Source organism: Zootoca vivipara, chromosome 13 (genome assembly GCF_963506605.1).
Source record: "Zootoca vivipara chromosome 13, rZooViv1.1, whole genome shotgun sequence".
Taxonomy (NCBI): domain Eukaryota; kingdom Metazoa; phylum Chordata; class Lepidosauria; order Squamata; family Lacertidae; genus Zootoca; species Zootoca vivipara.
The window spans coordinates 52,822,841-52,942,581 of NC_083288.1; the positions used below are offsets into that span (position 1 = coordinate 52,822,841).

At 51.6% G+C, this 119,741-nt stretch overlaps 4 protein-coding genes across 4 annotated transcripts; 1 reads left to right on the plus strand and 3 right to left on the minus strand.

Annotated features, from left to right (window-relative positions):
- Window positions 1-4,590: 4,590 nt before the first annotated feature.
- Window positions 4,591-30,955, plus strand: LOC118095226 (insulin receptor substrate 1). The gene is made up of 4 exons (XM_035136293.2): window positions 4,591-5,213; window positions 6,734-7,598; window positions 13,301-14,998; window positions 26,940-30,955. The coding sequence occupies exons 2-4, from the start codon at window positions 7,238-7,240 to the stop codon at window positions 26,945-26,947; spliced, it is 2,067 nt and encodes a 688-aa protein (XP_034992184.1). The 5' UTR covers window positions 4,591-5,213; window positions 6,734-7,237; the 3' UTR covers window positions 26,948-30,955.
- A 6,857-nt stretch (window positions 30,956-37,812) lies between these two features.
- SAP25 (Sin3A associated protein 25) lies at window positions 37,813-42,263 on the minus strand. The gene is made up of 6 exons (XM_060281398.1): window positions 42,198-42,263; window positions 40,733-40,804; window positions 40,097-40,138; window positions 39,092-39,230; window positions 38,304-38,404; window positions 37,813-38,055 (listed from the first exon to the last, which is right to left on the minus strand). The coding sequence occupies exons 1-6, from the start codon at window positions 42,261-42,263 to the stop codon at window positions 37,813-37,815; spliced, it is 663 nt and encodes a 220-aa protein (XP_060137381.1).
- A 6,419-nt stretch (window positions 42,264-48,682) lies between these two features.
- Window positions 48,683-95,649, minus strand: CAMTA2 (calmodulin binding transcription activator 2). The gene is made up of 22 exons (XM_060281952.1): window positions 95,505-95,649; window positions 94,281-94,390; window positions 93,118-93,221; window positions 90,372-90,439; window positions 87,787-87,922; window positions 86,610-86,681; window positions 84,509-84,662; window positions 83,987-84,127; window positions 80,575-81,758; window positions 78,989-79,115; window positions 77,980-78,108; window positions 69,473-69,639; window positions 65,432-65,610; window positions 64,536-64,614; window positions 61,516-61,819; window positions 59,747-60,108; window positions 58,765-58,952; window positions 57,056-57,296; window positions 55,519-55,590; window positions 53,686-53,912; window positions 50,634-50,708; window positions 48,683-50,141 (listed from the first exon to the last, which is right to left on the minus strand). Exons 2-22 carry the CDS (start codon window positions 94,306-94,308, stop codon window positions 50,075-50,077), a joined length of 4,104 nt encoding a protein of 1,367 aa, XP_060137935.1. The 5' UTR covers window positions 94,309-94,390; window positions 95,505-95,649; the 3' UTR covers window positions 48,683-50,074.
- Window positions 95,650-101,013: 5,364 nt separating this feature from the next.
- On the minus strand, window positions 101,014-108,927 carry INCA1 (inhibitor of CDK, cyclin A1 interacting protein 1). The gene is made up of 5 exons (XM_035136379.2): window positions 108,821-108,927; window positions 107,836-107,878; window positions 104,287-104,498; window positions 103,109-103,304; window positions 101,014-101,326 (listed from the first exon to the last, which is right to left on the minus strand). The coding sequence occupies exons 1-5, from the start codon at window positions 108,913-108,915 to the stop codon at window positions 101,174-101,176; spliced, it is 699 nt and encodes a 232-aa protein (XP_034992270.2). The 5' UTR covers window positions 108,916-108,927; the 3' UTR covers window positions 101,014-101,173.
- Window positions 108,928-119,741: the final 10,814 nt, after the last annotated feature.

Consider the following 119,741-nt stretch of genomic DNA (forward strand, 5'->3'; position numbering starts at 1 on the left):
GACTCTCAAGAGTCTCCTCCAGCACCATAATTCAAAAGCATCAATTCTTTGGCGATCAGCCTTCTTGATGGTCCAGCTCTAAGCTATCCTGGGTCACCCCTAACGCTAGAATTCGAGGGCATCCAAGGAAGCTGGATGTTGGAAGATTCATAGGAGAATTTAGGGACAGAAGGGACCCCTAAGGGTCATCCAGCCCAACCCGCCTGCAGTGCAGGAACTCAGGGCAGATAAAAAAAAAGCCCTTCCTCACAAAGCACACAGCTGAACTGTGGAACTCCCTCCCTCCCGCAGGATGAAGGCCACTAATCTTGCCTGATGTTCTAACCTCTAAGGACTTGTCCAAGGATCTTTCTCAGGGTGGGGGGGGGAGAGACAGGGGCGGGGGGGGGGGCAACGCCTGTCACAGAGATAACTTATCAGGGGCTCACGTGTTTGGTGTAAATAGTTTCCTGTCCTCTGTCTGCCCTTGTTTAATCTTGAATCCTCTTTCTTGATGTCTCTCATTGCCAACTGCTGCCCCCAACTCCGTGCCAAGCATCCGAGACCCCCCTCTCCCCAAATGGGTAGGTGCCCGATTCCTTGCACCAAATCCCTATTTAATATTCTGGTTCGGAAAGGGATCATAGCATCGCATGAACCAGGAATTGCCCGATCAATGTGTTAATCGGGGATGCAAACACTTAGCTGGAATTTAACAGAGCCAACCTGTCTTCCTCTGCCTGCACATGAACACAGCCTACGATTCCTGCATTGTGTGGGGGTTAGGCTATATGAGCCTTGGGGGGTCCCTTGCAAATCTGCAGTTCTACGATCCTGTGACGCAGAACTTCCTCCTCCCGAAACCTCTTCCTCCACGCCACCCATTCTCCCAATCGCCCAAGCCTGCAAACAAATAAATAAAAATTAACAGGCGGCAATTTGTAAACGGACAAAATGAATGCAGCTCGTATTTGAAGCCACAGACGCTGTTATTATGAATGGTGCTTTTTAAAATTGTTTTCCTTCCGCTGGAAAGAAAAGGCGGGAGAGAAAGGGGAACCATTTCTTGGTAAAGGGATTTAACAGCTGCTCTTTACGGGAACTGGCTGCTTTTATGGGCATCTGGCCATAATGTCCTTTGCCACATGCCGAGCCTGGCATGATCCTGGCGGCAGAAGCTCCTTTGCTGGCTGTGGGTGGGTCCCCTTCCTTCTCCACCTTTTAGAACAGCCTTCATCAACCTGTCCTCTTCTGGTGCTGTGGGAGTAGTGGTCTGAAACGGCTGGAGAGGAATCCTACAATTGTAGAGTTGGAAGGGGGCCCCAGGGTCATCCATCCCAACCCCCTGCAATGCAGGAATCTCAGCTAAAGCATCCCAGACAGGTGGCCATCCAAACTCTGCTTAAAAACCACCAAGAAAGAAGAATCCACCACCTTCCGAGGGAACCCGTTGCACTGCTGAACGGCTTTTACTGTCAGAAAGTTATTCCTTATGTTGAGCTGCAATCTCCTTTCTTGTCACTTGAAGCCATGGGTTCGAGTCCTGCCCTCCAGAGCAGGAGAAAACAAGCTTGCTCCCTCTTCCATGTGACAGCTCTTGAGATAAGTGAAGATGGCTACCCTATCTACTCCCAGGACCCAGTCTCTTTTCCTGGCTAAACACCCCAAATTCCCTCGACCGTTCCTCATCAGGCTTGGTTCCCAGGCCCTTGACCATCTCGGATTCCCTCCTCTGCACACCTTCCAACTCGTCAACATCCTTCTTAAATCGTGGTGCCCAGAACTGGACACAGAATCCAACTGTGGAAGGAGAGAATAGCCACTGTGGCTGGTAGCCTGTTGATTGCCTTCTCCTCCTCTAGGAATTGACCTACCACTGGTGCTATGGTTAAACCACTGAGCCTAGGGCTTGCTGATCAGAAGGTCGGCGGTTCGAATCCCTGTGATGGGGTGAGCTCCCGTTGCTTGGTCCCAGCTCCTGCCAACCTAGCAGTTCGAAAGCACGTCAAAATGCAAGTAGATAAATAGGAACCACTACAGCGGGAAGGTAAACGGCGTTTCCTTGTGCTGCTCTGGTTTGCCAGAAGCGGCTTTGTCATGCTGGCCCCATGACCTGGAAGCTGTATGCCGGCTCCCTCGGCCAATAATGTGAGATGAGCGTGCAACCCCAGAGTCGGTCACGACTGGACCTAATGGTCAGGGGTCCCTTTACCTTTACCTTAATCCTCTTTCATCTTGAGAACCGCCCTCACACCCAAGGGTTATAGAGCGGTATATAAATTTAATAAATACTAATAATGCCATCTAGGTTGCCTCCTGCAGCCGGGAGTTCTGCAGTTCTTCCATTGCGCTGCATACATTTCTTTATGTGGCTGTGTTCTTTAGGCACTGCATAAAGAAGAGATTCTTTCATCCGTCCTGAATTTTTACAGCCAGTCAGTTTCACTGGACCGTGGCAAATTCTAGTGTTTCGTGTTCCCACTGTTTCAACGTAAGAACATGGGAAGAGGCAATGATCCACCATTCAGAAGCATTGCTGCCTCCTTTAGCTGCAAAATGTGAAGTGCTCTAATTTTCCTGGATTGCAGGCCAAACCCTAACCTCCGGCCTCCGGAGTTTCACTGGTCAACCCTCCTCTGGCGCGGGAGAACCCCCTGGATCAGCTCCCAACGGCTCCTACCAGGGGGTGGGGGGGCACCTTATCGCCCTTCCCCAGCCCTTGTTGTTCAAACGCAACTCAACGCCCAGTTTGGAATTATCTGAGCGTTTGCACCAAGCGAGCTGGGCATCTGTTTGTTTGTTTGCATGCATGACTTGGGAGACAAGCAGCCTTTGCAGGGGGACGCGGGAGGAGGCTCCGGGATCTCGCGCACACGTCTTGGGAGACCCCGCGACTCTCTCAAAACACACACACACACACACACACACACACACACACACAAAAATACCTTTGGGAAAGGCTACGTCCGTCCGCATCCACAGGAAATCGTTTTAAAAATAAGGGAAAAAATCTGCATTAATTGACCATACCCAATTTATTGCACACGCCTCCAGCGAACCTCCCCTGCAATTATGGATTTCGTTATTCGCGGGCATCGGCAGATCCCGTATGCTACATCCACACGTGTTTTGTATAGCCCAAAGGGGAGCTACTGCCCACCTACAAAATGAAGGTTTAATTGGAAAGGGTGTGCGCTAAAGACGTCATGACTCTGTCATCAGTAGGTCTTGCGCGCTCCCACACACGCACCCCCAGGGGTGTTGGCTTTCGGCCTCCGGCCCAGTTCAGACGACGCGCCCCAAACACGCAACCAGCCAGCCACACACGTGTTCTAGGGGGGAGCTCACGCGACAGGAAAGGGGAGCGCGGAGGCCGCCTCTGATTGGCCGCTGGGTGGCAACATTGCGCAAGGAGAGCCGGAGCCGCCTGCGGATTGGCCAGCGGAGGCTACACCAGAGCCGCCGGCGCTGACGTCGCGCTTGGCCCGCGCCTGATGCAGCCGCCTCTGGGGAGGAGCGCCGCCCCCCTCCCCGGTGCTGCCCAGAGCCGGGTGGGGGCCGGACTGCTGCTCGCTTGTGCAAGCCGCCGCATGATGCGCCTTCCTGCCCTTGCAATCGGGGCCCCGTCTGCCTCGAAATCCGGATCTTTCGATTCGGAGCCACTCCCGTTTACACGAGCCCATTGAGGGAAAGTGGATTTGGCAGCGGGTGAATCGGGAGGTGCCCGGGGTGGGAGTCAGATGAAGCAGGGAAGGAGGTAGGGAAGGAGACGATGAATTTAGGATTTTAGAGTTACAAGGGACCCCAAGGGTCATCTAGTCCAACCCCCTTGTGGGATGGAGCAGGCCTTCTGGACAACTCCGGGTTGCCGTCCCTCCAGCAGCGCTTTAAGAGACAAAACCAGCGCCTGGATGGGCCCAGATGCAAACTGGGCGCAGTGGGTACCCACCGAACCCTCACGGGTGGTTGAAACAGTTTTTGAGAGGGCAGCAGATTCTGGAACAGTCTTCAAGGGCAGCCCAAGGCGGGCAGAACACTGCAGTAGTCTAGGCAGGAGGATTCCGGGACTAGATTTTACCCTGGATTTTAGCTGGATGTGCTAGGCTCTGTGGTGTGATTCGGCGGGGGCCCCTGCGCAGATTTCTAATGTTGGAAAGAGAGTTGGAAAAAGATATAAATAACTAGAATATAGAGGGGGTGTTGGGAAGAGAGGAAAAAGTTGAGGGGGGCATGGAGAATTAGAAAGCAGGGCTGAGTTTAGCGGTCCTACTCCCCAAAAATTGTCTTGTTGCGAGGGATCCCCAAGGGTCATCTAGCCCAACCCCCTGCAATGTAGGAAAAACTAAAGAATCTCCGGTAATTTTAAGCCTCCGCTTAAAAGCCTCCAGTGAAGGAGACGTTATCTACAAGGCTGAAGATCTGGCCCGATCCAGCAAAGCTCCCTCGCGCAAATCCCGTTTTATTTCAGAGCAGGAGAACTCCCTGCTGGATCAGACCCCAGATTAATACGTGTGCAAAAAACAACACACACACACCCCCGCGATATATATTCCCCGCCCCTGCCCGGGCCTTGGGAGTCGACGTCTTTTGCAAACTGCGCGCATCTCTGCTGTCGCGCCTTCGCAAGCCGCGCGCATCTCCGAGACCCCGGCGGGCGCTAGGACCGCGCAGCTGCCTCCACCGACTGCAGCCCGCGCTGTGTATAAATGCAGGGCAGGCGGGCATGGGTCTGTTTGCAGTTTGCATGAGGATAAACCAGCCTGGGAGGGAGCCCAAAGTGGGGGGGCCCGGAGGAGCCTTCCTCGGCCAGCGCCGCGCTGCGTAACGGGCGCCGCGGACTCCCGGGCGCGCCCAGCCTCTCCAAATCCCTCGCAGCCTCCCCGGACCCGGGAGCGGAGTTAAAGACCCAAGACGTCGAGGAGGAGGAGGAGGAGGAGGAGGTCCTGGTTTCTTTGCTGCAAGAAGGAAGAGAAAGGAGAGGCACGTGGTCGATGTGCGGAGAAGGGAGAAGAGGCGCAGGATCATCCTTGCCGGGCGACAGCAGCTTGCAAGAGGGGAGCGCCCCCCCCCCAAACCCCTTGCAACTGACCAGAGCCCCGGTCAGCTGCAGCCCTTCGGTGCGCGGAGGAAAGAGGCGGAAGGGAACAAGATTGCCAGCCGCGGCCAGGTTTATGGCAGCTGCGCCTTGCAGGAAAAGGGAAGGAGGTTTAATTGCGATTTAAAAGGAGAGGAAGGTGCGTTTGCGCGCGCGCCTGTGTGTTTGCGGGTGCAGGGGGGGGTGGAGAGAGGGGGGGGAATCCCTGGTTTGGCTAACCCCGCACTTCTTCCCCATCCCTTTTTAAACATTTGTTTTTCCTGCTTGGCTAGAGGCGGCTGCAGAAGCGGCTCGCAAGTTTTTTTTTTGCCGCCCTACATTTCTCCTCTGCTGGTTCCTCTTGCAGATCTTTGGTGACCATTGGAGCGCGCGCCCCTCCTCTCTCTCTCTCTCTCTCCTGGAAAAAGGTTTGGGAGCGAATCGGAGACTTGACTTGTTTATTTATTTAAAAGCCAGCTGCATTTTCTGCACTTGAAAAACCAGCTTTCCCCTTTCCCCCCCTCTGCTCTTGCAAAACACTTGGCAAAAATAAAAATAAAAAGTCGCCCCCCTCCCCTCCGCGCATGTGTGTCAAACTGGCCAATTCTCTCCCCCCCCCCCGCGCGCCCGCCTTTCACCCACTTTTGTTGTTTCGGAATGCATTACTCGGGGAGCCTCATCTTGCAGGTTTAAAGGCAACTTTATTTTCTGCTCACGTGTCTATGTGTCACTTGGGTACATCGGGAGTCGTCGTATGTGTTTGATTCTCTGGAATTGCCTCAGCCCTGTTATAAATCATTCCTGTTTTCCTTGCTTAGGGCTCAGAGCCGCCTCTAGACGGTTGTTCGTTCCAACACCTATTTTTATTCAGTGGAATAATTTTTTCTGCATTGGAGAAAGGGGCATCCAGAAATTTGCAAACTTGACTAAGCTCTGTCTGATGTTTGTCACCCAACCCCACATTTTGCCAACGATTGTGGTTGACATTTTTCCCTCTTTGGAGCAGATGTTGCCTGTTAAAGTTCCCTTTCGATCTGCAGTTTGGAGATGATGCAAAAACCCCTCTAGAAGTTCTCTGCTGGGTTTGGGGGGGTTGCCTAGAAAGCACATTGAAGTGTTCCCCCACCCCACAGCAAACCCAGGTTAATGAGAGACCCATAAAAATTCCTCCTGGCCAGTCAGGGAACACATGACCCGATTCCTCTCCTTCCTTATTACCATTCCATTAATAATCATCATAATGGCACCTGAAATACTTTTTGTGTGTGCAATGAATCAATTTTCTCCCTTTTCTTTTAAGGGTGGGAGGTTGAACGCAAACATTTTTTTATTTTATTTAGCTGCTGCTAAGACCAGAGAGCGTCAGCCACCCACACTTGCCATGGAAAAAACGGGGATGATTTATTTTCCCCTTCCTGCTCTCTTCACATGTGATTTTTATTAGAATCAAACTGCAAGCGGTAGCTTTTGCAAAAGAAAAAAGGAGACTTTGTCTGTTGGAAAAGGACTCTCCTTCCAAGGCAAACAAGTTTTTTTGGGGGGGGGGAGGAGGATATTGTTGCAAAATCTCCAGTTTACAAACACGCTTTAGGCGTCTGGTCGCTGTTTTTCTCCTCTTTTTTTATAACTTTGCAACTTTGTGGCTGACACACTCCTTTACGTGTGTGTGTTTTCCTCTAGAAAGAAGAAATGGACTAAATCTCTGGCACCTGGAGAGAGAGAGTGTGTGTGTTGGTGATACCTGAGTCTGAGAGGTAGAAGGGAAACTCTTCCTTGCCAACCTGATGGGCGGATGGGTCCTTGAAGCAATTCGCTGAGGCTCTTTCCAATTTGCAAGGAATGACCGCCGCTCCTGGGCTGTGAGCCGCCTCTTCTCTCTCAACCTCTTCAGAAGGACCTTTTGCTCTTCCCGTAGCGCGACACCCCTGAAAGGTGGTCTCTCTTGTTGGCTACACGGGCATGTAGCTGGGGCCCCCCTCCTCATTCATTCCTGAATCAGCGAGCCACTCTTTGTTTGGTGCCCCATTTGTGCCCTGGGGTCCTCTGGAAGTGGATGTGGCTTGCCTCGTCCAGGGCACCAAAACTCTGGTCTCCTTCTCTCTGTGTTTTGTTCATTCCCCCGGAGAAGGACCTCCTGAGCCTTGGGCATGAGCTGGGCAGAGGGCTTCTAGAGTCCCTGTGGCCATGGACCCCTCCGCGACGGACGCCGCCGAAGCCGCCTTCTCGGACGTCCACCTTTGCGGCTACCTGCGCAAGCAGAAGTCCCACCGGCGGCGCTTCTTCGTCCTGCGCCGCGGCAGCGAGCGAGGCCCCCCTCGGCTGGAGTACTATGAGAACGAAAAGAAGTTCCGGGCGGGGGGCCTGTGCTCGCGCCCCAAGAGGACTTACCTGCTGGCCAGCGCCCTCAACGTCAACAAGCGGGCGGACGCCCGGCACAGGCACCTCATTGTGCTCTACGGGCGCGACGGCACCTTCGGGGTGGCAGCCGAGGACGCCGAGCAGCAGCAGGCGTGGTACTCGGCACTGGTGGAGCTGCACAGCAAGGGTGAGTGGGAGGGGGGCCATGTTTGCAGGGGGGCGCCATGCGATCATCGGGTGGCGCATCGAGAGGAGCTGCTATGCCCCCTGACCTGTGCCACTCAGCCTGGCCTGCGCTTGGGGGGGGGGAATTGCTTCCATGTGACCCGTGGAGTTGAGCTCTGGAACTCCCTGCTGCAGGAGGCACGGGTGGCCAGTCATTTGAACGGCCTTGGAAGAGGAAGGTGCAAATCCTTGCAGGAGGAGAGGGCGGTCGATGGCTCTGCCTCTACAATCAGAGGCAGCTTCCACCCCCCCGGCCTGATCCAGCAGGGCTGTTCTGCTGCTGCTGTGGAACCTCCAGGCCCAGAGGCAGTCTATCTGGATTCCTTAATTGTAAGGGGCATTTGACCGCTCTGCAAACAGGACCCTCGACTAGGTGGGCTCTCCTTATGTTCTTGGAGTATTTTCAGCCTTTTAAGCCAAACTTTCTTAATTTTTTACCATTTATTCCTAAGGTGCTGCTGCGGCTGCTGTCGCAACCTGCTCAGATCAGGCCATGGCCCACACAGGCTGGCAGCAGTGGCTCTCCAGGGATTGGCCCTGGGACCTCAATTCCCCACCAGAAGCGTGGCTTACTTCCACGAGCGATGGAATAGGAAGCTTTATATGGCGCCAGCCATCGGCTCACCTAGCTCAATACTGCCACCGGTACTGATTGGCAGGATTGGCTCTCCGGAGTCTTTCCCTGGAGATTGAACCTTCTGCATGCCAGGCAGGTGTCCTGCCACCGAGCCGCAAACCTTTAGATCTGTTGGTGCATTTACTGCACTACTGCCTACACAGGTGGGCAACAGCGCTCTCTGGTTTTGGGCAGACCCATACCTGATGATTCTGACAGGGATTGAACTTGGACCCTTCTGGACGAGAGGCAGAGGCTCTACCCCAGGGGTCCCCAAACTAAGGCCCGGGGGCCGGATGCAGCCCAATTGCCTTCTAAATCCGGCCTGTGGATGGTCTGGGAATCAGCATGTTTTTGCATGAGCAGAATGTGTCCTTTTATTTAAAATGCATCTCTGGGTTATTTGTGGGGCCTGCCTGGTGTTTTTAAATGAGTAGAATGTGTCCTTCAGTGGTACCTTGGTTTATTAACACAATTGGTTCCGGAAGTCTGTTCATAAACTGAACCGTTCATAAACTGAAGCGAACTTTCCCATTGAAAGTAATGGAAAGTGGATTAATCTGTTCCAGACGGGTCTGCAGAGTACTCAACCTGAAGCGTACTTAACCCGAAGCATGAGTGTAATTGGTTCCGGAAGTCTGTTCATAAACTGAAGCGTTCATAAACTGAAGCGAACTTTCCCATTGAAAGTAATGGAAAGTGGATTAATCCGTTCCAGATGGGTCCGCGGCGTTTGCAAACCGAAAATTCGTAAACCGAGGTGTTCATAAACCGAGGTTCCACTGTATTTAAAATGCATCTCTGGGTTATTTGTGGGGCATAGGAATTCGTTCATTTTCCCCCCCTTCAAAATGTAGTCCGGCCCCCCACAAGGTCTGAGGGACAGTGGACCGGCCCCCTGCTAAAAAAGTTTGCTGACCCCTGCTCTACCCTGCTGAGCTATGGAGGCTCTATTCCGTGAAGCTACCTTCAGTCTGTTTCCTCCTGCAAGGCCACATTTGCGACCCATGGGGGGCTCTTACCAGGGCCACCAGCAGGGACGTATCTTCCCTTCCCTCCAGGGGTTCCTGGAGAGGCAGTCTGCTCCAGAAAAGCGGTGGTGACGGATATATGATAAAGTCAGGACCTTCTGCATCTTAATTCAGATGCCCAGGACAGCTTTCCTCAACCTGGGTGCCCTCCAGCCGTTTCAGAGAGGCAGTGTGGCATAGTGGTTAGAGCAGTGTTTCTCAACCTTTTTTGGGCCACGGCACACTTGTTCCGTGAAAAAAATCACGAGGCACACCACCATTAAAAAGGTTAAAAAATTTAACTCTGTGCCGCCCTATATTATAATTATGACTGTAAGAAACACTTGCCAAATATTGCTTTCCGGCGGGTTAGTGTTGTGTATTGGCGGCCGCCAGGCTCGTTCGCACTGAGCTTTGGGAAAGAGGAGGAGAAATATTGCTTTCCGGCGGGTCAGAGTTGAAAATTTGGCGGCCGCCAGGCACGTGACAATGCAAATCGCCCTTCTCGTCGCCGCACATCGCGGCACACCAGCCAGCGTCTCGCGGCACACTAGCCTACCTCACAGCTAGCCTACCTCACAGGGTGGTTGTTGTGAGGATGGAATGGGGAGGGCAGGTATGTACGCCACTGCCTTGACTAGGGCTAGAGACATGGGGTGCATTGCAGTGGGGTGGGCTAGATGACCCTTGGGGGTCCCTCTCACCTGCACAGTACTGTGATTCAACAAGTCTCCTAGCCAGCCCAAGATCAGGGGAGACCCTGATGGTCCCCAGAAGTCCTTTGAGCCCATTTCACAGATGGGCAAGCACACAAACACACACATCCTCTGCAGGCCACAGGGTTCGACTAGATGGCCCCTAGGGGACTCTTAACCCATCCTGTAATGCTGCCACCCCTTATTTTGTTGTGCTCTGATCCAGCCTGGTGCCCTCTAGCTTTTTAGGACGACAACTCCCACCAGCCCCAGCCTGCAGGAGGGTGTCAGGTTGGGGGAAAGGATGCTCTAACCATTGCGCTTTGCTCCCCTTGTGTGATTCCCGAGCCGCTGCATAACCTTTTTTGTTTAGCCCCTCTGCCCCCCGCTAATTAATCGAGCTATTGATTTCCTCCTTGCTCCCAGGGTCTTGTTGCTCTGCAGGCGTAGTAGGTTGTTCTGGGCCAGGGAGGCTGCCGGCCAGTGTAGACAATATCGGAGCTAGACAGACCTAGAGTCTGTCTCGGCGCCAGCTTCCTATGTCCTTAGTTAATCCATGACAATGAGGGATAGAGCCTTGATTTGTTCCTAGCAGGTTTGGCTGCACACCTGCTTGGCATGCAGAAGGCCCCATGCTCCATTTCCCGACAGCAGCATTTCCAGGTCCTGCGGGGGGGAGAGACCCCCTGCCTGAAACTCTGGAGAGCTGCTGCTGCCGGCCAGTGTCTGGAACACTGAGCTAGGGGGACTTAAGTGTCTGGCTGGGCAAGGGCTCCTAGTTCAGTAGCAGAGTGATTGCTAGACCCGCAGAAGGTTGCAGGATTCAGTCCTGCACTGCACCCGGCTGCTGCCAGCCAGTGCAGGCAATATTGAGCTAGCTGTGGCTCTGTTGGCCTGACTTGGGATAATGACGTCCCTCTCTTCCTCCCGGCTTGAGGCTGCTTTGGGAGCAAAGGTTTTCCCCGGGACCTTTGGGCTAGATCAGAGCTCGGCAGCCCAGCCAGCCAGCCAGCCATATCCTGGCCAAGAAGCGCTTGCAGGCGTGGCATGGGGGGGGCCGGCCTGCCAGGGAGGAGGGAGCTGGCGCACGGCTGTGGGCAAACCTTGGAACTGGGTCAGGAGGGTCCCGTGCCAAGCGCTGGCCTCTGCGGGTGTGAGCCTGCCCTGAACTTTGCTCCTGTCACCAAGACCAGAGCCTTCTCCCCCTTTCTCTGGGTCCAAGCTCTGCCTCCTTCTCCCCACATCCAAAGGCTCGCCGTTGACCCTCTTTCCCCGCTTCCAATTTTGCAGCTTGCGGTGTTGGAGATGTATGTTTGTGTGCCCAGCTGCTATGCGCTGCCTGGTACATAATGTTCTCTCTCTCCTCAGCCCCCCCCCCCATACTATTCCTTGGGGGGTGTTGGCTGAGTTTCCTGGGAGCGAGAGAGAGAGGCGGGCCCCAGGACTCCTGGGTTCTCCTGGCAAATGGGGAGTTCTGGGTACAGACCAGCAGCTCCCTTTTTTGGTGGGGGGGGCTACCCCCTCACACACACACACCTTGGTCCCACAACCCCACCCTCAGTGCCCCTTGCAGAAAACCCATTACCCTGAGTGGTGCTTTGCACCTGGCCCGCGAAGGAAGCGAACGGCAAACTCAAAGCAGCGATGGGGAACTGCGCATTTATTTAAAATCCAGCGTGATTTAATCGGTGGGGGCGAAATGCGTGAGAGCGATCCAGCTGCAGCCAGCTTTCCGAAGCCTGGTGGTCATTTGCAAGGTCGGCTGTGATTCCTGCCTTGCAAGGGGGGCGGGGTTGGACTAGATGAGTCTTGGGTGCCCCTTACGACTCTGAAGTCATTGGATTTTACACCTCCAATGCCCCTCTTGGCACAACCCACCTATGAAATCCCGCTGTCCCGTCCGTCTGTCCCCACCTACTTTGGGAACTGTGATTCACAGCGGGACCTACAGCATCTTCTGTCCTCTCTCCCCACCCCACCTGCCGCCCCACCTCCACTTGTTCCCAAACTGTTTAGCTTAAACATTTGCTCTCTGCCGAACCCCGGAGTTAACCTCAGGTTGGCGAGGGGGGGCTTTGAATTATCCTGCCGGAGTCTCCCCGGCAACCGGTGCCTCTCCTTCCCTTCCAGGTGACGCGCATGCCGGTTGTTGCCAGGGCGCCCGGCTGTTTTTGGGTCTGTTTATCCGTTTCTCTTCCCATCCGCCCACTGGCTTCACCTTCCGTGCCCCCCACCCATTGTCCTTCCTCCTCCCCCTCCTCCCTCCCCCCCAGCCCACTGAATAACCAAGGCACTCCTTGCCACATGGCCAGCTCCTTTTGGAGGAGAGGCAAGGGGCCAGTCCAGGTGGGATGTGTGGAGTTTCCGGGGGGGGGTGTGTGTGCAAGAGCATCTCTCTCCCCTCCTGCGGCTTCCAGCAGCCGGTCCTCAGAAGCGTCGCTGCCCCCAGTTGTGGAGGACAGAGCAATAGCCATTGCAGCTACGTAGCAGCCATCCGCAGCTCTCTCGTCCTCCATGAATTTGTCCCGTCCTCTTGGGGGGTCCAGCTTGGTGGTCACCCCTGCCTCCTGTGGCAGCGAGTTCCACAGTCCAACTGTGCGCTTCCTTTTCTCTGTCCAGGGTCAGTGCATCTTGCTTTTAACCAGAAGGTCTGTAGTTTGTGGCCACACCCAGGGACAGCTGGCGGACAGGATTCCGGCCTTGCTTGAGGGGGTTGAGCTAGATGACCCTTGGGTCTCCTTCCAACTTGCAGTTCTATGATTCATTGGAGGTTTCTAATCAGAGGTGGGATGGCTGTCTGTCTGGGATTTGACTGCAGTGAGCTAAAGGAGACCGTCAGAAAGGGACCCAGAGGGTCGTTGAGCTCCAATCCCTCTGCGGTGCCTTTGCTCATTTCCACCTGGCCTGGACTGTCTCCCGCTACTGTGAGCTGGGATACGAGACCCTTCATCTCAGGGTTGTGGGTTTGAGCCCCACGTTGGGTGAACAATCTCTGCATTGTGGCGGGTTGGACTAGATGACCCTTGGAACCCGTTCCAACTCTACAATTCCGTGGTTGTCCTGAACCCTCCTCCAACACTCAGCTTGGTTGGTGTGCTTTCTGAGTTGTGAGAGAGGAACTTCTCTATGCACCATCATGTATGCTTTAGTTGAGATCACTTGGCCTAGAAGACCTTCAGGGGTACTTTCCGCCTGTACTTATTTCTGTGCAGAATCATAGAAGAGCTGGGAGGGGCACCCCCAGAGGTCATCTAGCCCAACCCCCTGCGTTGCAGGAATTGCAGCTGACTCGACGGCCTCCTTCTCACTTGCCATTTCCCCTCTCTCATTCCCCCCCTCACAGGAAATGCGCCCCTCGGCCACGATTCTGCCTCCTCCTCCTCCCCCCACCCGCCCTTCAAGGAGGTCTGGCAGGTCAGCCTGCGCCCCCGGGGGCTGGGCCACACGCGCAACTTGGCCGGCGTCTACCTCCTCTGCCTGACGGAGAAGACCATCGACTTTGTCCGGCTGAACTCGGACGTGGCCGCCGTGGTCCTGCAGCTGCTCAGCGTCCGCCGCTGCGGCCACTCGGAGAACTACTTTTTCATGGAAGTCGGGCGCTCTGCCGCCACGGGGCCCGGCGAGTTGTGGATGCAGGTGGAGGACCTGGTGGTGGCGCAGAACATGCACGAGACCATCCTGGAGGCCATGAAGGCGCTGAGCGACGACTTCCGGGTCCGTGCAAAGAGCCAGCCGCTGGCCTCCACGCCCATCTCGGTGCCGCCCCGGCGGCAGCACCCGGGGAACCCTCCGGCCAGCCAGGGCACCTTCCTCTGGCGGCCGCGGCCGGAGAGCACCCCTTGCCTTCCCCGTGCGCCTGGGGTGCAGAAGGCGTCTGGGCCGCGGAAGCCGAGCTCCCTGAGCGACTACAGCGCCCTCTCGTCGGACGAAGGCGGCTCCAGCCCAGGCGAGTGCCGCCCTGTCAGGACCCCCGACCCCCTGGCCTACCTGCTGGCGGGAGGTGAGCTAGACTACGTCACCATGAGCAAGAGGACATCCCCGGACAGTGCCTCGCTGGCACGGTGGGCGTCTGCGGCCGAGGCCAACAAGCGGGCCTCTCTTCCCCCGGTGGCGCTGGAGAAGGAGGTCCCCGGCCTGCCGCGGAGGAAGCCGCCTGCCGTCTCTGCCAGCTACCCGGAAGGCCTCAACCTCCGCGTGTCCGATCCTGGCTACATGGCCATGCTGCCTGGCGTGCCCACGGAGGACCGCGGCTATGTGCCCATGGCACCTGGCAGCGCCTCCCCGTCTCGGGAGCGTGGAGGCTACATGCTGATGTCGCCCAGCGGAAGCAGCTCCCCGGACGGGGCAGCGGCCCGGTGGGCCAAATCCCCCGCCGGCGGAGACTACATGGATATGTCTCCCGCCAGCCACTCTGCCTCTAGCACCCCGCCAGAGCGCAGCCCCCTGCCCGGAGGCGCCCCTTTCTTCTCCCTGCCCCGCTCCTTCAAGCACGTCCCGGAGGCCGCGCTGCGCCCTTTCGACCCCCGGCACCGCTCCGGGTCCTCCTCCACCAGCTCCGACAGCCTGGAGGAGGCGGGCAGACCCCGGCGGACCCTCTTTGCCTGCCGGGAAGCAGCCCCGCCGTCCCGCAGCCCCGGCGAGTACGTCAGCATCGAGTTCGGGTTGTGGGCGGCTGCAGACTACATCAACATGGAGGCCGGGGCGCCGCCGGAGGGACTCGCCCCCCCGGGGGCAGCGGCCGAGAACTACGCCGAGATGGCGCCCGGGGCCCGGCTGGTACGTGCCCGCACGCAGGGGAGGAGGCGGCACTGCTCAGAGACGTTCCCCGAGGCGGAGAGGAATGGGGCGGGGGCCCCGCCCGGAGAGGCGCCGGTCGAGCCGGGCCTGAACTACATCGACTTGGACCTAGCGAATGAGTCGGCGCCTGCCCTGCGGCTGCCGGCGGTGCCCGCCCCGGTTGGGGTGATTCACAGCTACGCCAGCATCGACTTCCTCCGCTCTGGGGAGCTTCGGGGGCAGAAGGCGAGCTCAGAGGGGGCAGGTGAGTGGTGTCAGCGGTAAGGTTGGGCAGATAACCTGGCTTTCAACAACGTGTCTGTATCGCCATCTAAACATCGGGATATACTGGTATACAGTGGTACCCTGGTTCTCAAACTTAATCCGTTCCAAAACCAAAGCGTTCCAAAACCAAGGTGCGCTTTCCCATAGAAAGGAATGCAAAACGAATTAATCCATTCCAGACTTTTAAAAACAACACCTAAGACAGCCGAATAAAAAAAATCCTTCAGTAGCACCTTAAAGACCAACTAAGTTTTTATTTTGGTATGAGCTTTCGTGTGCATGCACACTTCTTCAGATAGACTGGAAACCATCTGAAGAAGTGTGCATGCACACGAAAGCTCATACCAAAATAAAAACTTAGCTGGTCTTTAAGGTGCTACTGAAGGAATTTTTTTATTTTGCTTCGACTCAGACCAACACCGCTACCTACCCTAAGACAGCCATTTAACATTAATTTTACTATCTAAGAAGACCATGGATTCATAAAATGAAAGCAATAAACAATGTACTGCACTATAAAATAAGTACGGCAGTATTGTAGATGATAAAAAAAACTAAAATTGATTTCCCCCCCTAACCTGCACTGTTGTTCCGCAGCCACGCAATCAATCAATCAGTAGCTGAACTGGGTTCCACGCAGTCACAAAAACAAATTAACCGAAAAAGCCTCCAAAACAAAAACGCAAAATAAATAGCAAAAACTCCGCCAAACTTAATTCGTTCTGCAAGCCCATTTGACTTCTGAAATGTTCGGAAACCAAGGCGCAGCTTCCGATTGGTGCAGGCGCCCCGGAAACAATGTCCGACAGCCACACTGGACATTCGGCTTCCGAAGATTTTTTGAAAACCTGAACACTTCCAGGTTTTTTGACGTTTGGGAGCCACCAAGGCATTTGAGAACCAACGTCCCACTGTATCGCAATGTCTGAAATAAGGAGGAAGCTACAGATAGAGGCATTTGCTGGCTTCACTGTTTTCCCCCACTTTGTGGTTTTTGCAAAGCACACACACACACCTCATGATTTGCCCTATATTTCCAGATGAAATATTAGGAAACTGATATCACGATATGGACTTCAGATCGCTTTTGGAGGTTATGTATCACCCAGCCCTGACACACATCATGACTTGTGATATATTGCCAGGTCAGAAACTGAAACCGATATCACGATGTGGACTTCAAACCGGGTTTGGGTGATCTGTTGATAATGTCATGCAGCCGTTCTCTGCAGCGTGGCAAAGAGGGTGCTTGAGTTGGGGGGCGAGGGTGGCTGCATCTGTTTAAAGTTTAGCCATTCTGTTTCATTATTTGTTAAATTTGCCTACATTTCGGCACAGTTCACCGCGTAAAAAAACACGTAGGTAAAAACACAAAACGTAATGAAAATGAGAATGAAGACAACAAGCCAATAAGCGCCCCTGCCCGCAAAGGATTCTGGGAGTCGTGCTTTGTGAAAGGCGATGGGAGTTTTGAGGGGGTCTCCTCTCGGCACCCGTAACCAACTACAATTCCCAGGGTTCTCTGGGGGAAGCTGTGTCTGCTCAAAGCTGGTGTGGATGAAGCCTCTTTCGTTGGGGGCTTTTAAACAGAGGTTGGGTGGCCACCTGTCACGAGATTCTTCAGCCACGATTTCTGCATTGCAAGGGGGGGTTGCACTCGATGACCCCTGGGTGCCCCTTCCAACTTTACAATTCAGCCATTCTACGAAACCTGCTGACGGGGAGAGACTCTCCTCTCTGTGGCTGTTCCTCTCCCGGGTAAATAGGCAGGCTCCTCGCAGAAGCATTTACTAGGGGCTGTTAAAAGTCTATTCCTAGCCTGACGGCACTGAGAAACATGCAGTGGTTTTTTGGGGTGGGGAGAAAGGTCACTGCCGCTCCTAGCCTGGGTGCTCTCCGTGTCCCTAGAGCAGGGGGTGGGCGCTTCTCCTTCGACGCGGTGGCTTGGAGGTCCCTTGGCTAGATCGGGGGGCCGTAGAGTGTAGGATTCGCAGCCACTAAACCGCTGGTTCTTCAAACCTCCAGCGAAGGAGATTCTGCCCCCTTCCAAGGCCATAGAATTGTAGGCTGAAAGGGTCCCAGGCACAGATCCTGTGCTCCCGGCGCAGCTAGGTGTTTTTAAAAAAGCACAGGCTTCCTAATTTGTCTCAAAGCATTCTATACATTCAGAGAAGCAGTGCTCCTTCTGGCTGTGGAGGCAGAGTGGAGCCACTCCGGCTAATAATAATAATAATAATAATAATAATAATAATAATAATTTATTATTTATACCCCACCCATCTGGCTGGGTTTCCCCAGCCACTCTGGGCGGCTTACAACAGAAAAATGAAATAAAACAATTAAACATTAAAAGCCTCCCTGAACAGGGCTGCCTTCAGATGTCTTCTAAAAGTCTGGTAGCTGTTTTCCTCTTTGACATCTGATGGGAGGGCCTTCCACAGGGCAGGCGCCACCACCGAGAAGGCCCTCTGCCTGGTTCCCTGCAACTTGGCTTCTCGCAACGAGGGAACCGCCAGAAGGCCCTCGGAGCTGGACCTCAGTGTCCGGGCAGAACGATGGGGGTGGAGACGCTCCTTCAGGTATATTGGACCGAGGCCATTTAGGGCTTTAAAGGTCAGCACCAACACTTTGAACTGTGCTTGGAATCGTACTGGGAGCCAATGTAGATCTTTCAAGGCGGCCGGTGTTATGTGGTCTCGGCGGCCGCTCCCAGTCACCAGTCTAGCTGCCGCATTCTGGATTAGTTGTAGTTTCCGGGTCACCTTCAAAGGTAGCCCCACGTAGAGCGCATTGCAGTAGTCCAAGCGAGAGATAACCAGAGCATGCACCACTCTGGCGAGACAGTCAGCGGGCAGGTAGGGTCTCAGCCTGCGTACCAGATGGAGCTGATAGACAGCTGCCCTGGACACAGAATTGATCTGCACCTCCATGGACAGCTGTGAGTCCAGAATGACTCCTAGGCTGCACACCTGGTCCTTCAGGGGCACAGTTACCCCATTCAGGACCAGGGAGTCCTCCACACCTGCCCGCCTCCTGTCCCCCACAAACAGTAGCCATCGAGAGCCCTCTCCCCCTCCATGGATTTGTCCCATCCTCTTCGGAAACCCCCCCAGTTTCAACCACATGCTTTCACCTTCCAACATTTCCCCCCCTTTTTGCAGACATATATTTTAATAAGTAATAAAGAGCAGGTGTAGTTAACAATCGCCTCTGAAATCACAGCAAAATAATAATAATAATAAATAAAAATAAACAGGCTCAGGGCGGCCAACATCATAAAACTAACACAGTATACAAAGAACATAAAAACAGGCAGTCGATGAATTAAAATTTTAAAATGTCATGGCTCTGTCGAGAAAACTTCTAAAATACATTTACTGAGTTAAATTCCATCTTGATCACCCATTTGGGTTTTTACTGTATCACCCCCTCCTGAAAATAAATGCCAGACAAATCTACCAATTAAACAATGAGGGACTTAGCCATTATCTGTCATACTCCCCAAATGAAATATCATTCCCCCCCCCATATCTTCCAACATTCAGCTGTGTGGGATGCTCACGAGTTCGAGTGTTACGAGAGAGGGCAGAAAACGTCCCCCCATCCCTTTTCTCCCTGCCAGGCATAATTTTGCAAACTTCTACAATGCCACCATTTGTTCGCTTTTTCTCTAAACTCCTTCAAGCATTTTCCTGCAATTTCAGGAAATTTTGGGAACAGGCTTTTTATCTGGGGAAAAGCCAGCATCTTCCCTCCTCTGCCCAGCGGGGAAAATGTCTGGGTTTGGCCTGAGTCAAGACTCCTTCCTTAGCCACGGTGATTTCCAAACTTCCCTGCGAGGTCTGGTTTATATTTGCTTTCCCTTATCAGCCGCCTACGTTGCAGCGCACCTGCCGCGAAGCTCACCTGGTGGTACAACGCGGTCCGAAAGCACTCCTGGCGACGCACCCAGGTGTTCCTTTGCAGCCCTTGCCAGTTCGCGGCCCCTGCGCTCTCCTTGTGGCGCGCCTGGCAGGGTGGCATTCTCTGGCTCTGCATTTGACCTCAGCATATTCATTTATTCATAGAATCGTAGAGTTGGAAGAGACCACAAGGGCCATCCAGTCCAACCCCCTGCCAAGCAGGAAACACCATCAAAGCATTCTTGACATATGGCTGTCAAGCCTCTGCTTAAAGACCCCCAAAGAAGGAGACTCCACCACACTCCTTGGCAGCAAATTCCACTGCCGAACAGCTCTTACTGTCAGGAAGTTCTTCCTAATGTTTAGGTGGAATCTTCTTTCTTGAAGTTTGAATCCATTGCTCCGTGTCCGCTTCTCTGGAGCAGCAGAAAACGACCTTTCTCCCTCCTCTATATGACATCCTTTTATATATTTGAACATGGCTATCATATCACCCCTTAACCTTCTCTTCTCCAGGCTAAGCATACCCAGCTCCCTAAGCCGTTCCTCATAAGGCATTGTTTCCAGGCCTTTGACCATTTTGGTTGCCCTCCTCTGGACACGTTCCAGCTTGTCAGTATCCTTCTTGAAGTGTGGTGCCCAGAACTGGACACAGTACTCCAGGTGAGGTCTGACCAGAGCAGAATACAGTGGTACTATTACTTCCCTTGATCTAGATGCTATACTCCTCTTGATGCAGCCCAGAATTGCATTGGCTTTTTTAGCTGCTGGACTCATGTCAAGTTTGTAGTCTACCAGGACTCCTAGATCCTTTTCACATGTACTGCTCTCAAGCCAGGTGTCACCCATCCTGTATTTGTGCCTTTCATTTTTTTTGCCCAAGTGTAGTACACTCATACCTCGGTTTAAGTACGCCTCGGTTTGAGTATTTTCAGTTTAAGTACTCCGTGGACCCGTCTGGAAAGGATTAATCCACTTTCCATTACTTTCAATGGGAAAGTTCGCTTCAGGTTAAGTATAGACTTCTGGAACCAGTTGTGTTTGTAAACCGAGGTACCACTGTACTTTACATTTCTCCCTGTTAAAATTCATCTTGTTTGCTTTGGCCCAGTTGTCTAATCTGTTAAGGTCATTTTGAAGTGTGATCCTGTCCTCTGGGGTATTAGCCACACCTCCCAATTTGGTGTCGTCTGCAAACTTGCTCAGGATGCCCTCAAGCCTTTCATCCAAGTCAGTGATAAAGATGTTGAATAAGACTGGGCCCAAGACAGAACCCTGTGGCACCCCACTAGTCACTTCTCTCCAAGATGAAGAGGAGCCATTGATGAGCACCCTTTGGGTTCGGTCAGCCAGCCAGTTACAAATCCACTGAATGGTAGCATTGTCCAGCCTGCATTTTACCAGCTTCTTTACAAGAATATCATGGGGCACCTTGTAAAAGGCCTTGCTGAAATCAAGATAGGCAACATCCACAGCGTTCCCTTCATCTACTAGGCTTGTAATTCTGTCAAAAAATGAGGTCAGATTAGTCTGACATGACTTATTTTTCAGAAACCCATGCTGACTTTTAGTGATCACAGCGTTTCTTTCTAGGTGCTCACAGACTGTTTGCTTAATGATTTGCTCTAGAATCTTTCCTGGTATTGATGTCAGGCTGACTGGGCGGTAATTGTTTGGGTCCTCTCTTTCCCCCTTTTTGAAAATAGGGACAACATTTGCCCTCCTCCAGTCTGCTGGGACTTCGCCTGTTCTCCTTGAATTCTCAAAGATTACTGCCAGTGGTTCGGAAATCACCTCTGCCAGTTCTTTTAATACTCTTGGATGTAGTTCAACTGGCCCTGGAGACTTGAATACCTCTAAACTAGCCAAGTATTCTTGTACTACCTCCTTACTTATTCTGGGCTGTGTTTCCCCTGCTGAATCATCTGCTCCATATTCTTCAGGTTGGGCGTTTTTTTCTTTTTTGGAGAAGACTGAGGCAAAGAAGGTATCGAGGAGTTCTGCCCTTTCTCTGTCCCCTGTTTGCATTTCACCATCTTCTCCTCTAAGTGACCCCGCTGTTTCCTTGTTCTTCCTTTTGCTACAGACATACCCATAAAAGCCCTTTTTGTTGCTTTTAACCTCTCTAGCAAGCCTGAGTTCATTCTGTGCTTTAGCTTTTCTGACTTTGTCTCTACACGTGCTGGCTATTTGTTTGAATTCCTCTCTGGTGGTTTCCCCCTTTTTCCATTTTTTGTACATATCCCTTTTAAATCTTAACTCAGTTAAAAGTTCTTTAGATAGCCACCCTGGCTTCTTTAGGCACCTTCCGTGTTTCCGTCTCATTGGTATTGCCTGAAGTTGTGCTTTTAATATCTCCCTTTTAACAAACTCCCAACCATCATGAACTCCCTTCCCTTTTAGTATTACTGTCCATGGGATTTCACCCAGCGTTTCCCTAAGTTTTCTGAAGTCGGCTTTCTTAAAGTCTAGAATTTGAGTCTTAGTATGCTTGGTTGCTTCTTTCCACTGTATAATAATAAACTCCAGAAGAGCATGGTCACTCCCACCTAATGATCCTGCAACTTCTACCCCACTAACCAGGTCATCACTATTGGTTAGGACCAGATCTAAAATGGCTAATTCTCTTGTTGCTTCTCCCACATCAATTGCATTTGGATCCCCTCTCCCACCCCACCCACCCCACCCCGGAGCTCAAGTAGGTGCAGAAATTTGTAAACGTAAAGCTCGGCATGGACGGAAGAAAGTATTCCTCCCTCTCGTGCAACACTCGAACTCGTGGGCATCTTGCGAAACCTGAATGTCGGGAGCTTCAGGGCAGATAAAAAAGAAGCTCGCAGTTAAACTGCGGAACTCCCTCCCACAGGAAGCAGCCACAGCCACCAACCCAGATGGCTTTAGAAGACAAATGGGTGAGATGCTGGAAGCTGCAGGGAGGAGAGAGGGGCTCTCGTGTTCGAATCCTGCTTGCAGGGTTCCCATGGACATCTGGTTGGCCACTGCTGGACCAGAGCGGCCATTGGCCTGATCAAGCAGGCTCTTTGTACACGGTCCTCTCCCCCCCTCATTTAATCCCCACAACAACCCTGTGAGGTAGGCTAGGTGGGCAGGAGCCACCCACAAGGCCTCCCAGCGAGCTTCCTGGCAGAGGGGGAGGGATTTGAACCCTGGTCTCTCCCAGGTTCTGGCCCGGCACTCTAACCACTGCACCACCACTGCCTCTCGCATTGCACCTTCCCCCTCTTAGAGCCGCGTCCGTCTTAATTTCAGGTCTCTGATTTGGAGAGAGGTGTTTTCACAGCTGTGAATGCTTAAGGTTTAAGTTAAGGCCACCCTGGCAGGGCCAAGATCCCTGGACACAGTTAGAGTGGGGGGGTCTCCCCTCTGGTGACCGGCAGAGGTTGGAGTGGGGAAAACCAGGCAGGGAGGCCTGATGGAGTAGCTACAGTGATGGGCAACCTTTTGAGCCTGGTGTGTCAAAATTCGCCAAAAAAAAACAAGCATAACTCGGGTGGTGTGTCACTTCGAGAAAAAAACCATAATTTTGCGATATTTATAGTTTAAATAACAAAATTGTATAATTGTTTCCCCTTGTAAAAAAGGAAAAGGGGGAGGGAAAAAAATTAAAGTTTTTTTAAAAAAAACAAAAATTAAAAAGGGAAATATTTAAAAAGGCCTTCCTCCAATGGGTCTGCCGCTGGGGAGGTGGGCTCAGGTTGGGCCTGTGCCGGGGCTTCTTTTTTCCTCCTCCGGCCTCCGGGGTGCCTTGAGGCTATCTGTCAGGTTCACGGGGTGGGGGGCCAGCAGCTCCCTGGTTGCTGCATTGGTGGCCTCCAGTGTCCAGGCGGCGGCGGTGGTTTTGGTGGCTGAGGAGCCTGTCCAGCAGCTCCTACAGCCCTGGTCACTTTCAGGAGCTCCATGGCTCCGTGCCGACCGCCATCTTGCCTCGCTGGACGTCCACAAGGCCCCCAGAGGTGCGTCGCCTGCGGCATTCCACCGCCAGCCGGAAGCGAGGTCTTGGCACGCGGCCGCGTGTCACTGAAAATGGCTATGCGTGTCAGTGCTGACACGCATGTCATAGGTTCACTATCACCGATTGTAGCACAAAAAAGAGAAGCGTTCTCCTCCCTCTCTGAGGCCTTTGTGCTCTGCTTAGCACGTGGAACTCCCTGACACAAGATTGGTGGGGGGTTTGGTCACTGGCTTGCTTTGGGGGCTTTTAAAGGTGACTTAGAGCAATCCCAAGGCTGCTGCTTGCCAAACAGATTGATTAATTGATTCATAAGTATAAATTAGTTGCTTTTGTGTCACTTCCTGCTTCAGAGGCGGCCCGCCACAGAACGCCAGTTGCCTGGGAGAAATATGGAGTGGGAAGAATGGGGGACAGGGCTGTTGCCCTGGCCGCCTAATAATAATAATAGTAATAATAATAATAATAATAATAATAATAATAATTAATATATTCAATTTATATACTGCCCTTGATCAAAAGATCCCAGAACACATTTTATAGAGTGCCATAATAAAAAACATAACGATAATAATGAAACATATTGCACATAATGCTGCTTAATAATAAAATAATTATAATAACAGTCCCCCGGCCCCCCCAGCTCTAACAGGCCATAGATTATTTCATGGCCAAAGGCCATTGCAGAGAAATGTTTTTGCCTGGCGTTTAAATATATGTAATGAAGGTGCCAGGCGAGCCTCTCTGTGGGGAGCATGGGAGTCACCACCGTAAAGGCCCTGTTCTCTTGTTGCTGACCTTTTGGGGGCGGAGGGGACATAGAAGAGTGCAGGGTCCATGGCGCTTCATATAGGGAGGGGGGGTCCTTAAGGTATGACGCCCTGAGCCATGTCAGGCTTCAATCACCCAACCCCCACCTCTCCAAAAACATATTACAAACCCTTTTCTGCTTTTAAGAGAGAGGTGTAAGTTCTTAGATTTATTCAAGAGCCTGCAGGATCAGGCCAAAGTGGGCTCCTCTAGTCCAGCATCCTGTTCTCAATGCGGCCAACCAGATGCCCATCAGGGGTAACCCGAAAGCAGGATTCGAACACAAGAGCGGCACTCTCCCCTCCTGCGGTTTCCAGAAGCATCTCTGCCTCCCGGGGGGGGGGGCAGAGCGTAGCCATTGCGGCCAGTGGCTATCGATAGCCCTCCCCTCTATGAATTTGTCCAGTCCTCTTTTACAGCCATGGCTGCCTCCTGTGGAGGGGAGTTCCATAGTTCATGTGAAAAAGTACTTTTATCTGTCCTAAATCTCCAATTGCTCCGGCCCCCACCAAGCACGACCTGATTATTTCCAGAGCGCTTTACACCCCGTGATCTCTCTGCTTGCCCACAAAGGAGCAAGCCCCGCTTTTAGCCTCAGTTTTCCCCAGCTGTGAAATGGGTGCGTGTTGAGAGCCCATTGCAGCAAGTGTGAACCTCGTAGGTGGCTGCCCCCTTCCCCAATCAAAGCATCTGGTTGGGGAAAGGGTGGGGGCCGTACAGATCTCTCTATCTGCACTCTAGGTAAGAGAGAAACCTGTTTGCATGCTGGGCCCTCCCCCCAAAGTTTGGGGGCTTGAAGAGAAGACATCCTCCGCCAGCTCCCCAAATCCTCACCTGCCCTGTAAAAATTCCTCTCTATATTTATCTGCTTCCTCCGACAGCTGAGGCTGCCTTGCCGTCCCTGGAGAGCGGGGGGGGGCAGGTTCCCCCTCCATTGCTTCTCTCCCCCACCCCAATTCCTTCCTTCCCTTCTTTTCTTCTCGCCTTCAGACGCACGGCGGGGGGACAGTTTCTGCACACCCCTCTCCATCCCCTGCTACGCTGCCAGAGCGTAAGGCCCAGGGGAAATCACTGGAGGAAGGGGCGGAGGAAGGCCTGTGAGGGGCGTGGCCTTGGAGAGGGTCCCAAGGGCCACATAGAGAGGCCTGGGGGCCACATCCAGTCTGCAGGCCACCACTGATCCAGGGCTTCCCTTCTTCCCTTTTCTCTCCTCTAACCTATTTTCCACTCACTCCTTTTTTTGGATGTGCCACAAAAGCTTCCTTCCTTCCTTTTTCTTTCTGCCTTCCTTCCTTCCCCTCGCTCCCTTCCTTCATCTTCCTCCCTTCCTCTTTCTTTCCTTCCTTCCTTCCTTCCTTCCTTCCTTCCTTCCTTCCTTCCTTCTCCTCCCTCCCTTATTTCATATTCCTTCCCTTTTTTTTCTTTTCTTCCTTCTTTCCCTCCTTCCTTCCTCTTTCTTTCTCTCTCTCTCTCTCTCTTTTCTTTCTTTTTTTCTTTATCTCCCCCTTCCTTCCTTCCTCCCTCCCTCCCTCCCTCCCTCCTTCTTTCTTTCTTTCTTTTTTGTTCTTTCTTCCTTCTACTTCCCCTCCCTCTTATTTCATATTCCTTCCCTTCTTTTCCTTCCTTCCCATCAGCTCTTCTTGCAGCCCCCCCTCTCACTGTCTCTCTGCTCCCCCCCCCCCGGCAGTTTGCATCCTTAAACTTCAGCCCCTGTGATGGTGACAGCGACACCCCTGCGAGGGAGGGAGGGAGGGGAGCAGGACCTGGGGCTTTTCCGTTTAGAGAAAAGGCGAGTGAGTGCGACAAGATAGAAGCTGATGCCCTTATGCAACGGACCGAGAAATGTCTCTCCCTCTTCGAGAATTCGTGGGCACCCAGTGAAGCTGGGTGTTGGGAGATTCAGGGTAGATAAAAAGAAAACTCCCTCTTCACCCAGCACAGAGTTAAACTGTGGAACTCCCTACCACAGGAGAGGGGGGAATGGCTCTTGAGTTTGAATCCTGCTTGTGAGTTTTCCAGTTGAGGCGGGGGGGGGGGCGATCCTGAAGACTCCTAGGTCCTGAGGCTCTTTCTCTTGAGCGGATCTGGCCCTCACAGCGCAGGGCATTCTGCTTTTATTTATTTTTATTACACTGGGACCTTGTTCCCAATCCGTCGGGCCCAGGCTATAATTTTCATACCAGGGAGAGCTTTGCTGCCGTCTCCTGGCACACACACAACTCCCCCCCCCCTACACACACAAACACACACACACACTTTTTGGTATTTTCCTTTTTTATACGTTGCTCCAGAAACTTGGCCGCTTGCTGGATCCGACGAGTGATGTGGTTATGGGGACAAAGCTCTCCCTTACGGAGATGGGGGTGTCTTGTGGGGCTGGGTTTGGAATAGCAGAAGGACAGTGTGATGTCTTTGGGGGGGGGGGTAACTGGGCTATTCTAAGTGCCCTGTGCCTGCTGGGTTGTACCTTGCCACCATCTCTTGAGTCGGGGGTCTGGGATGGGGCCCCTCTGAGCATGCGCAAAGTGTCTGGAAAAAAGCTGACCAGGAGGAATAATTCCCCTTAAACCTCTTTTTCGCCCCATCCCATCCCATCTCTGGGTTCCTTTCGTTGGTTGTCCTCCTGGTCCTCAATAGGAGTATAGCATCTAGATCAAGGGAAGTAATATTACCACTGTATTCTGCTCTGGTCAGACCTCACCTGGAGTACTGTGTCCAGTTCTGGGCACCACAGTTCAAGAAGGATACTGACAAGCTGGAACGTGTCCAGAAGAGGGCAACCAAAATGGTCAAAGGCCTGGAAACGATGCCTTATGAGGAACGGCTTAGGGAGCTGGGTATGTTTAGCCTGGAGAAGAGAAAGTTAAGGGGTGATACGGTAGCCATGTTCAAATATATAAAAGGATGAGATATAGAGGAGGGAGAAAGGTTGTTTTCTGCTGCTCCAGAGAAGCGGACACGGAGCAATGGATTCAAACTTCAAAAAAGAAGCTTCCACCTCAACATTAGGAAGAACTTCCTGACAGTAAGAGCTGTTCGGCAGTGGAATTTGCTACCAAGGAGTGTGGTGGAGTCTCCTTCTTTGGAGGTCTTTAAGCAGAGGCTTGACAGCCATATGTCAGGAATGCTTTGATGGTGTTTCCTGCTTGGCAGGGGGTTGGACTGGATGGCCCTTGTGGTCTCTTCCAACTCTATGATTCTACCTGAAACAGAGTTGTTTTTTTTCTCTTGCATTTCAGATTCCTGATCCTGCCAGCAAGGAAGATGACACAAACCGGCCTCCCTTGTCGCCAACATCATTTTTCGTGTTGTTGTTGTTTTGCACTATAGCAATATCTGCTTCTTTATTTTTTCCACCCCTCTGCCGCAGTTCTTTGGACGTAAAGTGCCTTTTTTTGGAGGGGGGAGGGTGTTTCTCTCCCCCCCCTTCCTTCCCCATGGGAGAACTCTGGAATTGTGCCCTAACCTGCTCGCCACCAAAGACGTGTTATGTGTTTGTTGGTTCGTGTGGGGTGTGTCTCTGTGTGTGGGTCTTTGGCCAGCTCTGTAAGTCTGGGAAACTCTCTCTGAATTGCCCATTTCGATTCTGCAAGGTGGAGCTTCCCAGCCTCGCACCCTCCTGGGAGTTGTAGCGCAAAGCCACAGGAGGGTGCCAGGTTGGCGATGGGAAGAATGTGCACCCCAGAACTTATTTGCTTAACTTTGGAAATACACGCAGAGGCGGCGTCCCCGTCTCCCCCCCCCCTTGCAAAAAGAAATGCTAAAGGGTTTTGCTTTTTTGCTTCAGAGGGCGCCGCCTTGAACCCGTGTCTCATCTCCGTGTTGTTTGTGGCCAAACGCCCCCCCCCCCCCGGACTCAAGTGCCTGCACCCTTCTGTGAAAGCCCCCCCCCCCCGAGAGCTCCTCCCATGCCCCCAGATCGCTGCAGCAGTTTGCAGAGAGAGGGAGAGAGCCCTCGGTGGCCGCTCTGGGAGAAGAGGGAATATTTTGGGGTTCCCCGAAACTCCCCTGGGCCCGACTCGTAACGCCTCGCACTTCTTTGCTGTTGGGAACTGACGGCATTATTTGCTTCTCTCTTATTTGGAAATAAAAGAGATTTTCAGAACTGGAAAACAGAGGTGTGGCGTGAAGTTTTGAGGAGGCAATGGGGGTGTCCTCCTGGAGGCTGGGAGCCCCTCTTGGAGCCAGGGTGGATTGGAGCGGGGCCACAGGAGGGCGGCCGTCCCCCGTCCACCCCCCCCAGTGCATGCTTTTGTTGAGATTCCTGCACTGCAGCAGGTTGGACTAGATGACCTTTGGGAGTCCCGTCCAACTCTACAATCCTAGGATCTCAAGGTTTTTAAACAGAGGTTAGATGGATTGAGGATTCCAAAGGGAGGCAGGTGGGGCTGTATTTCTCTTTTCACGACCTCCCAACGGAAGTAGGGCGGGGGGCCCTGGGCCTGAGGCTCCCCAAACCCTGCCCCAAGCAGTTTTAAGGGTGGGGAGATGCCTGGCTTCCCAGTAGGACATGTGAAAAGGATCTAGGGGTCCTGGTGAACCACAAGCGCAACATGAGCCAGCAGCGTGATGCAGCGGCAAATAAGGCGAATGCTATTCTAGGCTAGTGTCCGGATCAAGGGAAGGAATAACCCCACTCTATTCTGCCTTGGTCAAACCATGCCTGGAGTCCAATTCTGGGCACCCCAGTTTAAGAAGGATGTTGACAAGCTGGAAGGTGTGCCGAGGAGGGAGATAAAAATCACCATGGGGCTGGAAAGCAAGCCTGATGAGGAGTGGTTGAAGGAACTGGGTATGTTTAGCCTGGGAAAGAGGAGACAGAGGAGAGATGAGAGCCATCCTCAAATATCTCAAGGGAAGAGGGAGCAAACTTGTTTTCTCTTGCTCTGGAAGGGAGGACTTGAACCCATGGCGTCAAGTTACAAGAAAGGAGATTCCCACGGCAAGAGCTGTTCCCCAGAGGTTCCTGGGGGCAGTCCTGGTATGGGGTGGCGGCTCCTCTCTTGCAGGAAGTGAGGGTCCCAATTTGAATCCTCCTGGAGGGGGGCATCCCACCTTCTCCAGTCCTGCTCTACTTTTTCGGGGGTCCTCCAAGCTCCAGAGAGCTCAGCTCAAAATACACAATTTTTTCCTTTTTAATTTTACTTTTACCCCAACCCTAAAACACTCGAGGAAGAATCCTGGCACACCTTGGATGTACGCAGGGCTCTCCGTTTGCAGACAACAGCATTCAGGGAACCAGAAGCCCTGTTATTTTAGATCTCGGGTCAGCAAGCTTTTTCAGCAAGGGGCCGGTCCACTGTCCCTCAGACCTTGGGGGTTGGACTATTTTGGGGGGGAAATAACGAATTCCTATGTCCCACAGATAACCCAGAGATGCATTTTAAATAAAAGCACACATTCTACTCATGTAAAAATACGTAAAAATCCACGGGCCGGATTGAGAAGGCGATTGGGCCGGATCCGGCCCCCGGGCCTTAGGTTGCTTACCCCATGCTCTAGAATGATCCTTAGCCCAAGGCAACCAGGGGGGCTGCTTTTTCTCCTTCATCTGTTCTCATGTTGGTCACGATCCTGGGCACGAAGGGACAGAAGCTCTAAGTAGAGGAGGGAGAAAGGTTTTTTTTCTGCTGCTCCAGAGAAGCGGACACGGAGCAATGGATTCAAACTACAAGAAAAAAGATTCCACCTAAACATTAGGAAGAACTTCCTGACAGTCAGAGCTGTTCGGCAGTGGAATTTGCTACCAAGGAGTGTGGTGGAGTCTCTTTCTTTGGAGGTCTTTAAGCGGAGGCTTGACAGCCATATGTCAAGAATGCTTTGATGGTGTTTCCTGCTTGGCAGGGGGTTGGACTGGATGGCCCTTGTGGTCTCTTCCAACTCTATGATTTTACAAGGCAAGCGAGGGAATCCACAACGCAGAGGGTGGAATGGCACCTCCCCCAGGAGGATTCAAATTGGGAACCTAACTATCTGTGAGAGAGAAGGATCCAGCCCGTACCGGGATTGCCCTCCAGGAACCCTCGGGAGTAGAAATTCACAGTAAGAATTTATGTTTTTCTACTCCCTCTGGAGGTTGTGGCATCTCCTTCCTTGGAGGTTTTTTAAGCAGGTGTTAAATGACCATCAGTCAGGGGTGCTTTAGCTGAGATTCCTGCATTGCAGGGGGTTGGGCTGGATGATCCCTGGGGGTCCCTTCCAACATTAAAATGCAGTGATTCAATGGTTACTTTGCCAAGAGGATTTGATTTGCCTAGTCTGGGGCTTTGGAGATTGAAGCATTGTGTTCGGGTCCTGTCTTGTTGGGGGTACAGTTCCTTGCGGTGAAAACCCCTAGGAAGTACCTTAGCTGCTGGGTGGACCTTAAAAAAGTGCCGCACAATTTAAGGCAGCTCCTTATGAAAAGGTGATATTATTGAATTGCGATATATATACACATATTTATTTACCATACACACACTTTCCAAAAAGGCAGAAGTGCTGTATATTTTTGGCTTGAAAAGCGCCGTAGATGTGATGCAAAGTGAAAAACTGGTTTTGTAGAAGAGGAAGGCAGGATTCAGTCACTACATTGCTAAGATAACTTTCTCCTCTCCCCCCTCCATTGAACTGTGGAGTTGGAAAGGGCTCCCCAGCGGCCATCTAGCCCAACCCCATGCTGTGATGCAGGAATCGCAGCCGAAGGATCAAACTTGAGGAGAGCCGGCCGCCTTCTACCGCTTCTGAACGCCCCTCACCCTCATGAAATCCATCCTGACGTTTAGTCTTAATCTTCCTTATTGCCGTTCAAGTTGGTGGGCGTAAGGATTCGAACCCAGCTCTAGCCACGTCCTGTTTTAAGAAGCCGGGTGGAAAACGTCAGCCCCTCGTATCTCATTTATCCGTGCAAAATGTGTGTGTGTGTGTGTGGATTTCTGGGATGTGGAAGGGAAAGGAGCAGCTGGAGGCGGCTGGATCCGGGTGCTGACGGAAGGCAGCAGCTGGGTGGGTTACCTGATCCCCCAGGAAGGGGGGAAGCCAGAGATCTGGGAAATGGGAGATGAGGGGAGGAGAAGGGAGCCGGGTCCAGGGATCTGTGGAAACGGCCCCCTCCAGCTGCCATCACGCAGGGGGCAGGAAATAGGGTTAAGGTCCCAGAAGAAGCGTGCAGACTTTCAAGTCACACAGGAGTCTTCTCCAAGCGCGGCCTTCTGCCTTATCCACCACAGGCTATTTATTTGCTTCCTAATTTTTTACACTCACTTGATTGTAGGGGGGGGGGAAAACCCACGAACAGACCTCAAAGCAGTTCACGGAAAAGATAAAAGCAGTAAAATTATAACGGCCATTTAAGACTTTTTGAAAGTTAACAATAGACTAAGAAACAGGCTGGATGGAACTTGTGCCAGTTGTCTAAGCATCTGGGTTGGCACGTCTAAACCCAAAACGGACTCTGGCGGGTGCAGAGAAGTGTAGAGTGAAGGCGCCTGCCTGGTGTCATGAGGCAGGGAGTTCCAAAGTTCAGGTGCTGCCACAGTAAGCGGTCAATTCTTACAAGTGCAGAACGGGCATTGTGTGGCACCTATATAGCGCCAATTCTGCCAATTAGGCAATCGTGGGGTCAGACGATCTCACGGGTAAGCTTGTCCCAAGTTGCTAACGGCTTTATATACTAACAGCAAAGCCTTGAACTTGGAACTTGTTTCCAGCCCTACACCCAAGCCAGTTTTGCCAACCTGGTGCCCTCCAGATGTTTTGGGTGATGGGAGCCATCGGCAAAGCTGTGCTTGCTGGGAGATGGGAGTCCCAAACATCTGGAAAGCACCCGGCTTTCTGCAGAGCAATTTTCCAACCTGGGCTTCTTTAAAAAATAAAAAAATAAAAATTTGACGGACTCCCTGGAACATGGTGGGCTCTCCATCAGAGGTTTCTAAATACAGCTGGCATGGGGATTCTGTAGTTTGGCACCCATTTTAGATGAGCCTGGGGGGTCCCTTCTGCTTCTGTGGTTCAATTTTTTTGAAATATTGTGACTGAAAATTTTCAGGGGGGAAATGAAGTGGAAAGGAAAGGAAAAGATTATCCAATTCCAAAATACAAAAAATGAAGGGGGAAAGTCACCATAAGCTCCGTTTCGGATGCTCGGGGGTGCCTCTGAGCACGTGCAAAGTGCAATTCTCTGGGCTGTCACCTACCGGTAGTACGTGCTCCTAGGCATGTTTCCTGCCCCCTTGCTTAAAAAACAAAAACACCCAAGCGTTTTATTTCTGGCTCCTCCGAGGCGGCTGCTAATAAGCAGGCCTTTGTACATGGCTGGCTGCAAACATGGGGTTGCCATCTTTCCGCTGTGAAGCAGCCAAGTCTGCGCCGTAACGTTTGACGGGGCATTTTCTGTGCCCGAAATGCAAACAGTTGACTCTGCTGGTGATGCCCAGCATAGAGGCAGCCTTAAACCCAAAAGCAGCAAGGGATGGGGAAACGGGACATTTTTGGTTGTATCATGCCAAAATGGGTTCTGTCTGGTTGGAGGTGGTTTCGGAAAGAGCAAGTCAAAAGGATGGAGGGGGGAGTTTTGGAGAGTCTGTGGCAACATGATAAAAGTTTAGGAAATCATGCCTGGCACAGAGAAAGAGGGTAAGGTTTTTCCTCACTCTCTTCATATCACAGGTATCTGAAGAAGTGTGCATGCACACGAAAGCTCATACCAAAATAAAAACTTAGTTGGTCTTTAAGGTGCTACTGAATGAATTTTTTTATTTTACTTCGACCCAGACCAACACGGCTACCTACCTGTAACCATTCATATCACTAGTACAACATTCAGTGACGCTGAATGTTGGGAGATTCAGGTTGGAAGTCGTTCTCCACGCAATGCATAGTTGAACTGTGGAACTCCCTGCCACAGGAGGCAGCGATGGCCACCAACCAGCCATGGTGGCTATTCTGTGACTCCAGGGGTAGAGGCCGCAATAATTATGAATCCCGGTTGTCTGAAACCGCGCAGGGGGGTAGGGGAGTGTCGCTCTTGCGAGCAGATCCTGCTTGCTGGTTTTCCGCAGGCAACCCACAGTGGCTGAACAGAACAGGAAGCTGGACTTGATGTGCCCTTGGCCTGATCCTGCGGGACCTTCTTAGGAGCACCAAAATGTCACAAGCTTTTGAGTGCAAGAGGGCTCTTTCTCAGACAGGGTGTTCTGTGTAGGACAGGCAAGCATCACAAAAACTCCACAACCACTTAAAAAAAAGAGAAAGAAACAGGACACAGATTTGTGTGAAAGGTGCTCATTTGCAGGTGAACCTCAGAGGTGTCCTTCCAAGTCTACATTTCTCTGATTCCATTAGTATCCTTTTTTTGTCATCAAAATGCCCGGTTTAACTAGAATGGCTTTAAACCCTTCCTGAGAAGTAACGTGGGAGACAGATGCTCCTCACAAGCAGGGAGCAGCCACCAAGAAGGCCCCGTTGTGGATCAACAACACCAGGACTGGAGTCCCTTTACAGTTTCAGAGTATGGAGGAACAGCTGTTTAGGTCCCAGCAATGGGTTAATTGGGGGTCCAACCCCACAGATGTCGGCAGTTTGAATCCCCTCTACGGGGTGAGATCCCGTTGCTTGGTCCCTGTTCCTGCCCACCTAGCAGTTCAAAAGCACGTCAAAGTGCAAGTAGATAAATAGGTACCGCTCTGGCGGGAAGGTAAACTGTGTTTCCGTGCGCTGCTCTGGTTCGCTAGAAGCGGCTTTGTCATGCTGGGCACATGACGCGGACAAACTCTCTGCGGACAAACGCCGGGTCCCTCGGCCTGTAAAGCGAGGTGGGCACCGCAACCCCAGAGTCATCCGCGACTGGACTTAACTGCCAGGGGTCCTTTACCTTTACCCTAAGAAATCCCGCAAAGAAAAAACAATCTTGGGAGCTGTAGTTCAAGGGGTGCTGAGAACTGCAGCTCTGCAAGGGGGGGGAAGAAATTCAGTCCCCAGGTCTGAGCTGCAGAAATCCTCCAACAACCAATTCAATGCTGCCCCCTGCTGGCCACCACCCCATATCGCCTCCTGTGGGATTTATGCCTCCCCATTAGAAATTTTGTAGGGTTTGTGTGACCATTCAGGGCAGGGGGGCTCATTTTGATAAAGCCTGGGGTTTTTTGTTTTTGTTGCCGGGGTTGATGGCTTGCCCTGTACCATCACAGTGATGTGTGCTGCCATTATTTTTTAATCACCTAAGGACAAAGGAGGAACGCCCTACCCTCACAAGATGCCCCTCAGAACCTAGGAATCAAGGATAGACTGCCTCTAGCGCTGGAGGCTCCATAAGGTCACCCGAAGAGCTGTGCTGCTGGATCAGGCCATAGTGGGCCCATCATAGGAGCAGACTCCGAGGGGCTGCGGTCCCAATAAAGTATTTGCGGGGTCCAGGCCCCCTCTAAAAACTCAACAACTTTGATTTTGATTTTCAAAAAACTCAACACAATTCCTGGCTGTGCCCATGCCCAGGCCTCTCAATATTTTATTCAAGTTGGCACCCCTGGGGCCCAGCTAACCTGGCGGCGTGTTCTCACATTGGCCAACCAAGTGGGAAACTTGCCAGCAGGATCCGGGTGCAAGAGCAGCACTCTACCGCGTTCAGAAGCTTTGCTGCCTCTAAAGCAGTAGCTACCCCAGCCACTAGCCATCGAGGCACGTGCAGAGTGCCTCTCCAATGCCCACCCACCCTTGATATTTCAGGACTGGGGTTTTTCCAGGGCACAGCCTAAGCCCCAGGTGTCCCCCCAAGGGCTTGGCACGAGGAGGGCTGGGATAAATGTGGGGGGGGGGATATTTCTCTTTTCCCCTCCTCTTTATGCTGTCCTCCCGGGTCGCCTGGCAACAGTGGCATGGTGGTTCTGGAACCAGGATCAGAACCAAGGAGTTTTGCGTCCTCCTGGGCGAGACAATGGCTCTGTGGACCTTGGGCCTTCTGATGAACAGTAGCTTGTGGGGCATCAGTGGGGTGCAGAGACCCCGGTGGTACTACGGGGGAATGGACTTCCCGTTCGGAGTGACTTTAGCCAGCTCCCCGAAGATGCTCGGCTTCCCCTTCAACCCTCAGCCGCTGCTTAACTACTGCTACTGGGTCGTCCTCAGCGTTTTAGCCATTATTACCATCTCTGCGGTTGTCCACTTCACCAAACAATTTCTCCGGGCCCATAAGGTATTTTGGGGGGAGGGTTATTTGGGGGGGGCAGAGAGAGAGAGAGAAGGTAGAAACTAGGCACGCAGCCCCTGGAGAGTCTCCTCCTCTCCAGTTTTTTTTTTTTTTTTGGCAAGCAATCGGAGACTGTGCCTGTGTGAAGCCCAGCTCTGCTCCGCCCTTTGTATGCCTCTTCTGGTACTGGGAAACCCCAAAAAGAGGGGAGCTTGTTGTAGCGGAAGCAGGAGGAGAGACCCGTGACACCTTTAGGCCCCAGACAGAATTGTTCCTCTTCAACCAGGCCTTGGGCTGATGGACACCTGTTTAAATGTGTTATTGGCTGTGCTGCTTGTTTCTTATTTTTACCATGTATTTTTTTTGGGGGGGGGGTTATATCACGAACCACCCCGAGATCCGCAGATGAAGGGCAGTTTTTAAATTTCAATAAATAACAACGCCAAGCAAGACTGGTGGTTCAGCAGCATCTAGCAGGCCAAAGGTTCCGCACACCTATTGCCTTGTACTGACAAAACTGGAGAGGGACAGAGGCAGGCAGTGTGGTGTAGTGGTTACGGACCTGGAATAGGACCTAGGAGACCAGGGTTCTAACCCCCACTTGGAAATTTGCTGGGGGTGTGTGTGGAGGTGGTAGCCCTGGGCTGTCTCTTTTACCCACACCATGGAGGAACTGGCGCGGGGCTGTGGAACTCCCTGCCTCATGATTCTCAGGTGCCTTGGAAACCGCTTTCTGCCTCCCTCTCTCCTCCTGAGGGTCATTCCACCAATAAAGGGAGAAAGCAAGAGGTTACTCAATGCTCTCTTTCTCTTCCCCCCCCCCAAACTCCCCGATTCGCAGAAGCAAGAGAAAAGGGAGCCGTCTCAGCAAGGAGACCCTGAAGAGAAGGCTCTGGTTGAGGTGCTGCACCTGTTGGATGCCGTGATGGAGACCCTGTGGCACCACCAGGTCCGTCTGGAGAGGAGGCAGAGGCCAGTCAAGGCTTCCAGCTGAGCTGGGAGGGGGAGAGAGAGAGAGAGAACTGGAATAAAACAGACGCGAAAACGACCCTCTGTTGGTAGCCCGGGAATTATTGGGCGGGGGTTCGCTTTGGGTTCCATTTTGTCCCCTTGTGGCCTAGAGAGGAGGACTCAGACCCCCTTTGCCCTGCTCTGTGTCCTGCTCTCTTCCACCAAAGAAGCCAGCCCATTATATACGACCTGCACGGGCCGGCAGCAGCAACTTCGCCCTCCTCCGCAGGGCTCCACGTAGGCCATGTTTCCCCAGCTCCACCCAGAGAGGCTCTCAAGAATTTGGAGCTGGGGAACGTCTGCATGCGAATCGGGTGCTTCCCTCCACAGCTCAATACTTCCTGCACTGACCGGCAGCAGCCGTCCCCCGCCCCCGCAACCTGGAAATGCCTCTGGAGACTGGACCTGGGGAACATGAGGGTGGCCCTTAAAGGCTGATGCAGGACTCCAAATCCCATCGGCCCCAGCCAGCTTGACCCCTGGTCCTTCGCGCAGCTCAAACTGCGGAACTCCCTCCTGCAGGAGGCAAGAATGCCCACTGCCCTAGGGGGGATTAAAAGAGGACTGGGCAAAAACCATGCGGGGAGGAGAGACTGCGATTGGAGGCTCTGCTCTTTCCCCAAGGTCAAAGGCAGTAAATGCTCCTGAGCAGAGTTTCTGGGAACTGCAGGAAGGAGACAGGGACCTCGAGTTCGAATCCTGAATTTGGGTTTTTCAGAGGCTCCTTGCTGGCCACTGTGGGAACAGGAGACTGGACTACATAGGCCCCTTTGGCCTGATCATGACTGACCCCACCCCAGGAATTAAATCCTTGCCCAGCCTAGGAGACGGGGTGTGGGGTGTGGGGTTCAACCCTTGATATCTCAGAGGCCTCCCTAGACTCAAAATTAAGTTTGCAGGCAGACAGGGAATCAAGTCAACTTCACTTTATTCCCCACCCCATGAAAGGCAACAATCCCCCAGTTGCGTATAAATGGGCAAAAACAAACCCCAAACGAACACAAATGCAAAACCTCAAAACACAGAACAACTTTTAAACAAGTATATCCCAAAATCCTTCCACTAGAGGCAAAAGAGTCCTAGCAGGGCAAATGAGAAGAGTCGTTTGCTATCTTTTCAAATGAAGAATCTCTCAAGGAACCCAACAGACCCTTTTTCCCCTTTGACGTTGCGTAACCTGCCCCACCTAAAACCTGGGGGCTCTCCAGCAGTTTTGGACTACAACTCCCAACAGCGCCCAGCTGATGGGAGTTGTAGTTCGAAGCAGCTGGAGGGCACAAAGGCTGCACTTTATCCTCCTTTGAGGGCAAGCCCAATAAACGACGGGCTTCCCACTTCATTTCTCCAACTGAAGGGGCAGTTGTCGTCCATACGCAGCCCCCGGGTTCCAGGCTGGAGGAGGCTGCTCTAACCATTGGCCTCGCTCCCCTGCCCCATGTGGTTGCTGCCTAAATGTCTTCCGATCCAAAGCCTGCCCCAAACCTGCGTCCGCCAGGTGCCTTAGACTACAACTCCCATATCCAGGATGGAGGGGGGGGGCGTTGGGAGTTGTAGCGCAGAGCAGCTGGAAGGGGACAGATTCCAGAAGACAGACTAGAGGAATGAAATTATCCTCCCACCCCCCACCAAAAAACGAAAAGGAAAAAACATTGTCACGCCAGGATCCTGGGTGCGATTTTAGCCCCCCACAAAAAGAGCATTTTCCTAGCGCAAAACCCTTTCCTGCAACATTTTGTCACGTTATGAAAGAGAGGGGGGGGGGAAAGGCACTTGGGGGTGGCTGAGTCAGGAGGGGCAGGCTGTCTCCCCCAAGAACTCACTGTCCAATGGAGGGGTTTAGCAGCACCGGGCCAGAAAGACGGGAGGAGAGGCAGGAATCTCCTTTTCACACATGCACCTGCCTTCTGGAACCTGCAGCGCTGCGACACCTCGTTGCGGCTCTATGGCAGCATCCCAGAGGTCTCAATTTCCCTGAGCCCCTCCGCTTCTCCTGGCAAGCAAGGGGAGGGCCGGCACTTGCCAGGATCCTGGCCGGCGCTGTCTGGGAGTTCCATGAGAGCGGAGACCGCCTTGCACTCCAGCTCAGAGAGCCACTGGGTGCGGGGGCTGGCCCTGCGAGGCGGGGAAGCTCTGCAGACAGACATGATGGGCGCTGGGGTCTCCAGGGTCAGGCTGCGGAGGACCTGGAAGAAAAGGGAGCAAGGCATATGGTTGGGGGGGGGGGCAAGCGGAGGCACCCTCCGGAACTCCCCGCTGCAGGACTGTTAACGCACCACAAAGGCTAAATTAAAATAATAATGTGAGTTTTAACTAATGGAACTCCCTGCCACATGATTCTTGTTCTTACATTGAAATGCGCAATTTTTCAAAAGCTTTTGTTGTTGCATCCGCCTACCCAAGCTTCCGGGCGTGTGAAGGAAAGGCCACTTACTTCCTGGGTGGAGACCGAAAGACAGTTGTAGATCCGATGTCCGGGGGGCATCGTTGGGTCGGTGTAGTAGAAACCGCTGCAGTCCACAGGGGGCAGAGGCGCTTCAAAGGGAGAAAGGGGAGACGCAGGCAGAAGGTGAGATGGGCCGACGCCGGATCTGGTGGGAAATGTGGCCCCCAGAAGTTGCTGGACTACAAATCCTATTATCCACGACAACTGGACTAAGCTGACTCGGGAGGATGGGAGTTGTTGTCCGTTCAGCATCTGGGGACGCAAGGTTGAAGGACTCTGCACGGGAGCAGTCTGCTCCAACCTCGAGTCGCCGGATGACGTCGGAATACAACTCCCATCACCTGTGACCGCTGATCCTCGCTGGCTAGGTGCAATATGGGTGCTGTAGTCCAGCATAAGAGCAGCTTGCTGGATCAGAGAAATGATCCACCTGGTTAGTAGCCATCAAAAGCCCTCTCCTCCTCCATGAGTTTGCCATATCCTCTTTCAAAGCTACCTGGCTCCTGTGGGAGGGAGTTCCACAGATTAACTGTACATTAGAAGGATTTTCTTCTATCTGTCCTGAATCTTCCAACTTCCCTGGAAGTCCATGAGTTCTAGTTTTACGAGGGAGCTCTAGTTTTCCCCATCGTTTTGCAAACACTAAAAATCCCCCCATTCCCGCTGCAACCTTTCCTCATAGGGGAGTCCCTCCGTCATTTAGGCAACAGCAGGAAGCCCCTCTCCAGCCCACAGAGAGAGAGCAGACTCCACTCTGTCTTCCCCCGGCTGCTTACTGGCTTTGGGTTCGAGTTCTGAGGGCGAGGCGCCTTGGTCTGCAGCTGCAGCTGGGGAGGAGCGGCTGCAGGTGGAGACAGCGGTGTAGAACGACTGGAAAGAAGGGTGGGAGAGTGTCCGGGAGCAGCACCTGGTCGCCTGCCGGGGGAGACATCAAGCAGAGATTAGTGTGACCCCCCCTACACACATAAACACACACAGCCATGTTCAACGCCCCAAACCCTGGCAGGGGGCTGGACTGGATGACCCCTGGTGGTCCCTTCCCAACTTTACGATTCTACGACCTTGGAAAGGGGACTCTCTTTCATTGGAGGTTTTTGAGCAGAGGATAGACAGCCACCTGCGCCAGGGATTTTTTTAGCTGCGATTCCTGCGTTGCAGGGGGGTTGGACTAGATGACCTTTGGGAATCCCTCCCAATTCTACGATTCTCTGATTCCGTGAAAATCCAGCAGCCATGGGCGTGGTTATGAGCTATAAGCAATGAAGGGGGGGGAGGGATACAATCCAAAGGACCTTTGGACAACCTGCCATCGAAGAGATATTTAGCAGAGGATAGGTCAACCTTCCCAAAACTGCGGCCCTCCAGATGTTTTGAGACCCAGTGCCCATGCCCTGCCCACCAGCACAGCTGGACACCCATGAGATCCATCATAGAGCTGGGCTGCCCTTTAGGGGCAGTTGGGAGTTGTAGTTTCCAACAGCTGCAGAGCGCCAGGTCAAAGGTTGGCCGATATATGCAATTATACGCCATTGGCAAATAAAGACAGAAAGTCAGCCCAGGGGCAGCAGGTATAACGACACCTCCCAGTAAAACGTTTGCAGCGATTTATTCATGGCAGGGGGTTGGTCTAGAGGACCCTTGAGGTCCCCCCCCTTGAGGTGCCATTCTATGTTCCGTGGAAAAGGCAGGAGCTGAGCCGAGAGGCCTCCAAATCAGTTTGGCCCTGGCAAAAGCCCCCAACTCCCTCGGGACTGAAGCCCCACCCCAAACCCCAAACGCACCTGCTGTGTAGGCCAATTTCTTACGCAGATGGCTTTTGTATCCTGCACCCAGTGGGAGAGGGGGATTTCCCAAGGCGGGGCCTCTCTGCCCCAAGGTTTGCGGTCCACCCTGCAGCGGCTCCTGAGCCCTGTAAAAACGCCCGTTCAAGAAATAAAAGTGACAGGCACATAGAAAAATTAGTTTCAGGAAAGAGAGAGAGAAGCTATGGGACAGAAACATCCGAAGTCCCACGCGGCATGGAGAGGATGGGCAGAGAAAAGCTTTCCTCCTCCCATAATACCAGAACTTGGGGGCGCCTGATGAGGCTGAAGATTCGGGGTGGATAAAAGAAAGTTCTTCATCAAACTGCGGAACTCCCTGCCACAGGATGCAGAGATGGGCACCGACCGGGATGGCTGCAAAGCAGATTCTGCCCGCCTGCACTGCAAGGGGGCCCTACAGTTCTAGGACTCGATGAACCTGGCACCGTGCAGATGGTTTGGGGGGATGGCAACATCTGGAGGGCAGGTTGGCCAGGGCTGCGCTACAGTTGCCAGCCCCACAGGATTCAAGGACCTCCGAAGCAAGTGCAGAAGTTTCTCCCCGTCACCTGGAGCCCCGTCCCAACCCCTCTGACGCCCTCCCCTCCGACTCACCTGACGAACGCCGCTCTTGCAAGGCGTACGGGGCGAAAAGGCGTCGGCGGCAGCGGTGGGATCCCGGGATCCCTTTGGGCAGGAAGCAAGAGGCCGGATCCTGACCCCTGTGGAAGTTTTGGGCAGGTTGGGTCCAGTTCTTGGAAAGAGGAAGGGGCAGCCGCCCTCCGCCCTCCCTCCTTGGCGTCCTCGCAAAAAAAAAACCCCTAAGCCCTCTTGGCAAGTTGAGGAATTGCTCTGTTAAATGACTATAACCCCAAATCAATTATCTATCTGTCCCATTTATAGACCCATGAGCTGACATGGTTCTTTCCCTCCATCGTTTACCCTCACAACAACCCTGTGAGGAAGCAGGTGAGGCTGGGAGGTGGTGACTGGCCCCTCAAGTGACTAAATGGGGATTCGAACCCGGGTCTCTCCCAGGTCCTGGACCCTAACCACTAGGCCATGCTGGGTTTGGGGTAATGGAACAGGGCACCCAGGCCTGGCGCAGATTAAAAAACAACACACAATTTTAAAAGAAAGGGATATTTAAAAGCCTCACTGAGTTGTTGTTGTTGTTGGTTTTTTTACACAACACCAGTGAGTGGCCTAGTGGTTAGAGCGCAGGATCGGGACCTTGGGGAGACCAGGGTTCAAATCTCCCCACTAGGCCATGGACCTGTGTTCCTGCCCCTCAACCTGCCCTACCTCACAGGGTTGTCAGGAATTAAATTAAGACTAGGGCCCTGGAGAAGCCAGGCTTCCCATTCCTCGCCACGTCGGAAGCTCCTGGGAAGAGGGGGGGGGGAATTATGTCGGTTTATAAATGTGATCAGTGCTTTTTTTCTGGGGAGACGCGGGGGTACGCATACCCCTAAACATTTTGTGAATCTTTGTACTTTTGTCCATTTACTGTATTTATTTTCCCCAATTTGAACGATAAAACAGTGATTTTCTCAAGTCAAAGTGAGAGCACACCTAAACATTATTTTTTTTATTTTTTTCTTGAAAAAAGCACTGAATGTAATAAATAATTAGGAATGTGGCCTCTGACTCCAGTTATGCGCAATTCGCAGCCAGGACCCTTCAGGGTTCAACGTGGCCGGCACCCAACAGCACTCTCCGAAAGGGCGCTGCGTTTTGTAGGGGGAGATATAATTGTATTTGAAGCACACGCAGATGTAAGACGCTCTGTTTATGATTCCCACCCAACTCTGCTTCCCCAAAAGCCCCCTCTTGGTGACTCCCTATTAATTCCACACCTGGGGAGGGCCAGCCAGGCCCTCTCGCAGTCCCTGCCCCAGAGAGATTACAAAGCCCAAACAACAGAATCAAAAGAAGTCCCATTCCGCAGGCCCCAAAGCCTCACTCACCCTTCCCCGAACTCCTGGGTTTCTTCGCCGTGGGAATCGTCGCTGGTGCTGCCGTCTGAGCTGGAGTCACTATCTCCCTCCTCCTCTTCATCGTCTTCATCTTCCTCCTCTTCATCATCCTCCTCTTCCTCCTCTGTGTCCCAGAGCTCATGCCGGGGGTCGGAGCCGTCAAACATTTCTTGCAAAGTCCTGGCTTGGAGGGCAGCAGAAAAGGAAAACCTGTTGGTCTTTCTCAGCCAGGAGACCAGGCAGTGGCCCCACTTGCTGGGGGGCAGGGAGGTGGGGTGCGAGCCAGGAGCCAAGCTGACCCTCCTCCAGGGTGGGGCAGGGACCCCCCTTTTTAATGATAACAACAATTTTATTATTAACAACTATTATTTATGTTGTTGTTGTTGTTGTTTATTTATATATTTATTGAATTTTTTTTACAAAAAAGAATAAAGCACAAAAAAGCACAATAGAAAAATCAAGTATAAAAATAAAAGAAAAAATAAAAGAAAAAATAAAAGTAATAAGCCTAAACAGTATCTTATTACAATCTTATTTCCGACTTCCCCATCCCTCCCTTCCCGAGTCTATTCCAGCTTTCACTATATTAAACATAATAATTATATAATTTTCAAACAATCTTAACTTTAACTATTTCTATTAATTTCCCTTAGCCTTTAATTTCCCCCCTAAAAAGATATATCTTTTCCTGATTTCAAATTCTATCGCATCTCTTATCTTAGTCCTGAATCCCACCCCCTCCCTCCCCCAGGTAACAGTTTCCCCATTTCCCCAACCAGCTTCTTTGTACTGTCCAATTTCAAGCCTTTTAATCCATCCATTTATTTACCTTTTATACCTTTCTCACCCCACACCCTCTCTTAACCATTCCCAGCCACCCCATTCACCCCTTTTTTTTGCAAGGCTTGGATAGCCCCAAACTGAGAAGGGGGCAGCTTTGTGGGGCCTCAACCAGCCTCCTAAAAAAAAAGACCCACCTCTTCTCTCTGCCTGGAAGGAGGGCTTCCATCAGGGGGTCAAGGGAGCGCCCTATATAGGAGGCAGTGTGGGGCGTGTGGGTGGGGGAGCCCTGCCCCTCTGAGCTGCCCTTTTTGCCACGGGGCATCGTCTTCAGCTACTTAGAGAGGAAATCTCATTCCTGGCCTGAAAGAGGACTTATCTCTTTCTTCTTTGTGTTTTCAACCCCACCCAAGGAGGAAGAGGGACATTTGGGGCAGGACTGATCCTGGATTTGGGTGGGTGCCCTGGGGCTTGATCCTGCTGCTTGCTATGCTCCTAGGCTGTGGGTGGGGGTGGGGGGCAGGGGGATGCTCAATTCTCCAGGAAAATAAAATTTAAAAAAACCCCGGCCCTTTGGGGATGAGAATTGCAGCCGCCCACAAGCAAAGCTTTATTTTCTGCAAAGCTTCTCCCTCTTTCTAAATATTATATAGACCTGCTTTTAACAGATTTGTCATTGGGGTGGGGTTTTTTTAAATTAAAAAAATAATCATCTCACCCGTCAATCGGATTGAGAAGGCAGCTAATACATCAGTGATCACAGAATCGAGGAATTGCAGAGTTGGAAGGGACGCCCCCCCCTGCAATGCAGGACTCTTTTTTCCCCTATGTGAGACTCGAACCCACAGCCTTAAGGATTAAGAGCCTCATGCTCTACTGACAGAGCTATCCCTAGGATGCTGATGATGATCATAACAAGATATTTAGATATTTAAACATTGGGGGGGGGGGTTAAAAGGCTGAGTCTGGCCTCCAGGGTTTGAATCCCCAACTCAGCCATAAAACCCACTGGATTTGACCTTGGGGGGGGGGCGGCCCTCCCTGCTTCTCATCCTAACCTACCTCACAAGGTTGTTGTGGGGGAATTCAGCAGGAAGTGGGGATAAGCAGGCAGGTGACCCTACAGCCCTGTGGAGAGAAAAGTATGTAAATTCAATAAATACACCCATAAAACAAAAAAATAAATTGTTGGTGCAAACCAATTCCCCTCTGGCCAAACCCCAGAGAACGCAAGAGGTTTCTCAAGGCAGGATGTGACCTCCTTAGGCGCTGCACAGCTTGGCTTGACCAGAGCCGGGGGGGGGGGCTCCTCTAACCAGACATTGGTAATTTGGGGAGGGGGCACGGAAAAGCCAGACGGCAGGCCAAGGACCCCCCCCCTTGGGGACACCACACCTGTAGGATGGGACAGGGGGACGTTCTTTTTCTAAGGTACTTAGAACTGAAAGCATTAAAACATCCCTTCTGTTGCAAAAGAAAGAAAGTTAAGTGTTTATGGAATTATTCAATTTAATAAATATTTAAGCCTACAGTGAATTCGCAAAATAACAGGCCCTTTTTCCATTAGGGGGAGAGTGGGGGGGGTCACTAAAAGAGAGTGAATAATGCATTGTTTTCTAAACCGCCCCCCCCTTAAAATCACAAAGAGCCTCTGAAATAATAACAATAATTCAAGGGAAAAGGAGGCTCTGCTTGAGCAAAAGTTGGAAGCCCCCCCCCCTTGACCAGCTTCTTCAACTCACACCTCTCCCACTTCCAGGTTCTTCTGCTTCTTCCTTCCACAGCCGAGAACCTTCTCAATTTTTAAATGCAGTGAATTAGGAGCAAAGTGGGCTCAGCTGGGCCCGACTCAGGGAGCAAATTTCTCCTGCTTGCAACACTTTTGCAGACACCCAGCCTGGCTTTAAAAAAAACCCTCCTCAAAAGTGGGTGGGGTGGGGTGGGCAGTTCCTACATTACAGATCCCTTTTGCTGTCTCTCCCCACCCCCCATGCCCCAGAGCTCAATTATATTATTTGTGTATTTCAAATGCTAAACACGTTGGCAGAACAGGAAACTCGCTTATCTCAAGGTTGCGGGTTCAAAGCCAGGCTCTGCATTGTAGGGGGTTGGACTAGATGACCCTGGGTGCCCCTTACAACTCCACAATTCTGTCTTTCTATGATGCTATGAATCTGGCTCCTCAGAGGCTATCTGCATGACATGATGGACTAGAGCCTTGTTCGTTACATTTATTTACAGGAAGGTCCTCCCCATTACCATGCCTGCTTTAAAAATACAAAAATATTCTTTACATATCGTTTTTTTCCCTTTTCTTTTAAGAAATAAAAACCATTTATCTGCATTCTGACCATCACAGCCTCCTAGGCATGTGTACTCAGAAGCAATAACTGCTTTGGTTTTGTATTTATGTACTGTGTTGATATTTGTGGTCCTTTGCCCTGTGGTCTTTTGAGGAAGGGGGGTGTACTACTTACTACATAATGAAAATGAATGAAAATGAGTTCTTCTGGGTTCAAAAGGGCTTAGCTCTGTAGTAATCTGAGAGTATTGTCTGGAAAGAGACCAGGTCATCTTTAATTGCTCCCCAGGGGTGCGAAGGGGGTGGTGGAAAGGTCTGCTATCCAGTGATTATCCCCCATTTGTCAAGGAGGTGGCAAAACTCAAGTCTCACACCCTTCAAAGGGCTGCAGTCTCAAAGGCATTCACAAGGGAATAAACCCCCCATAAACTCTGGGGATCATCCTTATATGTTTTTGCAACTTGAGAGGGTTCGGAGGCTGCAGCAAACTGAAGGAGACCATAAGAACATAGAATCATCAGATTGCAGAGTCAGAAGGGACCCTGGGGGTCATCTAGCCCAACCCCCTCTGCCTTAGTGGTGGGGGGGTGACGACACGGTCCCCGCTTCTCTATCTCTCATTTCTACCTGGTCTGGAAGGGCAGCAGGGCCTGGACCATCTCCCACCTGGGATACGAGACTCTTAATCTCAGAGTTGTGGGTTCAAGCCCCACGTTGGGTGAAATATCCCTGCATGGCAGGTACAATTCTATTGTACCTTTCTTCTGAAGGTACCTAGAGACCATCCGGCTGCAAGCCCTGGTCTTTGCTTCTCTCTCTGGCTTACAGTTGCCAGGTCAGGAGCATATCAGACCCTGAGGTTTCAGGGCCCAAACCTCAGGCCTAGGGGCGGCTCTGTGGTGATGTCACAGGGGAGGCTACCTGGTGATGTCCCTGGGCCATCTCTGGAGATGGAGGTTAATTGGGAGAAGGGCAGATTCCCCCAGAGTGTCTGTGCTGCGCTTTTGCAGCTGGGCTGAAGCTTGCAGAAAGCTACATACGCCGTCTTCTTAATAATTTTGCTGCTATTTAAGGCCCTTCTCTCAGTCCTGCCACCCGCACAGGCCCACTTGGTGGGGACACACAAGGCAGGGCCTTCTTGGTGGTGGTTGCTCCAGCAAACTCTCTCCGTAGAGAAGCCCGACTGGCTCCCTCCTTGCTGTCCTTCTGCCGGCAAATGAAGACCTCCATATTTCAACAGATCTTAGGGAACTGACTGCTTTCAATGGAAGGCTGGGCCGTGTTCATTGCACCTGTATGTTTTAATAGATTGTATACTAGGACGAGATGGCTGGACAGTGTTCTCGAAGCTACGAACATGAGTCTGACCAAACTGTGGGAGGAAGTGGAAGACAGGAGTGCCTGGCGAGCTCTGGTCCATGGGGTCACGGAGAGTCGGACACGACTAAACGACTAAACAACAACAATACTAGTGTTAGATTATTATTATTTTTAATTGTTACTTCCCCTCTCCCATGTTTTAGCTGTTTCTATTTCAGAGATACGATATGTGGAAGACACCCTCTCCAAGTTGCTAATGGAATCCTGACACCCCTGGCGGATGGCTTTAAAAGAGGATCAGACAAACCCTACTAGTCTCAATGGCTATGTTCTACCTAAGAAGATCAGAAGAGGCCGGCAGCTGGATCAGGCCAAAGGGGACCCGTCCAGGCCAGCATTGTGAGTCTGTCTCATCTGTTTTCATCTAGGTGGGTGTGTCCCCCTGCCTCTGGTGGGAGGGAGTTCCATAGTTTAACTCTGGACCGCATCAAGGAGGACTTTTATTTTCTCTGCAAGGGATGTGGGTGGCGCTGTGGTCTAAACCACTGAGCCTCTTGGGCTTCCCCGGTTCGAATCCCCGCGAGGTGAGCTCCTGTTGCTCGGTCCCTGCCCCTGCCAACCTAGCAGTTCGAAAGCATCCCAGTGCAAGTAGATAAATAGGTACCGCTCTGGCGGGAAGGTAAACAGCGCTTCTGTGTGCTCCGGCACTCGTCACGGTGTTCCATTGCGCCAAAAGCGATTTAGTCCTGCTGGCTGCATGACCCAGAAAGCTGTCCGTGGACAAAGGCCGGCTCCCTCAGCTTGAAGTGAGATGAACGTCGCAACCCCATAGTTGCCTTTGACTGGACTTAATCGACCAGAGGTCCTTTACCTTTTGACCTTTTATTTTCTCTGCCCAACATGCAACTTCATTGGGATTCACGGGCTTCCTGCATTGCAGGGGGTTCGACTTGATGTCCCTGCAGGTACAGACCTACCATCCTGGGAAGTCCACAAGTTCTACCCTTATCCCCCCAAAAGCACTATTTTTTCCCTCCGTCTTCCTCTGTCTTCTGCAAACCAGTGGCTGGGAATCACAAGGAGGGAGAGTTCCTGCTGTTGTTTCTGGGCCCTTGCAATTTGAGGTTCCCTTGGGGGCATCTGTCTGGCCACTGCAAAACCAGGATGCTGGCCAAGACAGGCCATTGCACCATAGTTGCCAACTCCCGAACACCCACAAAATCCCCCACAAATTTCAGGGGCACCCACGGCCCTGGGGCACCCACAGCCCTGGGGCCACGTTGGCACTCCTGCCCTGAGCCTCAGGACCCAGGCAGCCTCTTGGGAGGTTCACGCCCACTGCCTGGAGTCCCAAACGCATTTCCCTTCTGCAGGATGATAACATTGTGTGAATGAATGAGGCTGTAATGAGACTGGGATGGGCTCAATGGCCTTTCAGAGATCTCTTTAAGATCAAAAGATGCAGGATTTGCATTGGCAGGCTGAGAAGTGAGGCTTATCAGCTCAGCTGTTGCCTTTTGTAGATAGGCAAGGAAGGTGACCCCCCTTGTTGCTACCTGGGCCAGGTGCAGGTTTTAGAGCAGGGGGCAGCAAACTTTTTCAGCAGGGGGCCGGTCCACTGTCCCTCAGACCTTGTGGCGGGCCGGACTATATCTTGAAAAATAAGAATGAACAAATTCCTGTGCCCCACGAATAACCCAGAGATGCATTTTAATAAAAGGACACATTCTTCTCATGTAAAAACACGCTGATTCCTGGACCGTCTGCGGGCTGGATTGAGAAGGCGATTGGGCCGCATCCGGCCCACGGGCCTTACGTTGCCTACCCATGTTTGAGAGTCATATTATGCTCATCCTGTGTGTGAGAGAATAAAAAGAACCCAAAATATCACAGCTGTGATTCCTGCGCTGCGGGGTCCCTTCCCACTTTGCAATTCCGCAATGACAAAAACTCACTCGGCATATGCTCAGAGGCAGCTCTGGAAGGTCCGATTTGCAACCCTGGTGCTAAAACTAGGCAGAGCTGTGCCCCTGAGTGTAATAAATCGAGCCCAGCATTGCTGCAGGACAAGCTCCTTCCCCCCCAGATCAGTTGGTGTTGATAACGGCAAAGTAGCAGGTTCGATCCTCATATGGGACAAGGATTTCCAATTAATTACACTCACTCACTCACACACACTTTTTTTTTTGGCGGTTTAATGTAAATTTGTACAAACAAATGAAAACTCATGCAAAAAACTGTAGAAATGACAGGTGGAAGGGGGAGGGGGAAGCGATAGGGTGGGCGGGGCTTAAATACACGATGGCGGTGGGCGTGGCTCTGAAATTAAAACCCATGCACCTCCCTCCCTCCCCCCTCCCCCCTCGAAGCAAAGATGCTGCCTTCACATTTTAAATAGATTCTGAAGTATAGATTTCTTCTTTTTTTGTCCATATGTTACAAATATTTACAGGAGGGGAGGCCAAGGGGTGGGGTGGGGGTTGGAGATAGAGGGTGAGGGGGCTGCGGGGGTGGGGAGGGAGGGAAGGAAGTAGAGAGGGACCCCGTGAGATCCACCAGCTCGGCCCCGGAGAGGCTAGATATGTACACTTGTGAAGAAGGAAGATGTACACAGGAGAAAGTGGGCCGGCTTTTTTTGAGGGGGAGGGGGGAGATTCAAAAGTGCATTGCAGGAGAGAGGGTGGGAGTGAGAGTAAGAAGTGGGGGGCTTCTTCCATAAGGACCCTCTGTAAGCAGGGGACATGCGGCCCCTTGGAGAGGCGAAGGGGCATCGGAGCTCAGTGGGTAGAACAGCTGCTTGGCATGCAGAAGGTTCAATCCCCAACAGCACCTCCGGGAAGGGCTGGGAGGGATTCCCTCTCTGGCTTGTGGGAGAGCCGCTGCTGCTGCTGCCAGTCAGTGCAGGCAATACTGAACTAGCTGGGCCAATGGGAAGTGCCCTCGTGGCTCATTGGCAGAGCAACTGCCTTGCATGCAGAAGGAGCCAGGTTCGGCTCCTGGCAGCAACTCCCGAGTGAGGAGCCTGAAATCCCCGAGAGCCGCTGTTGCCGGTCAGTGTAGGCTATACTGAGCTGGATGGGCCAATGCTTTGACCTGGAGGAGGGCGGCTGCAGCACCTTGCTTCGCGTGCAGAAGGTCCCGGGTCCAATCTGGCAACTCCAAGCAGGGCTGTCTGGAACCCTGAAGGTGACGCTGCCGGCCAGTGCAGGCAATACTGAGCTGAGTGGCGCCCAGGCCTGCGCACTCAGGGCTTGGAGGAGGAGGGTTCAGCCGCCTGCGCCTCCCCCCAAACCAAACCTTGGCTAATCTGCCCCTGCCCCACACGTGGGGGTAAGAGGGGGGAGGGAAGCGGGGCGAAGACTTGGCACCGGTGTAAGGCGAAGCGTGGGGGGGGCGGAGGGTGGGGGGAGAGGCACTGCTGGGGCCTCAGTGCTCCCAAAGGGGCAAGGGAGGGAGAAGGAGTTTGTGTCCCCCCCCACTCAGCCAGTCTCTATTGCACAGTCCTGCCCCAGCTGCTCCTTCTTCGCCTGGGCTTAAGACTCTCCTTCTCAGGCCGTCGGGCTCAGGGTGGGGGGGCTAAGTGGCCAGGCCACGCTTCTGTGAGGGCCCCTCCAGCTCCTCTCGCTGCTTGAGCTCCTTCATCCTGCAAGGAGAGATGGAGGGGGGAGGGCAAGCGTGAGAAGAGTTCCTCCGCATGGCAGCGGGTTGGGCTAGATGACCCTCGGGGTCCCTTCCGACTCCCACCATTCTTCCCACACGGCTGATCCGGATGCTGGGAGGGTGGCCCTGTCAGCATACGACACCATTGCTGCTCAGAGATCTGCTCTGGCAGCCAATTTGCTTCAGAGCCGAGTTCGAGGTGTCGCTGTTAGTCTATAAAGCCTTTTAACAACTCAGGAAATTGTGAAACACAATTCTATTATTTCTCTGCAAACAGGAGAAATGCTATTGCCACCAGATCCTGTTTGACAACACCGCATTTTGCAGAATCTTGTATCACATTAAAAAAAATTAAAAATTACTACTGCACTGCTGTGTTTAAAGAAGAGCAGGACAGTCCACCCAAAGACTCTTAAGCCCCCTAAGCCTGCCACCTCCATGCTAGCTCTCCTCTGCTCCCATCCTTCCACCTCACCTGTGTCGGCAACGTCGCAGGAACCGCATTATCTTCCGAGCTGCCTGGTCTTGCTTCTTGGTTAGGAACGTTCCTCTGTTTGGGGGGGGGGGAGAGAGAAAGAGAGAGCCGTGCATTGGGAGGGGTCCTGGGGTTCAAGGGAGCAAACATGTACTCAGCAACAGTGCATATGAAAAGGGGACCCAGCCGTCTCGCTGGACCCCAGGCTGACCGTGAGCCCACTGTGTGATGCAGCAGCAACAAAAGCGAAGGCAGCTAACACACTCGGAGATCAAGGGAAGTCATATTACTGCGCTCTTCTTCTCCCCACCGGGAGTCCTGTGTCCGGTTCTGGGCACCCCAGTTGAAGAAAGAGATGGACACAGGCTGGAACAGGGGTCGGCAAAGTTTACTCCACTGGAGATCCCTCCATGGGCTGGATCGTGCGCGATTTCCGGTGTCTGTGTCTGCGCAGACACAATTTCAGACATCTGCGCAGATGCGATTTCCGGCACTGCGGAAGCAAATCCCTGCGCCACGCTGTGCCGGTTTAGCGCAGTGCGCAGGGACTTGCTGAGCAGGCGGCTCGGTTCAGGGGCGGCTCGTGGGCTGGTTAAATGACCCCCGTGGGCCACGGGCCTTAGGTTGCTGACCCCTGGGCTGGAAGGTAGGCAGAGGAGGGCGACCAAGATGATGAAGGGTCTGGAAGCCGAGCCTGATGAGGAACGGTTGAAGGAGGTGCGTATGACTGAGAGGAGACATGACATGGAAGAGGCAGGAGATTCTGGCTAAGCATTAGGGGAAACTTTCCTTTCCCCATATGAACTGACCCATCAGATTCTGCAATCACCACCCGATGCCTTTCTTTGTGTGCCCCCTTCACGAGAGGTCTGGAGGCCGGCAACACGAGAACGGGGCCTTTTCTGCGGTGGCTCTCCATTTGTGGGATGCCCTCCCCAGGGAGGCCCGCCTGGCGCCTTCCTTACATATCTTTAGGTGGCATATGAAATGTTACTCTACAACCAGACCTTTGGGCAGATTAACATTCTATGGCCTTTAAAATGTGTTTGCCGGGGGTGTGTGGGTGTGTGGATTATTAAGGGCAGAATAGAAATTAAAAACAAACTACCAGCAAGATAATCTATATATATAAAAAGTAGGCATTTCGCGCGCGGAGGTCACAGCCTTTCTCCGTAACTGCTGAACCGTAATGTAACAAATTTGGCCACAACATTCCATGCCCATCAGGGAGGGATCTGCCATAATTCCCCCCCAAAAAACCCCACACCTTTCACACCTAAAATAATGATTAAACAGAAAAAAGTGGCGCCCAAATTAGACGTCACCACCAGAAGCCCTGAAAACTCCAGCAGCATCCAATAGAAAGGCAGATCGCACCCTGCTGCCTCTGAAGCTGCGCTGCCAGATGACATCACAAAATTCCACAGCAACCAACTGAAAACAGTCCTTTTGCAGCAACAAGGCCCAGCTTTTTCAATAGGCCGCAGCATTGCCAAGCAGGGAAAACTGAGTAGGCCATTCAGTAGGCCACAGGGAAAAACAAACAGAAGAGGGCCTTTCACATGGGTGGGGGGCACAGGGATGAGGCACAACAAAGGGAGGGGGGAACACATAGCCATGGGGGGAAAGTAGGAGCCTGAGTCAGCGAAAGCAGTGGGAGGTGGGGACATTTTCAGGAACACATGCAGGTGGGGGAGTCTTATTTTTGAAACTTACAGTAGGGGAGTCAGGGTTGGGACAGGGCAGGTGAGGGGTCTCTGAAGGGAGACTCTGAAGGTCAGTTTAACAGAAAAGGGTCCATTTAACACAAAAACCCACAGCAACGCGTGGCCAGGCCAGCTAGTAAATAAATAGAATAGAAATGTAAGACTAGGACAGATCCCCTGCTTGGCCTTCGGTCAGCTGGCAGGAAAGGGCAGTCACGAGCCATTCATCCCACAGGCTCAGAGGAGGGGTGGTTTGGTCCTCCCCCAAGAGGCAGAAGACTAGCCAAGTTTCCAGTCCCTAGAGAGCAGCGGGGAAAAGGCCGCACGGTCAAGCCCAGAGAGGGTGGGAGGGAAGGAGAGGAATGACCTCACAGCATCTAAAATTACTACTCCCTCTCAGCCGGGGCAGATAATATCACACTTGGTTCTGGCAGGGAGCCAGCCGGAGAGGCCGGCTGCTGCAAGGATGCAGGGGGACGTGAGAGGTCAGGTGGGGGCCACGGCAGAGGAGGGTGGGCTGCGGTGGCCCTTCCTGCAGTGCAGGGTTCGACTGTGGAACTCCCTCCCACAGGAGGCAGCGAGGGCCGCCAAATCAAAAGAGGATGGGGCATATCCAAGGAGGAGGAGGACAGGAGGGGGAGAGGGGCCTCCCAGCCGTAGACAAGTCCAGCCCAGCAACTGCCCCTCCCAAGGATATTTCTCAATTTGAGGCTTTTAAATGGTTTTGTACGGACTGTGATATTTTATGCATTGTGACCCACTGTTATTTTGACAGATTATAAGGTGCACATCGCCGCCCGAGACAGAGAGGTGCCAGCAAAATAAAGAGAGTTTAGCAATTGTTTTATTATTGCAATTGCCAAGAGTGAGAATCTGTCCGATTATCATTTGCGGATATTCCGAGAGTTAATTTTGTTGTGGGCTATTATATTCTGATGGATTATTGTGCCTTACTTTATTGGATGCCAGCTGTTGCTTTTAAACGTATGTTTTTTAAATGGCTTTTAAAGTATTGGATCTGATTGTTATAAGGTGTACGGCCTTTGCTGCGTGTTTTGTTGTTTCTTGGGCAGTGTAACTGCCTTGTGCATAGTCAGTGGTTTTTTCCTGGGGGGGACGCAGGGGTGCGCATACCCCGAAACGTTTTTATGAATCTACGTTTGTCCTCATTGAGGGGCAGTATTTCAATACGAGTAGGGAAATGAGTAGGCCTAGTTACGCCACCTCCGAGCGCTAGGAGTCCTGCAATGCAATGCTACAGACATTAGTTATACAAACAACCCTGCTATTTTGAATGGAGGCAGCCAACGCAGGTGCTCTCTCTCCCCCCCTCCACCACTGCCCACCTTTCTGGGGGACCCAGGCGTCCGGGCACCCACTTAATCTTCTGCTGCATGGCGGCAGAGGCCCGCCTCCCCTGCTTCAGCTTCTCGTACTCCTTGTAGCTGCGGTAGTACTGCTGGATCAGGACCGCGGCGCGGCGGCTCTGCTGGAATTTCTTCTGCTCGTAGTAGCTGCGGAACTTGCTCTGGATCAAGATGGCCGCTTGAGTCATCTTCTTATACAGAGCGTACTGACCGGAGGGAGGAAGGGAGGGAGGAAGCGGTTATTGAGGGAGCCCTGTCTCCAATCTGACACCCCTGTAAACCCGAAACGCCCCAGCCGTGCCGGATACCTCCCCACCAACCACCAGCACCTCACCCAAATCAGCACCTTTTCAACCATTGCAGCGGGTTGGGCTAGATGACCTTTGGGTCCCTCTCGACTCTATACAGTGGAACCTCGGTTTATGAACACCTCGGTTTACGAAGTTTCGGTTTACGAACGCCGTGGACCCATATGGAACGGATTAATTCACTTTCCATTACTTTCAATGGGGAAGTTCGCTTCAGTTTATGAACGCTTCAGTTTATGAACAGACTTCCGGAACCGAGGTACCACTGTAATTCTAGGATCCAGCCACATGGAATTGAGCCCACAAGGGAGTAAATTGCTTAGTGGTTTCTAACAGCGGTCGGGTGGCCACCTGCCAGGGATTCTTCTTTTGCGATTCCCGCATTGCAGGGGGTTGGACTAGATGTCCCTTGGGGGTCCCTGCCGCTCAAGAATTCAGCACAAACCGCTCTGCCCGTCCCCCTCCACGAACCATGGAGAGGAGCTTCTCCCTGGGTGCTTCTCCTTGGGTGCAGCAAGGCCGTCCATCCCCCCCCCCGAACTGCCTGCACCTGTCCTGTGAGGACCTGGGAGAGCAGGGAGGACCTGGGAGAGAGGCTCCCATGGGGCGATCTTGGGCCAGCAACTACCTCTCGGCCCAGCCTACCCCGCAGGGTTGTTGTGTGGATTAAACGAGGAGGGGGGGGAGGGATGAGAACATACAGGTGGCATACAGGTGAAACTCGGAAAATTAGAATATCGTTGAAAAGTGCATTTATTTCAGTAACGCAACTTAAAAGGTGAAACCAATATATGGGATAGATGCTTGACATGCAAAGCAAGATATGTCAAGCCTTGATTTGTTGTAATTGTAATTATTTGTCTTTGGGCGGGTCAATGGAATGTAATTAATGAAATGTAATACAGTAGCAATGTTTATTTTTTGTACTGTTGTAACTATTTGTTTTATTACTGTGGAATTTCCAAAAGAAAGCATTAGTAAAAATTAAAAGAAATAGAAAAAATAATAAGTCGCATTACTAAAATAAATGCACTTTTCGACGATATTCTAATTTTCCGAGTTTCACCTGCATAAATGCAACAGATCAGTCACTTGGAAAAGGTTTCGCTGGGCTCCCCAGTGGAATGAAGGGCACCTATCCCCCTCCCCTCCAAAGCAGGGGCAGGCTCTCCCCTGCTACACACACACACACACACACACACACACACACGGCCCCCTCCTGTCCTGTTTTACCTTCAGAGCAATCCAGGTTAGCTTGCAAGACAGAGAGAAATAACAAGAGCAGGTTAGTTCGTGGGTCGGCGAGCTGCTAGCATGGGATGGCCACTTCCCCCGAGGCGAGGAGGGGGTGGCATGGGTGTGCCGGCGCCACCCAGGGAGAAAGAGCCCAGCGGCGGGTCAGGCTAGATGACTCCTGGGGGTCCCTTCCGATTCTGCAGTTCCGCAGTTGCCTCAGAGCAATCCCCCTCCCCCCGGCCACTTCTCCCTCCTGGCTGGACCTTACCTGCTTGTACTTCCGGTAGCACCGCTGGATGACGGCGGCAGCCATCTCCTGCTGCTCCTTCAGTCGGCGACCCTGCCAGAAACCGAGGGAGGGGGGAGAGAGAAAGACAGGCCAGGTGAGACCCCCCTAATGCCAGGCATAGGCAAACTCAGCCCTCCAGATGTTTTCGGACTACAACTCCCATCATCCCTAGCTAACAGGAACAGTGGTCAGGGATGATGGGAATTGAAGTCTTGGAACATTTGGAGGGCCGAGTTTGCCTATGCCTGCCCAGCGCAGGGCCCCTTGGAGGAGCACAAGGGAAAGCAAAGGTTCCAGGTGGGGGCTGGGACAGGTAGGGCGGCGGAGGTCCCGGAGGCCAACATTAGGGGGCGCCAGAGCCAAAGGTGGGCAGAGCCAGCAAGTTTTGTCACTGGGAGAGGCAACTGGCAATACCCTCCAGGCTGCTCATTTCAAGAGAGGCGGAAGAGGAGTTTGTAAACCTCAGGGGCTTAACCAGCACGCTTCTCTCCACCTCAGTTATCTTTTTTAATGGCCTTCCTAGCTTTCCAACTCCATGATTCTGTGATCATGTGAGGCCCTTCTTCACAAGTGAAGACCACTTCACAAGTGGTCATGAGAACGGGGCCTTTTCTGCAGTGGCTCCCATTTCTCTATAGCCAGTCCTTTCCCTGATTAACATTCTCTGGTCTTTTAGATCATAGCTGCCAAGTTATCCCTTTTTTAAAGGGATTTTCCCTTATGCTGAATAGGCTTCCTCGTGAGAAAAGGGAAAACTTGGCAGCTATGTTTTAGATGTGTTTGTAGGAGAGGGGTTATTGGTCATTTGTTATTTTATCTTGTATTTTTATGTTGTGAACAGCCCTGAGATCTACGAGTGAAGGGCGGTATGCAAATTTTACAACAACCAAACAAACAACAACAACGTCTTGGACTATGAATCTTTGCTGCACCCTGGAGACTTTCCAACTGTGAAATCTGACCCGTTCTGCGAGAGCCACCAAATACTGTGCTAGAGGAACGAGAGGCAGCATGGTACAGCGGTTGGTGAGTGTCAGACTATTATTATTACTACTTCTATTATATAGTTATTCATTCATACTCTGCCTTTTTCCCCTGGCAGGAACTCAAGGCGGCTTTTACAGATTAAAATGAGAACAGCTTAAAACATAGGAAAATAGGAATTAGAAAACAATTCAACATTCATAGAATTAAAACTGCAGAGTGTGTGTGTGTAAAGTCTATTAAAACCATACAAATAATTGCAATTAAGAAACCACTATGATCTGGGTTCGAATCCCACCACCCACTCAGCCACAAAGCTCGCTGGATGGGACCTTGGGGGGGCCAGTCTCCATATGTCAGCCTAGCCCGCCTCTCAGGGTTGTTGTGAAGAAGAAATGGGGAGAAGGAAGAACCAAGAACCCGCCCCACCCAAGTGCCCAGTCTCCAAGAGGGGTGGGCAGAGAAACTGACCTGCAAACCCAGGAAGAAGCAGGTCCCTATCCACCAAGGCACCTCCCTGGACAAGACCTACCTTGTATTTGCGGAAGGCAGTCTGGATGATTTTGGCCGCCTCGTAGAGCTCGCGCTGCTCGTGGTCCGACAAGGTCAGCAAGGCAAAGTCGCTCTCCATCTTCCCGTTGGCGGAGGCGTTGAGGAACTCGGCCCAGCTGGCCGCTGTGGGGGGCGGGGGGAGGCGGTCAAAGGACAGCTCCCCCAGCGGGGAGGGCAGGGGGCTCAGGCAGGAGTGGCCGGAGGGGGAGGATGCCAGGGACCTGGAAGAGAAATTGGGGGGGAGACGGCGTTGAAGGGTGAGCAACGAGCTGATACCGCGGAACGCAGAATCGGGACTCCAGAGGACCCTGGACGGCCTGGAGAGCTGGACCAAAACGAATGAAATGAATCCCAGATGGTTCTGTACTTTGGAAGGAAGAACCAGGGGCACAAATACAGGGCGGGGGGCACTTGGCTCAACAGCAGCCCACGTGAAAGGGAACTGGGGGTCTGAAGAGACCACAAGTTGAACGTGAGCCAATAGTGTGATGCAGCAGCAAAAAAGGCGAATGCTGTTCTCAGAAATCGAGTGTCCTGATCAAGGGAAGTCATAGTTCTGCACTATTCCGCCTTAGTCAGACCACATTTGGAATACTGTGTCCCGTTCTGGGCACCACAATTTAAGAAGGATGTTGACAAGCTGGGAGGTGGGCAGAGGAGGGCGACCAAGAGTATCAAGGGCCTGGGAAACAAGCCTTGTGAGGAATGGTTGAAGGAGCTGGGTATATTTAGCCTGGAGAAGAGGAGACTGAGAGGGGATAGGATAGCCATCTTCAAATATCTCAAGGGCTGTCGCATGGAAGAGGGAGCAAGCTTGTTTTCTCCTGCTCAGGAGGGCAGGACTTGAACTCATGGCTTCAAATGGCAAAAGAAAGGAGATTCTGTAGCCTCCCACATTCCTCAAATGAAAATAGGGACATTCTATTCTACAATGCAACCAACTAGCAGTATCACTAGTATCACTGCTAGTTGGTTGTATTGATTGCTTTAGGGTTCTCTTTTTCGCTCAGGCTTCTCCAATTGCAATACAGTGGTACCTCGGTTTGAGAACAGCCGTTTACGAATTATTCGGTTTACGAACTCCGCAAAACCAGAAGTAGTGTCGCGGTTTGCAAACATTACCTTGGCCTAAGAACAGAATCCGAACGGTGGAAAGGCACCGGCGGCGGGAGGCCTCCTTAGGGAAAGCCCACCTCAGTTTAAGTACGGTTTCGGTTTAAGAACGGACTTCCGGAATGGGTTAAGTTCGTAAACCTAGGTACCACTGTACATGAATCCAAAGGTGTTTAAAATACTGCCGTTTTGTCTATTTCATCTAATAAACGTTGCACTTGCCCAGAAGGAAATGCTTAGCAGTGATGTACTGAATCGAATGAGGAAAGTTGGAGGGCAGGAGAGCTGAACGCTAAGGAAGGACTTTCTGATGGTAAAAGCGGTTCGACAGGGCAACGGACTCCCTTGGAAGGACGCTGGAGGTTTCAAAACGGAGGTTGGGTGACCATTGGTCAGGGATTCTTCAGCTGCAATCCCTGCATTCCAGGGGGTTGGACTAGAGGACCCTTGGTGGCCCCGCTCAACTCCACAATTCTCTGGTTCTTTTGACTTCTCACATGAAGGTGGGGGTCTGCAATGCCTGGGAGAGGGGAAGCCCAGCCTGCCCACCCGCCTAGGAGGAAGGGAGCCGCTTACCTTCGCTGGGAGAAGTTGGGTAGCTGGTCCACGTTCTCCAGGTAGCTGGCTAGCCAGCTCATGGTCTCGTTCAGCCCCAGGTTCCCCGGTCGCTCTCGGAGGGGCGCCTCGGAGGAGCTGAAGTCCTCTTGCTTGATGCGCTCAGGTGTCGCCTCGATGATCTGCTTGGCCAAAGTTATCATGTCCACCTGGGGCAGGGGAAGAGAAAGAGGACGTTGGCCCCAGGACGCCAGGGTCCCCTTTATGGTACATTTACTGCATCCGTATCCCACGAGCATTATTCACCCCTTCTTCATTTAATCCCCTGTGAGGGTCGTATTCCTGCACTGCAGGGGCTTGGGGGGGGGGTCCATCCCAATTCTACAATTCTAGGTTAGCCTAAGAGACGCAGTGTGCCTGGCCTCCAAGGCCGCGCCCAGTGAGCTTCACAGCCACCGAGTTGTGTATAGGGGGGTGGGATTTGAACCCTGGTCTCTCCCTAGTCCTCAGTGAATCCCCACAGCAACCCTGCGAGGTAAGCCGAGAGAAGCAGTGATTGACCCCCGAGGTCACCCAAGTGAGCTTCGTGGCAGAGAGGGGGATTTGAACCCTGGTTTCTCCCAGGTCCTAGCCTGACACTAACCACTACACCACCACTGCCACAGTTGACTGTTCGATGGTGAAACGGATGACCTCAGAAGGGGGCAGACTCTTCTTCATGGGTTGTTGTTTTTTTTAGCAGGATGGCCATCTGCTAGGAATCATTTGGCTGCAATTCCTATATCGCAGGGGGGGTTGGACTAGATGACCCTCGGAGGTCCCTTCCAACCCTACGATGCTATGATTTTTATGACCACAGAAGGCGGTGGACTCAAAATAACAATCATAATAATAAACAGAACGTAGGGGTTTTTAGGCTGTGATTTCTGCGTGGCAGGGGGGTTGGACTAGATGACCCTCAGGGAACCCACTTCCAGCTACCATACGGTCCCAAGGTGTGCACCTGCAGGACGTCCGTGGCCGGCAGGTAGTCCTCGTTCTCGGCGTTCTCGCCGTAGCCCAGCAGCTCCGGCTCCAGGTCTGGCTCGGGGGCTCCCGCGTGGGCCGCAGCCCCCACCTCATCGTAGTCCATGAAGAAGGGGGCGGCGTGGGGCAGGGCGTGGGCTGGGCTGGGGCTCTCCCGCAGGTACCAGCCGGCGATGCTCTCGGGGACTGAGGCGTGACAGACGTCCATGGCGCCCTCTGCTTCGGGGCTGTAGGCGGGAGACTCTCGCAGCGCCGACCCGCTGGAGTAGGCCGAGGTGATGGAGACGGAGCCCTCGGACAGCTCGGAGGGGGACGAGACCCCGCTGGCCGTGCTCAGCCCTGCCGGAGGAAGGGGAGACGTGAGAGAAGGGTCTCGCCATCCCGGCTCCTGTGTTCGAATCCTGCTTGCTGGGCTCCCCACAGAGGCACCTGCTTGGCCACTGTGGGAACACGGTGGCCAACATGTTCCACTGGCCTGATCTACGGACGGGAGTCTCTCAATCTGCGTTTGGCCTGTCATTTTTTTCAACTTTAACTTTCTGCTCTTCCCCTTTCTTCCCAATAGCTCTACGGTTTCATGCTTTTTCACAAGCTGCCTTAAGGCGTTGCCGTTTTTTATTTAAACAACAAAAACACACACTCAAACGTGGTGCAACTTTGATGAAATAAAACAGAAAAGATCAAATAAATCTGCCCCAAATCCCTGCATCACAGGGGGTTGGACTACATGACCCTCAGGGGTCCCTTCCATAATAATAATAATAATAATAATAATAATAATAATAATAATAATTTATGATTTTTATTCCGCCCATCTGGCTGGGTTTCCCCAGCTACTCTGGGCGGCTCCCAGCAGAATATTAAAAGCACAATGAAATATCAAACATTAAAAACATCCCTGAACAGGGCTGCCTTCAGATGTCTTCTAAGAGTCAGATAGTTGTTTATTTCTTTGACATCTGGTGGGAGGCCGTTCCACAGGGCGGGCGCCACCACCGAGAAGGCCCTGTGCCTGGTTCCCTGTAACTTGGCTTCTCGCAACGAGGGAACCACCAGAAGGCCCTCAGAGCTGGACCTCAGTGTCCGGGCAGAATGATGGGGGTGGAGATGCTCCTTCAGGCCAAGGCGTTTAGGGCTTTAAATGTCAGCACCAACACTTTGAAAAGTGCTCGGAAATGCACTGGGAGCCAATGTCCTATCTAGTTCTAGGTTTCTATATTATCTCCCAACATTCAGCTTCCCTCGGAGTTCCAAGGGAGAGAAGTAGGAAAACATCTCTCCAACCATGTCAGGCATAAGTTTATAATCCCCTGTCGTGTTCCCCCTTTATTCACTTTTCCTCTAAACCAGTGTTTCCGAAACTTGGGTCTCTGGCTGTTTTGGGACTGCAACTCCCATCATCCCTGAGGACTGGTCTTGCTAGCTAGGGATGATGGGAGTTGTAGTCCAAAAACAGCCGGAGACCCAAGTTTGGGAAACACTGCTCTAAACCAGGCATCCCCAAACTTCGGCCCTCCAGATGTTTTGGACTACAATTCCCATCTTCCCTGACCACTGGTCCTGTTAGCTAGGGATCATGGGAGTTGTAGGCCAAAACATCTGGAGGGCCGCAGTTTGGGGATGCCTGCTCTAAACCAAAAAGCCCCCTAAGGTGGCAGAAGCCTTTTTTTGAGCCCAGGCAGATGCCACTGAATGTGAGATGTAGTTTATTTCCTAAAAAACAGGACAGCCAGCCCCTGCGCCTACCTGTGTCTGGACTGGCCGAGAGCGGGGAGGGGATGCGCAGGGCTTCTGCCGGTCGGCGTGGGCAACTGCCGGCCTTTGCGGCACCCCCGGAGACGTCCAGGAGCGGATCCGTGGCGGGCTGCGGTTCCAGGCATTCCTCCTGGCGCTGTAGCTCCTCCAGGCACGTGGCCAGCTTGACGTGGCCCCGGGAGCGAGCCACGGTGAGCGGGAGGCGGCCCAGGGAGTCGGGGATGGCGAGGGCGTGGCTGTTCCACCGGTAGAGGAGCTGGGCGGCTTCTAAGTGGCCCAGGGCGCAGGCCCACATCTAGCAGGGGAAAGGTGGGGAGGAAACACGGGGTGGGAGGAGGAATTAAGAGGGCGGACACGGGTGAAACATGCATCCGTGGGGTGGGATCCAAGAGGGCAGGGGCACAAGGCAGCAGATGCCACATGGAACAGAGCTGGCGTTTGTTTCAAAAAGCAAGTTCCTGTCCCTCTTGGAGGAAAGCACACAGGGCAGGAACTGGGCAGCGACTCTTAGCGGGAGTAGGGAGTTAGTCCTTGCTGCCCGGACCCAAATCGAGAACCACCTTTGAGCGGATTGCTTACAGGCGTTGTCTCTGCATGGACAAATTTCATTACTGTATAAATTTGGAACTCATTTATGCAAAACACAGCAGGTTGAAAATTGTAATTGTTAATTGTTAGAAATTGTTATAGTGATATCAATGTAAAGGTATCCCTGACTGTTAAGTCCAGTTGCGAACGACTCGGGGGTTGCGGCGCTCATCTCGATTTACTGGCTGAGGGAGCCAGCGTTTGTCCACAGACAGTTTTTCTGGGTCATGTGGCCAGCATGACTAAGCTGCTTCTGGTGAACCAGCTTAGAAATTTACCTTCCCTCTTTATCTACTTGCACTTTGATGTGCTTTTGAACTGCTAGGTTGGCAGGAGCAGGGACCAAGCAACGGGAGCTCACCCCATCGTGGGGATTTGAACCGCCGACCTTCTGATCGGCAAGCCCTAAATTCTGTGGTTTACTATTTATTCTCTTGCCTTTTTTCCTTTTTTATTTTTAAGAAAACACTTTTTACACGTATTTAAATGATAATAATAGAAAACCATTCTTTCACTTTTTTTAAAAAACAACAACACTTTTATGTATTTCTAGATCCATTTCAGTCCGGCTTTCGCCCTGGTCATGGGACCGAGACAGCTCTGGTAGCCTTAACAGATGATCTCCGTAGACAGCTGGATCGAGGTGGGTCGGGACTGCTGATTCTTTTAGACCTGTCAGCAGCCTTCGATATGGTCGATCATGACCTTTTAGACCACCGCCTTGCCGACGTGGGGATTCAGGACACAGTCCAACAATGGCTGCGTTCCTTCATCTCAGGTCGGGGACAGAGAGTGGCGCTAGGGAGAGAGTTGTCGCCGCGGCACCCCTTGGTGTGTGGAGTCCCGCAAGGCGCAATCCTTTCCCCAATGCTTTTTAATATCTTTATGCGCCCCCTTGCCCAGATTGTCCGGAGTTTTGGGCTGGGTTGTCATCAATATGCTGATGACACCCAGATCTATCTGTTGATGGACGGCTGCCCTGCCTCGGCCCCGGACACACTTACCAGGTGCTTGGAAGCTGTGGCTGGATGGCTACGTGGGAGCCGACTGAAGTTAAATCCTTCGAAGACAGAGGTCCTCTGGCTAGGTCGGGGCGACATGGGGTTGGGGGGCCAACTCCCATCTTTTGCAGGGGCTCAATTGGTACCAGCGCCTTCTGTCAAGAGTTTGGGTGTAATCTTTGACGCCTCCCTTTCCATGGAGGCGCAGGTTGCATCCACAGCAAAGGTGGCATTTTTCCATCTCCGCCGCATCAAGCAGTTGGTCCCTTACATCTCTCGCCCCGATCTGGCCACAGTGATCCATGCAACGATCACCTCCAGGCTTGACTATTGTAACTCGCTCTACGCAGGGTTGCCCTTAAAGCTGACCCAGAAACTCCAGCGGGTGCAGAATGCCGCGGCGAGGCTCCTTACAGGGTCCCGGCCGCGGGATCACATTCATCCAGTGCTTTACCAGCTGCACTGGCTCCCGGTGGAGTACAGGATCAGGTTTAAGGTGCTGGTTTTGACCTTTAAAGCCCTATGCGACTTGGGACCCTCGTACCTACGGGACCGCCTCTCCTGGTATGCCCCGCGGAGGACCTTAAGGTCCACAAATAATAATATTCTGGAGATTCCGAGTCATAAGATGGCTAGATTGGCCTCTACTAGAGCCAGGGCCTTTTCAGTACTGGCCTCAACCTGGTGGAACGCTCTTTCCCAGGAGACCAGGGCCCTGCGGGATTTGTCATCTTTCCGCAGGGCCTGCAAGACAGAGCTGTTCCGCCTGGCCTTTGGGTTAGACTCAGCCTGACCCCTGTGTTTTTCTCCCTCATGACTTGGATTTATGGCCTACTTGAAATGAGGCTGCACTTTAAATTTTAATACTGTATTTTAATCTGTATTTTAACTAATTGTTTTTATGTTTTATTGTGGTTCTGTTGGTGTCAGCCGCCCTGAGCCCGGTTTTTGACTGGGGAGGGCGGGGTATAAATAAAAATTTATTATTATTATTATTATTATTATTATTATTATTATTATGTGTTGTATTTAAATAATAAAAGCTGTTCTTTCACTTAAAAAACCCACCACTTTTATGTGTTGTATTTTAATGATGATGATGATAATATGCTGTTATTTCACTTAAAAAAAACCATTTTACGTGTTGTATTTCAATGGTAATAATAAAAAGCCATTCTTGTGGACCCCGAACTCCACCTGCACCCACACACTCCAGCCACAGGAAGGTTGGAGGGAGATGGTGAGGGAGGAAAGGTTTTAAGTGAGATTTCGCATCTGGAACAGATGATGCGTCACAGCGGGTTGGGCTAAATGACCCTTGGGGGTCCCTTCTATGAGAAGTGGGATTGCAGAGATGGTGTTTTCTAGGGTGAGTGGGTGTCTTCAGGTCATGCTGCTTGAGCCCTCCCACATGCAACTCACCAGGGGGGTGCAGGAGAAATGGTCCACATTGAGGGGGTCCACTTCCTGCTCCAGGTCGAGGCTCTGGGCGTTGAGGTTCCTGAGGGGAAGGAATCGGGTCAGGCTCAGGGAGGGAGCAGGGGGGTCAGGCCAGCAACAGCCTCGCCTCCCGTCCCCATGAATTGCGCTGGCAAAGAAAGGGCTTCTGCACGCAACATGCAATTAAGACATGGAACTCATTGCCACAGGAAGGCCAGAAGCACCGCTGGCTCTCAAAAAAAGCAGGGGGTGGGGTGGGGGGAAGAATCTAGGCTACTCTTTCAACACCCTGAACTGAGCACTGGACTGGGAAGCTGCTGTCTGCTAGTAGCGTAAGGAAGCACCTTAGATGTAATAATAATAATAATAATAATAATAATAATAATAATAATAATAATAATAATAATTTTACCCAGCCCATCTGAATGATTGAGGGCATGGAGCGACTCGAGTGCACCCAGTGAAGCAGAGAGTTGGGGGATTAAAGGCAGACCAAAGGAAGGACTTATTTGTGGAGTGCGCAGTCAAACTGCGGAACTCCTTGCTGCAGGAGGCAAGATGGCCAACTGCTTTGAAAGAGGATTGGACCAACCCATGGAGGAGGAGAGGCCTATCGAAGGCTACCAGCCGCAATGCTCAGCCTCCTGAGTCCAAGGGGCTGGTCTCTGGTTGGCCTCATTTCAGCATACTAATCCCAGCCCCACCCTCTAACCACTGTGCCACACTGCCATCTAACGGGTGGCCCTGCCAGGGGTTGAAACTCAGACTTTCTCAGAAGCTGGGAGATGCCAGGTAAAAAGAAAACACCTAAAAATAGTGTTCGAAGTGCTCCATTGCCGGGAAGCGGCACCGCTCTCACGGGGGCCAGGGCGACTCACCGCCACTTGATGAGGGTCTCGATGAGGCGGGTGTACCCTTGGGCGGCGGCCAAGTGGAGGAGGGTCATCCCCCGGAAGCTGACGTGGTGGACAAGGGTCTCCGAGCGCAGCCAGCAGGACTGAGACATCATCTTCTCGCACAGGGCCACGATCCGGTCTTCGAAGGAGTCCAAGGCAGCCTGGATTGGGAGAGGGGTGGGGAGGAGGAGGTCGGTGAAGAGACTGGGGCATCGGCGAGAACTGGGGTGCCGTTCTCTGCCGCCACTCCCCCCCCCCAGAACCAACCAGCTGTTTCGGACCACAAATCCCATCGGCACAGCTGGATCTTAACACCTGGAGGGATGTGGGTTTCCCACCCCCTCGAGGAGAGGCTTCGCTCTCTCCAACCATCATCATGCTCCAGACTTGGGCTGCCCTGGCTGGGGGCTGATGGGAGTTGTAGTCCGGTGGGCGCCAGGTTGACGAAGGCCCACCCTGAGGTTTCAGAGGCCGCCCAACAGGTGGTTTTCTTGCCCTTGCTGGGAGTCCCAGGCGGCGCTTCAAAGGCATCGCTGGCCAGAGGTTCTCAGTCACAAATCCACAATGAAATGTCAGAGAGGCGGCTGCTCGGGCATCGAATTTCCTTGGGTCTGTTTTCTCTCTCTCTACCCCCCCCCCAAAAAAAACCCCGCTCTCTGGCTCTCCTCCCCCAGGCATGGCACTGCCAATTACAGACACCCCCTGGCACCCCACAAGGAGCGAGGGGCCCCGAGACCCCCGGAAGTCCCATTTGCGGGGGCAGAAGGAGCCCAGACCCCCGTTCCTCAAGGGAAAATTTCTCTGGCTGGGGGGCAGACCCAGCTGCAAAGGGCACGAGAGCCCCCGCATTATCGCCAAGAGGGAGGCCTTGGGTGCAAAGCCTGCTGGGCCGGGGTGGGGGTGGGAGAAGGTGGCCTCCCCACGAGGCCGGGATGCCAGCGCGGACGCCAGCCAGCAGACACTGTGGAGGGGAAACCCAAGTCGAGGCGCTCGAAGAATCGCCCCTGCTGCGCTCTCTGGGTCACAGTGCCCTGGCAGGGAGGGGGGTAGGGGGGAGTCTGACCCTCCCCAGCCGCAAACCACAGGGAACCAGCCCCCTCCGTCTGCGCACACAGAAGCATAGAACTGTGGGGTCCGAAGGGACCCTCAGCGGTCATCTAGCCCAACCCCTCCCCTTGCAGTGCATTTGGGGATTTTCTGGGCTGGGAGGAGAGAAAGAGCTCTGTTCTCATCGCCTGCGTTTTAATAGATTTGGATAAAGGTTCAGGGACGGACAACTAGAATGTTCAAACGCCCCTATAAAGCGTTTGGGGTTTTAAGTTTAGAGAGAAGGTGAATAAGAGGCGACGTGACAGAAGACTGTAAAATTATGCCCGGCATGCATGGACTGCTAGAAGATCAAACCTATCCATTCTTAAGGAAATCAGCCCTGAGTGCTCCCTGGAAGGACAGATCGTGAAGCTGAGGCTCCAATACTTTGGCCACCTCATGAGAAGAGAAGAATCCTTGGAAAAGACCCTGATGTTGGGAAAGATGGAGGGCACTAGGAGAAGGGGATGACAGAGGACGAGATGGTTGGACAGTGTTCTCGAAGCTACGAACATGAGTTTGACCAAACTGCGGGAGGCAGTGCAAGACAGGAGTGCCTGGCGTGCTATGGCCCATGGGGTCACGAAGAGTCGGACACGACTAAACGACTAAACAACAACAACAACAAATGCAGAAACTGGACAGAGAAATCTCTCCACACCCCAGAACAGGTGGAAATCCAATGAAGCTGAATTTAGGAAGAATTTAGGGACGGATGAAAGGAAGGGCATAACTCAATTAAGGAACTCCCTGCCTCAGGAGGCAGGGGCAGCCGGCAGCCACTACACACCCACACCCACACACACCCATCAGGAGCCCCCTGACAAAGGGGGCCAAGTGGTCCTGAGACAACAGCACCCACCCCACCCACCCCCTGCTGATCTCAATGGAAAGAATTCCCAGCCCATTCTCTAACCCCCCCCCCATCCCTAATCCCCACAGACGGACAGACGATGCCTGCCTGCCTGCCTGGGCCTTATCTTTCCGCCCCAAGAGAGCCAAGAATAGCCCGGCCGGCCACCTAGGTGCCAATCCCGCTGAAACCTGAGCGCTGACGCCAGAGAAGGGGCTAAATTTAGGCGCGTTGTCCGCCAAAGAGAAAAGGATGCAAGATCAAGGGGGGGGTGGAGCGCAAAACCCAGGCTGGCCACCGCCCCCACCCCCACCCCCAAAATGTCCAAGGGGCCCGACTGCGAGCTCCAAAGGTCCCCCAAGCGTCCTCTGGCTGTCCTCAGTTTTGAAGTTTTTTTGGGTTCTTTTCTTTTTATAAAAACTACCCACCCAAATCTCTCAGTCCACAGAACACAAAAACACCATCCTTAAGAACCATCCTTGCTGGATCCAGCCCATGTCCCATATAGCCCAGCAGCCTCTCCCAGGGGCAAAATAACCCCTGGCAACCCAGCCCCTGGCAACTGCCTCTGGAGCGGGAGGTTCCTTAAGGGCAGCAGAAGAGGCTGGCTGCTGGATCTGGCCAATTGGGCCCAACGGATGCCCATTGTGGCAAACCAGCAAGCAGGATCCGAGCACAACCTCCTGCAATTCCCAGCAACTGCTGCCTCCGACTGTGGAGGCAGAGAGCATCGCTATCGTGGCCGGAAGCCTTCAAGTGTCTTATCCTGCTCCACGAATTGGTCCAATCCTCTTTCAAAGCCATCACTGGCTCCTGGGGGAGGGAGTTCTGCAGTTTACCTATGCACTGCATGAAGAAGGACTTTCTTTTACCCGTCCTTCTGGGACCACGGAGGCCACATTTACACCATACTCCAAAAGCGCTACGATACCACTTTGAACCGTCATGGCGTCCCCCCAGAGGATTCTGGGAGCTGTGCTTTGCAAAGGGTGCCGGGAGCTGTGGGGAGGAACCCCCCCCCCTTTATTTTTCTTTCCTTCATAAAAGTATTTATGTACCACTCAATTGCAAAGCGCATCAAAGCTGGTTACAACATTAAAAAGATTTCAAAACCATACTAGAAATAATCCATTTTTAAAAGGACAATTTAAGCAGAGAGAGTTAGAAACAGCTTCGGAGCTGGAACTCCGCAGAAGCCCCCAGCATCAGCCCTGGCTGGGTTAGTCAGACGCCTCCCTCCATGGGAAGGAAAACGCAGGGTGGGGGGGAGAAGGGTGCCATGCAGATGCTCCCCGAGGGGCGGTCACTGACCTGGCCAGAGCCCCAAGAGGCTGGGAGGGGAACATGGGGGCCTGCGTAGACCCCCAATCCCAGAAGCGACTGGGGGAGGGCAAAGGGCATAGACGTGAGGCAGCAGCTGGGTGCGTTCGCCTCAGTCACAAAGAATCATAAAATTCTTTTGGGAGGGTTGGAAGGTACCTCTGGGGGTCATCTAGTCCAACCCCCTGCAATGCGGGAACCACAGCTGTGAAGCAGAAGTGGGGGAGGGGCGGGAGCAGGTTCTAGAAAGCCGAAGGGCTCCCTTCCAACTCTACAATCCTGTGAGGGTGCTGACCGTCATGAGAAGAGGGGTTGGGCTAGATGACCCTTGGGGGTCCCTTCCCAGCACTATTGTGTTTCTGTGAGGCAGAGTGGGCACGTGGAAAGGCAGCCCCATCAAACCCACATACTTTGCCCTTGGTTTGGAAATTGCCTTGAGCTCTGTCAAGGTGGGGAAAGTGTCTTAGGGGCAGCAGAACAGCAAAGGCTCACCATGGCCAGAGTGTCGGACCATGACCTGGGAGGGACCTGGGTTCAAGTCACGCCACTCGGCCACGAAGCTCACCGGGTGACCCTGGGCCAGCCTCACCTACCTCGCAGGGCTGTCGTGGGGATTAAATGAGGGCTAGGACCTGGGAGAGACTTCTGGGAGGGCTCGGCTACCAAAGCGAATGGCCGCTTGCCACCTGCCCTGCCTCCCAGACGCCCCTTGAGCCTCTCGCCGCCATTGCCCTCCCTCTCCGCCTGGCACCCCATCTCACCTGGCTGGGGGGCTTCTCCCCTCGCTGCTGGGTCTGAGCAGGGGCTGCAGAGGAGGAGGAGGAGGAGGAGGAGGAAGCAGAAGAAGAGGCCGCTGCCGCCATCATCTCGGCCATCCGCTTCTCCATCTGTTCCAGGCGCTCCAGGATGGACATTCTGAACTGGTTATCTGGAGAGGGGTTTGGGGAGGGGAGGGGGAAAGAGAGGGGGTGAGGTCAGAAGCCCACTCCCCAGCCGGAGCCTCCCGCCCCTTCCCCTTCAGGTTCTGCTCCCCTACGGATGAGGGTGGAGAGGGGTGGGGAGGGAGAAAGAAGGTCAAAGAGGGGGGTGCGGGCAGATATCTTACCACTAATCCCGACTCAAGGCTGATTAGCCGGTCCAGCCTCATTCCCCCCCAGGTTGGGAAAGGGACGCTCTAATCCTGTGCAGCGGGACAGGGCAGCTTGTGTGTATGTGCAGCACCCTGGGCAAAAGACTCCGCGACTCCGCGAAAAGGGGGTGCAGCAGCCAGGTGGTGCAAAGCAGAATTTGGACCCAGGCGTCCGAGGGACTCCCAGCACCCACTCCCCCTGACTGCTCTCTTTGTGGAGATTTCACAGCCCCTAAGACCCCCCTTCTCTGGCTATTAGAATAGCAAAGCAGCTCTCTGGAGTCTTTGCCGAAGAACTGGAAGGGACCCCCGAGGGTCATCCAGTCCAACCCCCTGCAATGCAGGAATCGCAGCTAAAGAATCCCAGGCAGACAGCCATCCATCTAACCAACCAACCAACCTCTGCTTTAAAACCTCCCGGGAAGGAGAGCCCTTCGCAGGAGGAATGCACAGCGAGGGCTCCTGTGGAACGCCCTCCCGTCAGATGTCAAACAGATAAACAACTATTGGACTTTCAGAATACACCTGAAGGCAGCCCTATCTAGGATTTTTTTTTTTAATCGTTGATGCTTTCTTGTGTTTTTAATCGTCGGGAGCAGCCCAAAGCGGCTGGGGCAGCCCAGTCAGATGAGCAACATATAAGGAATAAAATTATTATTATTATTACTACAGTATTATTATTATTATTATTATTATTATTATTATTATTATTAGCCTCCTTGCAAACCTTTCAATGCTCAGTAGCGACCTCTGTGTGAGCAAATCAGGGTGAACGCAGTATGAACAGGCTGCCTGGAGCAGAACAACAGGCACCTTCAGAGCATGGGGACGGGGCCCAACTCTGGATCGTTCTGTACCGTTAAAAAGGAGGCGGATAGGGAAAAGGAGGGCAGAGAGAGAGTAGCCAACTCCTGGCCCCTGGGGGGCTTTCAGCTGTCCAGGACAAAAGTGGAAGCTCCTCTGCCGGAGCTTTTCAAGCAGAGGTCGGAGGGCCACCTGTCGGGGATTCTTTAACCGCGATTCCGGCATTGCAGCAAGGGGGGTTGGGCTAGATGACCCTCGGGGTCCCCTCCCAACTCCGTGGCTCCCGTTCTCACTCATCTCATGCTTTTTTTCAACGCATTTCCCTGTGGCTTTCTAAACCGCAATCGATCCACGGGTTGTTTTTCTTAAGGGTGACACAGTCCTTTGGCCCGCTGAGGGCCTGGAGGGAGACTTTCCCAAAGTCCATTCATTTCTCTCTCTCTCTCTCCAACATATACAAACAGACTTCATTCATCTCCTCTACAGGGGTGTTGGTGGCATGGAGAGGGGGGGGGATTGCCCAGGCAGCCAGTCACAAGAGACGGGCTGTCGGGTGAACGGGGAAGGACAGACCGCCGACAACAGCCGGCCTTCTCCGAAACCACACCTTTCATTTCGGAAACCAGAAAAGGTGCAAAAGCACACCTGGAGAGAAGGGGCAGAGGGGAAGCCAAGCAGGACCCTTCTCTTCCCCCCTCCCCTGGGCCCAATCTAACAGAATTCTTCCCCCCAAAAGAAACCCAGGTTTAAAACTAGAGCCAGGCTGGATGCCCTCAGGGTTCCCCCACAGAGCGCAAACACCTACAGCTCCCGCAATGCACTCCTCCGAACACAAGCCGCCTTCTTTTGCCCACCAGGCAACCTGCCCCACATGCCAACCCTACTCCCCTAGCCCCACTGGACCCAGCAGCCCCCTGGCACAGCCTCTGCCCCACAGCCTCTCCCCTCCCTGCACATAAGAATAAATAATCCCATGTACCTGCTTTGTCCATCACCCAGGGAAGCAGAGGGGGCGCGCCCCTCTCCCGTGAACCAAGCCCTCGGGTTGCTCTGCCCCACGGCTCCCAGCGGGAATCGAACGCCTCTGCCAGAGGCTCTGGAGAAATCCCAGGTTAGCCCCATGCCCCCCGCGTGTGGGGCACGAGTCATGGCGGGGTGGGCTGGAGAAAGAGGACAGAGCAGAGCCCTCCAGCCCTCCCTAGCATGCAATGACAGCGAGAGTGGCATGGGGGGTAGGGCCTGCCGCCCCCTCCTCACCCCCCCAGCCCAGCTGGCAGGAGGTAGGTCTGTGGGGAGGGGGTGTGAGGGGTCAAGCAGGCTCTCTCTCTCTCTCTCTTTTTCTCTGTCTCCACCCCCCTTGGCCCACGAGACAAAGTGGGGCGGTGGCAGCGAGAGCAGCAGCAGGCAGGCTGCAAAGTGTGACAGGACTCAAGCCGTCCCCAAAATAGCCACCACCACCACCAACGGCAAGGGGGAGGGGGCACCCGGAAATCCCTTAATGAGATCTAAGGCACTCACGCTAGCTATGTAGCTAGCTGCACATGACACGGCAGGCTCTGCTCCCAAGTTAACGCTCTTTGGGCAGGGCGTCGCAGACGTGGAAGGGGTCCCCGAAGGTCATCCAGGCCAACCCCAACCCCCGCAATGCAGGAACCGCAGCTAAAGCATCCCAGGCAGACAGTCGCCCGGCATCTGCTCTCCAGGGAATGAATGGGCGGCGATTCCTCCGCCCCTGTCTCAAAGGCGAGAGGGGTGTCTGGTCTCTCACTTCGGCCAGTACAGGAGATCCTAAATGGGGCTGCTCTCTGTCTAAAAATCTCTCCCTGGGAGGATGGCTGGGCAGCGGATGGACTTTGCCCAGTGTGGCCAAGGCCAGGTCGAAAAGCCATGTTTGATCTGAGGCCTCAGATCACTCTGGCAATGGGCAGCTGGTCTGTGCATGCTTGCCTGTAGAATCAGGAGGGGTCTCCCAGGAGCCATCTAGTCCAACCCCCTGAAATGCAGGAATCTTCCATCCCTTGTGGGAGCCTCATACTCTCGCAACTGAGCTTGCAAGAACTCGATCTTTTGCACACATGGGAACTCCCTGCCGATTGAAAGCAGGTAGGCTCCTTCCCCGTACTCTTTCAGGCGCCTGCTGAACAAATTTTCCTTCAGATAAGGCCGGCCCAGGTGTTTAGGAAGCTCGTGCAGGTTTTAATCTGTTTTTGGACCACCAGTAGTTTAACTTTCCGAAAGCCTTACATTTTTGCTGTTCATTTTTCCCATTTACCGTTTTACCCTTTCGGTAAACCACTTTGAGGCATGTTCGTTTCTTTACAATCATGAGACGTATGCAAATAAAATAAAATAAAATAGCCAGAGGGCCCTTCTACACTGCAGGGTTTTTGGGGTTTTTTTGCGAGTATCTTCCGCAACAAGTCACTGATGCCCTATAATAGCGCATCAGTGGTGGATTCATCCAGGTAACATTCTGCTCTATCAGTCGTTCTGCTATACTTCCCCCAAATGCCACCGCGCTCTTGCCCTCTGAAGGGCCGCTCTTGCACCATAGTGTCAGGGGCAGAATCACAGGCATTGGGGGTATAAAAAAAAAAAAACCTATGAGATTTCGGCAGGAAGTTAAGGGACAAGCAAAACAGTAGGGCCCACCCTGGAAACTTTGAAGGGACCAACACTCTTGGAAGGCAGGTCACAGATAACTGCCCCCAGTACCACCATGAGGGCAAATAGGAAGATCAGGCCAAAGGGGCCCCCGGATCCTGTCCTCACAGGGGCCAAACAGATGCCCCAAAGGGAAGCCCACAAGCAGGACCTGAGTGCGAGAGCCGCTCTCCACTCCTGCAGTTTTTAGCAGCTGCGATTCAGAAGCATTCCCTGCCTCTGACTGTGGGAGCAGTTGTGGCTAGTAACCGTCCATAGCCCTGTTGTTGTTGTTGTTGTTGTTGTTGTTGTTTTCCCCAGGGCTAAGTCAAGGATGCGCACCTTATGCGAAGAAGCTGTTCTTTCCTGACCTGACCAGGTGAAACGGGAGGCGGAGATGGCCCCCAACCCAGGCAGCTTTAAAAGAGGACTACTGTACATAATTTTATGACCACTGCTCCATAGCAATTGTTATTTTCATACATATCCATTCACAAAATAGATGGGTTTATGAAGTATTTCCATATCCTTCTGCTGTGCTGAAGAAGAATTCCACGAAACAGTGGGTTGTATCCGGAATCACTGTTTGCAGACTACTTCGGCCGTGTTGGACGCCATAAAACTAAACTTCACAGCTTGTTTGCACCAGAAAAGAATCTGATATATTGCTCCCTTCAAAGACTTGCATAGTCTTCTGAGACTTTCAGAGACTTATAAGACTTCTGTTTATTTGGTTCTATGTTTTGAAGAGAATCCATTAAGAGTTCATATTTCGAGACTTTCAGAGAGTTATAAGATGTCTGTTTACTTGGTTTTGAAGAGAGTTCATATTTCCTATATTTCATTTCGTTTTGTGTTCTGTATAGATTTCATAAAGAGTCGATATTTGACATTGTTTTACTGTATTGTACTTGGTCATGGTGTTGCCTTGGATATTACTGTTAAAAGAGGACTGGGCAATTCATGGAGGAGGAGAGGGCGATCGATGGCTCCTAGCCAGGGTGAAGGAAATGCTCTGTCTCCACGGGCAGAAATGTCCCATGTTAGAAACTAGCCAGGCGCCAGGTGCATTTTGTGACTGGCAAGAGGTCCACTTTGTGACCACGTGGAGATCTCTGCACACCAGAATGGCACCCGGGGAAAGCAAAACGCCATGGAATATATTACCCCCGAAGCTTGAATTTGTTTTATTCTGGATTGTTTCATTTGGCGTCGCAAACGGCTTTAAGATTTGCTCTTTAAAATATAGAAATGAAACAAATAATAAAAATAGCAAAGCACACTGGGTGCAGAAAATGGCCACCTAGACATTCCATTGTGGTTTAAAGTGCCGTTTGGCGATTAGTTTCTTGCCCCGGCAAAACCACCAGCCTGGACTCGTGATGAGGCCCCTGCCTGCCGCAGGCTGAAAAGCAGACTGCTGGGCTTCCCCTGGACCCCCACCCCAAAGAACTGGCCCCCGAGTCCTGTGACAAGGAGGGCGTCTCTCTCCCCCTCGGGGTGGCGTTGGCTTGAGGCGCTTGTGGCGCGGTTGGCGACCTCATGTTTCAGAGAAGGAATTTTTCGTTGTGAGGAGGGGGCTGCACCGGTTTGTGGGGGGCAGCGAGGGGAGGCTTCTGCAAGGGCAGCTGTTCTTTTCCTCCATCTGCGAGAACGACAGGCAGACAATTCTCGCACTAACAATGGAAAACGGAGACTCTGGGAAATGCTGCCGTGGAACCCAAGCAGGGGGTCCCCGGAAGAGGCCACGGGAGTGGGCGCCTGGAGTTTTAAGACAGGGGGGTGGCGGTGCTGGGGGGGGCAAAGGTGTCCGCAGACATTTCTCCAGGATGGGGCGGGATAAAGCTCCTAAAAGAGGAGCAGGCTAGTTTATCGCACAAATATGTCCCTGCAGATTTTGCCCCTTATCTCAGGTTAGGAGCCGAGAAAGCAGACTTCTATCGAGTCAGAGCGCTGGTCTGCCTAGCTCAGTGCTGTCGACACGGACTGGCAGCAGGAGCTCAGCAGGGTTTTGGAATCTGGCCTACCCGCAGGTGCCAGCTGGGGAGTGGACCTCTGGCCTTCTGCGTACAAAGCAGGTGTTCTAAGCTCTGAGCAACGGTGCCCCTTCCTTTTCCCTGCTGCCATCCAGGGACCCTGGTTTTCCCGGGAGTGAAGAAGTCGCTGAGCCAGTTTTGCAGAACCATGCTTCGAACTACAGCTCCCATCAGCCCCCAGTCAGCCCTGGTGCAGGAGCTGATGGGAGTTGTAGTTCAAAGCGCCCAGGCTGTTTTTCAGGGAGGGTCATAGAATCATAGAGTTGGAAGAGACCACAAGGGCCATCCAGTCCAACCCCCTGCCAAGCAGGAAACGCCATCAAAGCATTCTTGACATATGCCTGTCAAGCCTCTGCTTAAAGACCTCCAAAGAAGGAGACTCCACCCCACTCCTTGGCAGCAAATTCCACTGTCGAACAGCTCTTACTGTCAGGAAGTTCTTCCTAATGTTTAGGTGGAATCTTCTTTCTTTTAGTTTGAATCCATTGCTCCGTGTCTGCATCTCTGGGTTCTTGGGGAATACTTCACAGCTCGTCTTCAGCGGGCTCTTTCCAGTAGCCTCTAGCTCTGCTGCGATTCTCTTGAAGTCAGCTTTTAACCCAGCCAGGAGCTGGCCAGGTATCACTTCCGGGGTGAGGGTCTAACACAGCATTTCCAAAAATGGGGAGCGGCCAATGCTTCTTCATTCCAGGATCCTACCAAGCTGTAATCTTGCCCTCGCCAGCCCAGAAGTGGACCTCAAGATAATTTGTACAAAGCACCTGGATGCGCAAATTCAGGTTGGCGAAGGCAGGTGGCAGCTGACACATGCAAGCCCAGACGAATCCCCGCCTGCAGGGCTCATGGCTTCAGGATCAGGCCAGCGGCCCATCTAGTCCAGCATCCTGTTCTCACAAGGGCCAACCAAATGGCCACATTGGAAGCTAGCAAGCGGCACCTGAGCACAAGGGCAATTCTCCCCTCCTGTGGCTTCCAGGATTCAGAAGCCTGGCCGCCTCTGGCCAGCGCCAAAGTTTGGGTGTTGCGGGTGGCTCCCTCACACAGGGCACTGAGATTCCTGCATTGCAGAAGCGTTGGCCCTCCCAACCCTACAATTCTATAATTTTATGGCCTCAAAATAACAGCAGCAGCAGCGACAACAACTACAAACAACCTATGTTTAGATGAATACCTACTGGGAAGCTCCATTTCAAAAGCAACTGTACCAAAATGTAATTATTGTGAAAATAAGAAATATTTAGAGGGGGGGGGCACCAGTCATATTACCAAAGGCCACCCCTGCTCCAACAGTGGAGACAGAGCATAGCCATCCCAGCCAGTCGTCATCGGCAGCGCTCTCCTTCTCCATGAATTTGCCCAATCCTCTTTTAAAGCCATTGAGTCAGAGTGTGCCGCTGCCTCCTGCGGCAGGGAGTTCCGCAGCCTAACCCTGCGCCACGCGTGAAGAAGGGCTTCCTTTTCCCGCGAAGCTCAGCTCCGTGAGACGTCCCCGGGTTTGAGCGTTACGGGAGGGAGGAGAAAAATAACATTTCTCTCTCTCCCCCCACTCCGCTGGCCAGGCACAAGTTTTTTAAACTTCGCTGGGAGAAGCGTTCTGCGGAACCCAGAAGCTCACACGCGCCACATTTCGGTGGAGCCGAATGAAAGTCTTGCAGGACGGTTGATTTGGGGAGAAGTGACCACCCCCCACCCCCCACCGCCAGCCGTCCTCCTTGGTGGTTTCCTAGGATGGAAAGGGGGAGGCCGGGAGGCCGTCCTGGGCTCTGCTGGAGGGGAGAAGCAGGCTGAGAGCCAGCTCTCCGCCCGGGTGTTATTCTTGGCCTGTCTTGCCCCGTCATGGAAACTCCATACTTTCTCCTCCCCCCGCAAAAAAACCCCCAGCCGTTCATTTTCCATTGCACACAAACGAGCCTGCCAGGAATATCCCCGGTAAGGTGACACCCTGGAACCGGCCCCAGGCGAGGCTTGGACGGACGGTGAAATTTTTTCTTTCTTTCCAAGTGTAAAGCCACACACAATCTCCTCTCCGTCCCACCCCCAGGCTTAGCCACTGCATCCCCCCCCAACTGAAGATGCCACGCTGCACTCGGACCTTAGTTGGGCAGCAGAGATTGCCCCCCCCGCAAGTCTAGACACAGGGCCTCTGGGCTCCTGGGTTGGATGCAAGGGCTAGCAGTCGAGGGAGGGGTGCCAGGACACCTGGGTCCCATCCCCATGGGAGAGGCTCAGTGGGGTACAGAGCCAGTGGTGGGGTACTGCTTAAGAGTGTCAGGTTAGGTCCTTTGGGGGGAGAACACCAAGGTTTAAATTCCCCCCCTCGGCCGTGAAGCTCACTCGGGTGACCTTAGGGGCCAGGCACTGCCTCTCTCAGCCTAACCTACCTCCCAGGGCCGTGGTGGGGATTAAATGAGGACTAGGATCTTGGGGAGGCTGTGGTGGGGATTAAATGAGGACTAGGATCTTGGGGAGGCCAGAGTTCAAGTCCTCACTTGGTGTCCAATGAAGCTCCCTGGGTGATCAGCCATTGTTTCTTAGCCTAGCCTACCTCTCAGGGCTGTTGTGGGGATTAAATAAGGAGCGGGGAGGACCAGGGAGAAAAGGGTGGGATATCAACGCAGTAAATCAACGCAACAAATAATCCAAGCAGCCCACTCACCGTCCAGGGAGAGCCAGTCCATGCTGCGCAAGGCCATGAAGTTCCGGGCGCGATACTCAAAGAGGACGGACATGGAGACAAGGCGGGAATCGTGGGCCACTTGCAAGGGCACCAGGCCGGCCTCGTGGGCTGCGGGGTGGAAGAGAAGAAAGTAAAAAGGCCGCACGTTGCAGAGTTATAGAGTCGTAGGCTTGGAAGGGACACCCAGGGGTCATCCAGCCCAACCCCCTACGATGCAGCTGTCACAGCTGTGATATGGAGGGTTTTTTTTTGGAGTTTTATTTGCACGCATGCGAGCTGAGCATAAGATATTGCGGGGTGGAGGGGGTTAAGCATGGCATTAACCCTTCGAAGGAGGAAGCTGCTTTACAGCGAGTCAAATAGCTCAAGGACTGCCCCGTGCGGAAGAGGGAGCGAGCTTGTTTTCTCCTGCTCTGGAGGGTAGGACTCGAACCCATGGCTTCAAGTTGCAAGAAAGGAGATTTCGACTGGTGGCAAGAGCTGTTCGACAGTGGAACAGACTCCCTTGGGAAGCTGAGGACCCTCCGTTGGAGGCTTATAAACAGAGGTTGGATGGCCGTCTGTTAGCGATTCTTGAGCTGTGATTCCTGCATTGCAGGGGGTTGGACTAGATGGCCCCTGGGGTCCCTTCCAACAGTACGATTCTATGAGTCAGACCATTGATCCATTTAGTTCGGGCCGGCAGCAATAGCTCTCCAGGGTTTTAGGTGGGGGGGGGAGCAATCCCTGGAGAGACCTCCTGCATGCCAGGCAGATGCCAAGCCAAGGCCCTTCCAACAGACTCTGCTCCCCACCCGCACCCGAGGTTTCTAAAGAGGCTGCCCCCCCCCCAGCACTGCCGCAGGATTCTTCCCGAGACACAGGAACTAGCCAGGCAGCCACGGACCAGAAGCACCAGCTCATCTCCTTGCTCCAGGGAGGAGGAGGAGGAGGAAGGGAGAGGGGGTCCTGGATCTCCCCCCACCCCAAAAGACACAAGGTGCCGTACCTGGGCAATAGCACCGCAGCACCCCAGACTGGATGAGGGAGGCAGGGACCGTGATCTGATCAAAGAGGCAGCTGTAAGGCTTGGTCTCATCTATCCAGGGGCCGGTGATGAGCACCTTGACCCCACCCTGTTCCCACAGAAGAGAGACAGACAGACAGGCAGACAGACAGAGAGGAGGACAGGTTACTGCTGTTTTCTGTGCGCTTGTTCTTCTTCTGTATTTGGCTGCTCCCTCACTCCCCTTTCCCCACAAGAACTTCCCCAAGAGTCTGGACCACCAGCGCCAATTCCTGCCTCCAACCCCGATAAGCCAGCCGCCTCCCAGCCTGACCCCTTTCCGAAGAGGAGCATCTCCTGGATCAGGCCAACGGAGGCCCCTCTAGCCTAGCATCCTCTTCTCTCACAGCGGCCAACGGGAAACCTGCAACCAGGAGGCAGAGCCGAGCCAGCCTGGCTAGTAGCCATCCTTAGCCCTCTCTGGCCCCATGAATTTGCCCCATCCTCTTCTGAAGCCACCCTGAGGCAGGGAGTTCCGCGGGTTAAGCCTGCGCTGCATGGGGAAGGGCTTTCTTTTCTCCCAATATATTCAGCTTCACTGGGTGCCCACGGATTCTGCTGTTATGAGACAGGAGAGGGGGGGGGACTTCTCTTTCTCTACACCTAATAATTACTCACCATTCCTCTGAACTATTACACCCACCCAAAAAAAAAAAAAGACAACCTGCTTTCAAATTTAATGACATTTGGAATGTTTTTGTCAAAACCAAGGTGACACATGGATTATCATATACTTGAGGGAAATAATAAGTTTAGCTATCTACATATATGATCTAAAGGTTTCATATATGAAAGGTATCTGAAAAGGTGTGCATGGACACGAAAGCTTATACCCAGAACAAACTTAGTTGGTCTCTAAGGTGCTACTGGGCATTTTTTTTATCTTTTTATTTATTTCGACTGCGTCAGACCAACACGGCTACCTACCTGAATCTATCTACATATATATGTAAGCGGAGGCTTGACAGCCATCTGTCAAGAATGATGGTGTTTCCTGCTTGGCAGGGGGTTGGACTGGATGGCCCTTGTGGTCTCTTCCAACTCTATGATTCTATATATGACACAGTTTTGTTGCCTTAATTACAATTTATGGATTTTCTAATTGCTGCTTTCCTCTGCTTTTAAAAACGTTCTTTATGGATTCTCTTTCCCTTCCCTGTTTATATTATTTTTTCTTCTTTCTTGATTCACTTTAATTCATTATAATAACCCCAATTAAACTCGTCATCATCATAATCCCTGCTTTAGACTACAACTCCCATCATGTAGCTGTGCTGGCAAATGGTGGGAGTCGCGGTCAAAAGCAGCTGGAGGCCAGAGGCCGCCCTGGGCCTTTCTGCTCCCCAGGAGTGTGGATTTAGGGATGTGGAGGGTTCTCAAAGTGACCCACGGTTGGGAAGGCTTGGCGAGTGGGTGTGCCAAATCCTGGCCCCGCAAAGGGCGCCATAGTACCCAGGGCCCACCGCTGTCATTTGCGGGGACCACCCTCCCACCCCCCTGCAGAGCCCCCCGTCCCCCTTTGTACCCACCTCGGGGTAGGACCACTCTGGGGAGAAGTCGATAATAGAAACCAGCGGCTGCGGGGACGCCACGGGAGCTCCGTCTGTCGTGAAGCAGGCCTCCGCCAGCGCGGGCCTGGGGCTCCCCGACGTGGCGCTGGGGTCCTCCTCCGCGCTCTGCACGCTGCCGGGCGCCCCCTCCTCGGTCATGAGCTCCTGGATGAGGTCTGGGAAGTGGCTATCGAAGGAGAGGCTGAAGGAGCCCCCCGTGGCGGCTGCGGCCGTCTGGATCATGGAGTACAGCTCCTCCTGAAGTTCCGTGGTGGCCATCTCTGCCTCAGGACGCTCGGTTTCCCCGGGGTCCCGCTCCTGCTGGCTGCCCCCTTCGCCCTCTGCCGCCGCTGTCTCCATGGGGGTGACCTCCGGGCTGCTTTTGACTTCCGGCGGCAATGGTGAGCGGGGGGTGGTGGCGGCGGCAGCAGCAACGGAGGCGGCTGGCGAGGGGGGCATGGGCGCCTGCCCAGCCCCATCGTCCTGGATGAAGAAGCGGTTGGTGGGCACGTACAGAGGGTAGGCCGCCGGGGGTCCTGCGGGGGCCTCCTGGGGCTCGGGCTTGGTCTGCAGGCCTGCCCCACCCCCATAGGTCTGGCCTTGCTTGGGGCTGTTCAGGAAGCAGTCGGGGTCAAAGGCCGCTGGACCTGCCTCGCTCGTCTCCATGGTGGACTCCAGGTTCTGCGAGAGGACCAGGCCCGGGCCGGGCAAGAGGGCCAAGCCGAGGGGGGGCGCGGGGGCACCCGCAGCGGGCTCCCCGGACACCAGGTGCTGGCTGGGGGTCAGGGCCAGCGGCTTCTCAGCCCCGCTCAGCCCAGTCATGACCAAGATGGTGCTGCCGGGCAGGCCAACCGAGAGGGTGACGGACGGCAGCTCCTGCTTGGGGAAGCCCTTTGGGGGGGCCAGGCCAGGCGAGGGCTGCGTGGAGTCTGGGGAGGCCTCGGCCATGCCAGGGGAGGCAGCGGCGGCCTTGGCCAGCTTGGCTTCCTTGCCCTCCGGTCCGGACGACTTGGCCGCCTCCGTCTCCGCCTTCACCTCGGGGCCGCCAGCCATGTTCTGGACCTCGGTCAGGGCGGGGTAGGGGGACGGGCGGACCTCCACCTTCGGGGAGATGATCCGGTGCTTCGTGCTGCTGCATCGGTGGGGGACGTGGCCGGGGCTCCCTGGGGACGGAAGAGAAAAGGGGGATCTCAAAACCGACAAGTGCCCGTGGGGCGATGCTGCAGCAAAGAAGGCGAGTGCCATTCGAGGCTGTGTCCATGGAAATAGTGTGTTTCTGTTTCCCCCCCAAAAAAGTAGTACATGCCGTAAATTTAAGGGTCTTTTCCCACAATTTCTCCCAATCATTCAAAATTACCGTATATTATGCCCCACATCTTTAGCCCAATCAATCGTCACCGATTTCACTTGTTCATCCTTCGTATGCCACTCCAGCAACAAATTATACATTCTGGATAAATTTTACATCTTTACGTCTATCAACTCTGTTTCCAGCTTAGATCTCTGACTTTGAAAACCACAGTTCTTATTATCAATCCTGAACATCTCATTAATCTGGTGATATTGTAACCAATCATTTAACTCTTCTTTAAGGTGTTCATAGGATCTCAACCTGAATTTATTTTCCTCTTCAACCAACAAATCACTGTATTTTAACCATTTAACACCCATACTTAATTTTTTATTAGCCTTTGCCTCTAACGGTGAGATCCATCTAGGTGTTTTTCTTTCTGACAAATCTTTATATCTTATCCATGGGGTGATGCTGCAGCAAAGAAGGCAAGTGCCATTCGCGGCTATGTCCATGGAAATAGTGTGTTTCTGGATCACACGGTTCCTTCCTGCCTTGGTCAGCCCCCCTGCGTGGAGTCCATAGCTGCCAAGTTATCCCTTTTTTACAGGGATTTTCCCTTATGCTGAATAGGCTTCCTCGCGAGAAAAGGGAAAACTTGGCAGCTATGGTGGAGTCCCGTGTCTGGTTCTGGGCGCCACAGTTTACGAAGGAGATGGACAAGCTGGAAGGTGTGCAGAGGAGGGCGACTGAGGTGGTCAGGGGTCTGGAAACTGAGCTTTTTTCATCTGAAAATAGGAATAGTGCTCCTCCCACGGAACATAAAAATGTAGTAAGGCAGCAATTCGCCCTTCTGCCACTAGAGGGCAGCAGTCCCTCTCACATAAACCATCCAAACACAAAACCAGCAATAAATGGCTGCAGGAAGTGGGGGGGGGAGAGAGAGGAAACAGGCGTTTTGGACCACAACTCCCATCAGGCCCCAGGATGTCAGCCATGCTGGCTGAGGCTGATGGGAGTTGTAGTTCACAACCTCAGGGGGTGACCAGGTTGGAGAAAACTGACCTGGTCTAGGGGATAGGGAGAGAGGGAGTTTGTGCGCTTGGTGAGTTTGTGAGTTTGCATAGCAGTAGATAGTTTGGGGTGAAAATAACTTCATTAATCAGTTCCAGGGTTCCTGTCCTGCTCCTTTCACTTTCTCCCTTGCAGGAGAGCTTTCTGGTGCCAAACTAAACAACAGCTGCTGTCTGCAGAGGTGTTTTTTTTTTAATCATTGCTATTAATTTAAATTATTGGTAGCATTTTCATGCCGCAGGCAACTCAAAACAACTTTACAAAAAAGCAAAACAAGCACCCCATACATTTATTAAAACCTTTTTGGGGGGGGTGGGGATACTTTCCCTGCCCTCTTTAAGAGGCCATAGATTGTTAACAGCCAAAGGTTGAAAAAGCTTGTTTTTGCCTAGCACCTGGCACTAGGGGAGCCTCTCTAGGGAAAGCATCCCACAAACACAGAGCCACCACTGAAAAGGCCCCGTCCTTGTGCTGCCAGCCTCTGGGCATCCTGTGGAAGGGGGCACCCAATGGGGACCCCCCCGACTCCTCCCCATTAATCAATCATTCACTTAATACCTACTCCCTTTAATCCTTTTCCTTAAAAACTTATATTTATATACCCAAGCAGTGTACAAAAATACGTCGATTGTGGGTATGGCACAAGCTTACCGGATGGAATCGTTTATATCATGATGTATAGTGCAGAAGGCAATTTAATGACTGGACAGAAACCCAGATCACTGTGGGGCAATGTACCTTAGCCTTCCCGAATCCATTGCCTGCCAGAGGTTTTGAGCGATATCCGCCCCCAGCCAAGACGGCTGTGCTCACGACAGCCTCAGCATCATACAGGCCTGCCGACTGGGGGCTGTTGGGAACCGTAGTCCCAAACATCTGGCTGGAGAAGGGATCTACCGGTATCTATCTGTGCACCGATGCGATTCTTTAGCTGCGATTCTTGCCCTGCAAGAGGGTTGGGCTAGATGGCCCCTGGGGGTCCCTTCCGTTCTACGGTTCCACGTATTGCAGACGGGAAAGACTAACCGAGGCCGCTGCTGCAGAGGCAGGCGTGAGTCCGGGGAGGGGGCTTGGCCTGGTGGCTCTCTAGGATCTGCTGCACCAGCTGCTCGATCGAGAACTCGGCCGTGCCGTTTCCGTTGCTGCAAGTCCACTTTATCCCGTGAACTGGAGGAAGAGAGGAAAGCAGGCGTGTGGGCGCTACAAGCGGGAGTCAGGTTTCGCACCCGCGCAACTGCCACGCCTCCCCACCCAACACCAAGGAGGAGCCTGGGAAACGTAGTTCCGTGAAGGGGTGGTGCTGCCTGACCCAGTGAAGCCCAGAAAGAAGTGTTTCTTGGTTGGGATATCAAGAGGCAGGGAGTTCCAAAGATTTTTTACAGGCGCAGAATGGGAACCATGTGGCAACTGCAGCAGGTCGGAGCGGGCGAGGGGGACCTGTGAGATGGGGCGACCTCATAGCAGCCGCCCTGGACCCTAAGCCCTCAGAAGCCCCCCCTCCCCCCAAAAAACCACACCCACCCAGAGAGACCACCCCCCTAGTCTTACACATTGGCTTCAACTGGCCAACCAGCTCTTCCTTCGACCACTTCAGCCACTCCTTGCGGTCGCTGTTGATAGAGCACAGGACAGGCCCACAGATCTTCCCACAATCCTCAATGGCCGGAACGTTCAGGTAATGAACCAGGACAATATCCGGATTCTGGAGGGAAGGAGAAGAGAGAGCTGGTGTTGGCCGGGGGTGAATTCTGCCGAAGGGCAGAGTTTTGCCTGTAAGGGCAGAGAGGCGCTGGGGCTGGAGCCCCCTGACCTTGCAACCCTTGTTACAACCACCCCTGCTGTGTAGGTCCGGATGACGCCCTTCATCTTCCCTCTTTTTAAACGTCCATGTCCTCATTGGCCCATGTGGCTCAGGGTTAAGCCCTGACGTTCAAGCAGAGTTCAGGGGTTAAGGCCCGGTGGTTTCTAGGTCTAGGTCAGCGGTCCCCAACACTTTTGGGGGTCCCTGCCCCCTTGGTTCCACAATCAAGCGTCCCCCAACACAACCCTATCAAAAACCATTATTCAAACAGTGGTTTGCATGACCCACCAAGGAAGGTACCATGAAATCCCAAACAATAAACTGCACATCTGTTCAGAATCCAATTGAAACAATTTAGTTCAGTGGTTCCCAGTGAGTGAAATACTGCGGACCCCAAGTGGGTAATGTGAGCTGCATGTTTTTGGGCGCCCTCCCCCCCCAAAAAATGGGGTGTCCCGGACAGTTGATAGGCACGTGCTACCGATTCCCAAACTTGGGTCTCCAGCTGTTTTTGAACTACAATTCCCATCATCCCTGACCACTGGTCCTGCTAGCTAGGGATGATGGGAATTGTAGTCCAAAAACAGCTGGGAAGTTTGGGGAACCCTTGGGTTACACGGACTTCCTGGCGTCCGTGCATCACCAATTGGGAACCGCTGATTTAGTTTCATCAATTCAGCAAAAACGGATGGGACTCGATCAGCTTTTCAAAGCCTGCCAGGTGTTTATACCACATTCAGGGACCGCTTCACTGTTCAGTAAATTCCTAGTGGGATTCATGGTCTTGACGAAGTGACACCAGTTTCCCAACCTCTGGTTTGAAGTCACTTAGCAGGGGTCTTAAATCGCCCCGTTTAGTAATCTGCAGCCGATTTTCTCACTTGGAAAGAAGATGGATGACCACACATGAAATCAATAGCCTAATATAGACCGTATTTTTCCATGTATAAGACCAGGCATCCCCAAACTTCAGCCCTCCAGATGTTTTGGACTACAATTCCCATCTCCCCCGACCACCGGTCCTGTTAGCTAGGGATCATGGGAGTTGTAGGCCAAAACATCTGGAGGGCCGCAGTTTGGGGATGCCTGTATAAGACGACCCAATTTTTTTTAGTATAAGACGACCCCCAATTTTAAACCTAAAAAAAAATGGGGGAAATATAGTCTTAGACACAGAAAAATACAGTGTGTGTGTGTGTGTGTGTGTGTGTATGTATGTATGTGTGTATATATATATATATATATATATATATATATATATATATATATGTGTGTGTGTGTGTGTGTGTATGTATGTATATATATATATATATATATATATATATATATATATATATATATCAGTATATGGCTACCTGGTGTGCTTCCTGGGTCACGAAGAGCGGGACACGACTGGACGACTAAACAACAACAACATGTCTACCTCCAAAACATGCACAAACCTTCACCTACCACAGATGTACGGTAACCACGGACGTCTCCTTTCCTCTTAGCTCCCCCTGGGTAACCTCCATGCCCCTCTCCCCAGGGAGCCGAACCACCCACTTTGGGAGCTTGTGGTTCCAGACTTGCAAGGCTGTGTCCACACGAGGGTGTTCAAGTGCACACGGGCGACTGTTTCCGCACATGAATTCGTGCACGTGCAGAGGCCTTCCATCTTATTCTCCCGAAGGGTTGTCTTGTCCAGCCCCCAGAAACTTGATCCCTGCATCACAGGAGGGGCTGGACTAAATGACCCCAGGGGCCCCTCCCCACTCGTAGAATGAATCCTACAATTCTACATCTCTCTCTCTCTCTCTCTCTCTCTCTCTCTCTCTCTCTCTCTCTCTCGGCCCCCGTGGCACATACCTGCAGCAGCCAATAGCAGCGCCGGTGGAATGTAGGGACGATGGACGAGTGGACATAGCAGCCGTAGAGACACTGCGGAGGGGAGGGCAGAGGAAGGAGAGCGGGCAGGTGAGGCGGCAGGCAGAGGAAGGTGCTGCTTGGCGGAGCAGCCTGTGCCCTCCCCACAGCCAATCCCAGCCCCTATGCTGGAACCCAACCAGTAAGAGCTGTTCAACAGTGGGACGGACTCCTTCGGAAGGTGGCGGGCTCTCCTTCGTTGGAAGTCTTTAAGCAGAGTTTGGGGGGGCCACCTGTCAGGGATGCATCAGCTGAGATCCCTTGGGATCCCGTCTAACTCTGCAGTTCTTTGATTCAGCCAGTCATACCCCAAGACAACCCTGGACCCTGGGTTCGGAGGACCTGTGAGCAGGTTAGTCCTCTCCCGCCTGATTGTCATCGAGGCTGTCTATCGTAAGTCCTACGGAGACGTCTGGGCAGGGCTGCTCAGAGGGGGGGGGGAGGAATGGGAAGGCAGGGGGGACCTGATCCCAGTGGCCTAGAACGACTGCTCCTCAACCAAGATGTTGTCAGACTCCCACCAACCTCAGCAATCTTGGCCAACAGTCAGGGATGGGGCGAGTTGCGGTCCAACAACACCGAGAGACGATACAACAGGGTCCTCGCCTCTGGAGCCTCAGGAAAGAAGTCGGCTCCATCTTCCCTGTGACAAGCCTTTCTGTGTTTGAAGATGGCTATCCTATCTCCTCCCAGTCTCCTCTTTTCCAAGCTAAACATCCCCAGCTCCTTCAACCGTTCCTCATCAGGCTTGGTTCCCAAAGCCTTCATCATCTTGGTCTCCCTCCTCTGCACACCTTCCAGCTTGTCAACATCCTTCTTAAATTGTGCTGCCCAGAACCCACATTTGTGTGTCTAGTTATTTCTGCCTAAGTGCAGAACCTGAGGCTTTGGCCCTCTGTTGCCTGACTCACCGCCTCACTCTGCCTACTGCTTCTGTTGCTGGACCTCGACTGCCAGGGACAAAACTCTGCTTGGTCTCGCTTTGCTTCCCAGATCCTGGGCTGGGACCAGTGGCCTGTGGGATGCTGGCCCTGGTGTCAATCCATCACCACCCCTTGTTCCGCCAGTTGGTATAATCCTCCCTCCCCCTGCCCTTCCTTTTGGCCCGTCCCTCCCCTACCTCCACGCCTTTCACTTTCAGCTTCATGTGGTCCTCGCGGGTCGTCTTTCCGTCTTTCCGCTTCTTCCAGCAATAGCCGTCCTTCCGGTATTTCACCTTCTTGCGGTTGTACAGGATGATGGAGCCGTTCTGGGGTCTGCCGGACGGGGAGGTGGAGGAAGAGGAGGAGGAGGAGGAGAAGTGAGCTTTGTAGACTACCAACTATATTGATGGATTCCTTCATCCCATTTCTTTATCTCCGAAGGATATCAGCCTTGTGGTGTCCAAGGTTATATAATAATAATAATAATAATAATAATAATAATAATAATAATAATAATTTATTATTTATACCCCACCCATCTGGCCGGGTCTCCCCAGCCACTCTGTGCGGCTTCCAACAGAAGAATAAAACACAATAATCTACTAAACATTAAAAGCCTCCCTGAACAGAGGCTGCCCTCAGATGTCTTTTAAAAGTCTGGTACAGGTAGTTGTTTTCCTCTTTGACATCTGTTGGGAGGGCGTTCCACAGGGTAGGCGCCACCACCGAGAAGGCCCTCTGCCTGGTTCCTTGCAACTTGGCTTCTCGCAACGAGGGAACCGCCAGAAGGCCCTCGGTGCTGGACCTCAGTGTCCGGGCAGAATGATGGAGGTGGAGACGCTCCTTCAGGTATACTGGTTCTCTTCCTCCCCATTTTACCCTCACGACAACCCTGTGAGGCAGGTGCGGCTAAGAGATTGGCCCAAGGTCGCACCCAGAGAGCTTCATGGATGAGTGAGAATTCGAACCCTGCTCTCCCCCAGGTAAGAGTTCAGCACTCTTAACCATGACGACACACGGATTTGCCATATCGATTTGTCAACTACTGTAATTGTGATGTTTGGCCTACTCTTTTAGTTGCTGGTTTGTTAACAGCGTTCCACAGACTGTTTCACTGATGGTTTGTTAACTGTAGCATATGATTTGCACTGCGTTCGTGATGCTCTGCTGTGTTACTGTTTTTTTTTCTCGGCTGCTTTGGGATTCATTTGAACCGAAAGCAGCACAGAAATACAATAAACGGATCAATTGGGGCCAAGGCACTTGCGCCAGAGCTATTAGCACAGCCGCGAAAACTCACGCTAGAACAGCTGCACCAAATGAAGTTCTGGGAGAGGGCGGAGGGGAAGGGGTGTGTGTGTGGCAGAGACTTGATGGGGACGAGTTGCGACCGGGCAGCCCCAGGACAGCTCTACTGGATTGCCGCAATGTGCTCTACATGGGGCTTCCCTTGCAGCCGGTGCAGAATGCTGCAGCACAATTGCTGACTGGAGCAAGGCCTTGTCAGCATATAATAAATGCCATCAAATGCCAACAGTGGCAATCCCTACGCCGATGGATAAATGGACATAAATCTGACATCAGGAATCACAAGACAGAGAAACCAGTAGGAGAACACTTCAATCTCCCAGGACATTCTATAAAACAAGATCTCAAAGTAGCTGTCTTATTACAAAAGAAAAAAATTCCTTCAGTAGCACCTTAAAGACCAACTAAGTTTATATTTTGGTATGAGCTTTCGTGTGCATGCACACTTCTTCAGATACACAGATGTGTGCATGCACACGAAAGCTCATACCAAAATATAAACTTAGTTGGTCTTTAAGGTGCTACTGAAGGAATTTTTTTTCTTTTGCTTCGACTCAGACCAACACGGCTACCTACCTGTAACTTATTACAAAAGAATTTCAGAAACAGACCGGAAAGAGAAGTTGCTGAATTGCAACTTATTACCAAACTTAAAACCATGGAGAGACCTGGTCTGAATGGAGACATTGGATTCTTATCTCATTATACATGATAAAGCTATTTTTAGCCATCTCACCCCTTGCTTTTTCCTGTAAGACCAATTGCAGTCGTTAACAGTCGTCAACAGGTTTACCACACCTATCAGCCAATCACCCATTCCTACCACCCTTCTGAGTAATACCCCTCTCTACACTCTCACTATATATAAGGGTCTGGTGACTTCTGTTTCAGTGTATCTGAAGAAGTGTGCATTAACACAAAAGCTCATACCAATAACAAACTTAGTTGGTCTCTAAGGTGCTACTGGAAGGAATTTTATTATTATTAATAATAATAATAAATAGTTTTATTATTTATATACCACCACCACCACCCCAATCTGGCTGGGTTGCCACTCTGGGCGGCTTCCAACAGATAAAAGAACACAATACAACATCAAACATTAAAAACGTCCCCGTACAGGGCTGCCTCCAGATGCCTTCTAAAAGTTGAGCGGTTATTTTTCTTCTAGTGTGATATAAATGCAATGAATAAGATTTAAAAACAAAAGTTTTCCAGGGGGAGAACCACGGTGAAGACAAAGGCAGCTATGCCAGAGCCTTTGAGATGGAGTAAGGGTATTTAAACAAAAACAAATCACTTTCCGGCATCAGTCCATGCTGGAAGCCACTGCGCAGCAAGTTTGCCTCCTCCGCATGAGATTCCCATCTCTGGCACAGAGCTGGGCTGCGCCTACACAGGGGGCCCCAGGTAGATGTCCCCCAAAATGTCCCAGAGTCAGAGGCATGACCCCCCCCCACACACATACACCTACCTGGTCTTGGGGGAACATGAGAGCCAGTCTTCATGTTTCTCAAAGGTGATCAAGTAGGAAGCGATCTCCTACGACAGAAAAAAAGAGGGAGTTTGGGGAAAACGCCACTCTACCAGCAACCCAGCTGTTCTCAGGAGAAAGGATGGGGAGGGGAGCCCACACAGGACTTCTGAATGACAGAAACCACCGCAGGACCAACAGAATGGCAAGTCAAATGCCAACACAGCCACCAGGCCAAAAGAATCATAGAGTTGGAAGAGACCACAGGGGCCATCCAGTCCAACCCCCTGCCAAGCAGGAAACACCATCAAAGCATTCTTGACATGTGCTTGTCAAGCCTCTGCTTAAAGACTTCCAAAGAAGGAGACTCCACCACACTCCTTGGCAGCAAATTCCACTGCCGAACAGCTCTGACTGTCAGGAACTTCCTGACAGAGGATCCCAGCTGAGGCCCAGTCAGTCGCCCTTTCTACCTGCCTTTTCCATGCAACAGGTTTGGATAGCAGTGGTCAGGGTTTACAAAGCAATAACGTCCCCAACCCCAGCTTAAGAGTTTCAGAAGCTTCCAACGTTGCCATATATTTGTGATTCATAAAATATTCCTATTCCAATTTTTTTTTAGGATTTACATTTCCTGCTTTTACCTGCTCCCCTTTGTGCATTCTCTACAACTATTTAATTGCACGGTCGAGTTTTGCTTCTCGGGGTGGAAGCCGCTTAATTTGTGGCATTTTCACCGCACCCTTTCCTTCCCCAAGGGAGCCCAGGGCGGCCTGCCCACAATCCAGCAGGACGACAGAATCAGAAAACCAAAACACTCCCCGTTACGAAACCGTAATAAAACAATGATGCATTCCGGAGGGCAGAGATGGAAACATCAGCCCCACAGCCTCAGTCGTCTCTCAGCAACTGCGATTCCTGCACTGCAGAGGGTTGGACTAGATGACCCTTGGGGGCCCTTCCAACTAGGATTCTATGAAAACCTGCTCCTCTGAACAGCCTGGCCGCATTCTTTATTGACCTTCCAAATTCTGCTGGGGGGGGGGAGGCTTATGCAGACTACTTAAGAAAACATGTTCTGTAATATGTCCATCCGTCCGTCCCCCGGTAATATGACCTCAATCTAAGGGTCAATAATGTGGATTCTGTATGTGCTGCGGAGGGAAGTGAGGGGCAGATGGGGCTTATCAATCAGAGAGGAGTCCCTAAGACTTTTGGATGGTGTCTTGTACGCCTCCTTCCAGCAACTCCGGTGCCCAACGTCTTGCTCTGCTTTCCTTTGGACCACAGCAGCAAAGCCAAAGTGGGGGGGGGGTCGTCTTGTCATCTGGGCAGCCCGGGACCCCCACACACACCGCCCCAGGCTTGCACCCCGGGGAGGCCACTTGGGTGCTGCACACGAAGAGGTTTGACTTCACCCCCAGAAGCACACTCCGTTGTCTCTCAAGGCAGGCGGATGCCAACAACAAATGATCTATATTGTTAACCGCTTTGATTTTTTAAAAAATGAAATTGTGTTACGCAAGTATTTTTTAGAAATAAGCTAAATCTTGTATTAAATGTGGGTTTGCTAAATCTTGTGCTTTATCATTCCATTCAAAACAAACAAACTCCGCTTCCCGCTGAAGTTGTTGCCCCCTCATCTGCCTTCTTTTACCCTTATCAAGTTTGTCAGCTTAACCATAAATGGCATATTTCCCAAACTTCCGATGGCCAAGAATCTACGGAGGGTGTGTGTGTGTGTGTGTGTGTGTGTGTGTGTGTGTGTGTGGTGCATTTTCAAAATCCCCCATCTTAGCTTCTGTTAATGCATGAGCTACTATTTCTATGTCCTACTCCCAATATTGCGTCCTTAAGGCAAGGGCCAGGAACTTCGGGGCGAAATATGGACCTCAAATCCTTTCCATGCGGCCCTCAGAGCTCTGCCCATGTTACCCCCACCTCCTGTCATCCGTGCTGCTTTTCACCCTAAATGTCTGGACTGTCCGGACAGATGACAGACAGAGAAGGGTCTGTGTAGGAACAAGCCCACTGTACAAATGTAAGCATTTCCACCCATTGCTCCGCCCATTTTTGCCCCTGGCCCCGCCCACTGCTGCCATGTGCCCCCCCCCCAGGCTGGAACCGAGGCCCCCAGGCTGGGAAAGTTTGCCCATTCCTGGCCTTCAGTTAGCCAAACCCTATCTTAGAAAAAAAACTTAGGGATTCAAATATTCTAACGACTAAATAGGAATACGTAGCGTCCCCAGGTGGTCACAGACTCTGTGAATTCTACAAGCCCTAATGACTGCCAAGAGATGGATACCGATGAACTGGAAGACATGATTCCCGTTAATCGATGGATTGATAACAGTGATAACAATTGCAACGTACGAACGGATTGCCTATCGGCGTAGACTTTGTTCGGACAAGTATATTGATATCTGGAACAAGTTCATACAGAATGCAGTGGGCTCTTAGTAAGCATATTAGTAACCATGTATAGATTAGGATAATAATATTATTATTAATAATAATATATTATATAATAACCTATAGCAATGTAATTAACTTTACTTAATGTATTACGCTGTGCTTTTTGCACATTCATTTCCTTTCTCTCTTCCCCCCCTCCACATTTTTTTCGTTTTCTTTTATCACTTTATTCCTTTATAAATAAAAATCTTTAAATAAAATATCAACTTAACTATCCATAAAATAAAATATCGATTTGAACAACAGCCGGCCCCTCTCCCGCCTGGCTCACCTCGTTGGTGTTCCAGCGCAGACGCTCCTTCGGCAAGGCGGGACACTTGGGAACGCATTCCACCAGCTTCTTGGGCAGGAAAACCTTCAAGTGGTGGTTGTTCTCTGGAAGAGGCGAGGCAGGTGGAGGGTGAGACCCGCGCTGGGCAGGGCAGGGGGGTGGCGAGAGGGAAGACAGGCTCCTGGGCTTCTCCAGGAGGGGGCAGTTGGGCGAGAGGTGGGGGCCGCAGATCCCAGGAGAACCGAGGGGAGTGGTTGGTCCAGGTTCTGAATGTTCACCTCTACCCAAAACTCTTGCTGATAGGAACCCAGCAAGGGAGAGAGAAAAGAGCTGGGATGGAAGACCCTTTCACCCCAATACGTTAAGGATGGCCATCCCCAACGTGGCAGAATCCAGATGTTCTGGGGCACAGAATTGCCGACGGTACCAGGCCATGATAGAAGGCTGTGCCAGGGTTTTGTTTTGTTGGCAGGGCCTCCTGTAGCCCTCGCAAAGGTGCAGGCTCTCCTGGCATGGGATGAGGAGTCTTAGGGTCCTCTTGTTAATTTTGGAGAGGGCCCCCACTTAGTAGCTTGCTTGGTTTTAAAAAAAACCCACAAGTCGCATTCTTGACCAGAGCTCCAAACCATCTGTGAATGCTAGTAATAAATACATATGGAACACACACACAAAAAAAACCCCAACCAAAATATTCAACAGCAGCCACCGATTTTAAATAAAATTTATAAAGCACCGGGCCACTTGGTTGGCCGGCAAAAATTCAAACACTGCAGCCCAGAAGCACCTTCCTGGATGAAGGAGCCTGGTGACAAAAACGACGTCAAAGTGAGCGGCAAAACCACTATCCCCCAAGGGAGCAGTCCAAAGCATGGGTGCCAGCACCGAAAAGGCCCTGCCGCTCTCCGGCCTGCATGGAGAGAGGGAGACAGGGGACGGTCTCTTCCACACAGGCCCTCGGGGAGATATAATTGGGGCAAGGGGCACAATCCAGACTTGTCGGGGAGGGCTCCATGAACAGGAAAGAGAGCCCAGGGCAGCCTTGGGGAGCCAGGATTCCTGGGTCTCTTTGGAATGGGAGAAGAACGGAGGAAAGACAGGAAAGGAACCAGCACCCAAGCTGCCCATCAGTGAAATATTTGGCTGCCCAGCACCCAAAAACTCACCAGAGACCTCTGTGGCTTCCTTGTTCATCTTTAGAGCGTTGAGTGGCAACAGCGTTAGAGTTTTTGGCCCGGGGGGCTCAGATCAGGACGCGTGAGGACTGGGATCAGACCTGGAGAGGCAGCGGGTGGGGAGGGAGGGGGGTGTTTAAGAAGGCCAGGGTGCAGAGGCACAGAAGGCAGCCACCTACCCTCAGGGCCCAACCCCTGCCTATATGACCCACTTCACACATGACTCATTGAGCGCCAGCTCCCCACAGGCCCCACACATCCCTCACCCTATCTCATCCAGGATCCACTGGTCTTCTCCTCCCTAAACCCCACCCCTCCCCACACAGCGCAAACAAGCACCCCCGCCCACATTGGCTAGCTAGCACCCTCATCCCAGAGATTATTTAACTGTGAATCCTGCGTTTCAGGGGGTTGGACTAGATGACCCTTGGGGGTCCCTTCCAACGCTACGATTCTATACCTATGCATTCTCTAAAGAGACCCTCTTTAGACTCTGCCAAGGACGACGAAGGGGTGAACTCCCCCCACTTTTCTACATCAAGCAGGGAGTGCTTATTGCTGCCCCTTGCACCAATCCCAACCCAGGGGGTTGGGGGCAACTGGAGGCATCCCTTCCCTTCCCTTCCCCGACCCCCTCCTCAAACTGTCAAGTGAGATCACCCACAGCCAGCCCCCCTGCCTCACCCAGCCCCCTCCCCCCACAACTGAGTGGGTGAGTGGGGGGCAGCCACCCACAAACCCCAGTCTTTATGCTCCAGCTTCCTGGCAGAATAGGGACCATTTCAGAGCTACACCCACACAGGACAGGAGCCTCTTGTCGTTCCCCAGCCCCAGCTGCCAAGCTCAGCCCCACACATCCAGCAACCCCCCGGCCAAGCGCCCCACGTGGCTCTGGCCAGCCCCAGTCGCGCCCCCAGCCCCGAACCCAGCCTCCCCCGCCGGCCCACCCGGTGGCCAAGAGACCACGCCTCCCGCCCCATCGCGTCCCCCGCTAGCCCCAGACCTCGGTTACCCCCGCAACGCCGCCCGCCCATCCCCGCGCTCCATCCGCCCCACCTGCCGCCGTGCCCACCGGCGGGCCGCCCGTCCCCCGCCTGTGGCCCTCCGTCCCCCGCCAGGCCCCGCGCGCAAGGCTGGCCCTCGGCGCCGCGCTCGGACCCCGCCAGCCCAGCCGCAGGGCGCATCCTTCGCTCCCGCGGAGCCTCCCGGGCGCACCTGCTGCTGCTGCCGGGGCCGCCGCCGCTCGTGCCCGAGCTCCGCCGCCGGCCGCCATTCTTCTCGCCGCCACCAGCACCGGCTGCGGCTCGGCCCCTTCCTTCCCCTGCCCGAGAGGCGCGCTCCGCCCCGATCGCTGACAGCTCGCCGTGGCCCGGCAGCGTCTGAGCTCAGCGCGCAAGAGGAGGCGGAGAGGAAGGCGGAGGCGGAGAGCCAGAGGAGGAGGAGGCCGCCCGGGCCAAGGGGGCTCCGGAGGCGGAAGCCAGCGCGGCCCCGACCCCTCGGGCGCTGCTGCCGGGGGGGGGGCGCAGATCGGCGCTGGGAACTGGGCGGAGAAATTTCCCACGCCTCCCGCTCCGGGTCCCGAGCTAAGAACAGCCCCCCTGCACTCCAAGCCAGGCGGGACCGGATCCCCGCCCCAAGAGGCGTCCCCCCCCCCCACCCTCAGCCCCATAAGAACCCAGGCGGTCGCAAAATAGAAACGGGCCCAAACCAGGAAACAGCGGCTGCTTTTCAGCGGAGTTTTCGCGCACACGCGCCATCGTTCGTTGCAACATCCCCAGGCCTGGCAAGTCTCGCCAGAAATCACAAAAGGTTTCGCCCAGGAGCATCGGTGAGTTTAGCCTGCGGGAGGACACTCAGTCCAGAAAGACAGGAGGCATCATGGAATGGGAGCGTTGGAAAGGAAACCACCCCCAAGGGTCATCTAGTCCAACCTCCTGCAATGCAGGAATGTCAACTAAAGCATCCCTGTACGAATTCCTGGAGGATAAAGGATATTGTTTGCTAGTAGCCCCCGTGGCTGTATCCTGCCTTCCCTCTCCGAGGGAGCATACCTTTGATTGCCACGTCCTGGGCATCATAGTTGTGCTCAGATTCTGTTTGTTAGTGTCCAGTGGGCACCTAGTTGGGCACCGTGAGAGCAGGGTGCTGGACTAGACGGGCCTCTGGATGGCTCCAGCAGGGATCTTATAAGAAAAAATGGCAAAACCCAGTCAGGCATTGAACTAACCAAAATGTAACCATCTGTTATGATTTTTTTTCCTTCAAATTTGTACACACCATCTGAAGGTCACAGGGCGAGTCACAACATAAAAGTACAAAAGAAAAACACAAAATACATAATAAAATGAAACGAACATGATAAACCAAAAACATACCAGTAACATCCCCTTGCCGCCCACCAAACACATTTAAAAGGCCATGGATCTGCCCAAGGCCTGGTTGAAGAGGAATGTTTTTGCTTGGTGCCTCAATGTGTATAATGAAGGCACCAGGCGGACCTCCCTGGGCATCCCACAAATGGGGAGCCACTGCAGAAAAGGCCCTATTCTCATGAGAAGGGCCTCAGCGGATGATCTCAGGTTCCCAGTTGATTCATATGGGGAGAGGCGGTCCTTGAGGTGCCGTGGTCCTGAGCCATTTAAGGCTTTAAAGGTCAAAACCAGCACTTTGAATGGGGAGCCAGTGCAGTCGGCCCAGGGGCAGTGTCATAGGATCAAACCCTCTTGCGCCGGTGAGCAACCTGGCCACAAAATCCTGCAGCAGCTGAAGTTTCTGAAGCGTCTTCAGAGAGGCAGCCCCACCATATGTAATCTAACCTAGAGGTTACCAGAGCATAGGCAGAAGTTAGGCTGCCCCTGTCCAGTTAGGGGCACAGCTGGGCCACCCAACGAAGCTGAGGGAAGGCACCCCAAGTCTCCTGAGTCTCATGCTACAGCAATGGATCCAGAAGTACCCCAAAGCTAGGTACCCGCTCCTTCAGAGGCAGTGTAACCCCACCCAGAGCAGGCAGCCTCCCCGCCATCTGGTCTGGGGAACCACCCAACTAACAGTGCTTCAGTCTTATCGGGCTTGGGCTTTAGTTTATTGTAAAGGAGAGTTGTGTGTCATCAGCATGTTGCTGGCAACGTACTCCAAAACTCTGGATGACCCCACTCAGCAGTTTCCTGTACATGCTGAACGGCATAGGGGATAAAATCAAACCCTGAGGAACCCCACATTGAGGCTACACGGGGCTGAAGAGCTGTCCCCTGGCATCACCCTCTGGAAATGACCATCCAAGGAGGACACCAGAGCCACTGCAAAGTCACTCCCCTGTTCCCCTCCCCGACCCTCAAGTCTGCAACGCCCTGAGATTCCACCTGCCCCCAACTTGTTAAATCGTTCCGGGTTTTGCACAGGCTCTGTCACTCATTCCAATGGAGCCTCTCCTCATTATAGGCGAAGTTGACACAGCCAACTCCATCTTTATTTATTCTTCATATTCAGAGGCCAAGCTAGCTACTGTTCTGTATATGGCTGCCAAGGCAGGCAGGCAGGCAGGCAGGCTGCCTGGTGGTGTGCCTAGAGTAAGGCCCAGCAAGTGGTTTGGGTCGGGGAACTGGATGGGGGTGTTTGTGTGCAATGATTCTGGACCACTGATGAGAGAGAGGAGCATATGCCCAACTGCTTGGCATTGTCAAGGGTTTGTGGGCTCACTTCTCTGTCCAAGAGTGGCACTGAAAGGGTTCCTGGGCATGGCAAGCTGCAGGGCAACACAGGAGCTGCATCTGAACGTGGGTTTGCACCTCTCTGCATGGCTCATGTAGGATTTGTTGGGGAAAAGATCTGAGCTGCACCTCCCACTAGGTTCCTTTTAGCCCTTGCTGAGCAGCTCCATAGGCACACAGGTCTTCCCGGTTTGATCTATTCCTTGTGCTCACATCTCTGCCATGCTGAGGCAGCAGCAACAGCACTCCGCTGCCTGTGTGCCCCGCTGCCTCTCTTCTTCTCAGCCGATGCCAAGCCAAAAAAGGTCTCTCGGGGCTCCCAGACTGTTGCTGTTTCTGGGTGCTATTCAGTCACATGCCAGCAAATTCAGGCTGCACGGCTGTCATTGGATGGGAGGACTTGTGCAATAAGCCTCTTCCCCAACCCCAAATTGGGCTTTTTTGCGGCAAGGAAAGTGATGACGGGGAAGTCCATTATCTTTGGCACACCGTCATCTGGCCCCTCCACAAAAAACAAGCCAGAGGGAATGCTCATTAAATAGCCCCTAGGCCGTCTGATTTCCCTGAAAATCTGGATGCATGCTTAATGAACAGGAAGTGCCCAGATTCTTGATTCCCCCTCCCATCATGAAGACTCATTTCTCACTCTCCTCAAATTAATTGGGTGACTGTGAGTCCGAATGTTAAGAGGTGATTTTTTCTTCTTCTCACTAACACCAGGACTCAAGACTCACCCAGTTCATTTGATGGGTAGTAAGATTCAGGATAAACAAAAGGAATAACTTCACTGAACACACTGCAGGGAATTAACACCACAAGTTGTGGCAATGGCTGAATTGATAAATCAATGGATGGTAGGTTTTCCACTGTATTCTTGAAATGATGGCCCCAGATTGGATGGGGAAACCTGGCTGGATGGTTGGGGTATGTATGTATGTATGTATGATCCATCTTCAGGAGTTGAGTGTCTTTGAATAGCAGGCACTGGCTGGGGAGAAGTTAATGGGAGGGCTGCTGTGAGCTTCTTACGGGTCACCTGGATGGCCACTGGGAGACAGGATGTTGGATGTTTTGGCCTACAAGTCCCTGGCTGGAGCTGGAGGGAGTTGTAGGCAGAAAAAAAACACACTGTGAGGGTTGACTGGACTAAATGGTTCAAGCAGGGCTCTACTCAAGTCCTCATCAAAGCACAGGAATGCTTTAGCCTATACTCCCAGTCGTAGTAACAATACAGAGTAAACCAGTTACAACAACGACACCACGGTCTGGTCACACACTGTGCATTTAATAGAAAGTTAAAACAACTGAAACTCTCTACCTTTTAAATATAACAGTACAGCATTTCCTTTCACATTAATGGTATTTCAACAATAACTTGCATTAATGCAATACAAGAGATGCAGCTGAATCCTGCAGTTTGGGGTTGTGTTTTTTTTGTGTCCTAGCATGGCTATACTACCCATGTATTAACTGTTATCAGTGAGCAGTTTGAAAAGCTTTGAACTCTGGAGCTACTGGCTGCCATAAAATAGTTCAGGTTTGGGAGTTTGGGTTAAAAACAATTTTTTTAGCAAGATATTGTTGCCCAGTCTGTGGATCGCAGTACCCTTTCTGAGATTTGTATGCAGTGAAAGCACCTGTGAATGGCCTCATGCAAAAGCTAAAATTTGAAATATCCTATAAAGAGATTCCCTGCCTTTCAAAAACTTTGCAGCCATACATTTAAAAGCCTGGTGGTGATTGTGCTTATAGGGTTCCCTCCCCCCACTAAAACATTTTCAGTGTTTTAAATTCCATCCCAAACCACTGAGGATACAAAGCTTTGGGGCATAGTTGGAGTGTTTGGACTTGACATTCCATATTATTGCTAATGATTGCAGAATGCTGTTTATCAACTCAGGCTGGCTTTTGAGGTGGCTGTGAAGCAGTTCTAAGCCCTTTATCGTGAGCTTCTTGGAATCAATTTGGCCCCAAACAGACAACAATTTACCCTCATGCAGAACAAGCAAAAAGTTCAATGAAACTTCTATCTCTTTTGCTCTGAATCATCAAAAGGGGGAACCTGGGAAACAAGGCTCCCTCATCCTCATCCTCATCCTCGTCCTCCTCCACCACCAGTTTGGTCTGCAGTGTGGCATGCTAGACACTTTGCAACAAAGACTTGGTCAGTCTCAGAAGCATTTATAATTCACGTTGGAAGTGAGGAAGAAGTGATGTGAGAGAAGTGAAGCATCAGAGAGGGACCCCTTTGACATCACATTTGCTGGAATGGGAAGATGCAGCGACCTCCCCCAGACAGATCTTGTCAAAGCAGAAAAAGCATAACCAAGAACCACCAAGAACCCTGGCTCTTTTGTAAGAAAAAGAGGGGCACAATTTAAGTTATCCTTCTCAATGGATACAAGAGACCGGGGGGGGGGGGGGAACGGGACAGATGGCTCCCGCTGAAAGGCCAAGCAAGAATTTGCCTATTTGGGGAAGAGGTGTGTGGGAAGGAAAGAGCCCCTCAGATCAGCCAGATACTTTGTCCCAGAATGGTAATGTGTTTTACCAGACCTGAGAGCTGCAGGTGATAGGGAAAAAGATTCCAGACTAGTGGAAGCTGCCTGGTGGGGTTTTCATTCCAAATAAACACGGCACACAGCACACACCTACGCTATATGGGGAGGGAGGGAGGGTGCCAAAGCTAGATCCAAGCAAGGCCTCCTCTCCACTTCTGCTGCATTACTATGGAAACACTCCCGATGTCTCCCATGGCAGTGGCTCCCCCTCTTTATTCCCAACCCCCCCCCCCACAGCCTACAGTGGAACATTTCCTGAGAGCAAACTCCCTCTAGACGTGTGTGTGTGTGTGTGTGTGTGTGTGTGTGTGTAGCAAATAATGTCCCAGAATTGTTGCTAAAATAAAATAAACTTCCAAAGAACAGGGTGGAGTTGCTATGGGTAGGAGTCAAACAGGGCAGGTCTTTTCGAGATATAGATCCCCTCACTTTCTCCATCTGATTTCCCAGTTCCTGCCTGTTAATTCAGTATGTATGGATCAGCAGCAGCAGCCTGCCATCTCCCGCCCACCCACGCAGGCTATTAGTGCTTTGAGAAAGGTTTTCCTTCACACACACACACACAGAGAGAGAGAGAGGGGGGGGGGGCAAGCTCTGGCTACATATGCCATCAGGGTCATTCCTCCGACAGCAGTTTGAATCCCCTGTAGAGGCAGCCTACTGAAGCTTGGAACCTGTCCTGTGTAGCCATTGTGTAGGAGATCACAGGGCTTTCTTGAGGGATCCTCAGCTGCTCTCTTAGGGTGGGGTTCCACTCCGGATAAAGGAGCTGTAATGGAAGCTAGCTGTTACTGGGGCAGGTTTCTGCGCCTGCCTCATCATAAGAAGAGCCCTGCTGGATCAGGCCAGTCGCCCATTCATTCCAGCATCCTGTCCTCACAGAGGCCAACCAGGTGCCCCTGTGGGAAGCCAGCAAGCAGGACCCAAGCACAAGAGCCCTTTCTCCCCTCCTGGGGTTTCCAGCAACTGCTGTTGAGAAGCATTGACTGCCTCAAATTGGGGAGGCAGAGCATAGTCATCAATGGCTAGTAGCATTTGATGGTCCTCTCCTCCATCACTCAATGGAGTGGACTGGCAGTAGGTTGAAGACAGGCAAAATAAAAGTATTACTTTGCACAGAATGAAGAGCAGATGTATGGAATCTGTTGCCCTGAGATGCAACGATGGCAATGAAAGGGGCTTGGACAAAATCTTGCTGCACAGCCATCACAGCTGTGAATCACAATAGCTATATCTGCAAATACAAGTTGATGTGGTTGTGGGGAGGGACACAGGAGAGGGGCTGTAGTCTGCATCTCCCACTTGTGGACTTCCCAGAGGCACCTGGCTGGCCACTCTGGGGAGCAGGATTCTGGGCTAGATGCACCTTTGGGTCTGATCCAGCAGATATTCTTCTAGAATGGCAGAAAGTAGTTGCAAACCAACAGCTCATTTTAATTAAAACACCAAAACTAGGTAAGTTTTCCACACCTCCTCTCTTTCTCTTCTGCTTCACAGTGGGAAATCAAATAACTGGCCTTTCCCAACAAATGTTGACTTCTTGCAGTGATACAAACACAGGGGGAACTACGCTGAATAAGGGAATTCAATGAACTTTAAACTCAGCAAGCATCACTCATTGGAAGATGCTAAGATTAATTCCCATCACCTGGCAACTGAAAGCGACAAACAGTCCTAGCAGGGGAATGATGGCTATCTGAAACTACCCACAGATTCTGCAGCACCTAGCCATCTCTCTGTTTATTTATTGCATTTATTGCATTTACATCTCACTTTTTTCTCCAAGGAGCTCACTCACTGTGGCAGTGTACATGGTTCTCCACCACCTTATTTAATCCCCACAGCAACAACCCTGTGAGGTAGGTTAGGCTGAAAGACAGGGACTGGCCCAGGGTCACCCAGTGAGCTTCAAGGCTGAGCGGAGATTTTAAGCCTGGTCTCCCAGGTCCTAGTCAGGTATCTCTAACCACTGCACCATACTGGCTCAACCACGATGCAACTTTGGATCTCCCTAAACACCCACATGCCTTTTAATCTACCTTAAAGCATGGCAGAATGAAGGCTACCTTCCCCTCCTGGAGCAGGAATCTCTCTGCTCATCCAGGAAAGGAATTTCTCCACTTTTTAACTTTGCTCTAGTATTCCTTCAGGCTCTAACTCAGGGACAGGGGACCTCAAGAGTTGGGTTGAATGCCCCCCCACCCCAACCCCAGCCTTTCCATCTGGTCTTTGGGGCTCTCCCTAGGCCATGCCCCTCCCCAGGCCACGCCTCCTCTCACCAGCCACGCCCATCCCTGGCGGTGCTCTGTGCCCTGCTTGAGTGCTTTTGCCCAGTGTGTCCTTGGGCCGGGAGAATACATTTTGCTTGCCCTGGTGGAGAAATGGTGTGTGTGTCCATTTTGCCTCCTTGCCAGATAAAGGATGCTGCAGGTGGTTCTGTTCCGATCATGAGAGAGTAGACCGAGAAGCAAGGGTCCCATTCCTGCACCATCTTTCTGCTGGGGGAGCAGCTTGCACCCTTGTTTTTCGTGGCTTCGTCATTCTAGCTTACCTGCGCCTTGCTGCATTCGCTGAAGACTGGGGGCTCTTCATAGAGCTGGAAAGTTGGCTTCAGCATGCTGAAGGGGCTCAGGGGGTCTTCATCATCATCATCATGGCACGTTACTTTGGGGGGTGAGTCAGCAGTTCCTCCTGCACCTTCGGAGAATGGCTGGGGGACAAGCCCACCCCATTTAGCCTTTTTCAGCCTTTAAACAGAAAACAGGTATTTGCAAAGGCTGGAATGCTGACATTTAAGGCTTTTCCAGATTGCATATTTATGTGTTTGTGTGCAATCATTCCCTCGGTTATTATTACTCAGCTGCTGCATGGGATCTGGGCAAGTTTCCTCAAGGGAGTACTTCTGTTACAGGAAAACATATTCCAAGCATTCAACATGAAATACTTTGCTCCTGGGAAAATGCAGTTTTCATCCCGTCTTGGTGTTACCACTGCCATCAGGAGTACAGTGTGTGCCGGTTTCACAGGAATTTTATATAAAATATTTATATGCCACCCTGCAATGGAGCTTCCAGGGTTGCTTACAAATACAAGATGATATACATAGATAATATACAATTGTTGTTGTTGTTTAGTCGTTTAGTTGTGTCTGACTCTTCGTGACCCCATGGACCATAGCACGCCAGGCACTCCTGTCTTCCTGTCTTGTTACAATAACCATAGCAATTCTTACTGGTCAGAGCCCAGATGTAGCTAGGGACAAGCAACACAGTTCATCTTTCTATAACCACACTGTGTCTAAAGAAAGGGGATTTCCACTAAACCTGAGGAGGAATTTTCTGGTGGCAAGAGCTGTTCAACAATGGAATTGACTCCCTCAGAAGCTGGCAGGCTCTCCCTCATCAGAGATTTCTAAACAGAGGTTGGATGGCCAAATGTCGGGAATTCTTTGCATTGCAGGGGGGTGGAATAGACAACCACTGGGGTCTCTTCCAACTCTACATTTCTATGACTTAATAGCCAAAATTGTCAAATCCCTCTGTGTGAACTAATCAGGATGAATTATCAATAAACAGTTTGTCTGGAAGGGCCCTGGGACCCCAAGGGGACTCATAGAACCGTGCTGAGCTACCACGTGATTCCTACCCCTAGCAGGTGACTGGGGTGTCAGAAGTTACTGGGGTGTCAGAAGTTAACTTCCCATTCATGACAAAAGGTCTGTTTCCTTACTCGTCCATGCTGCTTTGCCGCCTCCTCAGCTCCTCCAGATGATAGCAAACAGACAAGGCTCTGACATTTTCAAGTCTTTTTCGTTTTGGCCCCTTTCTCTTCTTCCGGCACAGCTCCTTGGGGGGTGGGAGTTTCTGTGTGGTTGAAATAATCTGCCAGGGGAAAGGGTCTCTTTCAGCCTCAGCAGGCCTTTGTACTACATAGCCAGATGTCTGAAGGGATAGAGAAAGCAAGAATTTGGCACTGGTTCATTAAATGACATTACTATTTTGTGGTGGTGGTGGTGGTGATGACGACAGCAGAGGCAGAAATGGCCAAAGCTGGAATGTGCATCTTCAGTGGCAACTGGACAAATTAATATTTCAGAGAACTAAGGGTTTTCACAAGCATCTTTCTTTCTTGAAAATCTATTGCACCTACAACTGATATTTGATTTGTCTAAAATAAGTTTGCACTGTTTAGCCAATTAGTCACACTAATCAATGAAATAAAAAAATTCCTTCAGTAGCACCTTAAAGACCAACTAAGTTTTTATTTTGGTATGAGCTTTCGTGTCTCACGAAAGCTCATACCAAAATAAAAACTTAGTTGGTCTTTAAGGTGCTACTGAAGGAATTTTTTTATTTTACTTCGATCCAGACCAACACGGCTACCTACCTGTAACCTAATCAATGAAAATCATTCCCATCAGCTAAGATGCTGCCTTTAATTAAATTGTTCAGCAGATTTTCGCTATTTTTATTCCAAGTACTTATAAAAACTGCAGGTGGCTGGGTGCATCATTTTACAAGAAAGATAAGTATGCTTTACAGTATTTATATCGGAAGACATTGTTTTTCGCACATGCACATTTGTGCAGATTTAAATCAGTTGATTAATGACAAGTCAATGACTACCTGGCTGATTAACGAAGTAGGATTTATTTAATCAAGTGGCAGTTCTAGTAATCTCACCTCAAAATGATATTGTGGAGCTGGGAAAGGTTCAGAAATAGGAAACCAAGCTGATCAAGGGGATGGAGTAGCTCTCCTTTTCAGGAAAGGTTGCAACATTCAGAGACTTTTCAGTATGTAAATAGGGTGAGTAAGGCAGGATATGATAGAGGTGTATACAGTTATGCTTGGTGTGTGTAGGAAGTGAACAGAGAGCAATTATTTTCCCTCTCTCATATTGCAAGAGCCCCACTGGCTACCCTCACCAGTCAAAGCCATTTGTGGGGTGTGGCCGCTGTTGCCTGCTGACAGCTGAGTGTAGGGTGGGGCCCAAAGGCGGACAAACGACCCCAGAAAGAGCATGACGTGTCCCACACCAGAGGAAGTTAAATTATGGAGCTTGCTGCCGTGAGATGTAGTAACGGGCCGTCAACGTGGACAGCCCTAAAAGGGATGTGTGAGAGATTTGTGAAGGATAAGGTGATCAAGTCTACTAGTCATGTGTACCACCTCCAATATCAGAACAGTCTGCCTCAGAGAATGCCTGTTGCTGGGCAACATGAGTGGGTGAATGCCATTGCACTCTGCGGGGGGGGGGGGGACTGATGGAGTTCGCCCCCTTGTGTACAGTTACCACCTGTCTGCTCCTTTCAGGAGGCCTCAATCAGCCCCCTCCAACTGGGCCTTTCAGAGGCAGTTCTGGACTGCCCTCAGATGGGCAAGCGCTTGCCCATTGGGCAAGGAGAAGCCAAGGTGGTTTTGTTCCCTGGTGGGAGACCCCAGTGCCTCATTCCAGGGTGTGTGGAGGGAGGGGGGTTGTCCCTGCACCAGCTAACCTGACAGCCCTCGACCTAATGAGCTCAGTTTCACTCAGCCAAGAGCATCCCTAATTAACAAGAAATCATAACACTTGAAGATACAGCTGTGCATGTCAAAAGATAATTAATCCAAAGGAGCATAAGTGAGGAGAAAGACCCAAGCTCCAATAAATACATCTCAATAAATATTTATGACTGTGTTTGTTTGTTTGTTGTTTTAAAAAAACAATATTCACCTACTTCTCTCTAAGAGAAAGTTTATTTAAGGGGTGGTGGTGGGGAGTGGCAATCCAAGAAACCTGTTCTTATTGCCCATATGTACTTAGCCACAGCTAGTGAAGGGCAGAAAATGGCAAGGAGAAGGAACTGTGGCATTGAAAATGTGCTTTGTCCTGGGCCTTTTGTTCTCAGGAGTGATTGCTTCCTACTACCTCCTCCCAAGGAAATTGGAAGTGCAAAAGGCTTCCAGGAATGTCCCACCCCTTCAATGAGAATAGGGTTTTTTTTGGGGGGGGGGAAGCTACCCTGATTTGAATTATTATTGCAAAGCAATCAAGCTGTTTTTTAAAAAAAAGGTTTGAGAGGTGGCACTGCTGCTGTCACACACCCAAAACATGAGAAATTGCCATATGTATTGTTTTTGTGTTATTCCTGTAACTGTGGGGGCAGCCAGGAATGTTGTTTGCAAGATGAATATAAGAGGGAACAGGTTTCGGAGCGGAGAGGCAGACTGTGGTGAAGTAGCCTCTTACCCAGCCTCATCAAACAGAGCAGGGGGTGAGGAGAATCTGTCCTCTTCAAGGTGGGGAAAGTGACATCGCTGTCAGGAACTGGCTCACAACAAGAAGCAAGAGGACAGGAAGGAGGTCGCCAGCGGCCTTTTGGACAGGGAGGGCAAGACACCCTTGCCAGCCCCGGCCCTCCCTTCTAAACTGGAAGGGGAAAAGAGGGAATTGGGAACTTTATGCTTGGTCCACCTTTTCCAATCCAACATAAGAACAAAAGAAAAGCCTGCTAGATCAGGCCAGAGAGTGCCCGTTTAGTCCAGCATCCTGCTCTCACAATGGCCACCTAGATGCCTGTGGGAAACCTGCAAGCAGGATTTGAGCACAAGAGCAACTCTCGCCTTACAACAGTTTCCAGCAACTGGTATCCGGAAGCATTGCTGCCTCCGACTGTGGGGGTGAAACACAACCATTGTGGCTAGTAGCCATCGATAGCCCTCTCTTCCTCCATGAATATGTCTCATCCTCTTTTAAGGCCACCCAGGTGGATGGCTGTCACTGCTCACTGTGGGAGGGCAGGTTCCTGTGCCTGTTTCCACAACAGGCACAGGAGCTTGAGCACATTGTGGGAAGATGGCATCGTCACTGGCACAGCCCCTATTGGTGGTTTATGGCTGTGTGTGCAGCCTGGTTCTCTGCATTTCCACCTTCACTCCTAGGCTGAGTGGCTATAAGATACAGCAGCTGTTCTGCTGGTGGAGCAGCAAGGTATCTCCACCCCCAGCATAATTTGCGTGCAGGACTGCTCAGTGTGTCTGGAATGCTCCACGTAAAATTACCTTCCATCTTTTCTGCAGTGCACACACTCCTGCTGGAAAGGTTTCAGGTTCCACAGAGCAAATGAGGTTTGCAAAGGGAAGTACACACAGTACACACACACACACACACAGCTGAGCTCACTAATCAGGGCAAACACTATTTGCATTTTCCTATTTTTACATGGGGCATTAGTTCCGCAGGAGAGAAGCAAATGATTTCAAAGGAAGCCTCATCTTGCCATCCATGAAAACTTACCAGCAGGGACGGTGCCTCGTTATATTCTTCCATCCAGCAGGAGCTGAAAGATAAATGTGCAACTAAGTGCCACTGGCATTTACTTCAAAATGCCTCTTATGTATTACATTCATAACTTGGAGGCTGGGGGATGCAACTCCTTGGCAGTCAACAAGCACAGGAATGGGTTTACGCTATGTGCACAGAATCCAAATTTCACTAAACAGAAGCTGACTGTTCTGAATAGGTACATTTGTATAACTGGTTTATTTTTTACTATGTGCTTGGCTCCTGCTAACCACAGTGATGGTCAAGGAACTATGCAGAACACTATTTTTTTCACATATTTTGCCCTGGGTTCCTTTGGGGGGAATCGTGGGGCATAATTAGAACAAACAAATAAATAAAGCCTAGATCTCCTACTCACTTCAGCAGCCAATGCTCACATGTCTCCAAACCTATATACAGTATTCATGCCAATAAGGACCAAAAACTTGAGTGTTGATGCTGTGGGCCCCTCCATCCTATGTTCAGGTTATATATACGTGTCAATAAAACCCTATACTGTATCCTAAAGATACCACAGTCTCTGGTGGCCTTCATTCCAAGGAAACTGAAACCTGGCTAAGTGCAGCAACCCCTAGAGTCTATCGCCGCTCAGAGATTGGAGTAGCACGTAACAGCACTATTAAATCCTGGCTGGCTTTTCAGACTATTGCAACTTCGATATTGCAGCTCAGTGGATCAGAATTTGCAAAGGCATTTGCATGCGCTTTGCACACTCCTCTGCTCTCCTTGATGACTGAAGTAGCTGAATGTTTCCGGGGGGGGGGGGTGTAGTCCAAAGTGCACTGATATGCTGACTTAAACAACATCCTTATTTTGTATTGAGTTATGGGCCAGCGGTGGTGGGAGCAATGGAGGGAAATTAGTTTAAAAAAAAAAGCTCTCCTGAAAGGATTGTGTCTGTATTTTGGACCATTATGCACAGTACTGTGTGTGTTACCTTGGTTGTTGGGTGAGACCATCCCAAATGTTACTATTTGAACAGTCGGAGCTGGCAGCCTCTGCTTCTGCTTCTGGTTGGTATCTGCTGACCATCTTGGACTGTCTTGAAAAGAAGAGTTACAAGTAGGTAGCCGTGTTGGTCTGCCGTAGTCGAAACAAAATAAAAAAATTCATTCCAGTAGCACCTTAGAGACCAACTAAGTTTGTTATTGGTATGAGCTTTTGTGTGCATGCACACTTCTGCTCATACCAATAACAAACTTAGCTGGTCCCTAAGGTGCTACTGGAATGAATTTTTTAATTTTGTTTTGAAAAAGAGAAAGAGCAGATTATATCACACGTAAGCAGAGACCAGCACAAACATTTTGTTGGCAATTCAAAGCATGGATTCCAACAACTTACCTGTTTGTTTAGATTTCACCGAGTCATGAATATTATGACTTTGATGGGAACCCCTCCAAATCTGCATCCTTTTCTGCAGAGGTGCATGAAGGTAAAGGGACCCCTGACCTATACGTCCAGTCGTGACAAACTCTGGGGTTGCAGTGCTCTTCTCGCGTTATTGCAGTACACGGAAACGCCGTTTACCTTCCCACTGTAGCGGTACCTATTTATCTACCTGCACTTTGACGTGCTTTCAAACTGCTAGGTTGGCAGGAGCTGGGACCGAGCAACTCATGGGGATTCGAACTGCTGACCATTGACAAGTCCTAGGCTCAGTGGTTTAACCCACAGTGCCACCCACGTCCCACGAGAGGTGCATAGCTAGGGGGCATATCATTACTGTAAAAGGAACTTGAAGAAGGCTGTGTTGGCACCGCAGGGGCAGAAAACGCAAAGTCCCTTTTGGAAAATATCAGCTCACCTTTCAGGTACAGCTAATGCAGGATGATGAGATAACCAAGTATTTGCAGATCATATATATTTTCCAAGCATCCTCACAACCTTTGTATCTACTAGCCTAGTGGGTTGTTAAGAGTTAACAACTAAATGCAAGGAGTGTTCCAGCCCAGCAGATCTTAGAAATATATAAGAGGAAGACTTTGGAACATATTTATTCCTCAGAGGATGGGCCGTGTCTCATTGTTCCTCCATGCCTTGCCAATTTCCTACTTGCCCCCAGCACTCTTTGAAGTTCACAAATTAATATTTAATTTATGTGGGTTTATATAGAAGCTGCTTGTTTAATTGCTACTTACCCAACCTCTTTTTATTACAGCACTGGATGTTGATTAAAAGAAAGAAAGAAACTGAAACCATTTGCCCACAAACAGTGAAATAGTCCATGATCAAACGGCTTCAGAGAGATATAGGAGAAGCCTCCTCCTAGACCAGTGGTTCCTAAACCTTTTTGGGTCAACGCCTCCCTGGTTCCATAAACTCACTCACACACCCATCCCAGACCGTATAAAAAGCATTATTCAGAAGAGCAGTTTGCACAACCCACCAAGGAAGGTAGTAAGACAATGGAATTGAAAACAGTAATGATTGTGTTCTAAGCTATAAATCAGGGACCCAGGTGGCGCTGTGGGTTAAACCACAGAGTCTAGGGCTTGCCGATCAGAAGGTTGGCGGTTCGAATCCCTGCAACGGGGTGAGCTCCCATTGCTCGGTCCCAGCTCCTGCCCACCTAGCACTTCGAAAGCACATCAAAGTGCAAGTAGCTAAATAGGGACCGCTCCGGCGGAAAGGTAAACGGCGTTTCCGTGCGCTGCTCTGGTTCGCCAGAAGCAGCTTTGCCATGCTGGCCACATGACCTGGAAGCTGTCTGCGGACAAACGCCGGCTCCCTCGGCCTATAGAGCGAGATGAGCGCCGCAACCCCAGAGTCGAACACGACTGGACCTGATGGTCAGGGGCCCCTTTACCTTTTAAGCTATAAATCAAGCACTGCTAGGAGTTGTTTCTTTTTGTTTCCCACTGTATTTCTTATCAATAAAAAAATTGGTGTGGCACAAGCAGATGTTTATTCTGAAAGTGTGGCCCAGAGAAGAAGAAGAAAAGCAAACCACTGCCCTGGACCATCACTGAGGCAGCAGTGCCCCATTTGATATGTTCTGAGCATAGGTGCCAACTCTCTGGGGCCCTGGGTACCTGAGCACCCCCAAATCTCCCCATGAAGGGGTGGGAACCCACAAATTTCAGGGCCATGCATGCTGCATGGCACCCATGGCCCCAGGCACCCATGGTTGTGGTGCCAAGCTGGGACTCCTGGTTCTGAGGTACACCATGGTGGCTGGTGGGGGGGGGTGCCCCATTTGCCCTAGGAGACCAGCCTCCACTGAGTAAATACGTCACTGAAAAAGTCCGCTTCACAAGCAGTGGATTATTATTTTCTTTTTAAAAGAAGCTTGGTATTCTATGCCTCCCTTTCATTTCTTCCTTTCTTTGTCCCTCTGTTGCAGCCCTTGTGTCTTGCACCCAGCTTCCTCTTCTCAGGATTGTTAGGCTGTTCTTCTAGACACTGTTTAACATCCCTCTCCCCTCACTTTTTACCCAAATTATTCTACATTTCTACACCATCTGATGTATGTAACACAGACTGCAGATCTCAAGGCTGTGCAGAACTAACGCTGAATTGAAAATCCTCAGCAAGGAAGCCATCTCAGAGAGCAAGACATTTCACAGATTTTTCCAGCATCTCAAAAACACAACAGCAACCTTTATACAACAGGAGAGGCTATTCTTAGCCTCCAGGAGAAAAATAGGGGTTATTGAGGATTATTCTGATTTCTGTAAATACCTCCACATCTCCCAATTCAGTTTCTCTCTGCCACCTGCTGGTAACTTTTGCCTACGGCTTCTTATTTACACTTTCCCCAATTGCTGTTTTATCACTTCCACACCCTGCTAAATAAAGCAGCAGCAGCAAGACTTCCTGCAGATCTGGTGCGATGACCTCACTGGATAAAGTTTTAAAAGGCTAACTTCTCCCTCTTGCAGTCCTTCCTTCATTATCTAACTCTTGCCTTGCCCAGTCATTCACAGCCGTGATTCAGCCCAGGCTTCCCTTGATGGGGTTGCCCTGAAGGAGCAGCTTCGCAGCTTGGGATCCTTCTGGATCCACTCTGCCCCAGAGGCTCAGGTAGTAGCCTCAGGCCAGGGCTGCAAGTGCCTTTTACCAACTGCAGCTGGTTCAACAGCGATGGGCGTTCCTGGGCTGGGGAAGCCTTGACGCAGCAGATCATATGTTGATTGCTTCAAGACTGGACTGCAGCAATGCACTCTGTGCGAGGCTTCCTTCACACTTGATCCAGAAGCTGCAGTTGGTGCAGGATGCTGCAGCATGTTTGCTGACGGGAGGGAGGCCTTGTTGGCATCTAACACTTTTGCTCAGAGATCTGCACTTGCAGCCAATTTGCGCCAGGGCCAAGTTCAAGGCATTGCTGTTAGTATAGAAAGCCCTTAACAACTTGGGACAAGCTTACCTGTGAGATTGTCTGACCCCATGAGTGCCCAATCAGCAGAATTGGCGCTACTACAGTTGCCGCACGATGACCGTTCAGCATTTGTAAGAACTTGACTGTTAAGTGTGGCGGCACCTGCACTTTGGAACTCCCTACCTATTGAGATCAAGCAGGTGCCTTCTCTGTACAGCATTCCTGTTGAGATAAGCCTGCCTACCAGATGCTTAGAAAGTTGACCTAATTTTAATCTGCTTTAATATTATAATTTTTGTATGTGTTAAAGCAGGGTTGAGGTTTTTTTATTGCTTTTATTGTTTTATCTTTTGTAAACTGCTTTGAGATTATTATTTTTTACAATCAACCAGTGTATCTTATGAAATAAATAAAATAAATAAATTCTATTTTATGAAATGACTGAAATAAAGTTTGTGAAATAAAATAAAGAATCATAGAAGCATAGAGTTGGAAGAGACCACAAGGGCCATCCAGTCCAACATCCTGCAAAGCAGGAAACACCGTCAAAGCATTCCTGACAGATGGCTGTCAAGCCTCTGCTTAAAGACCTCCAAAGGAGGAGACTCCACCACACTCCTTGGCAGCAAATTCCACTGCCGAACAGCTCTTACTGTCAGGAAGTTCTTCCTAATGTTTAGGTGGAATCTTCTTTCTTGTAGTTTGACTCCATTGCTCCATGTCCGCTTCTCTGGAGCAGCAGTAAACAACCTTTCTCCCTCCTCTATATGACATCCTTTGATATACAGTATTTGAACATGGCTATTATATCACCCCTTAACCTTCTCTTCTCCAGGCTAAACATACCCGGCTCCCTAAGCCGTTCCTCATAAGGCATCGTTTCCAGGCCTTTGACCATTTTGGTTGCCCTCCTCTGGACACGTTCCAGCTTGTCAGTATCCTTCTTGAAATGAGTTCAGATTCATGATGGATATTGGGCAGGCACTTTTACAAAACAGTTTCAGACACCTGCTAAAAACCCACGCTTTGAAGTTGGTTTGCAAACTACAACTGGGACAAACTGTGGCTTGGTGTTACACCTGAACTAATAAACCATGGTTTGGGAAGGGTGCTCTGTCTTTGGAGACCAATGCTGACAATAGCATTTGGGGATTTTCATCTTAGGGAGAGCAAGGGAAGTGGGAAAGTACCCAAACCAATCTGTGAACCTGTCTTTAGCTGGATCAGGCCAATGGCCCATCTACTCCAGCATCCCGTTCTCACAGTGGCTAGCAGGATGCACTTTGTGGGGAAACTGCAAGCAAGATCTGAGCACAAGAGCAAATCTCCCCTCCTGCGGCTTCCAGCAATTGGTATACAGTTATGGAGGCAGAGCATAGCCATCCTGGCTAGTAGCCATCGGCTTTCCTCTCCTCCTCTATGGATTTGTCCAATCCTTTTTTAAAACCATCCAAGTTGGTGCCCGTCGCTGCCTCCTGAGGCAGTGAGTTCCATAGTTTAACAATGTGCACCACTTGAATGTCAATTTGTCAAAGCGCAGAAGACGCATCGCACACGGCACATCGCATGTGCCTTCTCCCTTTCCTTTCCTTTTTAAAAATGTACGTATCTCTGTGGCAAATGGAAGAAACCTACTTAACAAAGGGCATGAAAGAAGTGCTGCTCTCTCCTTCCATAGCGCGACCGGCTGGTTTAAGGCCTTGAGGATCCGCTCTTCTACGTCTGACTCGCAACGACACTTTCTGTCCTCTTGTCAGTTATCCTGGAAGAAATAGCAACCATCTGTGGGTCATACATTGAACTCATCAAAACCAGCACTTCATTCCTCTATAATTTTCAACGTATACAAAGCTTATTCCTTGGTGTACAACACAATAAGAGCTTGGCTGAAGGATGAGGCCAAAAAATTCACTTGGTCCAGCATCCTTTTCTCACAACGGCCAAGCAGATACCCCAAAATGGAAGCCTGGGCACAAGAACCACTTCTGATTCCCAGTAAATGTGGCTTGTCTGGGACTTATGTTCACAGCCGGTGAGGGTGCAAATATGTACAATTTCTTTTGGCAAAGCATGTTTAAGGAGATAACAGAAACCACTGGGTTAAAGCTGACCAAAAGTCCAGAGGTAGCATTGTTATCAATTTACAACGGGGTGGAAAGTTTGCAGGCTAGGAAGGACTTGCTCACAAATTTATTGACAGCTGCAGAAGTTATTACAGCTAGGAAGTGGAAGGGGCAAGGGGAATATCAAATGGAAGAATGGTATAAAGAGGTGTGGGATTTAGCTATTACTGATAAATTACCATGCGCTATTAAGGTAAGACGGGGAATATGCAGGTGAAATTATTTTGAGGAGATATGGAAATTATTTGTAGAATTTGTGCTGTTAAAATGGAAAGGAGGGGGTCAAACCTTCGCAAGAGGTGTTGAAATTTTGGGAGGTTGGATAGTTACAATGGAATGGTCTTGTGTGTGTGTGTGTGCACATTTGTATTTGTTTATTATTTTTATTTTGTAATAATAAGAATAAGAATAATAGAAAAAGAAAAGTGGCCTGTGACAATTGAGGCCACTAGTAGCCTTATTTATTAGCTGTGAATTTGTCAGAATGGGTGGCCATCGCTACATTTCTTGGGAGCAGATCCTATTGTTTATTTTTTTTAATAATGTATTTATTGGAGATTTTCATAAACAAAAAGCATACAAAGAATACAAAACACAAAAAGAAAAAACAAAACAGAAAAAACACAAAATACAAAAATACAAAAAGCAAAAATTCTAACTTATATCTTGGTCATAACACTTTGGACTCCCTCGAACCCCCACACACACACACCTTGGGTCCCTATTGCAGTATTGTTGTTGTTGTTGTTTAGTCGTTTAGTCGTGTCCGACTCTTCATGACCCCATGGACCAGAGCACGCCAGTATTATTTAGTATTATTTAGACAGTATTCATTGTTATTTAGCACATCTTAAAACATTACTCTCTCAATCCTTTGTTTCTATATTCAGCTATAATCCTATCGTTTATGTGCTACAAGACACAGTTTGGAAAGCTCTGCTATACACTGTGGGAAGCAGGGTTTTTATTATTAGTAGTAGTATTAATTGAATTTATATACCACCCTATACCCGGGGGTCTCAGGGCGGTTCACATAATAAAATGGTTTTTGCGCCCCAAATAACACAGCTACTACCCTGTACACAATGACAGCGGCATGGATATTGTATTCCCAAGGATGGAAAGAAGGAGAAGTTTCAACAAAGGAAGATTGGCTTTTGAAAATGATGGAGTACGTGGAACTGGAAAGGTTAACAGCAAAGAGGAGAGCCCAAAATGCCAAATAAATCCTTGAGGACCAGAAACCTTTTCTTGACTATTTAAAGAACTGTTATAGCAAGATGAAAACATGAGCAGGACTTGAGCAACAGCGTGAATTATTCACATAAATAGGTTAAATTGAATGTATTTCATAGTACAGGCGAAATATGCACCATTTAAGGGTAAATATGGAAACCGTGGAAGGTCAAATGATAAAGTAACTTATGGTTTATGTTAAAATGTGTAAAGCTCTTTTTTCTTTGTGAAAAATTAATAAATGAGATTTAAAAACAACAACAACAACCATGGCTACTACCTTCCTTCCTGTGAGGATTTAAAGCATGTTAAATCTGAACTATTAATAGGAAGATGACCTGTGGGTCCCAATGTATAAAATATGCCCCATTCCCCTTTGGTGATACCTCAGTAAGATTACTGTTAGAGAATTATTTATTATCGCAACAGATCAGTTACATTATGGGTGAAGGTTGGTTATTATAGGGCATCCTGTTGAAGGTAACCCCAATAAACACCATCTATGGCAGCCACCTGACGCCTCAAGACATGACCACCACCGCCATTTTTTTAAAGCAAAGATTTAAAAAAAATCCCGGCTTCATTTTCTTGCCTGTTACCTTCGCCCAAGGCAAATAACCTTTTTGTACCCCTCACCTCACCCTCACTGTAACAAATCCCTAAAGGCAAATGTTTTCTTCATGGAAGCAGCTTCCCCCTTCCCCTATCCAAAAAAACACTGCATTACGGTCTCCTCATGCTAATAATGTCTGACAGGACGGCCATTCACTCCATAGATAGATAGATAGATAGATAGATAGATAGATAGATAGATAGATAGATAGACCTATTTTTTTTGGGGGGGGGGTATCTCTCAAGTATGCCAAATGTACAAAGGTTACTCCATTTTGTGTTGGCCCAATTTCCCTCACAGATTTACCTCAGGCTGCTCAAGAGGGAGGCGGGAAAAGGCGGGAAAAATGAAAGGTGCTGGATATTGGCTGTGAGAAGGGATAGAAAGCAAGGCAACCGGCCACAGGGCAGCTTTTGGGGGGGAAACATGAGGGACTTAAGTGAGAAATATAAGGAAATTAAAGGATGTGGGGATGACAGGAAAAACATGGTTCAAGGGGGAAAGTGGGGCATGTCTTTGGGGGGCGGGACAGCTGCTAAATCTCTTTTTGCCCCTCTCCTTGGCTAGCTCCTCCTCAGCCAAATATTCCCCATATTTTCCCTCATAACAGACCGAAGGAACAGCTTGGGCAGGCAGGGCGGTGCCAGATGCGCTGTAATTATAAGTGGAGGGGGGACATTTTGGGAACTTGTGGGGGTAGAGGAAGGTGGGGAGAAAGTGAGGAAAACAGAGGCTGTGGAAAGGAAGAGGGGAAAACAATGGCTGGAGCGGAAGGAGGAGAAACAAAGAACAAGGGGTGTGTGGCGGCCAAATTGTTAAGGGGAAAGGCTGAGGGGCAACATTTACCAAACAGTAGGGAAGGGGCAGTTTGTTCTCAAATATGTAGGAAAAAGAGAGGGAAACAGAGGCCACCACAGAGAGGATGAGGAAAACAATGGGGGCCGTTATTCTCCTCAGATATGTAAGCCCTAAACGAGGGACCAACAAGATTGCTGCTGGTCAGGCAAACGGAAGAAGTAATTACTCAGATTGTGTATGGTTGGTTTTTGAAGCCTAGAAATGGGGAAGAGTTTTTGTTTTTGTACCGGTATTTGAGGCTTGAGCACATTCGTACCACATTCCCTGTCCCTCAGAGAATTCTGGGAATTGTAGTCTGTCGGAGGTTACTGGGAACAGTGGCTCCGTGAGGGCTGAACTACAACCCCCAGAATTCTTTGAGGGAGACGTCCCCTGCCCGTTTGGTCCTCACAACAACCCTGCGAGGTAGGCGAGGCTGAGAGATGAGGACGGGCCAAAGGTCACACACTGAGCTTCATGGCCGAGTGAGGAGGATCCAAACTCTGGCCTCCCAGGTCCTAGTCCAACACCCTCTCCATTATACCACACTGGCTCTCCGATACGCTCTCAGGCTTTGTCTGAAGACGTTTAGGAAACGTGGAGTGTTTCCTCCCCCCCAGAGTGGCAAGTTTGTAGGGACAAGATCCCACACACAGTTTGCATTTCAGGGGGTTGGACTAGATGAACCTAGGTGACCCTTCTAGCTCTACAATTATACAATCCTAGGACTTGGCATCTCAGCGCAAAGCCTGCACCCACGATGAATGGCCTTTTCCAGCTGACACGGCGGGTGCCAACTCCTGTCCATCTGTTTCCTGCTGTGGCCACCTCCGTGAGGAAATGCACAGGAGTGTTTCCTGCCATACAGTTTCCTCCCGTCAAGGGCCGTAGCCATTACCTGGGATTTGATTCCTGCACTGTTTGTTTGTTTTTCCCCCAGCAAACCTTCCCCCACAAGCCTCAGCCGGCAGCCGGTTTCCACTTTGTGTGCGAATCGTTGTAACCAAGGGCAGCGCAGAAAGAACAAGAAGCCGCCAGCCAGATGAGAGGCCATCATTTCTTTAATTCATAGAGGGATGAGTCTTAGATCCACCTAGAAGCCTGTGTCCAGTTCTGGGCGCCACAATTTAAGAAGGGTGTTGACAAGCTGGAAGGTGCGCAGAGGAGGGAGTCCGAGATGATCAAGGGTCTGGGAACCAAGCCCTATGAGGAACGGTCGAGGGAGTTTGGGATGTTTAGCCAGGAAAAGAGGAGACCGGGAGGAGATAGGATAGCCATCTTCACTTATCGCAAGGGCTGTCACATGGAAGAGGGAGTAAGCTTGTTTTCTCCTGCTCTGGAGGGCAGGACTCGAACCCATGGCTTCAAGTGACAAGAAAGGAGATTGCAGCTCAACATCAGGGAGAACTTTCTAACAGTAAAAGCCGTTCAGCAGTGCAACGGGTTCCCTTGGAAGGTGGTGGATTCTTCTTCCTTGGCGTTTTTTACGCAGAGTTTGGATGGCCACCTGTCCGGGATGCTTTAGCTGAGATTCCTGCATCGCAGGGGGTTGGGCTGGATGACCTTCATGGACCCTTTTGGCTCTATGGTTCTGTTATTCAGGGAACATAGCCATTGTGGCCAGAGTAGCCATTGATAGCCAGGGCCGGCCCAAGAGATTTTGGCCCCTGAGGCAAACCACAAAATGGTGCCCCCTCCCTTCTGGGAAAGAAGGGGTGAGTGAAGAACTACATCAGGAACAAGACAGGAATGAAGGCTTACACTGGGATCTGCTGCTCCTGTGAATCCTGTTGACCGAGGCAGTCGCTTCACCTTGCCTAACAGGTGGACTGGCCCTGTTAGTCATTTATTTGCCTAATAATATTTTACAATCATCCAAGTTGGTGGCCATTGGTGCCTCCTGTGAGGCCCTGGTATAAATCAGTGATGTAGCAGTGGTAGTTGAATTTCCCATGTGAGATTGCAGTAAACAGGTTTACACAGTAGACAGTGACCCTGTTCCTTTGAAAAGCTCAGGGTGCTCACATTTGGCACCCGCCTTTCTTTCTCCCTCACTTAGAAGTGCAAATGGATTCCAGCAGATGGAGCCCTAGGCAGATTAACGCAACAGCACAGGCCTGCCTTCCCAAAAAAGCATATACGGTAGATAAAGGTCACTCGCAAGCTTTTTTGACAAGGCTCCTGAGTAAGCTTAGAAGCCGAGGAGTAAGAGGAGAGGTCCTCTTGTAGATTAGGAATTGCTTGATTTGCAGAAATAGACAGTTCGCCAACTGGAAAGATGTAGAAAGAGGAGTCCACCTAACCCAAGGATCCTTGGACCTGATAACACCAAGGTTGCAGTTAATCTCTGTAAGGGGACAGCTGCACATTCCTGCATTGTGGGGGGGGGGTTGGACTGGATGACCCTCAGAGTCCCTTTCAACTCTAGGATTCTGTGATGATTCCATGATGACTAGATAGGCCCCCTTTGGCCTGATCCAGCAGAGCTAATCTTGCGTTGTTGTGCTGCTCCTGCCTTCGCTGTGCTTTTTCCAGTAGTGGGCTGAGTAAGGGCAGGATTCCACCCCGCCCTCCACTCCTCTGGTTTTGGCAGGTCTCTTTGGCAGTGTTGTCTGGAATAAAAGCTGTGCAGCAGTCAAAGGGGGGAAATGAACCTTTTTGTTAAAAAGCCCCCCTCGCCTTGCATATTTATCTAGTTCACACTGCCATAAAAAATTACAATAGGCGTGGG

Coding starts and splice junctions, on each gene's coding strand:
- SAP25 (XM_060281398.1), bottom strand. CDS start 42,263: ATGTTTGACGGCTCCGACCCCCGGCATGAGCTCTGGGACACAGAGGAG. Junction 39,231..40,096: donor GAAATTGGCCTACACAGCAG/GTGCGTTTGGGG, acceptor CTCCCCCGGCAG/GCGACCAGGTGCTGCTCCCG. Junction 38,405..39,091: donor AGAACTCGAACCCAAAGCCA/GTAAGCAGCCGG, acceptor CTCCCTTTGAAG/CGCCTCTGCCCCCTGTGGAC.
- CAMTA2 (XM_060281952.1), bottom strand. CDS start 94,308: ATGAACAAGGAAGCCACAGAGGTCTCTG. Junction 78,109..78,988: donor GCTGCGGTGCTATTGCCCAG/GTACGGCACCTT, acceptor TCCACCCCGCAG/CCCACGAGGCCGGCCTGGTG. Junction 65,611..69,472: donor GGGAGAAGCCCCCCAGCCAG/GTGAGATGGGGT, acceptor CTCCCAATCCAG/GCTGCCTTGGACTCCTTCGA.
- INCA1 (XM_035136379.2), bottom strand. CDS start 108,915: ATGGTCAGCAGATACCAACCAGAAGCAGAAGCAGAGGCTGCCAGCTCC. Junction 107,879..108,820: donor GGTCTCACCCAACAACCAAG/GTAACACACACA, acceptor TTTATCTTTCAG/CTCCTGCTGGATGGAAGAAT. Junction 104,499..107,835: donor ACGAGGCACCGTCCCTGCTG/GTAAGTTTTCAT, acceptor CTATCCCTTCAG/ACATCTGGCTATGTAGTACA.
- LOC118095226 (XM_035136293.2), top strand. CDS start 7,238: ATGGACCCCTCCGCGACGGACGCCGCCGAAGCCGCCTTCTCGGACGTC. Junction 7,599..13,300: donor GGTGGAGCTGCACAGCAAGG/GTGAGTGGGAGG, acceptor CCCCCCTCACAG/GAAATGCGCCCCTCGGCCAC.